This window comes from Pelodiscus sinensis, chromosome 1 (assembly GCF_049634645.1).
Source record: "Pelodiscus sinensis isolate JC-2024 chromosome 1, ASM4963464v1, whole genome shotgun sequence".
Lineage (NCBI taxonomy): Eukaryota > Metazoa > Chordata > Testudines > Trionychidae > Pelodiscus > Pelodiscus sinensis.
In genome coordinates this window covers 2793919-2927937 of record NC_134711.1, presented here as the reverse complement: position 1 = coordinate 2927937, position 134019 = coordinate 2793919, and the positions used below count along the sequence as shown (strand labels likewise).

At 67.3% G+C, this 134019-nt stretch overlaps 6 protein-coding genes across 9 annotated transcripts; 2 read left to right on the top strand and 4 right to left on the bottom strand.

Moving 5' to 3' along the window:
• Positions 1-733: 733 nt before the first annotated feature.
• LOC102446572 (tubulin alpha chain-like) lies at positions 734-7711 on the bottom strand. The gene is made up of 4 exons (XM_075925021.1): positions 7693-7711; positions 4143-4365; positions 2917-3065; positions 734-1925 (listed from the first exon to the last, which is right to left on the bottom strand). Exons 1-4 carry the CDS (start codon positions 7693-7695, stop codon positions 918-920), a joined length of 1383 nt encoding a protein of 460 aa, XP_075781136.1. The 5' UTR covers positions 7696-7711; the 3' UTR covers positions 734-917.
• A 10223-nt stretch (positions 7712-17934) lies between these two features.
• On the bottom strand, positions 17935-26193 carry LOC102445223 (tubulin alpha chain-like). Of its 3 annotated transcripts, none has more exons than XM_075925010.1 (4): positions 26154-26193; positions 22522-22744; positions 21088-21236; positions 17935-20079 (listed from the first exon to the last, which is right to left on the bottom strand). In XM_075925010.1, the coding sequence occupies exons 1-4, from the start codon at positions 26154-26156 to the stop codon at positions 19102-19104; spliced, it is 1353 nt and encodes a 450-aa protein (XP_075781125.1). In that variant the 5' UTR covers positions 26157-26193; the 3' UTR covers positions 17935-19101. The 3 variants fall into 3 exon arrangements, with proteins under 3 accessions (XP_075781125.1, XP_075781115.1, XP_075781105.1); XM_075925000.1 differs by lacking the exon at positions 26154-26193 and adding an exon at positions 24094-24141; XM_075924990.1 differs by lacking the exon at positions 26154-26193 and adding an exon at positions 22869-22937.
• Positions 26194-31333: 5140 nt separating this feature from the next.
• On the bottom strand, positions 31334-81975 carry LOC142827995 (protocadherin-15-like). Its single transcript, XM_075924982.1, has 16 exons — positions 81777-81975; positions 63481-63606; positions 62596-62810; positions 60596-60655; positions 56103-56195; positions 53149-53235; positions 52470-52580; positions 48015-48185; positions 47839-47929; positions 44255-44361; positions 43967-44167; positions 42904-43035; positions 42244-42322; positions 41788-41981; positions 38983-39003; positions 31334-33342 (listed from the first exon to the last, which is right to left on the bottom strand). Exons 2-16 carry the CDS (start codon positions 63542-63544, stop codon positions 32488-32490), a joined length of 2481 nt encoding a protein of 826 aa, XP_075781097.1. The 5' UTR covers positions 63545-63606; positions 81777-81975; the 3' UTR covers positions 31334-32487.
• A 5124-nt stretch (positions 81976-87099) lies between these two features.
• Positions 87100-111625, top strand: KCP (kielin cysteine rich BMP regulator). 2 transcript variants are annotated; one of them, XM_075924968.1, is made up of 24 exons: positions 87100-87328; positions 90086-90168; positions 90314-90407; positions 91334-91404; positions 92570-92654; positions 97375-97457; positions 98496-98669; positions 99334-99427; positions 99754-99836; positions 100370-100463; positions 101157-101239; positions 101431-101551; positions 103118-103200; positions 103637-103736; positions 104388-104476; positions 104782-104884; positions 105358-105500; positions 105764-105936; positions 106170-106281; positions 108087-108179; positions 108327-108428; positions 108644-108808; positions 109694-109994; positions 110928-111625. In XM_075924968.1, the coding sequence occupies exons 1-24, from the start codon at positions 87217-87219 to the stop codon at positions 111143-111145; spliced, it is 2859 nt and encodes a 952-aa protein (XP_075781083.1). In that variant the 5' UTR covers positions 87100-87216; the 3' UTR covers positions 111146-111625. The 2 variants fall into 2 exon arrangements, with proteins under 2 accessions (XP_075781083.1, XP_075781086.1); XM_075924971.1 differs by lacking the exons at positions 87100-87328; positions 90086-90168; positions 90314-90407; positions 97375-97457; positions 98496-98669 and having other exon boundaries at positions 90941-91404.
• Positions 111626-111746: 121 nt separating this feature from the next.
• On the top strand, positions 111747-118188 carry LOC142827871 (uncharacterized). The gene is made up of 7 exons (XM_075924065.1): positions 111747-113398; positions 116238-116402; positions 116699-116764; positions 116974-117044; positions 117751-117823; positions 118013-118145; positions 118178-118188. The coding sequence occupies exons 1-7, from the start codon at positions 112982-112984 to the stop codon at positions 118186-118188; spliced, it is 936 nt and encodes a 311-aa protein (XP_075780180.1). The 5' UTR covers positions 111747-112981.
• A 10637-nt stretch (positions 118189-128825) lies between these two features.
• SPMIP1 (sperm microtubule inner protein 1) lies at positions 128826-131270 on the bottom strand. Its single transcript, XM_075924922.1, has 2 exons — positions 130751-131270; positions 128826-129036 (listed from the first exon to the last, which is right to left on the bottom strand). The coding sequence occupies exons 1-2, from the start codon at positions 131166-131168 to the stop codon at positions 128927-128929; spliced, it is 528 nt and encodes a 175-aa protein (XP_075781037.1). The 5' UTR covers positions 131169-131270; the 3' UTR covers positions 128826-128926.
• Positions 131271-134019: the final 2749 nt, after the last annotated feature.

Below are 134019 nucleotides of genomic sequence, written 5' to 3'. Positions count from 1 at the left end.
GTATATATGGTTGTGACACTTCTCTTCCACTATTTGATCTGAGGAAGTGGGTCTGGCCCACGAAAGCTCATCATCTAATAAACCATCTTGTTAGTCCTGTATTTTGTTTCAGTTTCCCCAGGCTCTGCAGCTCTAATTGCATGAGGGGAGGCTGGGTGGGACTCACTGGGGAAGTACGGGAGTCATCTCACCTCCAGCTCCAAAGTGTCACCTGGGCCTCAGGAGGGAGGGCAGTGGAGGACGGGGGCTGCTTGGGGCAAGTGAGCAGTGGCTGGGGGGGCAGGGGGAGATGAGGCAGTCTCGGCTGGGCTAGGAGGAGTGAGGATGTTAAGGAAGGGGGTGAAGCCCCTTCCCCACAGAGGACTAAGGCTCTGCCCTGGCTCCTCTGTTCACATCACTCCTAATCGACCCTGTGTCTGGGAGCCAACAACCCTTCTACTCTACCAGCTGGCTGAGTCAGCTTGCTGTGGATGGGGGTGCAGGGTCGGGGGGTTCCCCATCACGTGGTCACAACCTTACAGGCTACGTTAGGTCACGAGCTTTCGTGGTTTGAAGCATCTCATGAAGCAGGCTCCAGCCCACAAAAGCTTCTGCCCAAATAAGCACGTTGGTCTTCAAGGTGCCACCGGCCCCCTTGTTGCGTGTACAAACAGGTACGGAAAAGCCGGCGAGGCGGCTGGCTCCCGTGGAATTCCCACCCCGGTTTCACCAGAAAGAGCGGAACGAGAGACGGTTGCAGGTAAGAATTTATTCAGATCTGGCCAGCAGAGATGACCACGCAGATGAGCCACGTTCAGACGTTCCAGCAGGAACGAGGCGAGTCCGGCCGGCAGTGCCTCTAGCAGCAAGATGGTCACGTAGCTCAGTGACGTGTGACCCCAGCTACCGTCACCCCTGAAAGTCGGAGCAACGCCAGGCTAAGGCCTAGAGCAAGTGTTGAAATAATCTTCTCCCTCCTCTGCTGTTTCCTCCTCCTCCTCTGTGGAATCTCTCCCCACCTCCTCATAGTCCTTCTCCAGCGCAGCCATGTCCTCCCGGGCCTCAGAGAACTCCCCCTCCTCCATGCCCTCCCCCACGTACCAGTGCACGAAGGCCCGCTTGGCGTACATCAGGTCGAACTTGTGGTCCAGCCGGGCCCAGGCCTCCGCGATGGCCGTGGTGTTGCTCAGCATGCAGACGGCCCGCTGCACCTTGGCCAGGTCCCCGCCCGGCACCACCGTGGGCGGCTGGTAGTTGATGCCCACCTTGAAGCCGGTGGGGCACCAGTCCACGAACTGGATGGAGCGCCGGGCTTTGATGGAGGCGATGGCGGTGTTGACGTCCTTGGGCACCACGTCCCCCCGGTAGAGCAGGCAGCAGGCCATGTACTTGCCCCGGCGCGGGTCGCACTTCACCATCTGGTTGGAGAACTCAAAGCAGGCGTTGGTGATCTCCGGCACCGAGAGCTGTTCGTGGTAGGCCCTCTCCGCCGAGACGATGGGCGCGTAGGTAGTAAGGGGGAAGTGGATGCGGGGGTAGGGCACCAGGTTGGTCTGGAACTCCGTGAGGTCCACATTCAAGGCGCCGTCGAACCTCAGGGAGGCCGTGATGGACGAGACGATCTGGGCGATCAGCCGGTTCAGGTTGAGGTAGGAGGGGCGCTCGATGTCGAGGTTCCGGTTGCAGATGTCGTAAATGGCCTCGTTGTCCACCATGAAGGAGCAGTCCGAGTGCTCCAGCGTGGTGTGGGTGGTCAGGATGGAGTTGTAGGGCTCCACCACCGCCGTGGAGACCCGCGGGGCAGGGTACACTGAGAACTCCAGCTTGGATTTCTTCCCGAACTCCACCGAGAGACGCTCCATCAAGAGCGACGTGAATCCCGAGCCCGTGCCGCCGCCGAAGCTGTGGAAGACCAGGAACCCCTGAAGGCCGCTGCACTGGTCAGCCTGCACAAATGAAGGACACCGAACTAGCCTTGGTCATGCTGCACCTACTGGCCCCCCGTCTTCTCCCCTCCTCCCCCCCCCATTACATCACCCTCCAGACATCAGCTCCATGTGTGACCATGACGGGATCCAAGTGATGTTGGGTTATAGGGATACATTGTAATTATGTATGGACATAGTCTGTACTGACAACCTATTGGAGATCCAAAGATCCACTGATGTACCTCAATAGATCACCCCCCCAAAACAGGTAGCAGCCACCTGTTCACCTTGGAAGACCGATTAAGTCAACCAGCATATATAGAACCTGTGCTTTTGAGATGTACTGCCTGGTACACCCTACTGGCACCTTCAGCAGGAGCTTACTTGGAAAGAATTGAGCATACTGGCACCTCGACACAAATGTCGAACAGCTGGCTGGGCCACATGTCTTATAGGGGTTGTGTCTCTTAAAAGGGGGATGCCGGCCTTTCCGCAGCTTCTCCCCCTCCTCCCCTGGAGTACCAGCACCATTCTTTTATTTAAGAAAAAACAAAGCGCACTGTGTAGAACCCAGCCTTGGTACCAAACGAGCAAGATGCTGGTTCATGAGTCAGCATGAGGATTTCATCCCAACCCAAGACGGATGGCTGGGCAGGTCAGCTTTCACAGCAGTACAGGCATGTAGCCCCACATCTGTACAACAGCTGGGCAGGCAAATATCGGTGATAGAGCAACCCAAGAAGAGATCCCATGCTTTCAGCAAGTTCCAGCTACAAAAGCCCAGCACACTGGGAGCCAGATACCAATTTTGACTCGGAGCTCAGCTGTCTAGGCCGGCCATGACGGGGGCCCGAGCGCGCTACAGGGCTCCTGTCTGTACCGCACCCATGCCAGGCTCACCCAGGGCGCTCTGTTTCCCAGCTGTGGGCAGAGCCAGTTGAGGCTTCACTGCCTCAGGCCAAGAGGTTCCTGCTCCGGGGAAGGGGGAAGAGGCGGGTCCCCCACTCACCATTTTGCGAGTCCGGTCCACCACGGCGTCGATGATCTCCTTCCCGATGGTGTAGTGGCCCCGGGCGTAGTTGTTAGCCGCGTCCTCCTTGCCGCTGATCAGCTGCTCCGGGTGGAAGAGCGAGCGGTAGGCCCCAGTCCGGATCTCGTCTGTGAGGGAGCAGAGCCGGGATGAAGTCCAAGCTTGCACCAGGAGTCCGTGATACCCACCGTCCGCCCGGCACCATGGCCCTGATGCCAGGTCGGGCTCCTCACTCCCCTGCAAGTCGTCGGCCATTACGAGCACCGATAACTCAGTGGATCTGGGCTGGGACAGGCTGGCCAGCGCCTGGTTACCTGCGGTAGGAGCGCCGTACCGGAGGCCATTGAGAAATGGGAGGGAAGGCGCCTTCTCTCGTCCCAGCGGGCCAGTGATCAACACGGCCTGTGCAGATGTCAGGTCTGAAGGGGTGCTTCCCTCACAGCTGGCAGGGTGGGGGGAGGGACTGGGGGCGTGTCTATGCAAATAGGCTTTGCTCCAGCTGCATGTTGCTAGCTGTTCAGCTGGGGGGGGGGATTTGCTCAATCAATGCGAGACCCAACATGAGGTCCAGGTATTAAATTCAGGGAGGGCTCAAATAGGGCCACCAAGGCTTGCCCGGGTGGGGGAATCCAGATGAGCAGGACTGCGCTACTTGGCTCCAAAGGGGGCTCCCCATCAGCAGAAAGAACTTGGCTAAGTAGGGGTTCGACTTAGAGACCTAGGGGGGACTGGAGGCTGGGTGGCCCTTCTTGCCCCGACTGCTCTGGCCCTCCCACCCAGGCAGGCCAAAGAGCCGAGCTCCAGACTCATCCTCAAGAGCTTTCATGTTAGTTGGGGGTTTCTCCCCTGCTTGAGAGGAGTGAAACTGCTGGGAGCCACGGGCCTTGGAGACGCTGGGCAGACGTCACGGAAGAGGTGGGTGGCAGCCGACGGGGACTGACAGCCAGGCGGGAGGTGGCAGAGAGGCGCAGTGAGAGAGACCCCACAGCGAGGAGGGGAGGTGAACTCTGCGGCCGCACCTCTGAACTCTGGGCCTGCCCTGACCGGTGCCTTTCCCCTGCAGACTCAGTGTGCAAGGGGCCCTGCAGAGGTGCCCTGGGTGGGGTGGGATGGGATGTCCTAGGGGGGTTGGAGGGGAGCCCCCGGACACCCGACCTGGCCCCAGCGGCTGGCGCTCCCCGGCAGCAGGTTTACCAGTGTCTTACCGATGACGGTGGGCTCCAGGTCCACGAACAGGGCTCTGGGCACGTGCTTCCCCGCCCCCGTCTCGCTGAAGAAGGTCCCGAAGGAGGAGTCGGCCTGGCCGGAGGAGGGCTCCACGCAGACGATGCCGTCGGGCTGGATGCCGTGCTCCAGGCAGTACAGCTCCCAGCAGGCGTTGCCCATCTGCACGCCCGCCTGGCCGATGTGGACGGAAATGCACTCCCGCTGCGGGGGAGGGACACAGCGAGACGGGGGTGTTACCATACGCTCCCCCTACAGACTCCAGGGCCGGTTTCCCAGCTGGGACACCTGGCCCCGCAAACAGCCGCGATCCGCCAGGCCCACGGGATCAGGGCCCCAGCGGGGCTGCCGTGCGGCTCCTGCCAGCTACCCGCTTGCATGGAGCCCTGTCCGCTGGGCTGCAGAAGGGCTGATGGAGGGGACCCCCTCCGTCCCCCCTGGTGCTGTGCAGGGCAAGGTCGAGTCCACCACAGGAGAGGTGGCAGGTGCAGACAGATTAGTCAAGCGCTCTCCTGCCGACACGTTGGGACGAGAAGAGGCACCGGCGTGGACAGGAGAGCAGCCCCCCACCTCCACTGACCTTACCGCCCACCAGCCGCCGCGGTCTGTGCACAGCGACTTGAGCAACCCTAACTTCAGTCATGCAACCCAGGGCACCTGTCACTCCAGCCCCATGGGGGAGAGGTGCCAAGGCTCAGGGCTCCCCACAGCCGGATTAACTCTTCTGGGGGTCCAGGGCTAGTAGGTTGTGGGACACCCCCAGGCTCTGGGGTGGGGCCAACAATGAAGGGTTCAGTGTGTTAGGGGGTCTACTGAGGGGCAGGCTGGGGATCGGGGTGCAGCATCTGGGCAGTGCCAGGGCAGGCTGAGAGGGGAACATCTGGGCAGGAGGTGGGGTGCAGGTGCAGGCTGAGGGTGGGGTACTGGACCAGAGGGAGCTGTTATCTGGTGCAGCTTGGGAGGGGTGCAACTTAGTGCTCCACATGGCCAGGCACTGCTCCCCACTTCCCATTGGCCAGGAATTCCTGGCCAATGGGAGTGACGGGGCGGAGTCTGCATGCAGCTTGGGGCGGAGCTTCCGTGTGCTGCCGTTCCCCCAGCCCTTGGGAGGGGAGGGGAGACTAGAAGAGGGGTGTGTGCATATGTGTGTGGGGGGGGGGAGGGAGAACAGCAACACGCAGCATCGCGTCCTCCCCCTGCCAGGCACAGCCCACAGGCCGATGCTGATCCTGGTTTGCCTCAATGCAGCCCACAAGGCTCAGCCCCCCGCCAGCTGGATCAAGGGACGCTGTAGGCCACTCCCGACCCACAGGGCCCCCCCTTCAATACACACCCTACGACAGCAGCACACAATCCCAGACAGCATCAGAGACGGCCTGCACCGGTACAACCCCAAAGCAGCACCACAGCCTGCCCGCTGGCTACAGAGCCTCTCCCGCCTGGCTGGGGCAACGGGGTGGGGGGGAGCCCTGCAGGGCCAGCAGCTCCAGGAGAGACATGAACTCGCCCGGCATCGCGAGCATCACCACGGCCGGGCCTCTCTGGAGACTCCCTGCCGTATCCGGAGGCCTGTTGCTGGGGGCCTGGCCGTAGGGGTCACAGCTCCGGCCATGCAAGCGGCCCCCTTCACCAGCCACCCAGGGCATCTACCCCGGCTGGCAGCTCTGCTAACATCCGCCCTGCGGTAGCCTCTCCGTGCTGCCGTAAGCACGGCCCGCTCAGCGGCAAGTCATGCCAAGCAGGAGGCGCGAGCAGAGCTTATGGGGAGAGGGGAAGGAAGGAGAGATCCACGCCTTATATCAAGCCTAAAGGCCCCTCCCCCAGAGCCAAGCTCCGCCCATCCCCAGCCCAACCCTTCCTGGCCGTGCTACTGCCCGACTTCTAATCAAAGCAGCATTTAGGCTTTTCCCAGTGGAGGGACCAGCGGGAAGGAGACACTTGACACTACAGGCACAGGCACCGTTTAGGGAAACTGAGGCAGGGCTAGGACTGGGCCGGCAGGAGAAGCAGCACCAATAATCGGGGCCGTCACTCTGGATAGACCAGCACATGGAGCCGTTTTAAGCAGCCCCACAGCCCCCAGCCAGAAGGCACCTCGCAGGACGGGCGCGGATCAGTGCAGGGGCCGGGCTAGGACGCGCCAGGCTCCCTGGTGCTCCCGAACGGCTTCGTTTTACGGAAAGAGACTGAACACGGGCGCCGAGTCCAGCTGGATTCCAAGGGCAGAAGGGGCCAGCGGGACCCCTGCTCGGACCCTCGACAGGCCACAAGCCTCCCCCCCCAAGGGCAGCCCAAGAAGCCATCTCTCCCCATCGTAAGGAGGGAGGGGACTGGCTCAGCGTTCCCCGGCAGGCCTGGAGCAGAGCCCAGGTGAGAATCCCGACAGCCCGAGCGCCAGGCCAGTGCTCTAGCCACTAGGCCTTACAGCTGCCAACATCAGCATGGAATGCTAGCTCTGCAGCGGGGAATCCAGCCGAGCTCACTCCAGAGTCACCGTCCTGCCCCCGGGGAACATGCACCTGCCTCAGAATGGAGCTGGGGGGGCATTTGCACCCGGCTTTCACTCACAGCCCCAGCCCAGGCCATATGCACCCCCAGGGCCCTCCCCACAGAGAGGCGGTAAGGCAGGACAGGGCTAACCCCCTCTCCCCCACACAGCTAACAGCCCAGCTGGTTCACAGGCTCTAGCTACTGTGGGAGGGTAAGGCGATAACCCCCCCAGACACCGACCCCACCCTTTGGGGAATCCATCCCCCCTCCTGGCAGCGGTCCCACCCCCAGGCCAGTCTCCCCAGCAAGCTCAGATCCCCACAGGCATTGGGGGACGTGGCCAGGTTTTCAAGAGAGCTTGAACAGAGCTCGCTGGAAAAACCACCCCTCCCCCACTGCCAGGCTGGCAGACTTTTGGGGGAGGCCCAGGGCCCCCACTACCCCCCCCCTGCCTAAGGCTCTGGGAGAGAGTTTGGATGCAGGGGTGTGGGGGGAAGAGGAGAAGAGATCTGGGAGGCAATGAGGATGCAGGCTCCAGGCTGGGGCAGGGGATTGGGGTGCAGGCTCTGGGGAGAGTGGGGTACACAAGGGTGGAGGAGGGAGGGATTACCACATTTACCTCAAGCACCCACCTCTGGCAAAGGCACTGGGGGGGGGGGGGATTGCCAGCAGCTAGAGCAGCACAGCACAGACACTTCCCCCCCCCCAAATAAAGTTACACTTCCCCCCCCCCCAAATAAACTACACCAGTAGTTGCAGGGAACTAGCAGCCAGAAGGCTGTTTAGCCCCACTGCACTGGGGTATCCCCCCAGGCATACCAGGTCACCTGGGGGGCAGCAGGCAGAGCCAGGGGCTGCCCCAAGAGGAGCCCACAGCCCCTGGCACTGGGGCAGGGCAAACCCAGCACAAGAAGCAGGTTTCAAAACAGGCCTGGCTCCAGACCAGCTGTTGGGGACCAGAAAACTCCCCCTGGCTCCCCCCTCAGCAGAGCCCCCCCCATCTCCACACATCACTAGCCCCCTCACCCTCCTCACACTCACCATCTCTGCTGCCTAAACAAGTTTGATTCCAATATGACCTGGCCAAGGTGACGCTCCCAGCTGCTTTATAGCCCCGCCGGGGCAAACAGTCCCAGCTGTGCAGAGGGGAGGGGCGTGTCTTAAAAGGACAGCGTGGCTTGGCCAGACCTTGGCTCACAGCCCGTGGATTTGAAGGGGTGCCACAAAGAAGCCCCTAACTCTGCCCGACAGCTGCTGGCGTGTCCCCAGCTGCAGGGGAAAGGGAGGTTTCGCATCCGCGCTGTGAGCCCCCAGGCTGCTACGGGTCTGCCTGTTACGTGCCTGGCTGTAGCCCCTGATGTTACCTGGCCAGCTGTGTGTCTGCCTGAGGTACCGCGTTGGCTCCATTAACACAGCGCCTGAGCATCCCACGCCCGTTCACGTGTTTATTCTCCACCCCCATGGCAGTGGTATGGGAAGGGAAACTGAGGCACGGGGCCACGAAGGTGTAGGGTTTGTTTGACGGGCTGCCCTCTACCTGCTAGGCCCTGCTGCCTCCCACACAGTGTACACAGCTGGCTGGGTTGTGACAGCCGTGAGTTGGACAGAAGCTACGGGCTGGGTCCGCCGCGGAGAGGCGCCCGACGCCCAGTGGCACCCACAGCCTGAGCAGGGGAGAGCTGCCCGCCGAAGTGCCGAGGGGGAGCTGTGTAACCCAGCTAATAGAAACCCTGAGAAGAGGGACGTGGCCTAAGCCAGCAGTGGGGAACTGGAACCGGCCCCCGACTTGCCTGAACCGGCCCCGGCGCTCCCCCCCCCAGTATCAGGGAGCTGGTGTTGGTGCCCAGCCCAACAGCCCCCTCAGCCCCAGCCCGCTGCTACTGCACCCTCCCCTCCCACCCCCACCCCACCCCTGTACCTCCCAGGCCCACCAACCCCCTGCACCCCAAACCCTCTTCCCAGCAGCCCCCTCCCACACCGGGCCCCTCATTTTTGGCCCCACCCCAGAGTCTAGGGCTGCTCACTGTAGTGCACCCCCGACTGATTTTTCTGTGGGTCAGCAGCCCCCACCCCCAAAAAGTTCCCCCACCTGCCCGTCCAAGGAAGCTAGGCACTTTAGGGTGCGTCTATGCAGCAACAAACCCCGCGAGCTGGTCCCAGCCTGCTGGCTCCTTGCCGTGTAGACAGACCGGCACCAGGACTGACCCTAGGGGAGCAGAGGATCCAGGCTTTGGACTTAGGGGTGCAAGTCCCAAAGTCTGTTACTTTCCCGGCCCGTTTCCCAAGCCGCTCTGCGGGTGCGCAACAGAACAAAAGCAGCACTGGCCTCCGGCTCCAATCCAAACCCGTGTTTCCCGGGGGGCGGCCTGATTTCATGGATTTACCCCCCGCCTCCCAGGTACAGCCTGCTAGCGTCGGGTGGGGGGTTGCAGGTCAGGCTGGCATGGCACAGATCTCCGGCTGTTGCCCTCGCCTATCGCGAACACGCATCGGACCCTGTCTCTAGGGAAACAAACGCTCAGTTAGCATCCGGCGGCTCCGCTCTAGTAGTCCCCTTGCACTGAGCTCTATGGGGCAGGGCACTGAAGGGCATGCCGTGGAGGGGGCAGTAATCACTCTTGTCGTCCCGGTGTTCACTCCCTTTGCTTTGTTGTGTTGTGTGTGATTCTACTGGCTTGTGCTGGTCAGCAGTGACTCTGTGTGTGCGTGCCTCAGTTTCCCTGGGCATGGCAACACTATCTGGGGGAGGAGGGGGAGGCTGGACATGAAGTATGTGCAGTCTCTCAGGTCCTGAGGACCAGCTGACAGCAGATAACACCTTGGGCCCCAGAGGCAGGATAGAGGAGAACATAAGAACGGCCGTACTGGGTCAGACCAAAGGTCCATCTAGCCCAGTAGCCTGTCTGCCGACAGTGGCCAGCACCAGGTGCCCCAGAGAGGGTGGACCGGAGACAATGATCAAGCGATTTGTCTCCTGCCATCCCTCTCCAGCCTCTGACAAACAGAGGCCAAGGACACCATTTTATCCCCTGGCTAATAGCCTTTTATGGACCTAACCTCCATGAAATTATCCAGCTTCTCTTTAAACTCTGTTATAGTCCTAGCCTTCACAGCCTCCTCTGGCAAGGAGTTCCACAGGTTGACTACGCACTGTGTGAAGAAGAACTTTCTTTTATTAGTTTTAAACCTGCTACCCCATTAATTTCATTTGGTGTCCTCTAGTTCTTCTATTATGGGAACTAATAAATAACTTTTCTTTATTCACCCTCTCCACACCACTCATGATTTTATAGACCTCTATCATATCCCCCCTCAGTCTCCTCTTTTCTAAACTGAAAAGGAGGGGGCAGGGCTGCCTAGGGGGCTGAGCCCAGTGGCTGGATGTGAGTTTTGTTTTTCGGCTGGCTGAGGGAGTGGGGGGCCTAGCCGGCTTGGGGGGCCTGGATGGCCAGGGTTTTCCTGCAGTCATTGCAGGTGGAAAGTGCCCGGTGCCAGGCGCTCCCCAGCCTGCCCTGGCCCTGGCAAGAGAAGAAACCTGCCCTGGATCGGAGCCCTCCGGACGAGGCTCCGGCTCAGCCCCTAGCGCAGTGTTTCTTAAACTGAGTTCCACGGCACAGAGGCAGTCGGAGGTGTGCCACGGAGAACAACAGATTTCAAAATGGGGGCCAGATGTGGCCCTGGGGCCGGATCCGGCCCACGGACAGCACCTGACCGCCAGCACCGAATTTCCAGGCGGTGGCTCAGGCAGCAGGATCCTGTTTAAATGGCTCCCGGTCACGGCGCTGCCCAGGCAGGGGACAGAGCCGTGAGCCCTTCAAATAGCTGCAGCAGCCCCACACAGCTGCCAGGCAACAGGGTAGCAGTGGGGCTGGAAGCTACGAGCCCTTCGCTGGGTTTTTAATTCAAAGCCTCCAGCCTCAGAAAGCTCTGGGAGGAGGCTAGTCCCGAGCCCCACCCCTTCCCCCAAGCCCCGCCCCTTTCCCCAAAGCCACACCTCTCCCCAAAGCTCCACCCCTTCCCCCAAGCCCCACCCCTTTCCCCAAAGCTCCACCCCTTCCCCCAAGCCCTGCCCCTTCTAGGAGTGAAGCCAACCCGGGACCATGTGCCAAAATTCATTAAGTGGCCCCCCTCTGAAAATTCTTGCCCACCCCTGTGGTAGCGGCTCATGCACTAAGCTCCAGCGGTCGAGGGTTCGGTCCCGCCTGTCGGCGCTACACCCATGCAACGGAGACCACTTAGAAACTTCAGCCTGGCTTTGCCCTTCGCTCGCCGCCAGTGACATCTCCCCTCGCAGGGAACGTCCCGGCAGCTGCAAAGATTGCCTGGGGCAATGGCTGATCCTGCAAACGCCAACATGCCAGACGCACGGGTCAGGTTCCGCTCTGGGATGCCGAGACGGTGTCGCAGGGGCCTCCCTCGCCGCCTGCTGGGAACAGCGTGCCGGCAGCTGTCGGCACCGGAAATCTCTCTGTTGCCCCCGAGGGCGTGGCTCACGGGACTTGGGCGATTGAAATGTCCGGGGCTGAGCTTGGATGCCTGCTCTTTCTGGGAGGGCAGGAACTCGGAACCCGGCCCTTGGAGAAGTTTCGTGGAGGTGCCTGCGTGTCTCTGCCCCCTGCAGAGGGAGGGTCCGACTGGCCGGGCCTGATGGGCACGGCGGGCCGGGAGCCGCGCTGTCAGGACACGGGGCCCGTCGCCTGGGCCGAGAGATCCTCAGGGACGGTGGAGTCACACCGGGCGCGAGCCAGCGGGGCAGAGGGGAGGCCGTGACGTGGCCCTGTCGGTGCCGGTCCGGGAGGACAGCTGGAAACTCAGAGACCCAGCAGCTGGAGCTCAGGGCCGCGCATTGAAACCGGCCCTGGACCAGCCCTTCGGCAGACCTGCCCGGAGCACGCCCTGAACGATTGTGCAGCGCACGGGGAGGCGCCAGCGCGTTGCCCCCGCGGAGGAAACCCGGCCTGGCACCTGCCGCTCACTGATCCACCCGAGCGGGTCGGCCCTGGCAGGGGGGTGCCAATAACTGCGCCCAGGGCCACCCCAGCACGGGGAAGGGCATCTCCCGCTCGGGCCCTGATGGGACTGGGGGGCAGGGGTGGGACGCCCAGCTGGGAAAGTAGCAATAGGAAAGAGGAGCCCCGGCCGCATTAGGGCCCGGCCGACTTTGTTCCTGTTAAAACATTAACTAGAGTACGTGGGAGAGACGCCCCCTCCCCTCCCACCAGCCATCCTGCCCCCAGCCTGCTCCTATCCCCTCCCCTGCTCCCTGCACCCAGACACCCTACCCTGCTCCTGCCCCCTCCCCTGCTCCCGCTCTCAGACACCCTGCCCCCAGCCCGCTCCTGCACCCTCCCCTTGTCCCTCTCCACCCAGACACTCTGTTCCCCTCCCTCCCCGCCACTCTACATCCAGTTTGCTCCTGCACCCAGACCTCACATGCTCCCCCCCTCCAGCAGCCCCCCTCCCATCCTGATCCTGCATCCCCCTCCCACTCCCTGGCAGCCCTGCTCTGCACCCTGAGCCCCTCAGTTCTGGCCCCAGCCCAGAGGAACCCACTAGCCAGAAGAGTAAATCTGGCCAGAGGCCTTGAACCTCAGTCCTCCCCCCCACTCACCAGGCGAGTGTGGTGGTGCAGTTGGGGCCACACCAGTGAGGGTTGGGGGTTTTGCTTCTCGCTTGTGTGGGCCCCAATTGATTTGTCGGTTGGTCAGTGGCCCAAAAAAGGTTCCGCACCCCTGCCATCAAGAAAGACCACGTGACACCATTTTGTGTTGGACGTCTTTTACTTTGTTTCAAAATGAAGCCTGCCCCGCAAGGCCCCAGTGGGGGCTAGGGTTACCAGATGGTTGAAACAAAAATGCCCCCCCCCCCCAAAAAAAACCGGGAAAAATTCTGTTGACAGGGGGGAAAAAGGGGGTGGGGGGGGGAGAAGAGACCAAGACTTAAGCAAAAAAAAAAAAAAAAAAAAAATTAAAATAAAACAGCATGTCCCCTTTAAGAGTGAGTGCAGGGATAGGAACAGGGGAGAGGTTGAGCACTAAGACCCAGGCTTCCCCTTGATCCCCAGCCATTTTGTACCAGTAGCCTTGCGGAACCAGGTAAGTGTGAGGGCTAAGGTCGGGGGGCTGGGGGTGTTGGGAGCCAGGAGGGGTTTGGGGGGGTGGCCAGGCACTGAGTGTTTGTAGGGTTGCCAGGTGCCCGGCCTTTTTGCCTCCTGGCTTGGGGGGGGAATCAAAGAATACCGGACATTTTAAGTGTCTGGTATTTTCTGAAACTTTTTACCGGCTGGGGCGAGAATACCGGACTGCCCGGGTGAATACCGGACACCTGGCAACCTTAGCTGGGGCCCAGCCTCCAGCAGGTCACAGCGTCGTAACGCTCCTGCACCTGCACGCACCCCGACCCTGAGCCCAGCCTACACCTGAACCCCCTGTCCTGAGCGCCTCATACCCCCACATCCCCAGACACCTGCATCCCCCACATTGCCAGCCCCCTGCCTCACACTTTGGGTTGCCAGGTGTCCGGTAATTTCACCTCCTGTCCAGTTTAAAAAAAAAAAAATTGGTCCCCCCCCAGCTTTTTTTCCCTTCAACAGAATTTTTTCCCGGGGTTGTTTTTTTTTGGGGGGGGGGGGAGAGAGAGAGAAATTCGGTACTTTTGTTTCAACCAGCTGGCAATCCTACTAACACTCCTGCACCTCCATATGCCCCAACCCTGTGCACCTCATATACCTGAAACCCCTGCCCTGAGCCCCTCATACTCCCCCATACCCCCCATCCCCACTCCTCCACCCCCCCAACCTAACACCCCTGCACCCAATACACCCCAACCCTGTGTCCATCATACACCCAAGCCTGTGCCCCTCATACACCCCAACCCAGACTCCTGCACCCCCCCACCTCAGCTACGTCTAGACTGGCACAATTTTCCACAAATGTTTTTAACGGAAAACTTTTCCGTTAAAAGCATTTGCGGAAAAGAGCGTCTGGATTGGCACGGATGCTTTTCCACAAAAAAGCCCCATTGCCATTTTCGTCATCGGGGTTTTTTTGTGCAAAACAAATCTGAGCTGTCTACACTGGCCCTTTTGCGCAAAAGCTTTGCGCAAAAGGACTTTTGCCCGAACGGGAGCAGCATAGCATTTCTGCAAGAAGCACTGATTTCAGACAGTAGGAAGTCCGTGTTCTTGCGCAAATTCAAGCGGCCAGTGTAGACAGCTGGCAAGTTTTTCCGCAAAAGCTTGCCAGTCTAGACACAGCCCTCCAGTTCCCTACCTAACACCCCTGCAACCCCCACGTTCCAACCCTGAGCCCATCATAGATCTGAACCCCCTACCCTGAGCCCCCCATGCTCCCAGACTCCTCCACCCCCCACACTCCCAGCCCCCCATCAGACTGACAGAAGACAGAAGGGGGGGACATGATAGCGGTTTTCAAATATCTGAAAGGGTGTCACAAGGAGGAAGGAGAAAATTTGTTCCTCTTGGTTTCTGAGGACAGGACAAGGAGTAATGGGCTTAAAGTGCAGCAGGGGAGGTTTAGATTGGACAGTAGGAAAAAATTCCTAACTGTCAGGGTGGTCAAATATTGGAATAAATTGCCAAGGGAGGTGGTGGAATCTCCCTCTCTGGAGATATTTAAGAACAGGTTAGATAGACATCTGTCAGGGATGGTGTAGACGGAGCTTGGTCCTGCCTTGAGGGCGGGGGGCTGGACTCGATGACCTCTCGAGGTCCCTTCCAGTCCTATGATTCTATGATTCTATGACTGCGCGGGAACCTGGCTGTGACCCGTTACGACGTCAAAGATGCCGCAGCAGAAGTGCCATTAAACAAAGTGGGTGAGTTCAATGCTTCCCGGATGCTGTTAGTAACCCCCAGGTCCGTCGGCAGGAATATCCGGGTGCCTCTTTCCAGTCAGGCAAAGGAGCATCCGGGTGGGGCTCATTGCTGACCGCTCCTTCGGCATCGCCATGTGGTTTGGCCTGTTGCTTTGGGACCCCTGCCAGCCTCTGGGTCAGACCCGGCCCGGACTTGGGTCGGTACGGCCCCATCATTTTGGGGGGGGAGGGCTGGTTCCCTCCCCCAGAACGTGCTTCCAGCTGGGGCCTGCAGCCCTTAGCCTCTCTGCCCTGTCATCCGGGCCCAGTTCTGGGAGCAGCACCTGCCTCCCCCTCCCAGCTTCGCTGTGCTTTATAGGAGCAAGTCGGGCCCCTGCTTGGCCAGGTCTCACGCCAGGCCTGTGGTCCCCAGGCTTATGACCACTAGGCTCTCATCCTACCACAAGAGCTAATGAGCCAGGGGACCAGCATATAACACCCTGCCCGCCCATGAAATTCAGCAGCTAACACGCTTCCATCCTGCGCAGTCAGCGCTAATCGTTGCAGGGGGGTTGGTGGCACTTACTGCCAGGAGAAGCCTCCCTGCTCAAGTCTGAGGGTGGTGGTTTGGGTATTTTGACAAAACCTGGGGGGTTTTTTGGGGGGGGAGGGTGCGCCTCAAAACTCAAACTTGTCTACAGCAGCCTAGGTTTGCCAGATACTTTCACCCCCCCCTCCCTGCCAAAGAAATTACTGCGCTCCCCACTCCCCCTGCCCTCAGCAGATGCAGCAGAGGAAGAACATTTTGGTTTTTGGTTTTTTTTTTTTAAAAAACCAGCAGGGGCCAGAAATAACAGACTGTCCAGGTGAAAAACTGGACACCTGGTAAGCCTACGGCAGCCTGCGCAGAAAGCCAGTCTCCTTTTGACACCGGTTCGGAAGTGACCAAAACAAAACAAAAGTTGGAGGAAGTTTTAAAATTCTCTACACGTCCTGTCCACGCGTTCGGAGTGGAAAAAGCCACTGCCTGCTGTTGGCAGCCACTTGCTCTTTGGGAAGGGCGGCTTGTTAGATGGGAGAGAGGGAGAATCATAGCACAGTAGACTTGGCCAGGACCTGGCACGGTTACCAACTGCAGTCCCCTGCCCTCCCAGCATGACCAAACCCCCTCTAGCAGATCAATCTCCATACAAACCTTTCAGGGAAGAAAAAAAAAAAAAAAGCACCTATCAGCATGAGCAGAGCCAGCTGTTGGGCTCCAAACTTATTTCTTCCATTTGTGAAAAGTTGGGATTTTGGCCTTTGGGACAGGAACAAAACATCAACTTCAAAATACTGATGGGCTAGCCAAACCAGCTGCTGCCCGGCTCTAGTTTTGCCCTGTTCCCCAAGTGAGCAAGCACCTGGGTGGTCTAGAGGGGTCTTCACGACAGCATTAGCTCAGGCGCTTGCCTGGCTTTTAACCCAAACCTCCGCCACCCACACGCGGAAGCTTGTGCCTGAGGCTATGTCTGGACTGCAGGCTTCTTTCAGAAGCAGCTTTTCCAGAAGAGATCTTCTGAAAAAAAACTTCTGAAAGAGCATCCACACCGCTAAAGCACATCGAAAAAGTGATCTGCTTTTCCAAGAGAGAGTCCATATTGATTGGATGCTATTTTGCATGGCAGTTGGGCACCTGTGCTTTTTCCTAGAGGCCTCTTATTTTGAGGGGGAAAAAAAGCCTTTTTTCCCCACCCACCCACGCCTTTTTCCAAAACAGGCTTCTTCCTCGTAGGAAGAGATTTACTAATGTCAGAAAACCTCCTCCGTTCTTTTGACTTCCTGTTGAAAGAATGCACTAGCAGTGTGGACGGAAGTGACGTTTATTCGGAAAAATGGCCGTTTTTCCAAAAAACCCAAAACTCTGTAGCGTAGGCATACCCTCAGTGTGCGTGCACGCTTTCAACCGAGACACTTACTCACAGGGTATAGGCTAGTGCTTGGCTAGGACCTTAACGAGGTGGTCACCTTAACGAGGGTTCTAGGGGGCCTGCTTTGTTGCATGAACATAACCTGAAACTTAGGTTACACACCTTGGATTCTCCCAGTCCTCCAAAGCCTTCCCACAATTCCCCGGGAGTGTATTTCCCTTTTCTGACCACCGCTTTATACAGACCTAGTTGCATGGGAACCCGACAGGGCCTGCTCTTTTCTGCCCATCCACTGTATTAGAACAGGGGTGTTGTCGGGGGAGCGCCTCTGGACTCCTCACCTGTACGATAACATCTCCACGGGTGCGTGTACAAAGCCACGATATTTCAGAGTAAAGGCCGTTATTCTGAAAGAACCAGGCGGGCGTCTATGCAGCAATTCTGTTATTTGGAAATAATATCGAAGTAACGGGTGGCTTATTCCAGATTCTGTAGGCCTCATTCCACGAGGAATAACGCCTCTTCCGAAATAGCTATTTCAGATGCTCCATTGCTGCTATTTGGAAATAGTTCCTCCCCCAGGACCATGCAGAGTAAGGATTCCCCAGTGCCTCTCTGGTCTCTAAAACAAAGTAGCGGGTCCACATTAGGGAAGCCTGCCTCGGACTCATTTCGAGGCTTCCCTGCACTGCAGAAATGCTATTTCAAAATAAGCTATTTCGGAGGATTTCTTCCAGAATCGCTTATTCTGAAATGAGCGTGCGGTGCAGATGTAGGCCAAGAGGCCGGCGGAGGAGGGATGCAAGGGGAAGCAATTCAAAGGCAGCAGAGCACACCAAAACCTGACGGCTGCGTGCCAGAAGGCAAACCCACCAACGAGAGGTCTGGAAATTCACTAGCAACCTGCCGCTACAACAAGGACTTTGACAGGGGCTCAGGCTGACCCCACACCCAGCCCCATGTTGGATAGGGCTGGGTTCTGAAAGAATGGACTTATTTGGGGGCTAAAATGGGAGCAGAGTCAAGAGACCCAGGAGGAGCTAGGGCCCCAGACCTGGGCTTGGTGGAGCTGGAGGGTCCTCCACACCCAGCTGGGAAAGTTGGTCCCGCGTCTGTTCTGTAATCGCCAGCCAACTGAGATCTTCCAAACACTAAGGCCAGCCCCTGGTTGGCAAACTCAATAGGGTTGCCAGGTGTTTGGTATTAAACTAGACAGTCTGGTATTTGCACCTTCTATCTGGCAAGAAAAATTCAGAAAATACCCGACATCTAAAATGTCTAGTAATTGGTTTTTTTGGGGACCGGCTCAGGCGCCTGACGGAAGGCCGTTTGGGACATGGGGCGCATGTAGGTGCAGGCTCTTGGTGGGTGTGGATGTAGAGTCTCAGGGCTAGGGCAGGAGGTTGGGCTGCAGGAGGGGGTTCGTGACTGGGGTAGGGTTTCAGGAGGTGGGCTCCAACTAGGCCTGCTTACCTCAGGTGGCTCCTGGGTGGTGGAGCAGACAGGATCCCCCTGCCCTGGCCCACTCTAAAGCAGCCAGCAAACTCCATCCCAAGTCCTGTCATGCTCCCACCCTGCTCTGTGGAGAAACAATAGAGAGTGGGGGAGGGGGCACCCGGACATCAGCCCCCTCTGCCCTGCAGAGCAAGCTGGAGGCTCCTGAGGGGCAGCTTCAAGGTAAAGGGCAGGAGATGGGCAGCAGTGGGGGAAGGGGCAGCTGAAGCATAGGCACTTGGTAACCTCTTGGCCAAACCAGTCAGGATCCCCCGTCAGAGGCTTCAAGATCGACTGGTAGATCCCGATCGACTGGTTGGTGACCCCTGGCCTGGAGGCTCTTCCGGAGCCTTTCCAGAAGCTACCCCATTTGCCTGCCTTCATGCAGAGCAAGGTGACAGCTCTGAGGCCTAGCATTTTGAAGGCCGGTGTATCGAGTGGAGCCTCAAGAGTTCTCCCTCAGGGACTTAAAATCCTCAAGTTGTGATTTCACACCAAGTGGCACTGACGCTCCCATTTCCTCCACTACGGACTGGCCAGGGACTTGTGCTCCCATACTGCAGAGGAAGAGAAAAAACCAAGCTCCGGGCCAAATTCCTTCCCCAAAATGGGCCTGTATCCCCCCACCAGACCCCAGGAAAGAACGGTCTGTGATCAACAGCCTAACAGTCGGTTTCCTGCAGGGCCTTGCCTTGTGTTAAGACGTTCACTTTTGCATCCGCTAGAGAGAACTGTTTGCAGCGAGGGTCACCGCCGGCTGGAAATTGCATTCCCGGAGGGAATCATTTCTGCCGCCTGCAGTGCGCTTTGTAGCCAGAGCCCATGAGCCCAGCAGGAAGTCTAGGCATGTAGCCTCCGTTATGAAGCTACTCCTAAAACCGGGATCCGGTTTAAAGGCAACCTCTGGAAACCCATACAGCCGCCAATTGCAGGGGACACGTTAAAGCTGTGTTATTTTTATTGCGATACACAAGAGACATACAGAGGTGAAGGCCAGCACACGTAATTCGGCCCATGTGGGTGGGTTGGGGGGGAAGCCATGCAGCATTCTCCAGCCGGGTTGGAGTGATCCCCAGCCCGGATGCTGCTTATGCTGCGAATCGGTTACAAGTTAGGTCAAAACTACCGTGTAACCCGCTCCCTGAAGCAGCGGGATTTTACATCCCTACTTGCTGGAACTCCGCCCTCCTGGGCAGGGAGAGTCGGCCGCATCCGCCCCCACACGCATCACTCAGTACTCGTCCTCCTCCACCTCCTCCCCGTCGGCCGAGTCCCTGCCCACCTCCTCGTAATCCTTCTCCAGCGCAGCCATGTCCTCCCGGGCCTCGGAGAACTCCCCCTCCTCCATGCCCTCCCCCACGTACCAGTGCACGAAGGCCCGCTTGGCGTACATCAGGTCGAACTTGTGGTCCAGCCGGGCCCAGGCCTCCGCGATGGCCGTGGTGTTGCTCAGCATGCAGACAGCCCGCTGCACCTTGGCCAGGTCCCCGCCCGGCACCACCGTGGGCGGCTGGTAGTTGATGCCCACCTTGAAGCCGGTGGGGCACCAGTCCACGAACTGGATGGAGCGCCGGGTTTTGATGGTGGCAATGGCAGCGTTGACGTCCTTGGGCACCACATCCCCCCGGTAGAGCAGGCAGCAGGCCATGTACTTGCCCCGGCGCGGGTCGCACTTCACCATCTGGTTGGAGAACTCAAAGCAGGCGTTGGTGATCTCTGGCACCGAGAGCTGTTCGTGGTAGGCCCTCTCCGCCGAGACGATGGGCGCGTAGGTGGTGAGGGGGAAGTGGATGCGGGGATAGGGCACCAGGTTGGTCTGGAATTCCGTGAGGTCCACGTTCAAGGCGCCGTCGAACCTCAGGGAGGCCGTGATGGACGAGACGATCTGGGCGATCAGCCGGTTCAGGTTGAGGTAGGAGGGGCGTTCGACGTTGAGGTTCCGGTTGCAGATGTCATAAATGGCCTCGTTGTCCACCATGAAGGAGCAGTCCGAGTGCTCCAGCGTGGTGTGGGTGGTCAGGATGGAGTTGTAGGGCTCCACCACCGCCGTGGAGACCCGCGGGGCAGGGTACACTGAGAACTCCAGCTTGGATTTCTTCCCGAACTCCACCGAGAGACGCTCCATCAAGAGCGACGTGAATCCCGAGCCCGTGCCGCCACCGAAGCTGTGGAAGACCAGGAACCCCTGAAGGCCGCTGCACTGGTCAGCCTGCACAAATGAAGGACACTGAACTAGCCTTGGTCATGCTGCGCCTACAGGCCCCCCCCTCCTCTCTTCCATCACCCTCCAGACATCAGCTCCATGTGTGACCATGACGGGATCCAAGGGATGTTGAGTTGTAGGGACACATTGTAATTGTGTGGACATAGTCAGTACTGACCTGAAGATCCACTGATGTAGCTCAATAGACCACCCCCCGAAACAGGTAGCAGCCACCTGTTCACCTTGGAAGACCAATTAAGTCAACCGGTATATATAGAACCGGTGCTTTTTTGCGATGGTACTGCTCGGTACACCCTACTGGCACCTCCAGTCGGAGCTTCCCTGGAAACAATTGAGCATACCGGCACCTCTCGACGCAAGTGTCCAGGAGTCTGCTGGGCCGCACGTCTTATACTGGCATGTCTCTTAAAAGGGTGATGTCAGCCCCACCTCATCTTCCCCCCTCCCCTCCCCACCAAACCTCCTCAACAATTTTTCTCCCCAGAGTAAAAAAAAAAAAAAAAAATGGTGCCGGTAAACAAAAACCAACAAAAGTAGTGCACTGTGTAGAACCCAACCTCGGCACCAAGCAAGCGAGATGCTGGTTCATGAGTCAGTGTGAGGATTTTGTCCCATCCCAAGACGGATGGCTGGGCGGGTCACCTTTCATGGAGGTACAGACGTGGGGCTAGATGCCCGTACAACAGCTGGGCAGGCTAACGCCGTTCCCGGGTGATAGCACGGGGTCTGTTCTTGGGTTGCTCTTTCAGCGAGTCTCAGCTACAAAACCCCAACACACTGGGAGCCGATTCCTTGACTCGGAGCTCAGCTGTCTAGGCCGGCCAAGACCGGGGCCCGAGCGCGCTACAGGGCTCCTGTCCGTAACATACCCATGCCAGGCTCACCCAGGGCACTTTGTGTCCCAGCTGTGGGCAGAGCCAGTCGAGGCTTCGCTGCCTCAGGCCAAGAGGTTCCTGCTCCGGGGAAGGGGGAAGAGGCGGGTCCCCCACTCACCATTTTGCGAGTCCGGTCCACCACGGCGTCGATGATCTCCTTCCCGATGGTGTAGTGGCCCCGGGCGTAGTTGTTAGCCGCGTCCTCCTTGCCGCTGATCAGCTGCTCCGGGTGGAAGAGCGAGCGGTAGGCCCCAGTCCGGATCTCGTCTGTGAGGGAGCAGAGCCGGGATGAAGTCCAAGCTTGCACCAGGAGTCCGTGATACCCACCGTCCGCCCGGCACCACGGCCCTGATGCCAGGTTGTCGGGCTCCTCACTCCCCTGCAAGTCGCCTGCCGTTAGGAGCACCGATAACTCAGTGGATCTGGGCTGGGACAGGCTGGCCAGCACCTGATACCTGCGGTAGGAGCACCGTACCGGAGGCCATTGAGAAATGGGAGGGAAGGCGCCTTCTCTCGTCCCAGCGGGCCAGTGATCAACACCGAGATCAACATGGCCTGTGCAGATGTCAGGTCTGAAGGGGTGCTTCCCTCACAGCTGGCAGGAAGGGGAGGAGGGACTGGGGGCGTGTCTATGCAAATAGGCTTTGCTCCAGCATGCTAGCTATTCAGCAGATGGCCAGGGATTTTGCTCACTCAATGTGAGACCCAACGCCAGCTCCGTGGGTTAAATTCAGGGAGGGCTCAAATAGGGCGACCAAGGGTTGCCCTGGTGGGGGAATCCAGATGAGCAGGACTGCGCTACATGGCTCCAAAGGGGGCTCCCCGTCAGCAGAAAGAACTTGGCTAAGTAGGGGTTCAACTTAGAGACCTAGGGGGACTGGAGGCTGGGTGGCCCTTCTTGCCCCGACTGCTCTGGCCCTCCCACCCAGGCCGGTCAAAGAGCCGAGCTCCAGACTCATCCTTAAGAGCCTTCGTGTTAGTTGGGGGTTTCGTCTCCCCTGCTTGCCAGGAACAAAACCGCTGGGAGCCACGGGCCTTGGAGACGCTGGGCAGACGTCACGGAAGAGGTGGGTGGCAGCCGACGGGGACTGACAGCCAGGCGGGAGGTGGCAAAGAGGCGCAGTGAGAGAGACCCCACAGCGAGGAGGGGAGGTGAACTCTGCGGCCGCACCTCTGAACTCTGGGCCTGCCCCGACTGAGACCAGCAACTGAGTGGGGGGCAGAGGAGGGCTGGGCAGGTGACTGGGACATTACACGGCTGCACTTAGGGGAAGGGCCCTGCCCGGCATCCGTGGGGTGTGACTGACAGTTTCGTTATGAACCCTGCTTTGGGGGGTTTCCCACATCAGTGCCATGCAGCATCCATCCCCCTGTTAGGAGAGGTGCCTTCCCCCCCAGACTGCATGCGAGGGGGGAGTGTGACCCCCAGAGGTGCCCTGGGTGGGGTGTGAGTGTCCCAAGTTGCCAGGCGGGGGGCAGGAGGGGAGCCCCCGGTGACCCAACCCGGCCCCAGTGGCTGGCGCTCCCCGGCAGCAGGGTCACAGCGTCTTACCGATGACGGTGGGCTCCAGGTCCACGAACAGGGCTCTGGGCACGTGCTTCCCCGCCCCCGTCTCGCGGAAGAAGGTCTCGAAGGAGGAGTCGGCCTGGCCGGAGGAGGGCTCCACGCAGACGATGCCGTCGGGCTGGATGCCGTGCTCCAGGCAGTAGAGCTCCCAGCAGGCGTTGCCCATCTGCACGCCCGCCTGGCCGATGTGGACGGAAATGCACTCCCGCTGCGGGGGAGGGGCACAGCGAGACGGGGGCGTTACAGTCAGCTCCCCCCACGGTCACGTCGAAACGAGGCGCCGGCGTGGACACGAGAGCAGCCCCCCCCCGCCCTCCTCCGGGGAACCTTACCGCCCACCAGCCGCCGCGGTCTGTGCACGGCGACTTCAGCAACGCTCTTCGCATGGCCGATGCGATGTGGACGAGGGCGGCGGCTGGCGTAGACACGGCCCAAGACCCGGCGATTTTTAGGAGGGATCTGCAAGAGCCGGGGGCATATCCCGAGCCTGGGTCAGCTTTAGCTTGGGGACCTGGCCCAATGTGTTAAATCAAGGGTGGGGGCACCTGCCAGTGAGATGCAAAACCACCAGCCTTGGAGACACGGCCCCCGGCTGAGAAGCAGAAAGAGACCCTAACTGCAGTCATGCAACCCAGGGCACCCCTCACACAGTACCCCAGGGCTAGTCGATTGTGGGCCCCCTCAGGCTCTGGGGTGGGGCCAGCCACGAGGGGTTCAGTGTATGTTAGGGGTCTGCTGAAGAGCAGGATGGGGGGCAGAGTCTGGGCAGGAAGTGGGGTGCCAGGGCTGGCTGAGGGTGGAACATCTGGGCAGAGGTGGGGTGCCAGGGCTGGCTGAGGGTGGAACATCTGGGCAGAGGAGGGGTGCCAGGGCTGGCTGAGGGTGGAACATCTGGGCAGAGGAGGGGTGCCAGGGCTGGCAGAGGGTGGAACATCTGGGCAGAGGTGGGGTGCCAGGGCCGGCAGAGGGTGGGGTATCAGGGCCAGAGGGAGCAGGTATCTGGTGCAGCTTGGAATCCTGGCCAATGGGAATGATGGGGCGGAGTCTGCATGCAGCTGAGGGGCGGAGCTTCCCTGTGCTGAGGTTCCCCAGCCCGGAGGGATGCAAGGGGAGGGGAGAAGGAGAGAGAGAAGAACAGCAACATGCAGCGTCGCATCCTCCCCCTGCCAGGCACAGCCCACAGGCCGATGCTGATCCTGGTTTGCCTCAATCCAGCCCACAAGGCTCAGCCCCTCTCCCCCGCTGCAGAGGTGGCAGTGGGGGGGGGGGGGTACATGCAGGGGGGGAGAAACCACCAGCCGGATCAAGCCAAGCTGTGGGCTGCACCTGACCCACAGGCCGCATGCCCCCCCCATACACGCCCCAGGACAGCAGTGCACAACCCTGGACACTGCACACAGCCGGAGCTGAGGGCTCAGAGATGGCCTGCGCCGGTCCAGCCCCGAAGCGGCGCCATAGCCTGCTCCCCGGGCTACGGAGCCTCTCCCAGGTCGCTCGGGCTGCTGGGGACACGGAGCCCTGCAGGGCCGGCAGCTCCGGAGAGACGTGAACTCTCACCTGGCACCACGGCCGGGGCTCTCCTTGCTTCATCCGCAGGCCGGCTGCGGGACCCTAGGGGTCACAGCTCCGGCCATGCAAGCTGCCCGCTCCGCCAGCCACCCAGGGCACCTACCCCTGCCGGCAGCTCTGCTAACGCCCTCCCTGTGGTAGCCTCTATGCCGCTCAGCCATGCCGAGCGGGAGAAGTGAGCAGGGCCTGTGTGGGGGGGGGGGGAACCACCTCATCAGTAGAAGCTACATCAGCTTCTCTCCAGGGGATCCGCCAAGCTACTAAGCATGGGCCCTGGGTGAAAGCCCAGCTGAGAAAGGCCACGCCCCTTCCACCAAAGGCCCCGCCCCTGGAGCCAAGCTCCGCCCATCCCTAGCCCAACCCTTCCTGGCCTTGCTACTGCCCGACTTCTAATCAAAGCAGCATTTAGGCTTTTCCCAGTGGAGGAACCAGCGGGAAGGAGACACTTGACACCACAGACACCGGCACCGTTTAGGGAAACTGAGGCAGGGCTAGGACTGGGCCGGCAGGAGAAGCAGCACCGATAATCGGGGCCGTCACTCTGGATAGACCAGCACATGGAGCCGTTTTAAGCAGCCCCACGGCCCCCAGCCAGAAGGCACCTCGCAGGACGGGCGCGGATCAGCTCAGGGGCTGGGCTAGTACGCGCCAGGCTCCCTGGTGCTCCCGAACGGCTTCGTTTTATGGAAAGAGACTGAACAGGGGTGCCGAGTCCAGCTGGATTCCAAGGGCAGAAGGGGCCAGCGGGACCCCCTGCTCGGACCCTCGACAGGCCACAAGCCTCCCCCCCCCCCCCCAAGGGCAGTCCAAGAAGCCATCTCTCCCCATTGTAAGGGGGGAGGGGACTGGCTCAGCATTCCCTGGCAGGCCTGGAGCAGAGCCCGGGTGAGAATCCTGACAGCCTGAGCACCAGGCCAGTGCTCTAGCCACTAGGCCTTACAGCCACCAACATCAGCATTGAATGCTAGCTCTGCAGCTGGGAATCCAGCCCAGCTCACTCCAGAGTCACCGTCCTGCCCCCCGGAAACATGCACCTGCCGCAGACTGGAGCTGGGGGGGGCATTTGCACCCGGCTTTCACTCACAGCCCCAGCCCAGGCCATATGCACCCCCAGGGCCCTCCCCACAGAGAGGCAGTAAGGCAGGACAGGACTAACCCCCTCTCCCCCACACAGCTAACAGCCCAGCTGGTTCACAGGCTCTAGCTACCATGGGGGGGGGGGGGTAAGGCAACAACTCCCCTCTTTGGGGAATCCATCCCCCTTCCTGGCAGTGGTCCCACCCCCAGGCCAGTCTCCCCAGGGAGCTCAGACCCCCACAGGCATTGGGGGACGTGGCCAGGTTTTCAAAAGAGCTTGAACAGAGCTTGCTGGAAAAACCACCCCTCCCCCACTGCCAGGGGCAGGCTGGCAGACTTTTGGGGGAGGCCCAGGGCCCCCACTGCCCCCCCATCTGCCTAAGGCTCTGGGAGAGAGTTTGGATGCAGGGGTGTGGGGCAGGGGGGAGAGGAGATGAGATCTGGAAGGCAATGAGGATGCAGGCTCCAGGCTGGGGCAGGGGATTGGGGTGCAGGCTCTAGGGAGAGTGGGGTACACAAGGGTGGGAGAGGTGGCCACATTCACCTCAAGCACCAACCTCTGGCAATGGTGCTTGGCAGGGGGGGGCAGGAATCTGCCAGCAGCTAAAGCAGCATATAGCCTGGAGCCTCCCCCCCCCCCAAAAAAAAAAAATAAAGCTACAGGGACACATGCCAGCAGTTGCAGGGAACTAGTAACCAAAAGCCACTTTCACCCCACTGCTCTGGGGTGTCTCTCCCCATATGCCAGGTCACCTGGGGGGCAGCAGGCAGAGCCAGGGGATGCACCAAGAGGAGCTCACAGGCCCACAGCCCCTGGCACTGGGGCAGGACAAACCCAGCACAAGAAGCAGGTTTCAAAACAGGCCTGGCTCCAGACCAGCTGTTGGGGACCAGAAAACTCCCCCTGGCTCCCCACCCAACCCCTCCAAAGGTGCAGCTCCATGTGCCTGCATCACCACCCCCTCACTCACCATCTCTGCTACCCAAACAAGCTTGAAGGCAACCTACCCTGGCCCCCTCCCAGCTGCTTTATAGCCCCGGGGCAAACAGTCCCAGCTGTGCAGAGGGGAGGGGCGTGTCTTAAAAGGACAGCGTGGCTTGGCCAGACCTTGGCTCTCAGTGTGTGGTTCCAAAGGGGTGCCACAGAGAAACCCCTAACTCTGCCCCACAGCTGCTGGCGTGTCCCCAGCTGCGGGGGAAGGGAGATTTCGTGTCCATGCTGCGAGCGGCACCGCAAGGAGAGATTGTGCCTAAAATGCGCCTCCAGGCTGCTACAGGTCTGCCTGTTACATGCCTGGCTGTAGCCCCTGGTGTTACCTGGCCAGCTGTGTGTCTGCCTGAGGTACCGCGTTGGCTCCATTAACACAGCACCTGAGCATCCCACGCCCGTTCACGTGTTTATTCTCCGCCCCCCTGGCAGTGCTATGGGAGGGGAAACTGAGGCACAGGGCGGTGAGGGCTTAGGGTTGTACCCAGCTTTTGGTTTCTATGTCTGGGGGGTCATGAGTTGCCAAGGGCCTGGGGAGATGCTGGGTCACGAATCTGCACCAGGCCTTATTCAGGCGGGGCCGCGTCGGTGCCACAGGCGGGCTCCGTGAGATGGCCCAGAGTGTCAGGAGGAGGGGGGCAGAGGAGTGAACCGTGGAGGGGACGGTTTGGGGGAAGAGGAGGAGCGGGAGGGGTGGGGGGGGCGGCTGCAGCAGAAGAGGTGAAAAGGGGGGGGGTCTAAGAACAAGGCGGTGCAGGTAGCAGGGACTTGGGAGAAGCAATTGAGCTGGGGCAGAGCCTTGGGGGAGGAGGTGGGGAAGGGGCGGGGCCTGGGGGAGGAGGTGGGGAGGGGGCGGGGCCTGGGGGAGGAGGTGGGGAAGGGGCGGGGCCTTGGGGGAGAAGGTGGGGAGGGAGCGGGGCCTGGGGGAGGAGGTGGGGAAGGGGCGGGGCTTGGGGAGGAGGCAGGCTGGGACACTGGGTCTTAGGGGTCTGGGTACCAGGCGTTAGAAGGGTTCGGGCCTGTGGTGGAGGAGGGGAGAAGGCTCCTCCCTTATCAGCCCAGGAGGTTGGGTTTCCAGCTGCCAGGTGGGACATGCCCCCCTCCTGGCATGGGCAGTGGGCGAACCCCCAGCTGGGGAAGCCAACCCCCAGACCTGCCCCTTCTGCCTGAGGCCCCGCCCTTCCACAACCCCACCCCCACCGCACCAGCTGGCCCCCACCCCAGGCTAGTGCCCCCAAACTCCCCACTCCCGGGGGGGCGCAGCCCCGGCCTCCCGTGCCAGCCCCAACACCAGTCGGCCCCGGCCTCCCACACCCTGGAGTGCTGGGCAGGAAAGGGGGGAGACGTTTTTCGGAAAACCAGCCATTTTTGCAAACTTCATTTCCGTCCACACGGCTATTGCGGGAGCAGGCTGGGGGCAGGGTGTCCGGCCGGGGCGGTGGGGGGCAGCAGGAGGGGGCGTCTCTCCCACGTACTCTAGTTAATGTCTTAACAGGAACAAAGTCGGCCGGGCCCTAATGCGGCTGGGGCTCCTCTTTCCTATTGCTACTTTCCCAGCCGGGCGTCCCGCCCCTGCCCCCCAGTCCCATCAGGGCCCGAGCGGGCGATGCCCTTCCCCGTGCTGGGGTGGCCCTGGGCGCAGTTATTGGCACCCCCCTGCCAGGGCCGACCTGCTCGGGTGGATCAGTGAGCGGCAGGTGCCAGGCCGGGTTTCCTCCGCGGGGGGCAACGCGCTGGCGCCTCCCCGTGCGCTGCACAATCGTCCATGGCGTGCTCCGGGCAGGTCTGCCGAAGGGCTGGTCCAGGCCCGGTTTCAATGGGCGGCCCTGAGCTCCAGCTGCTGGGTCTCCGAGTTTCCAGCTGTCCTCCCGGACCGGCACCGACAGGGCCGCGTCACGGCCTCCCCTCTGCCCCGCTGGCTCGCGCCCGGCGCGACTCCACCGTCCCTGAGGATCTCTCGGCCCAGGCGACGGGCCCCGTGTCCTGGCAGCGCGGCTCCTGGCCTGCCGTGCCCATCAGGCCCGGCCAGTTGGACCCTCCCTCTGCAGGGGGCAGAGACACGCAGGCACCTCCACGAAACTTCTCCAAGGGCCGGGTTCCGAGTTCCTGCCCTCCCAGAAAGAGCAGGCATCCAAGCTCAGCCCCGCGGCAGCCCCGGACATTTCAATCGCCCAAGTCCCGTGAGCCGTGAGCCGGGTCGGGTGCAGGCTCATCGCTGAGTCTCTGTCCCCGGGGGAACGGGGGAGGCTGTGGGGTGACCTCCCGCCTCCCTGCAGCCGCTGGCCTGCCCCTGCGCCGGCTCCCCGCCAGGCTGGAGCCGCCCCGTTCATTTCTTGCCAAAGCGCGAGAATTGCCAAAACGGGGCGCGGACGCTTTCGTGGCTGGCCCAGGATTCCCTCGGGATCCCTCCGGCGTCCACGCCCACTGGACGGCCACGGGCCAGTCTTCGGGGGCTCGGGACGTCTCATAAGCGACTCCTTGTGGACAGGTGCCCGGGGCCCCCTCCTCTCTGACAAGGCCGAGCTCAGAGCCTCCCCGCAGCGCCTCGAAATCGCCTGCGGGATTGGGGCTGAAGGACCCCCCCCGGCCTGTGTGCCCCTGCAACAGAGGGCCCCCGAGTCCCCTGGGGATACAAGGGGGGGGGGCTGCTGGCACTAGGGCCCCCGGGCTTGGCAATTCACTCCCCACTGGGCAAGGGGCCCCTGGGGCGTAGGGCTCCCCTCAGGGCTATCGGATGGACGAGTCGCGCGGGGGAGGGGGCAGCGAGCCACGTCCCTGGGGGAGCCGAGTGGCCCCGTTGGGAGAAGGAGAAAGGGAAAGGGGCGATGGGGGAGAGCGTGGCCCCAGAACTCCAGGGCGGGGAAGGCCGGGGCTGTGCCCCCCCGCTGGGAGTGGGGGGGCCTTGTCCAGAAGGGGCGGGTCTGGGGGTTGGTTCCCCAGCCGGGGGTCGCCCACTGCCCATGCCAGGAGGGGGGCAAGTCCCACCTGGCAGCTGGAAACCCAACCCCCTGGGCCAATAAGGGAGGAGCCTGAGCCTTCTCCCCTCCTCCACGCAGGCCTGAACCCTTCTAACGCCTGGTACCCAGACCCCAGACCCGGTGTCCCAGCCTGCCTCCTCCCCTAGGCCCTGCCCCTTCCCCACCTCCTCCCCCAAGCCCCGCCCCTTCCCCACCTCCCCTAGGCCCCGCCCCTTCCCCACCTCTACCGCTAGGCCCCGCCCCTTGCCCACCTCTACCCCCTAGGCCCCGCCCCTTCCCCACCTCTACCCCTAGGCCCTGCCCCTTCCCCACCTCTTCCCCCAAGCCCCGCCCCTTCCCCACCTCCTCCCCTAGGCCCCGCCCCTTCCCCACCTCTACCCCCAGGCCCCGCCCCTTCCCCACCTCCTCCCCCAAGCCCCACCCCTTCCCCAGCTCTACCCCTAGGCCCCGCCCCTTCCCCACCTCTACCCCTAGGCTCCGCCCCTTCCCCACCTCCTCCCCCAGGCCCCGTCCCTTCCCCACCTCTTCCCCAAGGCCCTGCCCCTTCTGCCAAGGCCCCACCCCTTCCCCATCAGTGCAGTGGGGCTAAGGTGGCTTCTGGCTGCTCGTTCCCTGCAACTGCTGGCATGTGTCCCTGTAGCTTTATTTGGGGGGGTCTCCAGGCTATGTGCTGCTCTAGCTGGGTACGTCTACACTACAGCACTAATTTGAACTAACTTAATTGGAATTAGTTAATTTGAACTAAGCTAATTTGAATTAGCGCATCTAGACACAAAAATTAATTTGAATTAGCGTTTTGCTCATTCGAACTAGCGCGCCCACACCGATTGGACGCAGGGGCGCACTTAAGGGCGGCTGAAACCGGTTCTGGCAGGGCATCAGGTCAGTAGTTGCTTTGTGCGGCTGCTGTCTGAGGCTATCTGAGGCTGGTGCTTAAAGGGACCCCCCTGGACAGCCGGTTCTCAGCTTTTCCGCTTGTTTGCCAACTCGCCGAGGGCCAGCAAAGCGTTTTCCTCTCTGCCTGTCTGTGCCCGCGGGTGGCTGGTGTCTGCCTGGGCCTGGCTTCTGCAGCGGGAGCAGGCCATGTGCGTCCTCCCTCCCCGGTCACGGGCGCTGCGGCGGGGGGGGGGGCGGGGGGCCGTTCTTGCTGCTGGGCGGTCGTTGGCTGGCACATCCTGCCCCGGTCCCTTGGGGGGGGGGGGGGGTCAGAACCCCACAAGGCCTCTGACCTGGGTTCCACTCCGGCAGGGGGCTCCTAGGCCTATTGCCCCCTGCGGGGACCCAGAGCCAGGGCTGGGCTCATGGGGGCTGCCTTGGGGGGTCAGTGCGGGACCCTCCCTTCCCTCGGCGGGGAGGGCAGCTGGCTTGTCTCTGCCCCAGCCTGAGCCCAGCTCCCCCCTTTTCTCAGGCCTGGGAGAGCAGGGCAGGGCTAGCTGGGCCCAGAGGCTCCTTAACCCCTCCATGCTGCTGGCTGGTTTCCCTGGCAGTGGGGCAGGATCCCGGGACCCAGTGCTGCTCTCCCACCCTGCCCTCTGCATCCATCTGGCAGTAACCTTGGCTCATTGCTTCCTGGCGGGGTGATGGGTGAGGAGGAACACAGGGAGTGGGGGGGGGGGGGGCACCAGCCATATAACCCCCCCCCCCCCCCCCCCCCGGTACATAGTGGGACTCTATTTACTCCTGTAGTCCCTCGGTTCACTCTCTTTGCTTTGCTGTGTTGTGTGAGACGCGACTGTCCTGTGCTATTCTGAAGTGGGGGGCGTGTGCCTCAGTTTCCCTCAAGACTGCAACACTATGTGGATGAGGAGGGGGAGGTGTCAGTTCACCCTGTGAGGACCAGGTGACAGCAGATAACACTTTGGAGGGGGAGGGCAGGACAGAGGAGAGGCCAGGGCTGCCTAGAGGGCTGAGCCCGGTGTGGCTTGGGGGGTGAGTTAGTTTTTGGCTGGCTGAGGCAGAAGGGAGCCTAGCTGGGCAGGGACTAGCTTGCTGGGCTAATGCTGCTGTTGTAACAAATCTCCCGCGGCTGGCAGCCCCCCCCCCCCCCAGCAGCACCTCAGAGTTTTCTGTGCCTGCTTCATGCCCGCTGGGTCCCAGGCAGCCAGAGCAAGGGGGCGCCCCCCCCAATCCCACCCTGTGTCCCTGGCAGAAGCCGAACCCAGGGCTCCTGCTGGGGCAGCTGCATGTGAGAAAATCCAAAGCCAGGGTGGTTTCTGACAAGGGCTTTAATTGCAGAACGCTGGCAGACCCGCGGAGCCGCACACCGGAGCCGGGGGCCGGCCGGTGCACCAGTGAGGCTCTGGGCAGGGCTGGGGCCTCGTGGCCTGTTGCTGGGGTAGGTTAGATCGTAATTGATGAAGGCTGGGGCCTGTGACTTTAAAACCCCCAGCCTGGCTCCCCCTCGCCGCCCGCTGGCCTGCCTCCGAGCCACCCCGCTTAGCTGGGGTGGGGTTGTGGCCCTGCTTTCTGCCCCCTCCCGCAGTGCGGCGCGGTGCCTTGGAGAGCGGATGGGGCTGTCGTGGAGCGCAAGGGAAGATGGGACATTGACCAGCCCCTGAGAGGGTGTTTCTAATGCCGGGGGGTATTTACAACGACCCGGGGTAACAGCAGGGGCTCACAGCGGTTCTGCCCTCCAGCATCTCGCCAGCCTGCCCCTCGTTAGCGAGCGCCAAGCTCCCAGCCGGCGCCTCGTTGGGTTTCAACGCTGTGCTGCCAAAGGAATCGAGGTTCTGCACCTACGGGAGCAAAGGGGGCTTCCCCAAGGGGGAGAGCGGCTGGATTTTCCCCCAAGCTGAACCTTGTGAATGGGGCTGACGCTGGTGGCAGCAGTGGGATGGGTTTGGGGGCTCTAGGTAGAGGAGAGCGGTGCCAGGCGCAAGGTGCTGTACACACAGACCGGGCAGCGGCTCGGTGCTGGCAGAGCCCAGGCGGGCAGGGTGGCTGCTCTGCTTTCTGTTTGCAGAGCAGGTGGTTCGGATTAATCTACGGTGGCCAATTGGGGAGGGGGGCATAGGCTTGAAGGTTTCTCTTTCATGAAAGGTGAATCTTTAATTCCCGGAGACTCCAGGCCCGTCCCGGCGGGCTGGTTAACCCTCGGTGGCCTGCGAGCCTCGCACGAGCGACCCCCGGGGCCCTGCGTTACAAACCGTCTCTTTCCAAACCAGAGAGGCCCGAGGCTCCGGTGTAGCCACGCCAGGGGCTCAGTGGCCACAGACTTGGGGCCAAGCCCCAGGAAGCGCTGCCCGGTTCGGCGCCAGGCCTAGGTACCACGTGGGGCCCTGTGGAACGGGCCCAGGCGTTACGGGAGGTCTGGCTCCACGCCTGCCCCTCCCGGGGGCGTTAACACTCAATCGAATCCTCCAGCAGCTGAATCAACGTGGCCGGCAGCCGGACGTCGCTGACCGGCAAGGGCGCCAGCGGGTCTTGGGCCGTGGGTGCTCCGGGCTTGGGGGCATCCTCCTCCGGCGTCTCCTCACGCCCCTCCTCCAGCACCGGCAGCGTGGGCAGGGGCTCCGGCTGCCTGCTCTGCGCTGGAGGCGGGAGGCCGGTGGGCGTGCTGCTGTCCTCGAGGCCGGCCCGGGGAGGAGCGGGGCTCTGGCTGCGCACCGGGGAGCTCCCCTCGCCGGCCGTGCAGTTAGGCAGGGCCTGGCTGGCAGCAAGTGGCTCCGGCGCCCTCACGCCGGCGCCCCCCTGGCCTGCAGCTGCCTGCGGCTTGTCTTGCCCAGGTTGGCTCAGTCCCGGCTCCGGCTCCCGGCTTCCTGCCCCGGCCTCTGCCTGCTTCTCCGGGCTGCCTGGCCGAGGGGACTCTTCCTTCGTCTCCCCTGCGGGCTGGGACGCCGCGGTGCCCGGCTCCGCGCTGCTCCTCTCAGCCGGCGCCTTGTCTTCCTGGCAGGCCTCGGTATGCCCCGGCTGCTCCAGCGTCTGCCCGTTGGGGAGTGTTGTCGCGGCGCCGGCGCCCTTCTCCGGGGGCGCTGACCCCGCCCCGCGTGGCGCTGCCGGCGAGCTGTGGACCTTCCCCATGGAATTCGCCAGGGGGCGCGCCGTGTGGGCCTCCGCCGGCTCGGTCTTCCCCGGCGGCGCGGCGTGGGCCCCCCAGCCCCCCGCGCTCTCCGGCGGTGTGTCCCCCAGCTCGCTGTAGCCTTCGTTCTGGAAGTAAACGTGGCCGGGGCAGGGGGCCGACTTCCCGGCGTTGACCTGTGGGAGGGAGGGCACGGATCAGCCCCTGACTGGCCGGGGGACCCCAAGGACCACCCCCCCCGCCCCCACTCTGACCCTCGCTGGGACGGGCGGCCTGGCAGATTCCTGGGGGGCCTGGCGCAGGGTCTGGTCCCTCCGCTCACCCGGGATGGGGGAGGGGTGCAGTGGGGCAGGAAGAGGTGGGGGGGGTGGAGCCAGGGGGAAGTGAGTCTGGGGCAGGAGTGGAGCCCACCGGGCCAGGGCACTAACCCCACGGCCAGAGCAGAGGCCGTTCACGCCGGCTCCCTCTCGGCCCCGGCACGGGGACCCCGTGCAACACGACTGACTTCACCAGCCTGCCCCCGTCCCGTCGCGGCTGGGGAGACGGTGCCAAGGCCCGGCCGACGGGCACGTCTGCTTTGCCGGTCACGCTAGGCCCAGGGGGAGGGCGACAGGGAGCCCCGGGGGACGGATCTTCCCTGCCCTGCTGCCAGGGTGGTGCCGGCAGAGCCCCCGGCGGCCAGGGTGGGAGCAGAGCCGGGCCCCGGGAGCCAGCGGGCTGGGCTGGACCGACTTGGGGCCCAGCCACCAGGCGGGAAACACGTCAGCCTCCCCGACCGACCGAGCGCCGGGCGCTGGACACAGCCCGGGGCATGCAAGCGGGTGGCTCCTTCCGGCAGCCCGGGCCAGACAGAGGGGCTTGGGCCGGGTCCCCCTTCAGCTGCTACCAGGGCAGCTCCCAGCCCCATGCGCCCCATGACTGTGTCTGCCCGGGCGGGAGCCACGTAGGGTGTGAGCCACACCGCCAACAGCAGGGGGCAGCGTGGAGCCCCGGGGCTTCCCCAGTGTTTGCCCCACGGCCCCCAATCTACCCCCCGTCCATCGGCCTGGCTCTGCCTCCCTCCCCCCACAGTCCCCAATCTACCCCCCCGTCCATCAGCCTGGCTCTGCCTCCCTCCCCCCACAGCCCCCAATCTACCCCCCGTCCATCGGCCTGGCTCTGCCTCCCTCCCCCCACAGCCCCCAATCTACCCCCGTCCATCGGCCCGGCTCTGCCTCCCTTCCCCCACAGCCCCCAATCTACCCCCCCGTCCATCGGCCCGGCTCTGCCTCCCTTCCCCCACAGCCCCCAATCTACCCCCCATCCATCGGCCCGGCTCTGCCTCCCTCCCCCCACAGCCCCCAATCTACCCCCACGTCCATCGGCCCGGCTCTGCCTCCCTTCCCCCACAGCCCCCAATCTACCCCCCATCCATCGGCCTGGCTCTGCCTCCCTCCCCCCACAGCCCCCAATCTACCCCCCGTCCATCGGCCTGGCTCTGCCTCCCTCCCCCCACAGCCCCCAATCTACCCCCCGTCCATCGGCCTGGCTCTGCCTCCCTCCCCCCACAGCCCCCAATCTACCCCCCGTCCATCGGCCCGGCTCTGCCTCCCTTCCCCCACAGCCCCCAATCTACCCCCCCGTCCATCGGCCTGGCTCTGCCTCCCTCCCCCCACAGCCCCCAATCTACCCCCCGTCCATCCGCCTGGCTCTGCCTCCCTTCCCCCACAGCCCCCAATCTACCCCCCCGTCCATCGGCCTGGCTCTGCCTCCCTCCCCCCACAGCCCCCAATCTACCCCCCGTCCATCCGCCTGGCTCTGCCTCCCTTCCCCCTACAGCCCCCAATCTACCCCCACGTCCATCGGCCCGGCTCTGCCTCCCTCCCCTCACAGCCCCCAATCTACCCCCACGTCCATCGGCCTGGCTCTGCCTCCCTTCCCCCTACAGCCCCCAATCTACCCCCACGTCCATCGGCCCGGCTCTGCCTCCCTCCCCTCACAGCCCCCAATCTACCCCCCCGTCCATCGGCCCGGCTCTGCCTCCCTCCCCCCACAGCCCCCAATCTACCCCCCGTCCATCGGCCTGGCTCTGCCTCCCTCCCCCACAGCCCCCAATCTACCCCCCATCCATCGGCCCGGCTCTGCCTCCCTTCCCCCACAGCCCCCAATCTACCCCCCATCCATCGGCCCGGCTCTGCCTCCCTCCCCCCACAGCCCCCAATCTACCCCCACGTCCATCGGCCCGGCTCTGCCTCCCTTCCCCCACAGCCCCCAATCTACCCCCCATCCATCGGCCTGGCTCTGCCTCCCTCCCCCCACAGCCCCCAATCTACCCCCCGTCCATCGGCCTGGCTCTGCCTCCCTCCCCCCACAGCCCCCAATCTACCCCCCGTCCATCGGCCTGGCTCTGCCTCCCTCCCCCCACAGCCCCCAATCTACCCCCCGTCCATCGGCCTGGCTCTGCCTCCCTCCCCCCACAGCCCCCAATCTACCCCCCGTCCATCGGCCTGGCTCTGCCTCCCTCCCCCCACAGCCCCCAATCTACCCCCCATCCATCGGCCTGGCTCTGCCTCCCTCCCCCCACAGCCCCCAATCTACCCCCCGTCCATCGGCCTGGCTCTGCCTCCCTCCCCCCACAGCCCCCAATCTACCCCCCGTCCATCGGCCTGGCTCTGCCTCCCTCCCCCCACAGCCCCCAATCTACCCCCCGTCCATCGGCCTGGCTCTGCCTCCCTCCCCCCACAGCCCCCAATCTACCCCCCGTCCATCGGCCCGGCTCTGCCTCCCTCCCCCCACAGCCCCCAATCTACCCCACGTCCATCGGCCCGGCTCTGCCTCCCTCCCCCCACAGCCCCCAATCTACCCCCCGTCCATCGGCCCGGCTCTGCCTCCCTCCCCCCACAGCCCCCAATCTACCCCCCCGTCCATCAGCCTGGCTCTGCCTCCCTCTCCCACAGCCCCCAATCTACCCCCACGTCCATCAGCCTGGCTCTGCCTCCCTCCCCCACAGCCCCCCAATCTACCCCCACGTCCATCGGCCTGGCTCTGCCTCCCTCCCCCCACAGCCCCCAATCTACCCCCACGTCCATCGGCCTGGCTCTGCCTCCCTCCCCCCACAGCCCCCAATCTACCCCCACGTCCATCGGCCTGGCTCTGCCTCCCTCCCCCCACAGCCCCCAATCTACCCCCCCGTCCATCGGCCCGGCTCTGCCTCCCTCCCCCCACAGCCCCCAATCTACCCCCCGTCCATCGGCCTGGCTCTGCCTCCCTCTCCCCACAGCCCCCAATCTACCCCCACGTCCATTGGCCTGGCTCTGCCTCCCTCCCCCCACAGCCCCCAATCTACCCCCACGTCCATCGGCCCGGCTCTGCCTCCCTCTCCCCACAGCCCCCAATCTACCCCCCCGTCCATCGGCCCGGCTCTGCCTCCCTCCCCCCACAGCCCCCAATCTACCCCCCGTCCATCGGCCTGGCTCTGCCTCCCTCCCCCCACAGCCCCCAATCTACCCCCCGTCCATCAGCCCGACTCTGCCTCCCTCCCCCCACAGCCCCCAATCTACCCCCCGTCCATCGGCCTGGCTCTGCCTCCCTCTCCCACAGCCCCCAATCTACCCCCACGTCCATCGGCCCGGCTCTGCCTCCCTCCCCCCACAGCCCCCAATCTACCCCCACGTCCATCGGCCCGGCTCTGCCTCCCTCCCCCCACAGCCCCCAATCTATCCCCACGTCCATCGGCCCGGCTCTGCCTCCCTCCCCCCACAGCCCCCAATCTACCCCCCCCGTCCATCGGCCCAGCTCTGCCTCCCTCCCCCCATGACCCCCAATCTACCCCCCCGTCCATCGGCCTGGCTCTGCCTCCCTCCCCCCACAGCCCCCAATCTACCCCCCCGTCCATCAGCCTGGCTCTGCCTCCCTCCCCCCACAGCCCCCAATCTACCCCCACGTCCATCAGCCTGGCTCTGCCTCCCTGTAAATCCCCTGCCCCCCTCCACTCCACAACACCCTCCCTTCCCCCACTGCCCACCAACACGCCCCTCTGGGGCACCCCCGTTATTCCAAGGGCATGTTCCGCGCCCTCCAACCTCCGCTGCGCCCCCTCTCCGGGCAGAAGGGGCTGAGCAGGCCTTGCCTCAAAGCCTGCCCCCAGCCCCTCCTGGCTGTGATGGGGGGCTGAGCGGGGCTGTGGAGGTTGGGGTGGGGGTGCTAGGAGGCTGCCCCCAGGGCTGTGATGGGGGGCTGAGCGGGGCTGTGGAGGTTGGGGTGGGGGTGCTAGGAGGCTGCCCCCAGGGCTGTGATGGGGGGCTGAGTGGGGCTGCGGAGGTTGGGGTGGGGGTGCTAGGAGGCTGCCCCCCCCAGGGCTGTGATGGGGGGGCTGAGCGGGGCTGCGGAGGTTGGGGTGGGGGTGCTAGGAGGCTGCCCCCAGGGCTGTGATGGGGGGCTGAGCGGGGCTGTGGAGGTTGGGGTGGGGGTGCTAGGAGGCTGCCCCCAGGGCTGTGATGGGGGGGCTGAGCGGGGCTGCAGAGGTTGGGGTGGGGGTGCTAGGAGGCTGCCCCCAGGGCTGTGATGGGGGGCTGAGCGGGGCTGCGGAGGTTGGGGTGGGGGTGCTAGGAGGCTGCCTCCAGGGCTGTGATGGGGGGCTGAGCAGGGCTGCAGAGGTTGGGGTGGGGGTGCTAGGAGGCTGCCCCCCAGGGCTGTGATGGGGGGCTGAGCGGGGCTGCAGAGGTTGGGGTGGGGGTGCTAGGCGGCTGCCCCCCCTCAGGGCTGTGAGGGAGCCAGAGGAAGCAGCTGGGGGGGTACCGGCATATGGGCGACCACCCCCCCGCATCTCCTGCCCGGTGCCTGGTGAGCCCCCCTGGAGTCACCCCGAGAGGCAGCAGCCCCCTGCAGCCAGGGCCACCCCAGGCTTCGCGGGGCTCCGAGGCCCTGGCCATCCCATGGGCTGCTCTTGGAGTCGGGCACAAGGCCCTGCCCCCCCCCCTCGCCTCCCCGCCCTTGTGGGCAGTGGCCAGGCGGAGGCACCGAGGTCCCGGGCGGCTGCTCTGAGGCGCGTCTACACTGCCCGGTGCCTGCAGCCCGGGGCTGGACCCTGCCCTCGCCGCCCCTCCCCCAAAGCCGGCAGGGTCCCGGCTCAGACCAGCAGCCTGGAGCTCGGGGCCTGGGCCAGCAGGCAGCCCGGGGCGGCACGACCGAGCTCCTCCGGCATGAAGGGCAGGGGGGGGTCGGGGCTCGGGAGGGGCAAAATGAGGTAAGGAGCAGGGTAGAGGTGGGGACAGAGGCAAAGGGGGCGGGGCCTTGGAGAGAAGGGGCGTGGCCTCAAGCAGAAGGGGCGGGGCCTCAAGCAGAAGGGGCGGGGCTGGGGGGGCTAGCCTCCCCCATAAGGCCTTTTCCTGCAGCCGTCTTGTAAGGGGGCAGGCCTCTGTGCTGCAGAAGGTCGCAGCCCCACATGCCACGCACACCCTGTACCACGGGGCGGTTCAAAGCCCCCGGCCCCCGCCAGCCCCAGAGGGGGAAAGAAAGTGTCGGGCGAGGGCAGGGAATCTCCCATCCACCGTGGGGGCTATGCAACCCGCCTGTGGCTGCTGTTCAGCCCCCTCCTGGGGTTTCGTGGGTTGTCAATCCACGGAGGCGGAAGGTCCAGAGCTGGCTGACCCCAGCCACCGGGCCGGGCGCAAATGCGGCCCCCACGAGGGGAGCGGGCGGGGGCCCCCGTGTCAGGTGATGCCTACGCCCGAGGAAGGGACGGATGGATGGTGGGTGCCCCTGGAATGTGTGAGTTTGGGGCAGGTACCCGGCAGGGGGGGTCCCCTTGCTGCCCCTGCTCCCCGCGACGCACTCACCGGCTGGAACCACTTTAGGCTCTGTCGGGCGGCAGGGCGAGCGGAGGGCGAGAGAGAGAGAGAAGCACAAGGCATGAGACGGACGCAGGCCGGCTGTCCCACGCCAGGGCCTCTGGCTGCAATGCCGGGGCCGTGGGCGGCCGCGTGGGGGGCCAAGGGGAGGGAGCTGATGCGTTTGCTGGTCAGCACACTCTGGGGGGGGGGGGGGAAATTAACTCCACGTCATAGGTGGAGAAACTGAGGCACAAGGCCAGGCTGTGATTTGGCCCAGGATCACACAGTAAGTCCGTAGCAGAGCTCATTCTGGTCCACGCTGGGGGCTGGGGCCAGAAGCCGGCTGTCCTGGCTCCCAGAGTCCCCTTGGATCTAACCACTAGACCCCACTCCCCTTCCGGAGGTGGGGATAGAACCCAGGGGAGGAGAAGGGAGAGTGATCACGCCCTGGCGCCGGCGCCCCCATGGAATGAAGAGGGGTGGCCAGTCACAGCTGTTTGGCCACACGGGGAGGGAGGAGGGCAGTGAGCGGCAGGCGGGCGAGGGCTTCGGGGAGGGAGCGGAATGGGGGTGGGAAGCGCTGGAAGGAGGGCGGGGCCTCAGGAAAGGGGCGGGGCAGGTGGGAAGGGGCGGAGCAATGCCAGAGCCGTGGGGGAAGGGATGGAGTGGGGGCGGAGCAAGGGTGGGGAAATAACTGGGGTGCCTATGGAGAAAAGCTACGGCGAGGGCTGGCGGGATGTGTGTGTGGATTCACACCCCTGCTTGCAACTCACTATGGGTGTGTCCACACTGCACGCTCAGCCAGGGCCGTGACAGGTTTGAGCCCTGGGAGTGGCCGTTGTGCGCCCAGTTCACACTGCAGGGAGGAGGGGGGGCGTGTTTGCACGGCTGAGAGCCCCGGGGGCGGCCGTTGTGCGCCCAGTTCACACTGCGGGGAAGAGGGGAGCGTGTTCGCACGTGTGTGAGCCCCGGGGTGGCCGTTGTGCGCCCCCTTCACACTGTGGGGGGGGGAGGGTGTTTGTACGGCTGGGAGCCCTGGGGGCGGCCGTTGTGCGCCCAGTTCACACTGCGGGGAAGAGGGGAGCGTGTTCGCACGTGTGTGAGCCCCGGGGTGGCCGTTGTGCGCCCAGTTCACACTGCAGCAGGGTCACACACACATGTGCTTGCACACCAGTTCACAAGGGGGTTTACAGCGTGGTGGCGACGTCCCTCAAGCATTCAAATAGGGGAGCTGAGCGCCCACAAGGCCGCCCCTGGCTCGTGCTGCCCTGTGCCCAGCGCCAGCGCTGACGGCGTCGTCCAGCGGGGGGGCCGAACGCGGGACAGAAACCCAGCCACCGCCCCCCCTGGCCCTGGGCACTGGGCCCAGCCTTCCTGCCAGCGGGGGGTTAACACGGCCCCATTACGGAGACCGGAGCTCTGGCCAGTCTGGGTCGCTCCCCTTGTGAGCTACAACCCGCCGGCGCAGGGTGTGACGCGACTGGATTTGGGTGGGGAAATGCGGCCCAGCGGGGGGGCTTTGCCCCAGATTCGGTGCCGAGGGGCCGCACGGGGCGTCTAGCGTGCGGGGCTCCGTCTGCCTGGGCTGCTCGGGCGCCTGCGTGAAGTCACGGCGAAGGGCTCCGGGCTCCGGGCTCCGGGCTCGTATTTCACGTCTTCTGCCCCGGAGCCAGCGGCAGGCGTCACCCGCCCACGGAGAGGGCCGGAGCCAGCGCCGCACGGACAGTGGCCCTGAGGGGAGGCCAGCTGAGGGCCACACAACGGGCCCGGCCCGCAGAGGACACAGCTGGGGACCCCGTGGCTCCAGGCCTACGAAGGGCTTGGGGACCACGTGGTCAGCCCGTTTGGGGGGGTGACGTAGTGGGGGGAGCTGTCCACTCTTGGGACCCTGGGTCCACCCCGGTGACCCCGGTGCGTGTCTGTGCGCACTGCCCAGCCGGGGGGGTCCTGGGGGCAGGCACATAGGCCACGGCCCAGACACGTCTCACCTGGCCAGGGGAAGGGGTGTGAACAAAGGACGGGGGGGTGGCCGGTGGCGGAGAGAGGGGCAGTCTCGGCTGGGCAAGCATGCGGAGAACAGACTGAGTGGAGTCTTGGAGGGTTCAGGGGCCGGTGTGAGGGGGCAGAAGCAGCCCTGGGCCCGCTCCCAACACCCCGGAGACGTGGGACCTGCCCCTCGGCATTCCTCCAGCCGCCCGACTCCCGGCAGCCGGGGGTAGGGACGATGATCCAGCCGGGGAGGGGCGCATCCGCAGCACCTGCCGGCCTGGGGTCTCCTGCTGCCCGGCCTGCCCCCTCCCAACCTCTACGCATCCCCCCGGGACTGAGCCCCCCCATGCACGCGGGACCCCCCCCCCGGGAGTGGCAGAGCCGGGGGTCCACGCTGAAACCCACCGATGTAAGCAACCAGGTGCGGGATGGGCCGGGCGGGCTGCCCCGGCCAGTCGTCAGGGGCCACCCCGCTGGCCCCCCCATGCGTGTGTCAGGTCCCCCCTACACGCCCACGGGGCCCCAGGCCTGCTGCCCAGTGCGACGTGTCTGGGGGCCCCTCCCTACATCAGTCAGTGCCCTGCCCGGGGTGAATCCCCCCCGCCCCACAGGACACCCTCCATAGGGCAGGCTTCCCACGGTCCTCCCTCGGCCGCCCCAGGGATCCCCCCAGGACTCTGCTGCCCCCGGCCCGTCCGCCAGGCGTGCGCTGGAGTCAGGAGCGGAGTGGGGGGGGGGGGCTGGGCCAGCCCGACGCACCCCCTGCCCCAGTGGAAGCCCAGGGCCCCCCAGCCCAGAGCCCGCGGGGGAGGGGCTCCTTACCACGTTGGGGTGCTTCTCGATGGCCAGGGCGGCCCTCTCCACGGCCTGCTGGTGGCGCTGCCGGCGCCTCATGGCGCGCACGACCAGGCCCAGGGTGGCGGCGGTGAGCAGCAGCAGGGCCCCCAGGCTGCCGGCGAGGACCCCCGGGTCCAGCGGGCCCTGGCCCTGTCCGCCCTCGGCGGGGTCCGCGGGGGCTGCGGGGGAAGGGCAGGGACCCGGTCAGGGGGCGTCCCGGCAAACGGGGGCGCCCAGCCCTGGCAGGCTCTCGCGGCCACAGCCCGGCTGGCGGTCGGGTGCCAGCCCCCGCGGGGACCGGCCCACTCGGTTCCCTGGCCGCCGAGGGAGGACGCCCTTCCGGGATCGCCTCCAGGAGCACAGGGGTCGGGCTGAGCCCCTGGGACCGGTCGGCACCCCCAGAGACAGCCCCAGCCCCCAGAGCGCCCCCCGGCTCCGCACCTGCCTGGCCTGGCCACAGCACCTCCACGCCGACCGTGGTGTCCGTGGTCTCCCCGGATTCCGCATCGCGGGCGATGACCTAGGCAGAGAAGCTGCGCTCAGACCCCCAGCGCGGAGAGCACCCCGGGGAGCCGGCGCCTGGGAACGGCCCTCGCGGCCGCACACCCCCGGACCAGGCCCCCGCTGCCTAAAAGCGCTGTTGCAGGGTGGGTTTGAGTTCTGTTCCCAGCTCTGGCAGGAGAGCGGGGGCTAGTGGTTAGCGCAGGAGCTGAGCATCAGGACCCTGGGTTCTCTTCCACCGGAGGGGCACGGAGTCCGTGGGCACAGTCCCCGGGAGGCAGCTGGCAGAGGGAGGCACCAGGGCCCCGGGGGTGCTCCGGAGAGCCGGTGAGCCTGCGGTGCCCACTGGCGGGTCCGACCCACGCACCGGGGGAACAGCCGTACCAGCGGCTCAGGGCTTCCGGGAGCAGGCACCGGAACACTTCAGTGTCAGGAGCCCGCGGGCACCCAGAGGTCTTCCAGGAGCCAGGGGGTCACGGCCTTAGCCAGAGCCGAGACGTGCCTGGAGGAGGAGGAAAAGTCTCCAGCCCCCAGGGTGCTGCTGCCGGGCCCCACGGCGAGACGCCCGGGGCGGGGGGCGGGGGCCCGGCCGGGCCTTACCTGCAGGGCATAGCGCTGGAGGGCGCGGAGCCGGTCGGCTCGGGCCACCAGGAGCCCGCCCGGCGCGATGCAGAAGAGCTGGCTGTGGTTGCCCTGGGGCGCCAGGCTGTACTGCACTTGCGGGTTGAAGCCCTGCGGGAGCAGCAGGCGGGTGAGCGCGGCGGGCGGGCGGGCGGAGAGAGGTGGAGCCCCCCCGCCCAGGACCTCGTCGGGCAGAGACGCACGGGCACTGCCACCCTCCTGGCGCCACCTGGCACCCGGCGGAGGGGCAGCGTGCCAAGCACCAGGGGCACCCACCGGGCCCGCGCCTTGGCCGTGAAGCGGGGCCAGGCAGTTGCCAGCTGGGCACCTGGCACAGACAGCCATGGGGGGGGGTCTTCCATAGACTGGCACCGACAGGGCCCCACAGAGCACATGTGCTAGTGGGCATCACCACTCGGCTGGGGGAGGGGGGTGAGGAGAAGGCTCAGTCATGGGCAGGGCAGGGGCGGGGCAGGGGGAACAGGTCCCAGGCAGGGCACAGAGAGTGGGCGGGGGGCATGGGTCCCAGGTGGGAAGGAGGAAGGGCGGGGGGGGGCAGGCCCTGGGCAGGGATCAGGAAGGGGCAGGGGGTGTGGGCCCCAGACAGGGCGCAGAGAGGGGGCAGGGAGCAAAGGCCCTGGGCAGAGATTAGGAAGGGGCGGGGGACATGGGCCCTGGGCAGAGAGGAGGAGGGGCAGAGGGCACAGGCTCCAGGTGGGGGTCAGGAGGGGCAGGCCCCAGGCTGGGTGCAGAGTGGCGGGGGACATGGGCCCTGGGCAGAGAGGAGGGGGGCAGAGGGCACAGGCTCCGGGTGGGGGGCAGGGTGCAGAGAGTGGCGGGGGACATGGGCCCTGGGCAGAGAGGAGGGGGGCAGAGGGCACAGGCTCTGGGTGGGGGGCAGGGTGCAGAGAGTGGCGGGGGACATGGGCCCTGGGCAGAGAGGAGGGGGGCAGAGGGCACAGGCTCCGGGTGGGCGGCAGGGTGCAGAGAGGGGGCGGGGGGCACGGGCCCTGGGCAGAGAGAAGCAGGAGACGTGACTCACGTCGGGAAAGTCGGCGTCGTCGGCCTGCAGCACCAGGGCCCGGCCGCCGTAGGTCAGCAGCAGCGCGGCCGGGCCGGGCTCCTCCCGCGCGAAGGCCTGGTACTGGGCCCGGCCGAAGTGCGGCGGGTGCGCGTTGGCCGCCAGGACCCTCACCCGCGCCTCCGTCACCGCGTACTTGCTGGCGTCGTTGACCTGCCAGGCCTGGGGGGCACAGACGGGCGCAGGCTCAGAGCCGGGGCGTCTCTCCTGGGCCCCGCGGGCGCCCGAGCCCGGCCCGGCCGCACCTACCATGACGCTGAGGCTGAAGACGGGCGTGTGGGTGCGGCTCTCTGCTGGCCGCAGCATGGTGATGGCGCCCGTCACGTTGTCGATGTGGAACCTGCCGTGGTCCGTGCCTGGGGGGAGAAGAACGTGGCCAGGGCAGGGGGTGGCTCTGGATCATGGCCTGCCTGCTGGAGGGTATGTGGCTGCTCAGAGCCACGGATACCAGCCCAAAATACAGGATGCCCCACAGAACCCTGGGGTACCACGCAGGGCCACGGTACCGACCCAAACTATGGGGTGCCACACAGAGCCATGCAGTGACACACAGAGCCACGGGTACTGCCCCAGCCCACAGAGTGCCATGCCATGCCACGCGATAGGGTGCCACACAGAGCCACGGTACTGCCCCAGCCCACGGGGTGCCACACCAAGCCATGAGGTGCCACGCCGAGTCGTGGGGTGCCATGCAGAGCCACAGGTACTGCCCCAACCCACAGGGTGCCACCCAGAGCCACAGAGTGCAGGCGCCACCCAGAGCCATTTGATGCAGGAGCCATAGGTGCCATGCCGAGCCATGGAATGTGAGTGCCACCCGGAGCCAGGGGGTGCCACGCAGAGCCACGGAGCACAGGTGTCCCCAGAACCCAGGTGCTGCTCTCAGCAGGGCAGCGTAATGCAATGCCACACCGCTGGCGCATGGGTTGCAGTGCATGCTGGGACTCTTGATCCCTCACAAGTGCACCCATTGGCCAGTATCGTGCCCCACCCCACCCTACCCCACCCCACCCCGCATACTAAGGCTCGGTGGCATTTTTAGCAGCCCTGGCCCCAGCAGTGCACCCCGCCCCCTCACTGCTGCTGGCGCTCAGGGCTCTGCTGTGCTCCGGCAGCCTGACCTGACACAAACACTAACTCTGCGCCCAGCTCTGGGGTGATGCGCTGACAGACGAAGAACCAGGTGGCTGCCCAGAGAGCCAGAGGCCACCCGGGGGAACAGCCATGCGGCCTCCAGGAACCCCACAAGAGCGTCTGCTCACGGGGACAGCAGGGACAGCACTCCTGCCCTCTGAGCCCCGGACCCTCCTGGTTATGCCGTAGGAGAATCCCCTTTTGCCATTAGCCCTATAGGGCCAATGACACACGGGAGCAGCGTTGACTGGCCATACACAGCCCTGCTGCAATAAGAGGGAGTTTCCAGGCTGCCCCAGACTCTGGGTCCCCCCCATGGTGCCACACAGAGCCCACGCCAGGGAGACCGGAAAGAATGGCTGCCTCTTACGAGACCGGGCTGACAGCCACGCGCTGGCCTTTTTCTGTCACCAGATGGGAAGGCCTGAACCCCAGGGCCTCCCGCCGGACCACGGTCCCCACTTCCCTGCTGTCTGTCTGTCTGTCCGTGCACTGTCGGGGGTCAGTCAATTCCGGGGTGGGGGCCAGTGCTGCGGAGCCCCGGGGTGGGAGGAAGGGGGGAGTTCGAAGGGGGGTTGCACAGGGGGGCGCTCGGTGCCCGGAGGTTACTGGTTCAATGTGACAAAGGAGGGGAGCGTGTTGTTGCAGAGAACAGCCCAGAACTGCAACCAACGTGTCCGGTACCCTGGCGCCCCCGGCCCTGCTCAGAGGACACGGCCGGTCGACAGACGAGGGGCTGCAGAGGGGAGACCCCAGCGGCTGAGCCAGCGGGTCCCATGCGAGGGGAGAACATCGGACAGGGAGGGAGGTGGAGAAGAGACCCAGGCCGCCCTCTTACCTGGGGGGGAAGGGCTGTTGCTGGGGGTATTGGAGGCTCTGCTGGGAAACTGAGGCTGGTTTTTTGGGGTGACTGAGGGCAGAGAAGGCAGGACTCGCCAGCCCACTGCCGTGTGGGGCTGAGGGCCCAGGCCTACAGGCAGGGCCGACTTATCGATTAGGCACAGTGCCTAGGGCCCACGATACTTTTAGTGGCCTACGAAAATGTTTTCGTTTCCTTTAAAAGCAGAAATAAAACATGAACGTTGAGGCTGGAAGACGATGTTTTAATTTTTTTCTCGCTTCAGAAAAAAACGAAACTTTCGGGGCCCACGAAAATCGATTACATTTTGCCTAAAAAAAATTAAATGTTGAAGAATTGAAAGCGATACCCAAAATAATGTGTAATATGGATATTGCAGGGCTCGCCGAACCGCAGCGACCCCGCTCACCAGCCGCGCTGTCCGGCGAGCTGCATCGGCGCAGGTGGTTCGGCGCATGCGCAGATCTCCCGAACCCGGCTCCTCCGGGTTGCAAGCGACTCGCCACGGGCAAGGAGATTGAATTATTTGTTGAGCCCCGGAGGGGCCCACGAAGGAAAAAGTGCCTAGCGCCCACGAAAGTCATAACGCGGCCCTGCCTACAGCCCTGGGGGATCCTTTGCGGCGTTCGAAGCTCAACAGACCCTCCTGTTTTGCTGGCTGACAGTCGCTCTGGGCTGGGGAACAGGGGGGTGTTATTCCTCCTGGGAGGGGAGGCCCCGGGGGTCCGGAGGGAGGGGACCCCCCGAGGGGGCTCACGGCGGAGGCAGGTGGCTGGAGGCCAAGAGGCGCCGTCCGGAAGGCGGAGGGGCGGACTCCCCGGGTGAGAGTGGGCCCCCGAGAGAGGGTCGCCGACCTGGAGAGGGGGGCCCCGGGGACGGACGGGCACCACCTGAGAGCCAGGACACGGTCCACGTGGGGCACCCAGAGGAGGCAGCTCCAGGCCAGAGCCCCATCGTAGGGCCCGATCTCAGCGCTGAGCCAGCGCCGCCGCGCAGAACCGGCGCCCCCCGGCTGGCCCGGCTCCTGACGGGCCCCGTTCCTCCGTCTCGCCGGGAGCCCGCCGGGTCGGGGGGAGCGCGAATAAATGCAGCAGGATCCGGCGGCGGGAGGCGCTTTCGCCCGTCAAAGACCCAAGTGCCCTCTCGGGGGCGCCCCAAGGGGGTTAACCCCCCACCTCCTCCGCGGAGCCTCGCGGCCCTCACCCTCCTGCTGCCCAGGGAATGTCAGCTGGTGGGGGCTGGGGGGGGGGGCGCTGCATGGCGGGCAGCTGCTCTTGGAGCCAGGTCCCCCTATCCCTGTCCTGCCCCCCCCGCCTCCCAGAGCCCCTGACCTCAGTGCAGTGCTCCCTGGGGGGGCAGGTCTCCCCTTCTCCCCATGGGGGGGCGTGGCCTGGAGCAGGGCTGGGGGCCCTAGCAAGGGGGGCCGGGCTGGGTCTCTCGGGGTGCCACCCCTCCGAACAAGGGCCCAGGGCCTCAACCTGGGCGCACAAGACGGACGACCTTAGAGGGAACCCGGCCGGCGGCCTGTCAGGCGACGCCTGGGCCCCAGGGAGGGGGAGGGTGGCGGGGGATTTCGTGCGGGTCGCAGGGCCCGGCAGCGAGCGTGCGAGCAGGCTGGGCACGAGGGTGCCGGCGTGGCCGTGGCGATGGGCCCGGTGCCCTCACGGGGCCCGATCCTGAGGCTCCAGGGTCCCTCCAGCAACGCGCCGCATCCGGCCAGTGCTCCGCGGCGCAGCCCGTGTGCCGGAGCCGCGGGTCCTGGCTCGGAGGCACCCCAGAAGGGGCTGGTTCCCCTCTCGCCGGCAGCTCTGGCGTCCGTCCCAGGCTGCCCGGCCCCTACCTGCGAGGATGGCGTAGGTGACAGCAGCCTTCAGCTCCCGGTCGCCGTCTTCCGCGTAGACCGAGCCGGGGAGGAAGTGCAAAGGGCCCTCCTGGGGGAGACCCAGAAAGGCCGGTGAGACCCCCCCAAGCCCAGGAGCCTCCGTCTCCCGCCCCCCTCCCCGGCCCGGCGCCTACCGTGACCTCGCCCTCGGTGACATTGGCTGTGTAGACAGGGCTGACGCACACGCGGGTGCCCTCGTGCGCCAGGAAGGTGCACGGCAGGAACTGGGGGTACTGGTCGTCCCCGTCCAGCACGGTGATGCGGATCCGGGCGGAGGAGTTGTACCTCTCCTTCGTGTTCATCTCCTGGGGGGGGAACGAAGCTCCGTGGCCCATCAGCACGCTCCGGCCGCCCCAGGGTCGCCTGCCCCGCCCGCCTTGTGCCGGGGTCTCGTCCTCAAACCCATAAGCCCCAGGGCTAGAAACTCAAAGGCCTCCTGTAAAGCCGCGGCGTGGCCAGCACCCCTTCCAGGGACATCATTCCCTGCCTGCTCTCCTGGTGATTCCCCAGCAGCGCGGGGTGCATGGCATTAGGACTACAAAAAAGGAGGCATCTGTGTAGCCTGAAGAGCTACTAAGCCGCCACTTCGAACCGGCCCCGGTCACGGCGCTGCTCCGCCGGGCTGTTCCGATGCACCCAGGGGCCGCGTTCTGCCCCGGCGCACTCCGCAGCCTCCCTGCCGAAGGAGGGAGCGGCTGGGGACATGCCTGTCCTGCTGAGGGCTTGCCACTTGGGAGACTCTGCGGAGGACTGGGGAACTGGCAGATTGAGGAAAGAGGCGTCCGCTGGCCCATAGAGAGGGGAGGGAAGAGCCTTTCTGTATGCACCTTTCTGTATGCACCTTTCTTGAGCAACCTTGGGTGCCTCTTTGACTCAAACGCCCAACAAACAGTCTGACAAAAACCTCTCTTTGTTAAAGGGCTGGTTTCTCCTCCCCCCAGCCTGGGGCCACACAACGTCCTGCTCCTGTCTAGCCGGGGAGCAGTGCAAGCAGGAGTCCCACGGGCCGTCCATCAGGAAGGAGCAAAAAAAGCACCAGTCCCGTGGGGCGGGTGGGGGCTGCATGAGGGGGAACCGCGCCTGCTGAAGAAGAAAACAACGGCGGTGGGAGGCAACGTGCGGCAAAGCGGGCTGTGCTGCCTTTCCCGCCATCTGGAGCAGCGCCAAATCCCCGGCCAGAGCGGGGGGAGGCGCCGGAGGCAGGGGATGCTCTGGAGATGGGCACAGCCTGGGGTCTGGCACACACGTCAGGCCAGTCCCTAACCGTCCAGCCTGTCTCCCACGCCGTGGCGCATGGCTGGGCCGGCACGCAGAGCCGCTCAGCGCTCGCCCTATTAGGGAAATTAAAAACTAGGATTTAGGACACTCACGTCCAAAGGGGAGCTGACAGGATCACGTCGCCCCCAATTAGCCGGGGGAAGGCCGGCTTAGCACGGTCGGGCAGGGACAGGACCAGCTGGAGGGCAGGGACACGGGCAACAATGGGGAATGGAAATGACACACCCACGGATCCGTGCGTCGCACGCTCACAAGCTGAGCTCTCTCACCGTGGATCTGGCGCACCTGAGCTCTCTCACCACTGATCTCTGTCGCACGCTGATCTCTCTCACTGCCGATCTGTCGCACACAGCTCTCTGTCACACCTACCTCAGATCTCTGTCGCACGCTGATCTCTCTCACCACTGATCTGTCGCACACTGCTCTCTGTCACGCCTACCTCAGATCTCTGTCGCACGCTGATCTCTCTCACCGCTGATCTGTCGCACACTGCTCTCTGTCACACCTACCACAGATCTCTGTCGCACGCTGATCTCTCTCACCACTGATCTGTCGCACACTGCTCTCTGTCACGCCTACCTCAGATCTCTGTCGCACGATGATCTCTCTCACCGCTGATCTGTCGCACACTGCTCTCTGTCACACCTACCACAGATCTCTGTCGCACGCTGATCTCTCTCACTGCTGATCTGTCGCACGCTGAGCTCTCTCACTGCTGATCTGTCGCACACTGCTCTCTGTCACACCTACCTCAGATCTCAGTCGCACGCTGAGCTCTCTCACTGCTGATCTGTCGCACGCTGAGCTCTCTCACTGCTGATCTGTCGCACACTGCTCTCTGTCACACCTACCTCAGATCTCAGTCGCACGCTGATCTCTCTCACCGCTGATCTGTGTCACACACAACTCTCTGTCACACCCAACCCAGATCTCTGGTGCACGCTGAACTCTCTCACCACTGATCTCTGTCGCACCTACCTCAGATCTCTGGTGCATGCTGAACTCTCTCACCGTTGATCTGTCGCACACTGCTCTCTGTCACACCCACCCCAGATCTCTGGTGCACTCTGAACTCTCTCACCGCTGATCTCTGTTGCACACTGGTCTCTGTCACACCTACCTCAGATCTCTGTCGCACGCTGAGCTCTCTCACCGCTGATCTCTGTCGCACGCTGAGCTCTCTCACCTCAGATCTCTGTCGCATGCTGAGCTCTCTCACCTCTGATCTCTGTCGCACACTGAGCTCTCTCATCTCTGATCTCTGTCGCACGCTGAGCTCTGTCACACCTACCCCAGATCTCTGTCACAGCCTGATTCTGGCCTGCATATTTATACCTGCCTCTGGAAATTTCCACTACATGCATCTGACGAAGTGGGTCTTTGCCCACGAAAGCTCATGCTCCTACACTTCAGTTAGTCTCTAAGGTGCCACAGGACTCCTCGCCGCTATTGCAGATTCAGACTAACACGGCGACCCCTCTGATGCCAATCTCTGTGTCCATTGCATTCACAGCTCACCCTGATCTCTCCGTCTCCCTCACACCCCTCATGCCCAGAGAGCTCTGTCACCCACAGACAAATTTCTCTGCATCTTTCCACACACGCACACACAAATGCACGGATCTGTGTGTCTGTCACACTCACCGGCTCCAGCCCCCCAACACACACACACACCTCACACGGATCTCGGTGTGTCTCACACACAGACATGCAGATGTCTGTCGCACTCTCTCTCTCTCACACTCACACACACATACACACTGATCCCTGCTCCCCACTCCAAGCAGAGCTGCATTAGCACAAGCTAGGTACTGTTTAGCGTGTGCAGCTTGCCCCCGCAGGGACCCCAGCACCCATCTCCGGGGTCCCCAGCACCCACCTCCCACGGGGACCTCAGCACCCCATCTCCCTCAGGGACCCCAGCACCCATCACTCCAGGGACCACGTGTGATGGCATGGGGGCAGCCGAGGATTCGCTCACCACTGTGCACTCCAGAAGCATCTGGCACAAGGCAGATTGGGAGCTAATTGCTTAGACCTGGGTGATTAGCGAGCTAACGAGGGGATGGTTAAAGGGCCAGGTGGGGGCCAAGGTGGCCTGCTGGCTCCTGCCATAGCTGTTCTGTAGGCGGCAGAGTCCGGCCACAGCCCTGATAGATGGGGCTGGGCAAAGAGAAACCGACAGGCATCCAGGGGGAGGGGAAATCCAGCCAGTGGCTCCGGTGCCTCTAGAAACGCTGGGAGGGCGGCGCAGGGGGAACCGGGGCAGACCCAAGACCCCCCAGGGCGGGCGGGAGCCCTGAGGCAGAGCGGACGGAAATGGGCAGAGTTAAGGAGAACCACACAGGACAAAGGAAGAGGGTGAAAGCGAAGGCGAAAAGGGGGTGGGCTGGAGAGGCCTGGGCGCCGGCGGGGTGGAAGCCAGGGCGAGGAAGGCCACTCCCGCCAGAAGGGGCACATTCACTAGCACTGGAAGTAAAGGGGTTTTCGCGCATGCCTCCCTGGCAACCTGTGGAACTCACCGCCGCTGGAAGTCATGGAAGCAAAGGGCTGAGCAGGACTACAAGGGGCTACCCATTTGGATGGATAGCGGTGGCACAGCAAGGTGTTAAAGCATTGTGGGTGGGTCACAAGCCTTAGCCAGACTCTCGCTGCTGGGGGGCCCAAGGGGACATCCCCTATGGGCATTTTGCCCCATCTCTGTCACCACAGTGTCCCCTGCACCTTCCTCTCCATCAGCTGCTCCTGGCCAGCCTGACAGGACACTGGATTCGACCGACACCCCCCCATCGAGCAATTCCCATGCTCCTAAGCCCAACACACGACCCTCCCTGGAAGCTGGCCCCCAGCTCAGATGGAAGGCCCATCGCACCCGGTATCTGGGCTTCAGCACTAACCAATGCATAATGCTGTGAGGAGGGCAAAACTCTCCTACTACCTGCCATGGGAGGAGAAATGGCTGGGAATTCCTTGTAGACCTCGTGCCGGTCCGGTGGGGCCCGTGAGCAGGGGAACTGCCCCAGTTCCCCATGCCCATCTAGAATGCTTTGGCCATGGGCTTCCCCAGCCCTCAGTATCACACCCAATAATCCACTGCAGCAGGGAGTTCCGCAGATGAAGCCCAACACACTGACTGGAGAAGCTGGCATGACACCTGGGCCTCCGCAGCTACCCCGTCTCTGCGAACAAGGCCCCCTGGCTGGCTGGCTCCCTCTGGCTCTAACAGAGAGGAGAGACTCTGGGACCATGCTGAGGAGCCCACGTGGGCAGAGGGGGCGGGGACGTGGGCAAGTGCGGCGGTGCCCCCTTACCACGGCGTGGACCACCACCTCCAGGTGGCGCTTGGTCTCGAAATCCAGCGCTTTGGCCAGCACGATCTTCCCGCTGTTGGGCAGGTCGATCCGGAAGTACTTGCTGTCGGCCTGGGTGGCAAAGGGGGGATGACACTGGGTGCCCGGCCGCTTGGCGCTGTGCCGCCCGCAGCCTGGTCGCCGGCCACACGGGACCCTGCCCCCCGGCACTGCCCGCCCCGTAACCCCTCCCGCCCCCGCACGACACGTGCAGGCCTGATCCCTGCCCGCCCACGCCCACGCCCGGCGTCCTCGCGCCGCTGGATAATCCACGCCCACGCCAGGGGCCGCCCGGACCGGCTCAGCCCAGCTCCCCTGGCCAGGCCGCGGGGCGGGGCGGGGGCATAGCCGGCGCGGCTGCATGGCCCGCGGGAAGGGAGCGTCCCGGAGCCAGCTGGGCATGGAGCCGGCTTAGCCCAGGGCCACGGGGCCGGCCCAACCCCCTCAAGGGGCCAGTGCTGGCCAGGCAGGGTCCCAGCTTGCCATGTGACAGGAGGCCGGCGCACAGAGGGGCCCTGGCTGTCCCCCATGAGCGGGGAGCTGCCCCCCCCGGCCTGCCTGGCTCCCCCTAGTGCTGAGCAGTGGGAACTGCATCCCCAGGCACCCCCCCCCCCCCCCCGGGGCGAGGGGCGGGACTCACCGAGGCGCTGTCAATCACGTACATGAGGGTGTCTCCGTCCTTGTCCTCCGCCTGGGCGCTGAACACCACGGAGTGCACCGCCGCCAGCTGCAGGGGACGCTGGTTAGGGGCCTGCCCCCCGCCGCACGGGCCTCCTGCCCCCGGCTGTGCCCCACGCCTGCCCCCCGCCGCACGGGCCTCCTGCCCCCGGCTGTGCCCCACGCCTGCCCCCCGCCGCACGGGCCTCCTGCCCCCGGCTGTGCCCCACGCCTGCCCCCCGCCGCACGGGCCTCCTGCCCCCGGCTGTGCCCCACGCCTGCCCCCCGCCGCACGGGCCTCCTGCCCCCGGCTGTGCCCCACGCCTGCCCCCCGCTGCATGGGCTGCCTGCCCCCAGGCTGTGCCCCACGCCTGCCCCCCGCCGCACGGGCCTCCTGCCCCCGGCTGTGCCCCACGCCTGCCCCCCGCTGCATGGGCCGCCTGCCCCCCGGCTGTGCCCCACGCCTGCCCCCCGCCGCACGGGCCTCCTGCCCCCGGCTGTGCCCCACGCCTGCCCCCCCGCCGCACGGGCCTCCTGCCCCCGGCTGTGCCCCACGCCTGCCCCCCGCCGCACGGGCCTCCTGCCCCCAGGCTGTGCCCCACGCCTGCCCCCCGCCGCACGGGCCTCCTGCCCCCAGGCTGTGCCCCACACCTGCCCCCCGCCGCACGGGCCTCCTGCCCCCCGGCTGGGCCCCACGCCTGCCCCCCGCCGCACGGGCCTCCTGCCCCCCGGCTGGGCCCCACGCCTGCCCCCCGCCGCACGGGCCTCCTGCCCCCGGCTGTGCCCCACGCCTGCCCCCCGCCGCACGGGCCTCCTGCCCCCCGGCTGGGCCCCACGCCTGCCCCCCCGCCGCACAGGCCTCCTGCCCCCAGGCTGTGCCCCACGCCTGCCCCCCGCCGCACGGGCCTCCTGCCCCCGGCTGTGCCCCACGCCTGCCCCCCGCCGCACGGGCCTCCTGCCCCCAGGCTGTGCCCCACGCCTGCCCCCCCGCCGCACGGGCCTCCTGCCCCCGGCTGTGCCCCACGCCTGCCCCCCGCCGCACGGGCCTCCTGCCCCCGGCTGTGCCCCACGCCTGCCCCCCGCCGCACGGGCCTCCTGCCCCCCGGCTGTGCCCCACGCCTGCCCCCCGCCGCACGGGCCTCCTGCCCCCGGCTGTGCCCCACGCCTGCCCCCCGCCGCACGGGCCTCCTGCCCCCGGCTGTGCCCCACGCCTGCCCCCCGCCGCACGAGCCTGCTGCCCCCGGCTGTGCCCCACGCCTGCCCCCCGCCGCACGGGCCTCCTGCCCCCCGGCTGGGCCCCACGCCTGCCCCCCGCCGCACGGGCCTCCTGCCCCCCGGCTGTGCCCCACGCCTGCCCCCCGCTGCACGGGCCGCCTGCCCCCAGGCTGTGCCCCACGCCTGCCCCACGCCGCACGGGCCTCCTGCCCCCGGCTGTGCCCCACGCCTGCCCCCCGCCGCACGGGCCGCCTGCCCCCCGGCTGTGCCCCACGCCTGCCCCCCGCCGCACGGGCCTCCTGCCCCCCGGCTGTGCCCCACGCCTGCCCCCCGCCGCACGGGCCGCCTGCCCCCCGGCTGTGCCCCACGCCTGCCCCCCGCCGCACGGGCCGCCTGCCCCCCGGCTGTGCCCCACGCCTGCCCCCCGCCGCACGGGCCTCCTGCCCCCGGCTGTGCCCCACGCCTGCCCCCCGCCGCACGGGCCTCCTGCCCCCGGCTGTGCCCCACGCCTGCCCCCCGCCGCACGGGCCTCCTGCCCCCCGGCTGTGCCCCACGCCTGCCCCCCGCCGCACGGGCCTCCTGCCCCCGGCTGTGCCCCACGCCTGCCCCCCGCCGCACGGGCCTCCTGCCCCCGGCTGTGCCCCACGCCTGCCCCCCGCCGCACGGGCCTCCTGCCCCCCGGCTGTGCCCCACACCTGCTCTCTGACACGTGGGCCTCCTGCCCCCTGGCTGTGCCCCATGCCTGCCCCCGGACACGTGGACCGCCTGCCCCCCGGCTGGGCCCCACGCCTGCCCCCCGACACGTGGGCCTCCTGCCCCCCGGCTGTGCCCCACGCGTGCCCCCCGACACGTGGGCCTCCTGCCCCCTGGCTGTGCCCCACACCTGCCCCCCGACACCTGGGCCTCCTGCCCCCTGGCTGTGCCCCACACCTGCCCCCCGACACGTGGGCCGCCTGCCCCCCGGCTGGGCCCCATGCTTGCCCCCGGACACGTGGGCCTCCTGCCCCCTGGCTGTGCCCCACGCCTGCCCCCGGACACGTGGGCCTCCTGCCCCCCGGCTGGGCCCCACGCCAGCCCCCGGACACGTGGTCCTCCTGCCCCCTGGCTGTGCCCCACGCCTGCCCCCCGACACGTGGGCCGCCTGCCCCCCGGCTGGGCCCCACACCTGCCCCCCGACACGTGGGCCTCCTGCCCTCTGGCTGTGCCCCACACCTGCCCCCCGACATGTGGGCCGCCTGCCCCCCGGCTGGGCCCCACGCCTGCCCCCGGACACGTGGGCCTCCTGCCCCCCCGGCTGTGCCCCATGCCTGCCCCCTGCCATGGGGGCTGCCTGCCCCTTGGCTGCGCCCCACGCCTGCCTCCAGCTGCACAGGCTTCCTGACCCTCAGCTGTGACCCATATCTGCCCCCTGCTGCACAGGAAGCCTGCCCCACAGCTGTGCCCCATGCCTACCTCCATGCCACATGGGCTGTCTGCCCCCCTGGCTGTGCCCCACACTTGCCCAGGCCCCAAGGGCAGGTTCTCACCAGCTGGGCACCACTCTCGAGAGCTCCCCTCCCCCCTCCTGCCCATCCCCTTAGCCTCTGGGCCCCTAGTCACAGGGCTCCACCCCTCCCACACCCTGCGCAGTCCCCACGCTCTGGGCTGGGCTGGGATCGCGGGGTGCAAGGCCCAGCTCTGCCCCAGGCGGGATCCGCCCTCCCTGCCCCCCTCCCCCCGCACCTCACTGATGTTCTGGGCCAGGACGGAGTCCTCCAGGAACCGGGGCCGGTTGTCGTTCTCGTTCAGCACCTGCACGATGATCCGGTACTCGACCTGGGGGGCCAGGCCGGGAGATGGGTGCTGGGCCCCGGGGCACAGGCGGCCTCCAAGGGGGCAAGAGACTGAGGCACCCCAGAGTGACGCCCCATAGACAAACCGCTCGATGTGCCAGGGGGATGCTGCAGACAGAGCCCCTGCCCTGAGCCCCCAATACCCCCACCTCCTCACAGCGCCCCTGCCCTGCACCCCCAATACCCCCACCTCCTCACAGCGCCCCTGCCCTGTGCCCCCAGCACCCCCACCTCCTCACAGTGCCCCTGCCCTGAGCCCCCAATACCCCCACCTCCTCACAGCGCCCCTGCCCTGAGCCCCCAATACCCCCACCTCCTCACAGCGCCCCTGCCCTGCACCCCCAATACCCCCACCTCCTCACAGCGCCCCTGCCCTGCACCCCCAATACCCCCACCTCCTCACAGCGCCCCTGCCCTGTGCCCCCAGCACCCCCACCTCCTCACAGTGCCCCTGCCCTGAGCCCCCAATACCCCCACCTCCTCACAGCGCCCCTGCCCTGCACCCCCAATACCCCCACCTCCTCACAGCGCCCCTGCCCTGCACCCCCAATACCCCCACCTCCTCACAGCGCCCCTGCCCTGCTCCCCCAATACCCCCACCTCCTCACAGCGCCCCTGCCCTGCACCCCCAATACCCCCACCTCCTCACAGCGCCCCTGCCCTGCTCCCCCAATACCCCCCCACCTCCTCACAGCGCCCCTGCCCTGCGCCCCCAATACCCCCCACCTCCTCCTCACAGCACCCCTGCCCTGCTCCCCCAATACCCCCCCGCCTCCTCACAGCGCCCCTGCCCTGTTCCCCCAATACCCCCCCGCCTCCTCACAGCACCCCTGCCCTGCGCCCCCAATACCCCCCCACCTCCTCACAGCGCCCCTGCCCTGCACCCCCAATACCCCCACCTCCTCACAGCGCCCCTGCCCTGCGCCCCCAATACCCCCCCACCTCCTCACAGCGCCCCTGCCCTGCGCCCCCAATACCCCCACCTCCTCACAGCGCCCCTGCCCTGCACCCCCAATACCCCCACCTCCTCACAGCGCCCCTGCCCTGCGCCCCCAATACCCCCCCACCTCCTCACAGCGCCCCTGCCCTGTGCCCCCAGCACCCCCACCTCCTCACAGCGCCCCTGCCCTGCACCCCCAATACCCCCACCTCCTCACAGCGCCCCTGCCCTGCGCCCCCAATACCCCCACCTCCTCACAGCGCCCCTGCCCTGCGCCCCCAATACCCCCCCACCTCCTCACAGCACCCCTGCCCTGCGCCCCCAATACTCCCCCACCTCCTCACAGCACCCCTGCCCTGCTCCCCCAATACCCCCACCTCCTCACAGCGCCCCTGCCCTGCGCCCCCAATACCCCCACCTCCTCACAGCGCCCCTGCCCTGTGCCCCCAGCACCCCCACCTCCTCACAGCGCCCCTGCCCTGCGCCCCCAATACCCCCCCACCTCCTCACAGCACCCCTGCCCTGCGCCCCCAATACTCCCCCACCTCCTCACAGCACCCCTGCCCTGCTCCCCCAATACCCCCCCGCCTCCTCACAGCGCCCCTGCCCTGCTCCCCCAATACCCCCCCGCCTCCTCACAGCGCCCCTGCCCTGCGCCCCCAATACCCCCACCTCCTCACAGCGCCCCTGCCCTGTGCCCCCAGCACCCCCACCTCCTCACAGCGCCCCTGCCCTGCGCCCCCAATACCCCCCCACCTCCTCACAGCACCCCTGCCCTGCGCCCCCAATACTCCCCCACCTCCTCACAGCACCCCTGCCCTGCTCCCCCAATACCCCCCCGCCTCCTCACAGCGCCCCTGCCCTGCTCCCCCAATACCCCCCCGCCTCCTCACAGCGCCCCTGCCCTGCGCCCCCAATACCCCCACCTCCTCACAGCGCCCCTGCCCTGCTCCCCCAATACCCCCCAGCCTCCTCACAGCGCCCCTGCCCTGCGCCCCCAATACCCCCCACCTCCTCACAGCGCCCCTGCCCTGCTCCCCCAATACCCCCCCGCCTCCTCACAGCGCCCCTGCCCTGTTCCCCCAATACCCCCACGCCTCCTCACAGCGCCCCTGCCCTGCTCCCCCAATACCCCCCAGCCTCCTCACAGCACCCCTGCCCTGCTCCCCCAATACCCCCCAGCCTCCTCACAGCACCCCTGCCCTGCTCCCCCAATACCCCCCCGCCTCCTCACAGCGCCCCTGCCCTGCGCCCCCAATACCCCCACCTCCTCACAGCGCCCCTGCCCTGCTCCCCCAATACCCCCCAGCCTCCTCACAGCGCCCCTGCCCTGCGCCCCCAATACCCCCCACCTCCTCACAGCGCCCCTGCCCTGCGCCCCCAATACCCCCCCACCTCCTCACAGCGCCCCTGCCCTGCTCCCCCAATACCCCCCCGCCTCCTCACAGCGCCCCTGCCCTGTTCCCCCAATACCCCCACGCCTCCTCACAGCGCCCCTGCCCTGCTCCCCCAATACCCCCCAGCCTCCTCACAGCACCCCTGCCCTGCTCCCCCAATACCCCCCAGCCTCCTCACAGCACCCCTGCCCTGCTCCCCCAATACCCCCCTGCCTCCTGACAGCGCCCCTGCCCTGCATCCCAATACCCCCCACCTCCTCACAGCGCCCCTGCTCTGCGTCCCCAATACCCCCCTGCATCCTCACAGCGCCCCTACTCTGCGCCCCAATACCCCCCACCTCCTCACAGTGCCCCTGCCCTGCACCCCCAATACACCCCGCCTCCTCACAGCACCCCTGCCCTGCACCCCCAATCCTCCCCGCCTCCTCACAGCGCCCCTGCCCTGCGCCCCCAATACCCCCCGCCTCGTCACAGCACCCCTGCCCTGCGCCCCCAATACCCCTCTGCCTCCTCACAGCGCCCCTGCCCTGCTCCCCCAATACCCCTCTGCCTCCTCACAGCGCCCCTGCCCTGCGCCCCAATACCCCCCACCTCCTCACAGCACCCCTGCCCTGCGCCCCCAATACCCCTCTGCCTCCTCACAGGACCCCTGCCCTGCGCCCCAATACCCCCCACCTCCTCACAGCGCCCCTGCCCTGCACCCCCAATACCCCCCCGCCTCCTCACAGCACCCCTGCCCTGCACCCCCAATACCCCCCGCCTCCTCACAGCACCCCTGCCCTGCGCCCCCAATACCCCCTGCCCTGCACCCCCAATACCCCTCTGCCTCCTCACAGCGCCCCTGCCCTGCTCCCCCAATACCCCCCGCCTCCTCACAGCACCCCTGCCCTGCTCCCCCAATACCCCCCGCCTCCTCACAGCGCCCCTACCCTGCTCCCCCAATACCCCCCTGCCTCCTCACAGCTCCCCAGCCCTGCGCCCCCAATACCCCCCCCGCCTCCTCACAGCACCCCTGCCCTGCGCCCCCAAAACCCCCCCACCTCTTCACAGCGCCCCTGCCCTGTGCCCCCAATACTCCTCCGCCTCCTCACAGCACCCCTGCCCTGCGCCCCCAATAGCCCCCCGCCTCCTCACAGCACCCCTGCCCTGCGCCCCCAATAGCCCCCCGCCTCCTCACAGCTCCCCAGCCCTGCGCCCCCAATACCCCCCCGCCTCCTCACAGCACCCGTGCCCTGCGCCCCCAATACCCCTCCGCCTCCTCACAGCGCCCCAGCCCTGCGCCCCAATACCCCCCCGCCTCCTCACAGCACCCGTGCCCTGCGCCCCCAATACCCCTCCGCCTCCTCACAGCGCCCCAGCCCTGCGCCCCAATACCCCCCCGCCTCCTCACAGCACCCGTGCCCTGCGCCCCCAATACCCCTCCGCCTCCTCACAGCACCCGTGCCCTGCGCCCCCAATACTCCTCCGCCTCCTCACAGCACCCCAGCCCTGCGCCCCCAATACCCCCCCGCCTCCTCACAGCACCCCAGCCCTGCGCCCCCAATACCCCCCCGCCTCCTCACAGCACCCGTGCCCTGCGCCCCCAATACCCCTCCTTTCCTCACAGCACCCGTGCCCTGCGCCCCCAATACTCCTCCGCCTCCTCACAGCACCCCTGCCCTGCGCCCCCAATATCTCCCCGCCTCCTCCTCACAGTGCCCCTGCCCTGCGCCCCCAGAGCCCCCACCGCCTCCTCACAGCGCCCCCTGCTGAGGGCCCCCCACCTCCTCCCAGCATCCCCTACCCCAAATGCCTCCTCACAGCGCCCCCTGCTGGGAGTGGCGGGCCTGGAGCGGCTCTGCTGGGCTGTCCATCTGACCCCATCCCATAACCACCGAGCCCCACACACCCCTGAGGCAGGGCAGATGGGAACTGAGGCACAGAGCAACTGGGTGACTTGCCCAGGGCCCCCGCATGGTGCCTGCTGCAGAGCAGGGGCTTGACCCCAGGGCTCCGAAATCCCAGGGGAAGCCCTGGGTGCCCTGTCCCGCCCAGGGGGGCCCGTACCGGAGAGAAGCCGTCCTCCGTGCAGGTGAGCGCCACCATCAGCACAGGGGACTCCAGCGCCTGCAAGACACGGGGGGCCGGGGGGAGAGTCCTTAGAAGCGATGGGCCGGCTGCTCCCACCTGCCCACCCTGCGCCCACCCTGCCAGGCTGGGGCACCCCAAGGCCCTGGTGTCAGCGAGGGCTCTGCACAAGAACCAGAGCCAGGGCGCCAGCAACTGCCTGCCCGTAGGGTGCAGGGATGGGGCCCACGCACTTGGCACTGCCGCTGCTCCAGGCACAGGCAGCAGGACACCCGAAGGGGTGGTGGTACCCTGGACACAGGTGGAGGGACAGCCCTGGCACAGGCGGTAGGACACCTGGTGGGGTGGTGCTACGTTGGACACAGGCAGAGGGACAACCCAGGCACAGGCGACAAGACACCTGGTGGGGGGTGTTACCTTGGACACCTGGTGGGGGGGTGCTACCTTGGACACAGGCGGAGAGACAGCCCCGGCACAGGCGGTAGGACACCTGGTAGGGGTTGCTACCTAGGACACAGGCGGAGAGACAGCCCCAGCACAGGCGGTAGGACACCTGGTAGGGGTTGCTACCTAGGACACAGGCGGAGAGACAGCCCTGGCACAGGCGGTAGGACACCTGGTAGGGGTTGCTGCCTAGGACACAGGCGGAGAGACGGCCCCGGCACAGGCGGTAGGACACCTGGTGGGGTGGTGCTACGTTGGACACAGGCAGAGGGACAACCCAGGCACAGGCGACAAGACACCTGGTGGGGGGTGTTACCTTGGACACCTGGTGGGGGGGTGCTACCTTGGACACAGGCGGAGAGACAGCCCCGGCACAGGCGGTAGGACACCTGGTAGGGGTTGCTACCTAGGACACAGGCGGAGAGACAGCCCTGGCACAGGGGGTAGGACACCTGGGGGGTGCTACCTTGGACACAGGTGGAGAGACCGCCCCGGCACAGGTGGTAGGACACCTGGTGGGGGTTGCTGCCTAGGACACAGGCGGAGAGACAGCCCTGGCACAGGTGGTAGGACACCTGGTGGGGGTTGCTGCCTAGGACACAGGCGGAGAGACAGCCCCGGCACAGGTGGTAGGACACCTGGTGGGGGTTGCTGCCTAGGACACAGGCGGAGAGACAGCCCTGGCACAGGTGGTAGGACACCTGGTGGGGGTTGCTCCCTAGGACACAGGCGGAGAGACAGCCCCGGCACAGGCGGTAGGACACCTGGTGGGGGTTGCTACCTAGGACACAGGCGGAGAGACAGCCCCGGCATAGGCGGTAGGACACCTGGTGGGGGTTGCTACCTAGGACACAGGCGGAGAGACAGCCCCGGCACAGGCGGTAGGACACCTGGTGGGGGTTGCTCCCTAGGACACAGGCGGAGAGACAGCCCCGGCACAGGCGGTAGGACACCTGGTGGGGGTTGCTACCTAGGACACAGGCGGAGAGACAGCCCCGGCATAGGCGGTAGGACACCTGGTGGGGGTTGCTACCTAGGACACAGGCGGAGAGACAGCCCCGGCACAGGCGGTAGGACACCTGGTGGGGGTTGCTCCCTAGGACACAGGCGGAGAGACAGCCCCGGCACAGGCGGTAGGACACCTGGTGGGGGTTGCTACCTAGGACACAGGCGGAGAGACAGCCCTGGCACAGGCGGTAGGACACCTGGTGGAGGTTGCTGCCTAGGACACAGGCGGAGAGACAGCCCTGGCACAGGCAGCAGCCCTGTTCCGTTCCTGAGTCATCACATCCCCACTTGCGGGCGAGCCGCAGGGCCCCTCTCCGGTAGGTGGCTGAGCAGGGCAGGGGCCGGATTCCCCTGGCGAGGCCACACTCAAGGGTCAGCCCCACGGCTGGACGTCTCTGTGCGCCCCTTGGGAAGAGTTTCCAAGCTCCTGGGCACCCCCGGGCAGCCACCGTGCCCGGCAGGGCGGGCATCTCGCCAGGGCCATGGGGGAGAAGCGCTGGGGCGAGGGGGCTGATGCCGCACCGTACCTCTCGGTCCAGCGCCGCCCCGGACGAGACGCTGAGCCGGACCGTCCTCCCCTCCAGGTAGAACCACCCGGCGTCGGAGCCGCTGAGCGCCAGCTGCAGGCTGCTGCCCCCCGGCTCCCCGGAGAGCGTCAGGTTGGCCACCAAGGTGCCGTGGGGGCTGTTCTCCGGCAGCTCCGTGAAGACGTTGCTGCCCCCGCCGCACCGGTCGGCCCCCGCTGGGCACACAGGAGAGCGGGTCAGAGTCTGGGTGCCCAGCCTGGCAGAGGGGCGGGAGGCTGGGGGGCCCAGCTGGCCCCTCTCGGACGTGCCTGGGGGACGGACACCTTGTGCCGGGCACCCTAACCCTCCCCAGGGCTGGTTCTGGCCGATTCCCACGTGGGGGGCTGGGCCGGGGCGAGGTCAGACACGCCAGGCCCAGGGAGGGGTCTGCAGCCCCTAACACCAGCGGGGCGGCACTGCCGAGGCCCCCAGCCCCAGGACACCCCCCCGGTGCCGATCCACGTCATGCCAGCTGGCGAGCCCAGCGACCCGGCCCAGGCTGGCCTCGCTGGAAGGGAGAACGGCCCCAGCCCAGGCTGGCGTGTGCCCACGGCCTCTGGAAATGCCCCCCGCTCGAGTCTCCTCTCCGGGGGCCAGGCCCCTCCCTCCCCAGGGCAGGGACTTCTCCCACGGAGCCCCCTGGCCGGCAGCAGGGCGGGCGAGGGGTGGCAGGGAGGTGGCACCTGCTGTGTGGGCGAGGGAGGGGCGGGGCGCTAGGGGGATTCCTTGGCAGCTGGCCTGGCCCCCTCACGCTGCACGGAGGAGCCTGAGCGGGGCTTATGCTGGAGGGCTTGGGGGGTCCCAGCCCTGGGGGGTCCCGGCCCCTCTCCCGGCATCGCGGCCTACCTGTGCGGAGGTGGAAGGACACGCTGAGGGCCAGGAGCAGAGCCCCACAGGCGGGCGCAGGCATGGTGCCCCGCCCAGCAGCTCCGTCCTGACGTGTGGCGCCGTGGGGGGGCCGGGGCCCGTCTCCTGGAGGGGGAAAGAGAAGAGACTCCATCGGCTCGGGCCTCCCCTCCCCTCCCCCCCAGCGCCTGGACTCCAGCTTCTGCACCTCAAACCGGGCTGCCGGACACAGACAGACCGAGACCCCCGCCGAACGCATCCGCACGGGCCCACTAGCGCCGCGCGGGATTGGACATCCGGACCCCCGGGCTCCATTCCCGTCGCTGCCACTGACTCGCTGTCCCCCCCGGCATCACCGTGCCTCAGTTTCCCCAGCTGGCTACATGGGGGCAGCGTTGCTGGCCCGCCTGGCAGGAGCGCCGTGCGGCGTGCGTGTGGCTGTTTGCGAAGCGTTTCGAGAGCCGCCGAGGGGAGGGCTAGCACAGGCAGAGAGATGTGCATGGTCCCAGCGGGTTCATGGCAGGCCCCCATCACAGCCACGCAGCCACCTCTGGAGAGGAAGAGGGCAGCTGCCCGGCAGGGGGCTGCGCCACTTCGATCCATTTGGGACAGGAACCGGCCCAGCGGGAGCCACCGGGATGTTACATAGGCAGAACGGAGTTAGCCAGGTTGGCATCAGACTGGGACCTGGGTTCCCCCGCCACTCTCGCCATAAAAATGCCCGTAAGAACAGCCAGGCTGGGTCAGCCCGAAGGTCTGTCCAGCCCAGTGTCCTGTCTGCCCGGAGGTTACTGGTTCAATGTGACAAGGGGGGGGGGGGAGTTTGTTGTTGCAGAGAACAGCCCAGAACTGGAGCCGTGGGGTCTGGGACCCTGGGGACCCCGACCCTGCTCGGAGGACGTGGCCGTGGCCAGAGGCTGCAGAGAGGGACCCGGCTCTGCTGCCCCCAGCGAGGGGAGAACATTGGACAGAGGAGGGAGTAGAAAAAGAGAGGCCCAGGTGGGGAGAAGACACTGGACGGGGGAGGGGCTGTTGCTGGGGGTATCGGAGGCTCTGCTGGGGGACGGGGGCTGGTTTTGGGGGGCAGAGCGGAGCAGGCAGGACTCAGCCGGCTGCAGGGGAGACTGACGTGAGGGCTGAGGGCCCAGGCCTGGGAGAGCCGTTGCTGTTCAAAGCTCCACAGACCCTCCTGTTTTGCTGGCTGATCGTCGCTCTGGGCTGGGGAGCAGGGGGGCGCTGTTCCTCCTGGGAGGGGAGGCCCCGGGGGTCCAGAGGGAGGGGACCCCCAAAGGGATTCATGGCGGAGGCAGGCGGCTGAAGGCCCTGAGAGGCGCCGTCCCGGAGGTGGAGGGACAGACCCCCAGCTGAGAGTGGGCCCCCGAGAGAGGGTCGCCGCACTGGAGAGGGGGGATCCCCCCAGGAGCCGAGGGGCCGAGCGTGGGCGCGACCTGTGAGCCGTGACACCCGCATGGCAGCGTGCGTTGCACGTGGGGAGGGATGGCTCGCAGGGGGGCCGGCAGGTCCAGGTGGGCGTGTTGTCCCCTAGTGGCCGGCACAGCCTGCGGCTTGGTCTTGGCTATTCCCTTGCTTCCGCGGTGCCGGAGAGAGGGACTTGGTCCTGGCATCCAGCCCAGCCTCAGGGCGCTGGGACGTGCCACGCTCTGCTAAGCCGCTGTTCCAGCGGCAGCCCCGTGGCACCAGTATGTGGGCCCTCCGGAGGAACTGCCCACACCTCTGTTTGCCAAGGCAGGAAGCCTTCCTACGGGTATGCATGGCAGGTAATAATCCGTAACACCCACCGAGCTCCAACCTGTGCCCCGCAGACCCCAGGCGCACTCCTTGCAGCCAACAGTCCCAGCAGCGGTAGTAAGCTGTTATCCTCCATGGGCACCAAGCAGCAGAGGGCGCTGTGACTCTCTGGGTGAGCATCACCCCCACACAACACTCTGGGCAGGATGTGGGCTCCTGGCACTCACATGAGCTCTGTGCTGAGCAGAACCAAGCCAAGCAGGTCGGCGGTGGAGGACTGGGAGGGGGCACAGATGGAGGGGAAGTCAAGTGGCTGCCAGAGCCCCCCTCTGGATTTCCCGACCTCCGGGCACAGAGCCCCCCAGTTAATCAGTTCCCTGAGCCTTGTTTTCTACCCGCCTTTGCAGGCCTTGCATTCCATGGCGTTAAAAACCTCCTGCAAAGTTCCCATTGGCCCAGCTGGGGAAACTGAGGCAGAGCAGAGGGATGACTTGCCAGGAGGTCACTCCGTGAGCCATTAGCAGAGCCAGGAAATGTGCAACATACTCATCACTGATCTGGAGAAAGGAGCAAACAGTGAGGCAGCAAACTTTCCAGACTTGCCAAATGACTCAAAATAGTTAAGTCCAAAGCTGCCTGTAACATGGTACAAAAAGGTCTCCCTAGGGCAACTCAAGGGCAGATAAAATGCAATGCTGATAAATGCAAAATAACACACACGGGCAGACACAACCCAACTGCACATATATCCCGACAGGGTCTAAAGTCGCTGTTCCCACTAAGAGAGAGACCTTGAGTCACTGTGGGGAGTTCTCTAAAAACACCCACTCCGTGTGCAGCGTCAGTCAAAAAAGCAAACAGAATTAGGAAAGGGATCGAGAATAAGACGAGAATATCTTACTGACTCTATATCAAACCTTGGGACGCCCACATCTTGAATCCTGCCAACAGATGTGGTCGCCCCGCACTCAAAAAAGATCTATTAGAAACAGAAAAGATTCAGAAAAGGAGAAGGAAAAGCCTTAGGGGTTAGGAACAGCTTCTGTATGAGGAGAGATTAGTAAAACGGGGAGATTTCAGCTTGGACAAGAGACACCTAGGCAGGGGCAGGATCGAGGTCTATAAAATCAAGATTGGGCGGAGCAAAGAAATAAGGAAGTAGGGTTTACTCCTTCTCATAACACAAGAACTAGGGGTCAGCAAACGGAAGAGGCAGCAGGCGTAAAACAAACAAAAGGAAGGATTTTTTTCCACGCAGCGCAGTCAACCTGTGGAACTCCCTGCCGGAGGATGTTAAGGGTCAAAAAGGAGCTAGATAGATTCACGAAGGTCCATCCATACTTATTAGCCAGGATGGTGTCTCTAGCCTCTTTGTCAGAAGCTGGGAATGGGGGACGGGCGATGAATCAGTTGGTGATTCCCTGTTCGGTTCCTCTGGGGCACCTGGCGCTGGGCACTGTGGGCAGACAGGACACGGCTCGATGGACATTTGGCCTGACCCAGTGTGGACGTTCTTGTGAACACAGCCCGGTGCCCGGCCTCCCAGGTCAGCATTTTGGGCAGTGGCCTGGCTCTCCCCGTGAGGAGCCCTCGAGCTACAGTGGCACAGCTCCACGTCCGGCACGTGGGCGTGCTGGGCAGCTCTGCATGGAGGGCAGGGCGGGCCGTGGCACACAACGCACAGTGCCGGGCTGGTGGTGCTCACAGCTGCACCCAGAATTGATTCATCCCATCATGCTCTGTTGCCTCCCCATGGCCACAAGCAGGTGCCCTGAGGTTTGCATCAGGGCTCCTGCCTTTCAGCGTACAAAGAATTCTCCGTTCCTCCCCCGCCAGAGCAGAGACAATGGAGCGCCCCAGAGACCTGCCCCCTACAGCCTGCCCCCTGGAGGCACCCGTGGGGAAGTGTCCCCAGAACCAGTCCCTGGAACCTGCCCCCCACAGCCTGCCCCCTGGAGCACCCGTGGGGAAGTGTCCCCAGAACCAGCCCCAGGAACCTGCCCCCCACAGCCTGCCCCCTGGAGGCACCCGTAGAATCATAGAATCATAGAATAATAGGACTGGAAGGGACCTCGAGAGGCCATCGAGTCCAGCCCCCCGCCCTCAAGGCAGGACCAAGCTCCACCTACACCATCCCTGACAGATGTCTATCTAACCTGTTGTTAAATATCTCCAGAGAGGGAGATTCCACCACCTCCCTTGGCAATTTATTCCAATATTTGACCACCCTGACAGTTAGGAATTTTTTCCTAATGTCCAATCTAAACCTCCCTTGCTGCACTTTAAGCCCATTACTCCTTCTCCTGTCCTCAGAAACCAAGAGGAACAAATTTTCTCCTTCCTCCTTGTGACACCCTTTTAGATATTTGAAAACCGCTATCATGTCCCCCCTTAATCTTCTTTTTTCCAAACTAAACAAGCCCAGTTCATGAAGCCTGGCTTCATAGGTCATGTTCTCTAGACCTTTAATCATTCTTGTCGCTCTTCTCTGCACCCTTTCCAATTTCTCCACATCTTTCTTGAAATGTGGCGCCCAGAACTGGACACAGTACTCCAGCTGAGGCCTAACTAGTGCAGAGTAGAGCGGCAGAATGACTTCACGAGTTTTGCTTACAACACACCTGTTGATACAACCTAGAATCATATTTGCTTTTTTTGCAACAGCATCACACTGTTGACTCATATTCAACTTGTGGTCCACTATGACCCCTAGATCCCTTTCCGCCATGCTCCTTCCTAGACAGTCGCTTCCCATCTTGTATGTATGGAACTGATTGTTCCTTCCTAAGTGGAGCACTTTGCATTTCCCGTGGGGAAGTGTTCCCAGAGCCAGTCCCTGGAACCTGCCCCCCACAGCCTGCCCCCTGGAGGCACCCATGGGAAAGTGTCCCCAGAACCAGCCCCAGGAACCTGCCCCCCACAGCCTGCCCCCTGGAGGCACCCGTGTGGAAGTGTTCCCAGAACCAGCCCCAGGAACCTGCCCCCCACAGCCTACCCCCTGGAGGAAAGTGTCCCCAGAACAGGCCCATAGGAAATTGCTCCCCCAGAACCTACCCCCTGGGAACAGCCTGTAGGAGCATGTCCCCCATGAGCCCATCTGGAGAACATGCTCCCTGGGAACTGCTAACCCCCATGGGAACTTACCCCCCAGGAATTCCCGCCAGTGGTAACCTTCCCCCATTGGAAATTACCCCCACAGGAACTACCCCCTGAGACTCTACCCCTTAGGGAAACCTGCCCCAGTGGGAACTTACCCCGCAGAAATAGCCCCCTGTGGTAACCTACCCCCATGGGACCCGGTAGACCTGGGAGCCTGCCCCCCTGAGAACCTGCCCCCTGGCAGCACCTTCCCGCACCCAAGACACTGCTCCGCTCTGCCTGGAGGGGGGCGCCCGCTCGGCCGAGCGACTGATCCAATTGGCCCCACGCCCTGGCGCCTCCTAATTGGGATCAGCCAGGAGCCGCGATTAGCGAGCCACGTGCCGGGTCGCGGGGGCGCGGGGCTGGCCCAGGGCCCCCACTTGGCTGCTGCCGCCACACGGCACAGCACCACCCGCCGCACCCCTGGGGGACCTGCGGGGCCCCGTCGGCCTGGGAATCTGCTTCCCGCCGGGCCCCGCCCTGGGACCAGGGCCCAGCATTTGCCCCACATGGGAGGAGCAAAAGGGGCAAGAACTGCTGAGGCTGATGCTGCTCAGTGCAGCGCCCCCTGCTGCTCCTATCAGTGATTGCGCCCGGGCGGCTCTAAGGGCTGGGGGAGCGCGCTGCAGTCCAGGCGGCGCTGAGGGCTGGGTGGGGGGCAGGCTTGGTGCATTCACTGCCCTGGCCCCGCCCCTTACACCAAAGTCCCACCCCTTCCAGGAGCATGGACCCGCCCCCTCCCCAAAGTGGCCCGGCATGGTTGTCAGATCCCCCGCTGGGTGCACCATCTCCTCCCTTGTGGCTGGGCCACAGGAGGATAAGAACTCACTACTGCTGCCAGCTGGCGGAGTTCCGCCCCCGGCTCAGTCCACACGCAACCTCGGCAGCAGGAGGCTGGGGGCACCCGTCCGGGGCTGGGAAGGAGAGAGACTGGCTCGGATGTCCCGTCCCTTGGGGTCACACCTGCAGTCTGTCTGCTCCTGCAGGCCTCGCCAACTGCTCGCCCCGCCCTATGCCACACTGCCCGTCCCAGCGTCCCTGCCCAGCCGGGCTCAGCTGCCACCAGCCTGCGCCCATCTCCTCCGCCACGGGGGTTGCAACCATGTAGACACATCGGTCATCTTGCCAGAAAACAGCCTCGCCCTGGTGGTTAGTGACTGGAAAGTGCCAGGCCAGGATCTCCCAGACTAGCAATTTCCCAACAACCAGTGTTCCCTGTCAGCTGAGCGCTTGGGTGGCCACCCAGGAGACATTCAAATGCCACCCAGCTGATTAGCAAAGCAGCAGCTGGCCACATGTGTTTCTATTAGTGGTGCACATCTGCCTTGCGCCCATCACAAAATTTATTCCACACATCGATGGAAAACTGAACGGGAACATTGCCTGTAACCCCTTTGTACTGTGCCCTCGGCCCTCCAACCATGAGGAAGAGCAGACCAAGAACACACCAACCGAGCACCTGCAGGTTCAAATGGTGTATTTACCCTGCACAGCCCAAACACAGCTACAGGTGAAACAGTGTCTAACGGCAGCTCCCAGTGCGTCAGTCAAACTGTCCCGTACCAAAAGATGGTGCCGGGTGAGCCTCTTGCCACCAAGCATAGGACGAAGCAACGGTTCCCGCTGCCACGAGAGGGAAAAGCGGCGGAGCTCGGTTTGCCGGGCAGACTAGCAATGCCAAAGGGGGCAAACTGTGCAAAAACCGTGCAACAAGGCCTCAGGACTACCCCGCCCTGAAGAAAGCCTGGCACGCCAGTCCCTTCCCCCGCCAACCCTAGAAGCACTTTGTGTGGCTGGTGAGAAGGCTGGAGATGCAAACCAGCAGGTGAGCAGGGCTGGCTGCTTAATGAGGACACGGAGCGGGAAGCGTTCAGGGTGCAATCATTAAGCAATCAGTTTGCAGATACCTAGTGCCAGCGAGGTGCCGGCTGCAGCTCCATGTCCGGCAAGACAAGCTGTTGGACTTAATAGGAGTCTGGAATGGCTAAACACTGGTGGTTAAAGAATTCAGCCATGGTAGGAATTACCCTTACATATATTTTCCCCCATTGTTTCTACAGTCTGGACAGATAGATTAAGAGTCCGGTCAAGACAGATATTACCCTTCCTGACTGGCTCATATTCAACTTGTGGTCCACTATGACCCCTAGATCCCTTTCTGCCGTGCTCCTTCCTAGACAGTCGCTTCCCATCTTGTATGTATGGAACTGATTGTTCCTTCCTAAGTGGAGCACTTTGCATTTCTCTTTATTAAACCTCATCCTGTTTACCTCTGACCATTTCTCCAATTTGTCCAGATCATTTTGAATTATGACCCTATCCTCCAGATTAGTCGCAACCCCTCCCAGCTTGGTATCATCTGCAAACTTACTAAGCGTACTCTCTATGCTGATATTTAAATTGTTGATGAAGATATTGAACAGAGCCGGTCCTGAAACAGGCCCCACTGAACCCCACTTGTTATACCCTTCCAGCAGGATTGTGCCCTGTTAATAACTACTCTCTGAGTATGGTTATCCAGCCAGCTATGCACCCACCTTATAGTAGCCCCATCTGTTGTATTTGCCTAGTTTATTGATAAGAATATCATGGGAGACCATATCAAATGCCTTATAAAGTTTAGGTATACCACGTCCACCGCTTCTCCCTTAGCCACAAGACTCGTTATCCTATCAAGAAAGCTATCAGATTGGTTTGACATGATTTGTTCTTTACAAATCCATGCTGGCTGTTCCCTATCACCTGATTATCTTCCAGGTGTTTGCAGATGTTTTCCTTAATTACTTGCTCCATTATCTTCCCTGACACAGAAATTAAACTGACTGGTCTGTAGTTTCCTAAGTTGTTCTTATTCCCCTTTTTGTAGCTGGGCACTAGATTTGCCCTTTCCCAGTCCTCTGGAATCTGTCCTGTCTTCCGTGATTTTCCAAAGATGATGGAGCTATCTGAGCCTCTAGCTTTCTAGGATACATTTCATCAGGCCCCGGTGACGTGCAGGCATCTAACTTTTCTAGGTGATTTTTAACTTGTTCTTTTTTTATTTTATCTTCTAAACCTCCCCCCTTCCCACTAGCATTCACTATGTTGGACGTTCCTTCAGACTTTTCGGTGAAGACCGAAACAAAGAAGTCATTGAGCATCTCTGCCATTTCCAAGTTTCCTGTTACTGTGTCTCCCTCCTCACTGAGCAATGGGCCTACCCTGTCCTTGGTCTTCCTCGTGCTTCTAATATATTTATAGAATGTCTTCTTGTTTCCCTTTATGCCTGTAGCTAGTTTGAGCTCATTTTGTGCCTTTGCCTTTCTAATCTTGCCCCTGCATTCCCGTGCTGTTTGCCTGTATTCATCCTTTGTAATTTGTCCTACTTTCCATTTCTTATATGATTCCTTTTTTATTTTTAGATCCTGCAAGATCTCGTGGTTAAGCCAAGGAGGTCTTTTGCCATATTTTCTCTCTCTCCTATGCAGCGGAATAGCTTGCTTTTGGGCCCTTAATAATGTCCCTTTGAAAAACTGCCATCTCTCCTCAGTTGTTTTTCCCCTCAGTCTTGCCTCCCATGGGTTCCCTACCAGCGCTCTGAGCTTACCAAAATCTGCCTTCCTGAAATCCATTGTCTCTATTTTGCTGTTCTCCCTTCTCTCCTTCCTTAGAATCATGAACGCTAGGATTTCATGATCACTTTCACCCAAGCTGCCTTCCACTTCCAAATTTTCAACCAGTTCCCCCGTATTTGTTTGACGTAAGTGACTAGTCGCTTCCCCCCTTTGCTGCCTCTATCAGAGAGAGGCAGCAAAGGTGGGGGGAATGGGATTCAGTCCTGGGGCGACTCAGTTTAAGAGCCTTAAATATGTTTTTTCCCGTTGTTTCTACAGTCTGGAGAGCTAGATTAAGAGTCTGGCCGAGATAGGTATTAGCTTTCCTGCTGTATAAACAGGCTTTTTCCCTTTGCTTTTGTAGCCTAAAATATAAATTAACATGCAGCTGCTCTTTGTTGTGTTCTTTACTTACCTTCCCTGGTGCTGGATAAGATCTTTTCAGGGTTACAGCACTTGTAATCTCTGTAATCTATTGCTTTGGAAAGTTTGTTGGGTACAAAAAGTGTTAATTTTGTAAATTAGTAATAAGGGACGGGTATAATAATTTTCGTCACCTGCCTGTTACTATTCGTCGTAGGGAAGTTAACATTCTAAATAAGGTTTTTTAAAAAGGAGTAATAAAGATGTGAATTAACATACTACAATAAATAAAAGGGTGTAATTGGGGCCACTCCGAGGTTAAAATGAGAGGGCAATAAAGTGATCCATTTACCCCATCCGCCACTGGGTCACCTGTTTCTTCTCTAAGGCTACGTCTACACTGGCCCCTTTTCCAGAAGAGGCATGTAAATTTCATGAGTCGTAGTAGGGAAATGCGCGGGGGATTTAAATATCCCCCGCGGCATTTAAATAAAAATGTCCGCCGCTTTTTTCCGGCTTTTAAAAAAGCTGGAAAAGAGCGTCTACACTGGCCCCGATCCTCCGGAAAAAGCGCCCTTTTCCGGAGGCTCTTATTCCTACTTATTCCTAGTGCAAAAACGGAGTGGCAGAAAAAATGCAAATGAGATCGCGACTCATGCAAAGGAGGCCCTCGTTAGCATATTTGTTGCTGAGAATACTCGTAGGGTAGACATAGCCTGACAGAAGCTACATGGGGCTCAATCAAAGAGATGCCCCTTGAGAAGAAGCAAAGATTTTAGTCCGGAGTTGACTAACGACGGCACGGACATTGAGCGCAGAGCACAACAAGCCTTCGTTAAGCCAGCTTCAAATGTGCACAGGTCTTGACGTGCAAACCCAGGGACTTCTGGGTTCTGCTCGGCCTCTGCGTAGCTTTTCCAGACGCCTGTTCTCTAAAACCTCAGCAGTGGCAGGATATGGGGAGACTTTCCCACCGCCCTGTGGTCAGAACAGACTGGAGAATCGGAACGCCGGGGGGAGTATCAGGGAGGAAGGAATAACGCTTTGACTTCAAGTTCTTAGCCTCACTCGTGGCTCCTCCCGATCTCTGTGCCGTTTCCTGGGACGAAGGAAGCAGGAAGTCGTCTCTCGCTGCGCCTCGTCGCGCCTCCGGCCGAGCGTCCGTTGTCGTCACGGCACAGCCTGGTGTTCGGAAACGAATCCCCTTCTGCCTGGCATGCCAAGGAACTCAGGAGCTCCGCCGTCGAAGGACACGCGTCACCCGCCCCGGGCTGCACTGGAGACGTTCGGGAACAAGAGCTGTGCAAAATGCCCACAAGGCGCCAGGCCGGGGGCAGACGAGCGCTTCGCGGAGGCGTTGAGCAGCCAACTGGGCCGCGTGCGAGGGTTTTGCACCGTGAGTGACATCGAACCGAGGGGTCGTGAAACACTTTTCGATTTTTACTACGGTGCCGTACAGAAACACGTCTCAGCCCGCACCCAAACATCCTCCCAGCTGCAACCCCTAGGAGCGCAGACCCCTGACTCCTGGCTCCGGCTGCAGGGAGTAGCTCCCGCCTACGTCTCCAGGGGGCTCAGCTGGATGCAGCCCGCCCCATGGTATCCCAGCCCCGCACACACCTTAGCTGCCCTCCGGGGGCGCCCTCTGCGTTGCGCTGGTGGCAGGGGATTTGATGGCGCGGCGGCGAGTCGATGGCACATGCACAAACACCAGGGTGGGCCCCGTAGAGCCGCGACAGGCAGGGAGGGAAGACGGCGGCAGGGTCTGGTGTGGGGGGCGGGGGAACAATGGAATTGCCCAGGCTGGAACGCGGCCAGCGCAGGGAAGCTAACGGCCCCGTGCAAATTAACGTAATGGGATTAGTCCACCCAGGACGGCCGTGTACGCCTAATGAGGAAAAAAATATCTCAGCACCGCATTTGGGACCAGCCCTCCCTGCCCGGGAGAGCGCCCCCTGCTGAGCACCGCCCCCTGCGGCACAGCGCCCCCTAGTGGGGAACTGGGACCAGCCCTGCCTGCCGGGGAGAGCGTCCCCTGCTGAGCACCGCCCCCTGCGGCACAGCGCCCCCTAGTGGGGAACTGGGACCAGCCCTGCCTGCCGGGGAGAGCGCCCCCTGCTGAGCACCGCCCCCTGCGGCACAGCGCCCCCTAGTGGGGAACTGGGACCAGCCCTGCCTGCCGGGGAGAGCGCCCCCTGCTGAGCACCGCCCCCTGCGGCACAGCGCCCCCTAGTGGGGAACTGGGACCAGCCCTGCCTGCCGGGGAGAGCGCCCCCTGCTGAGCACCGCCCCCTGCGGCACAGCGCCCCCTAGTGGGGAACTGGGACCAGCCCTGCCTGCCGGGGAGAGCGCCCCCTGCTGAGCACCGCCCCCTGCGGCACAGCGCCCCCTAGTGGGGAACTGGGACCAGCCCTGCCTGCCGGGGAGAGCGCCCCCTGCTGAGCACCGCCCCCTGCGGCACAGCGCCCCCTAGTGGGGAACTGGGACCAGCCCTGCCTGCCGGGGAGAGCGCCCCCTGCTGAGCACCGCCCCCTGCGGCACAGCGCCCCCTAGTGGGGAACTGGGACCAGCCCTGCCTGCCGGGGAGAGCGCCCCCTGCTGAGCACCGCCCCCTGCGGCACAGCGCCCCCCTAGTGGGGAACTGGGACCAGCCCTGCCTGCCGGGGAGAGCGCCCCCTGCTGAGCACCGCCCCCTGCGGCACAGCGCCCCCTAGTGGGGAACTGGGACCAGCCCTGCCTGCCAGGGAGAGCGCCCCTTGCTGAGCACCGCCCCCTGCGGCACAGCGCCCCCTAGTGGGGAACTGGGACCAGCCCTGCCTGCCGGGGAGAGCGTCCCCTGCTGAGCACCGCCCTCTGCGGCACAGCGCCCCCTAGTGGGGAACTGGGACCAGCCCTGCCTGCCGGGGAGAGCGCCCCCTGCTGAGCACCGCCCTCTGCGGCACAGCGCCCCCTAGTGGGGAACTGGGACCAGCCTGCCTGCCTGGGAGAGCGTCCCCTGCTGAGCACCGCCCTCTGCGGCACAGCGCCCCCTAGTGGGGAACTGGGACCAGCCTGCCTGCCTGGGAGAGCGCCCCCTGCTGAGCACCGCCCCCTGCGGCACAGTACCCCCTAGTGGCGCACTGGGACCAGCCCTGCCTGCCGGGGAGAGCGCCCCCTGCTGAGCACTGCCCCCTGTGGCACAGCGCCCCCTAGTGGGGCACTGGGACCAGCCCTGCCTGCCGGGGAGAGTGCCCCCTGCTGAGCCCCGCCCCCTGCAGCACAGCGCCCCCTAGTGGGGCACTGGGACCAGCCTGCCTGCTGGGAAGAGTACCCCCTGCTGAGCCCCGCCCCCTGCGGCACAGTGCCCCCTAGTGGGGCACTGGGACCAGCCCTGCCTGCCCCCGTCACTGCAGCCCGCATGGAAACGGGGCCGGAACGGGGGCTGGTTTAATGGCCCCGGGAGGGAGCCGGGCTGTGGGTGGGTAGAGGCCAAACCTGCGGCCTTGGGCTTCTCTGCAGCGTGGGCACCGCCGGCCCGGTGACCCCACCGTCCAGGGCAACGTGCTGAGCCCGTCCTGGGGAAACGCCCCCAAAGAGCAGTGATGGGAAAGGGCCCTTCCCCCACCAGGGCCCTCGCGTGTGGGGCTCCACAGGGATCCATCCTCTCCCGGGCCCTTTTCAGCATCCCCAGGCGCCTGCCACACGCACACGGCTCCTGGCTCCTTCCTTCCCCGCGCCCGGATGCCCCGGCGCTCGGCCGACATCAGCCCTGGGGGGACGCCCAGATGGCTCACGCCGAGCCCTGCACGGCAGAGGGGATCCCGGGGGGGGGTCCGACAACCCCCCCAGAAAACAGGGACTGGCCCGGATGTCCCTACTTTCCGCTCCAAGTCAGGGGGCTGGAAGGGGGGACAGGGCCCCAGGGCCCCTCCACCTCTTATTGTCTATAAGGGCTAGTGATGGGGAAGGGGTGGGGGCAGAGTCTTGGGGGGGCGAGGCAGGGTGAGGGTGGGGGCACCAGTGCCCTCCCTCCCCGAGCTGTCAGCTCCTCACAGCCCCCAAGGACAGGCTGAGCCAGTCTGAGACTAGAGGGCTGAGAGCCAGGGCGGGGGGCTGCCTGACGTGGTACAGGGATTCGGGGCCCGCTGCCGTTCCCTGAGTCCGTCCCAGACTGGCCTTGGGGGTGCTGGGCTGCAGAGAGTGGGGTGCTGACCCCAATGCCCCAGGGCGGCGCTAGGGGGGGCTGTGCTGCGGACAGCAGGCAGGGGCCTGGTAGGGGGCGTACCCCCCGCACTGCCCCCTCCCGTCAGCGCAGCGGCAGGTCGACACCCCACGTCCCGCTCCACAGCTTTGCAAGGAGACGTGAAGCTGGCAAAGACCAGGGGTCCGTCTACACCCGTGTCCTGAAATGAGGGGGGTCCCACAGCCCCCCCAGGCAACTTATTCCAGGGTTTGACCACCCTGGCAGGTAGGAACTTTTTCCTAATGTCCAACCTCAACCTTCCTTGCTGCAGTCTAAGCCCATTGCTGCTTGTCCTACCCTCAGAGGCCAAGGGGAACAATTCCCCCCTTCCACCCTGTAACAGCCTTTTAAATACCTCCACGGCTTCTCCTCTCCAGCCTAAACAAGCCCGATTCCTTCAGCCTCCCTCCCAGCTCCTGTTCTCGAGACCTCGACTCATTCTCGTTGCTCTTCTCTGGGCCCTCTCCAGTGTCTCCACGGCTTTCCAGCTGGGCCCGATCCGCGCAGCGCGCCGGGGGAGAACGACGTCTCGGGTCTCGCTCGCCACACTCCTGTGAATGCCTCCCAGGGAGGAGCCATGCAGGGTCTGCCCCCCAGCCCCGCCCCTTCCACCAAGGCCCCGCCCCTTCCACCAAGGCCCCGCCCCTTCTGGGGACCCGGAACCACGCCCCCTGCAATTCCTCGCAGCCCAGCCAGGGGTCCCCTACAGCTTGTGCTGCCCTGTGACCCCAGAGCGGTTCCTAGGTGGTCACTTCCCACGCCGGGCACGGCTGTTTGCTCCTCTCCCCCTGCTCCCTGGTCCTGCCTCCAGCCACCCGCCCCGAGCAGAGCCCTGCGGGGCCCCGGGCCCCTCCCTCCCACCCCCCCCCAGCTTCTCCGCTCACCGAGCCTGGGGGAGGAACCGGGTCCTGTCCGGGCCGGGCTCTGTGGGCCCCGCAGCTGCCTGTGAGATGCCCCCCCCATCAGCGCACCCATGGGTGCCCTTCTCTGCCCCTTCTGCTCCCCGCCTAGCTCCAGGTGCCCTCTGGGCCCCGTGCATCCCTCCCTGGCGGTTTTCTCAGGTCAGGGGCCGCTCCCGGATCTCCTCTGTCCGATCGCGTATGTCGCCGGCGGCTCCAGCATCAGCCGGGGCTGGGCAGGGCTCACGGGCCAGGCGTGGGCTGAGCCTCGCCGGGAGAGGCCGGCTCCGTTGGCTGATGTGGCCTGGCGCCCCAGGCTGAAGGCTCAGCCCCTCTGTGGCTCCCCAGAGGCTTGGGGCCGGGACTTTCCAGCCCTGCGCCCATATCCCAGGGACCCAGGGGGGGTAGCCGTGTCCCCTGGCCACCAACCCACCTGCGGTCCAGGCCTGGGCTCCCCACAGAAACCCCACCAGGAGCGGGCCAGGCGTCGCTCAGAGGCAGGGCCCGAACTGGCGTGGGACCAAGTGCCCTCTGGCATGTGCTGGGGACGTACGAAGGATGAGCTGCCCCACAGCCTGCACCCCTCCTTCCCTCCCACGGCCCCCACTTCTGACCGGGCCCCGAGGGGCAGCCGTTCCCCGGGAAACGGCCACAGAGGCAGCCCAGGGGGAAAGCGAGTCGGGGGGGGAAGGGAGGGACCAGCTGGCTGGGCGGGGGGTAGGGTCCTTCCATGCCCCCCGTCCACAGGAGGAGCGGGCCTGCGGCGTGGTGAAGGGCAGACCCGAAAGGCAGGAGCCGCGAACAGGCTTTGAACTTGGGCCCTTCCGCATGGGCTGGGCTCACGGGCGGAGCTCCAGGAACGGGTAGCGGCAGTAGCCCGTTATCCTCCAGGCGCGTCAGCTTCAGGCAGAAGCCGCAGCAACGAGTGTCGGGGGCACCGTGCCCCAAGGCCTTGTGCAAGAGGGCGGAGGCCACGGATCGCACGCTGCTGCCCACTCGTCGCTCCGGCACCTAGAGCGCCCAGCGGGCACTAGGAGCTCTGACCCGGGCACCAAGGCCCAGTCCCTGCCTGGCCAATCCCCAGCGAACCTGCGGCTTAAAGCACCGTGCCCAGGGGAGAGACCAGCACAAGGCGGTGCCCTGGCATCCGGGTGCCCAGCGCAGAACCGCAGGGCGCACGAGGTCACAGCCGACCTCCGCCCGGAGTCACCCGGCACCAGTCCCAGCCTGCCCCGCGTCTCCTCGGCCCGCCTGGCCAGCGTCCAGAACGGCAGCCCGGCTCCGGGATGAGCTGCCCACTTCTCACGCCCGTGGCCTTTGTTTCCCGCGGCAGAGCCGAGAAGCCGAGAGATCCTTGTCTGCTTGTTACAGGCCTGAAGCCAGAGCCAAACCCAGGGCCCGGGCCGGAGGCTAGAGCAGAAACCATCCCAATGGCTAACAGCAGCCGCCGGGGGAGCTGGGGACATCCCCTTCCCCAAACTGTAAATTCTCCAGGGCCTCCCATCTGAACCGTGCCCCCCACTTTTCTTCCTGTCCCAGAGACGGGTTCATTACTGCTTCCCACAGTACCAAACTCTGGGCTCCCCGGGCAGCGTTAATACCAGCCAGGGGAAAGACTTGTTTGCACACTGCCCAGCGAACCTGCGGAACTCCTCGCTGCAGGATTTAGTGCAGGGATCAGAATAAGTGACAAGGACGGGTCCATCCACGGTGTTAGCTAGGATAAGCAGGGACGCAGCCCTGTGCTGGAGGTGAGCTCAAACCTCCGACTGCCATAAGCAAGGAGGGACAACGGAGTGGGTCTCAAAATCGCCCTGTTCCAGTCGCCCTCCCCCACCCCCGACCGAGAGTCTGGCCTTGGCTGTTATCAGAGGCAAGCAACTGAGCTCGATGGACCGTTGGGCTGCGCGGTACGGCTGTCTCTCCCAGCGCCAAGAAGTCCTGGCCTGGGCCAGGCCCTCGTTGTACCAGGCACTGTGCAAACCCAGAACAACACTCAGCCTCTGGGCTAAAGCCGTCACAAGCCAATCCCAGCTCGGAGGAGCCAGGCCCCCCGCCTCCGTGGCATTTGCGACGCAGGAGACACGCTCCAGCCTCAGTGGGTGGCTCCTTGCAGTCATGTGCACCAGCGCAGTGGTGATCTAGGGGTGTTTCACGCTCCCTTTGCACGGGGGCAAACGCCTGCACAAGAGGCCAGGCATGGAGCAGACCAGTCCGGGAAGGGGCAGGAACGAAGGATCCGGCCCATCGAGTTCTCCATTATCCATTGCTGGGGTCCCACCCAGGACGCCACCGCAGCCCGGCTAGTTATGGGTCAAGGGGGAAACTGAGGCACGGAGCTCCACCATCCACACCCCGCAGCACAACCGCCCCGGGACCAGGAAACGCAGCTGGCGAGCGGGGCGTTGACTCCTGGGGGCTGGCATGGCCCCTGCTAGGGGAGCAATTGCTCGTGCTGCCCAGCGGGCACTGCGCCCGCCCTGGCAGAACTGGGCTGTGCCAGCGGGGCCAGGCCCAGGGAGGGGGAGATTGTGCTAGTCACAGCCCCCTCCCCCGCGCCCCCCCACTCCTCCCAGGCTGCCTCCCCCTAGATTTAAAGGGCCAGCTGTCCCGAGAGCGAGCGGAGCTGGGTGACCAGCAAAGTGCCAGCTGGGTGGTCAGAGAGCAGGGAGATCGGAGGGAAAAAGGGCCCGAGCCCTCCCCTGCCTGAGACCAGGGGGGCTGGGGGAAAGACGGCTGGGGTCCCCACCCTGGCCCTGCCCTGCGCGGCATCTGAGCTCCCCTCGGCATGGGTGGAATCGGGGATGCCCGGGGCCCATTGGGATGCCAGCTGCTTCCTGCGCCGGGGCTCTCCCGCTGGGAGTCACACAGCCCAGGTGAGGCCAGATGGCCCCGGGCCCCCGAGCCTGGCTCCGACAGTGGCCAGTGCCAGATGCCCTCCCCTCCCCCCGTGCGTGGGCTTTAGCCGTGTTAATCGTGGGGAAGGGGGATTCCTCCTCCACCCCATCTGCCCATCAGCTTAGCGCACACAAAGCAAGAGCCCCGGTCGCTCTCCTCCCGGCCGGTCTCAGTGCAGAGGATATTCGGAGCCGGGTGAATGGCTCCCCCCACACGCTGTCCTGCAGGGCCAGCAGCTGGCGGACCATCCTGCAGCACTGAGTTCCTTCAGTTAACGGGCGTCCCGTGAGGAGCTACTGCCCTTCCCATGGGGAAACGGGCCGTGTTGGGTGGATCCGGAGCCAAAATTCCCTGGGACTGCTCCAGTGCGAGTCTTTGGTTGGGACGTAGGAGCCATAAGGGGATAAGAGCCTACTACTGCTACCAGCAAAGGGAGCCGCTCCCTTAGCCCCAGGGGAGCAGGCTGTGCTCAGGTTTGAGGGGACAGACATGCAGGCCAGTTGCCTCCACGCAGCCAGTCACACCCTTAGGGGGCGCTGACCCCAGGAACCAGCACAGGGCACCCCAGACACAAGGGGGGGACGGTGGGGTCAGCAAGACGCCCCGATCCATGTCCAGCAAGCGGGGCACCAGGGAGCTGCAGGGAGGGGAGCAGGCTGAGAGCTCTGGCAGCGCTGCACAAGGGCCAGAGAGGGGGGCCGGAGGTCCCAGCTCACAGCGGGGACCCCCCCCCCCAGTGCTGGGGATAGAAACCAGGAGTCCTGACCACTGGCCTCCTCCTGCTCTAACCACTGGACTCTGCTGCCACTCCCACTCTAACCACTAGGCTGCACACCCCCCTGCTCCGACCACTAGCCTCTAGGTGAGAATTGGGGCTTAGCCCCTGAGGTGGGGAGACACCCCCCCCCCTCCAGTGCCTGCCGGGGCTCTGTTTTCAGGCCGCCCCCCCCCAAAAGGAGCAGGACTGTGGACTCACAAGAGGGGCACGTCCCCAGCCTCTCGCTCCAGCCCCTCCCCCATTCGCCAGCTGCTCAGAGTAGGGCCCCCCACCCTGCCCATCCCCCACACCCCAGAGCAGCGACCCCCCCCCCCAACCCCTCTGCAGAAGGGCACCACACCAGCAGGCACCCTCCGGGCGGGCACAGGGCTGCCATGCTGCAGCACAGAAAGGGGGAGCAGGCAGGAGAAGAGCCCAAGCGTCCTGGCCCCCTAGTCCCCCCCCCCACACACATACATCCAGCAGCCGTGCCCTCCCCCTGCTCCCAGGGCTGAGAACCCCCCCCCCGATGCCCACACCGGAGTCCCGGTGCCAGTGTGGGAAGGACCAGCAGGCACAGGGAGCCCGGCTGGCAATGGGGGGCGGGGGGGACAGGCAGGGGGAGGGGGACCGGCCCCCACGCCCCCCCCCCCCACGAGCCCCGAGCGCCTTACCTGAGGGCGCGGGTCCCACGTGGCACCTCCTGCCTAACACGCCGCCCCACGGCGGGGAGCCGGGCGCCCCCACCGGCTGCTGGGCCTCATGGTGCCATCGCCTCCCCCCAGCTCCGGGGTGCCGCTGCCCCACGCCGCCCCACGCCCGGCATCGGCGGCGCCGGGCAGAGACAGGATCACGCCGGGGGCCAGCTGCCACCGCTCAGAGCCCGGGCGTTAACCCTGTGGGGCCTGGGCGGGTGGGCGGGCGGCTCAGGCCCCTCCCCTAAGGCCCATAATTGGATTCGGCTTCGCCCGACACTGACGGCTTGATCCCGTCGCCTCAGCGCCAGGCCGCTGCGGGGTGGGGGACAGCGCGCGGCACCTCGCCGCCTCCCTGCAGGGCCGGGAGCAGGCTGAGCCGAGAGGCAGCTGGGGCTAGTGGCTAGAGCAGCAGGGCTGGGAGCCAGGGCTGCTGAGTTCTATCCCTGACTTGGGCTGGGGGGAGTGGGGTCTAGTGGTTAGAGCAGCAGGGCTGGGAGCCAGGGCTGCTGGGTTCTATCCCTGACTTGGGCTGGGGGGAGTGGGGTCTAGTGGTTAGAGCAGCAGGGCTGGGAGCCAGGGCTGCTGGGTTCTATCCCTGACTTGGGCTGGGGGGAGTGGGGTCTAGTGGTTAGAGCAGCAAGGCTGGGAGCCAGGGCTGCTGGGTTCTATCCCTGACTTGGACTGGGGGGAGTGGGGTCTAGTGGTTAGAGCAGCAGGGCTGGGAGCCAGGGCTGCTGGGTTCTATCCCTGACTTGGGCTGGGGGGAGTGGGGTCTAGTGGTTAGAGCAGCAGGGCTGGGAGCCAGGACTGCTGGGTTCTATCCCTGACTTGGGCTGGGGGGAGTGGGGTCTAGTGGTTAGAGCAGCACAGCTGGGAGCCAGGACTCCTGGGTTCTATCCCCAGCTCTGGGTGGGCAGTAGGGTCTAGTGGTTAGAGGGGAGGCGGGCGCCACGACTCCTGGGCTCCATCATCAATACACGCAGGCAACTCTCCCCTATCCCCCCCTTGTAAAATGGGGCAGAATAAACGTCTGGCCCCTGGAGGGGGCCAGGGTGGCAAAGGGCTGCGAGAACTCTTCCCCCCACCCCAGAAGATGGTACAGCTGGGCCGCGGGTTGCTGGGGGGGCCCAGACGTGACTTTGTTCCGGCTCCTTCAGGCCTGAAACTCCCACCCCTCCGCTGTGAGAGGCACAGCCGGGAAGAGCTGGCCGTGGTTTGTGTAGGTCCTACCGAAATCCCGCCCGTGAGCGCTCCCTCCTGGCTTCCCCTGGTGGGTTTACTCCCCCTTGCCTGCGGGTGTAGGACAGGGCCATGCAGGATACCCCTGGTGTCTGCGCAGAGCCAGACCCCTTAAAGGAGCCATTCCCACAGACCAGGCACCCCCAGCTGCACAGCTGTGTCCTGCCGCAGGGGGCAAGCCCTAGCCCCCCCCCCCCAGCAATCTCAGGAACCTGGGGGGGGATTTCTCTCCCCCTTTCCCAGGTAGCAATGGGGCAGGGAATGGGGCTATTTGAACCCTATTTCTTCCTGGCGTAGCCTTGAGGCAAATCGGCCTCCCTGTCACCACCAGCAGCTCGAAATCCCGCCCCGGGCACAGCTCGGCGTTCACCCCGCAGGGCCCCCCACGTAACCAGCAACTGGTGAGCCCCACAGGGCAGGGGGCACCGGGCTGGACCGTCTCTACGGCCAGAGCAGGGCCAGCAAAGCCCCATCAGTCAGGCTGCCCATGCCGGGGACTATAAACTAGTCGAATTCCTGAGGCCACTCGACTATTCAGTTAACCGATATTTAACACCCCTACTTTTATTGGGACCCGTAAAGCCGAGGTGGGGGCCTCAGGTCCGGGGGCTGCATGTGGCCCCCAGTTTGCCTGGATCCAGCCCCTGAGGCTTAGGGCTCCCCCTCCGGGATTGGGGAGCCCGTGCTGGTGCTTCACCCCCCCCCCGATCCTTCCCCCCCGCAGGGCCGGAGCACCCAAAAATCTACTAGCCCCCCCCCAGGCTCTGGTGTGCGAGGGGAATGTGTGGGGGGGTCTTTCTCCTTCTCAGCTGGGGCCCTGGTCTCAGTCCTGCCCACTTTTGCTCCTCACTTGTGCGCGGCCCCCGACGGATTGTGCTGTGGGTCAGCGGCCCCAAACCAGAAAAGGTTCCCGGCCCTGAGTTAGGGTCAGATGAGCGCAGCGCCCAATGGGAGGGGGGGGGGGGGTTGACACTTTGGAAGTCTGATCCCCTCCACTGCCCCCCCCAACTGCAGACTCCTGGCCTGGTGGGGGGGCTAGGGATTCCCACCTCCCACCTGATGTTCCTTCCTGACCCCTTCAGGCCACCGGCCGAGACACCCCAACACCCACGGGATCCCCCCAGCTCTGGTGCTTTAGCATCTGGGGGCTCAGCCGGATGCCCCCGCCATGGCAGGGCCCAGGCAGGGGGGCAAGGGGCGTGGTACGGGCAGGTCAGACGGGGCCCCTCTCTGCGGGGTGCAGCCTGCCCCCCGAGCCTGGTCAGTGGGTAGGGCAAGAGGGAAGGTGCCCGGAGTCACCGGCTCCCCATTGTGTCCCCATCACCTCCCCGGAGCTTCCCCCAGAGTCAGCCGCTCCTTCCCGGCCCGGGGGGCGGCTCTGGGGCACTTGGGGGGCTACTCGGGGGGGGAACAAGATGCAGTGAGTGAGGAGATGCTGATTCTGGCTCAGGACCCCACAAGGCCCCAGTGTCCCAGCTGGCTCCAGGGCTGGGGGGGGAGGTGCCGGGCAAGCTGGGATTGCCCCCTGCCGGCTGTCCGTGTGGGGCAGCGTACCCCGCCCTGCGGAGAGGGGCGGCCACGGATCCGGAGCGCCCCTGAAGGGCACTGTGGCTGAACTCTGGGGGCGACAGAGCCGCAGGGCTCAGGCCGGGGTCCCTGCAGGAGCCGCTCGGCTCTGGGGGGTCCCTGCCCCCGTGCGCATGCCCGGCGTTCACACCCAGGTGGGGGGGGGGGGGGAGCGCATTAGTAGCTGTGTCCATTCTGACTAGCCCTGATCCTGGCTAATGCGCTTTGAGGACAAAGCGGATTAGGGCTCCCGGCAGCTGCAGGGCCGGGGCGGTGGGATCAAGGGGACCAGCAGGGGGTTAGTGGGCGAGCCTGCGGGGAGGTGAACAGGTGAGCGCTCACCGTGCGGCTCGGGGGGGGCAGAGCCTGGCAGGGGGCCACGGGAAGTGGGGGCTAGTGGGGAGAGCTGCTGACAGAGAGTGACCCTGTGCGGCCCAGCCCCTGCCGGCCAAGGCGAGCTCTGCTAGCCGGGGTGGCCCGGTTCAATCCCTGACTGTCGCTCAAGGCGCCACCGAGAGCGGGAGCATCCCACGGACGGGTGAGGTGGCCCTGAGTAAGCCACACCCCCTCCCGTGCCTCAGTTTCCCCTGTGGGTGGACACGGCTGATGTCCACTGTGTGGCCGGCTCTGTGCAGTGTGGGGAAAAGGCTTTGGCAGGGGCGTTCAAGGCTAGCAGGCCCTCAAGTGATCAGCGACTCTGACCCCCAGACCCCCTCCCAGGCCAGACATGGGGCCCCCAGCAAATCCCAGGGCAGATAATTTAGAGCAACATTTCCAGCAGTCAGCAACGGGGCCCAACCTGTCTCTGCTACGCAGCTCCGGGGTGAATTCCTCGCTGCTCACATTGTATGTCTCGTTTGCAGCTTGTCTAGTTTCCGCGTCCCGCCAGGGGACTGGCGTCACCCTTTCTCCCCTAGGCTCCTGGCATGGCGGCCACCGCCCTTATAGGCATGCGCCCTGCTGCCCTCTGGTGGCTGCAATCGGAAAAGCTCCGCTGTGTCCTAAGACCTCTACTGCTGCTGGAGATTCTCCGTTAGCTCAGAAAGGGGCCCCGGAAGGGTCGGGTCAGGAGGACCCAAGTCTGCCCCACCGACCCCATGCAGTGCTGCCATCACGTTGTTACCGTATTGCTAGCCCCATCGGGCACATGGGGAAATCAAGTCACAGGCGTGCTCAGTGCTCTGTTCTCACCAGGCCATCTTTCCCACTTCTGGAGTGAATTGAGATGGGGGGGGGGGTATTAGCCACAGAGAACTGACCAGTGAGTACAGTGGCTACTGGCCCCTGCCATCTCCACCCCATGGCTCAGCCACAGAGGTGGTGGGGCTCTGAAGGGCCACTCCCCCCACACACAGCTCAGTGTTCACACCCCGCCCCCATCCCAGGGCCTTGCAGGTAAGCGGGTTCCAGGGGGTCAGGGCCCCCTTGTGCCAGGCGCTGCACAGACACAGGGATAGCGGACCCCAGAGATCTCCCAGTCTCAGCTGTCACAGAGGAGTTTCCTTTCCCCTGAGGCAAGATGTAGCCAAGGGTGGGCTGAGTGGCCCTGCACTGAGGATCCAGGGCCACCCACGGCAAGCCCCGGCCCCGGACCACGCTCCCTGCCAGGGGCAGGGGGTCGCCGCAGCGCAGCCCCACCCCAATTCCTGCAGGGAGCACTAGCCAGGAGGCAACCCCCCAGCGCACCGAGGGGGGCCCAGCAGGGCCAACCCCCCCGACCCTGATCCTGCTCCCTGATCCTGCTCCCTGCTGGGTGGGGAGTGCCAGACCACAGATTTATGGGGATAGTGTGTTTACCCCTCCCTTCCCGATGGCCAGCCAGCTGCGGGAGGGGGGAGAGGTGGCCTCATCGTGGCCCACTCACTCCTCCCATCCTGGGCTGGGAGGGAATGGGAATTGTCTGGAGTGTTGGAGGGAATGGCGCGTGCCTCAGTTTCCCCCTCTGTGCCTCACGGTAGGTAGGTGGGAGGCAAACAGTGATTGTCTGCAGAGCCCCAGGTGTGACTGGCGCAGCCCCTTCCCCCGCCATCGACGGGCCGAGGAAACTGGACATTTGGCCCTGCTAACTAACCGCCCCGCCCCCGGGCAGCCAGCCGGGGCCCCCGGGCTTGGAGGATTTGCGCAAGAGCTGGGGCCGCTGCCCTTTGCCCAGCTCTGCGGGTCCCTTCCGCGCTCCCGCCCGCTCCGCTCCGGGTTTTCGCTCCGGTCCCCAGAGGAGGGTCCCGTCGCCAAGCGCCGAAGGGCGCACAGAGTCTGGAGCGCACCCGCGGCCCCCCGCGCCCCGCCTCTGCCCCCAGACGGGACAGAAGCGGTACGAGGCGGCTCCAGCTCTGGGAGAAGGCAGAGCCCGGCTCCGCTGTGCGGGGCGACTCGGATTTCTCCCTCCCAGTGCGCCCCGCGCCCCTCCACCCCGTGCGCCCTGCGCCCTGCACCGTGCGCTGCCCCGTGCGCCCTTCTACCCCGTGCGCCCCGCACCGTGCGCTGCCCCGTGCGCCCCTCCACCCCGTGCGCCCTTCTACCCCGTGCGCCCCGCGCTTCCCCCGGAGCAGAACTTTCCCGGCCGGGACCCCCGGCCCCGATCCGGCCGCCCTGCGCCCCGAGTGCTGTGCCCATGGCGCGGCTACCCCTGGCCTTTTGGCTCGGGCTGGTGGCGCTGTCCCTGCAGGCCCCGCCGGGCGGCGAGCCAGGCCCCGACCTGCCCCCGCTCCACTCCGGCGAGAACGGTGAGTGAGCCCCGCTCCGACGGCTGGGCCGAGGGATCCCCTGGCTTGCCAGGGGCTGGGGAGTCGGGTCTCTGGAAGGACCTGGCCCTGAGCTGCCGTTTGCACTGGCTTGTTTAGTCTGCAGAAGAGAAGGGCGGAGGGGGTGGGGGGGTTGAGAGCAGCCTTGAACTCCCGGAAGGGGGGTTCCAAAGAGGCTGGCGAGAGGCTGTTCTCAGTGGGGGCAGGGGGCAGAACGAGGAGCAATGGGCTCAAGTTACAGTGGGGGAGGTCTAGGTTGGAGATTAGGAACAACTATTTCCCTAGGAGGGTGGGGAAGCGCTGGGCTGGGTTCCCTAGGGAGGCGGATGGAATCTCCATCCCTAGAAGATTTTAATGCTGATTTCCGCAGTGGCCAGCCGGCCTGTGGAACTCCCTGCCGCTGGATGCCAGAGGCCTGGCGCCAAGCAGGATCAGCCCTAGTTGTGAGCCTTGTGGGAGCCAGGAGCTTGGGCCTTCCGGACCACACTTTGCTCCCCGGAGGCCCCTGCGGTTTCCTGCAGCTACAGTGCCTGGGGGACTGACCACAGTTGGCTGCCTTGGGCACGGCTCAGCAGCCGTCGGGAACCGTGGCACAGTCGGGCAGAGAGCGTGGCAAGGACCAAGAGGCTGAATGGGGGGGCAGTGGAGGTGGTTTGTTAGTGTAGGGTCTCTTGCCCACTGGGCTGTGTATGCTGGTGGATAGAGAGGCCCATGCTGGTTTGTTATTGTAGGGTCTCCTGCCTGGAGGGGTGCTGATTAGTAGAGGAGGGAGCAGGGAAGGTTTCGTCTGCAAACCCCACGGGGCCAGTTTTCCTGTGACCCGCCAGCGGCTCCCTGTGCTGTCTCTGTACCCCCGTTCCCCCAGCCCTCGGGCCCCTCCCTCCCCAATCTCCTGCCGCTGGCCTCTATTCCAGCCTTGGCAGCTGGAGCAACAGCTGCCCTGGCCCCATCTGCTAACAAGCGAGGCTGACACCAGGCCTCCGGCACTAATTGCTGGGTACAGGCTCTGCTCCACTGCCCCCATGGAGGCTGGGGTATGTGGGGGGGTTAACAGCCTCTGGCTCCCTCTGTGTGCCCCCCCCACTTTGGTGGATGGGCTGGCGCTGGGTGAGGGTGCCCTAGGGAGCTGGGGGGTGCATGCCATGTGTGAGCGGGTAATGAGGGAGGGGTGCCTGGGGGAAGGGCCCCAGAGTATCAGCCCCCCCCCCCCCCCAGCTGTGTGCAGGTGATGTCTGAGGTCTGGGGGAAAGGGATTGCCCTCCCCTTCCCTGCCGCTGTCTGGGGATGTCGCCAGCCCTGGCCCGGTGTTGCCCAGCCTGCCAGCAGGCACCATTACTGGTCCCGCTTCCCAGACAGAAGGCCTCCTCCAGGAGGAGAATCCCCACTAAGCCCTAGCAATCTAGAGCCCATGACACCCAGCAGGGCAGCTCCGCCTCCATCCAGCAGAGGGCAGGGCAGTGCGCCAGCAGTCTCCCCGGGGCCCTGGTGGCTGCTGGGAACCGCCTGGAGGAGGTGATGAGCAAGGGGGGGGAGCAGCGACAGCCGGGAGACATGGAGCAGGGGGCCCCCTTTACCCCAGTGCCCCCCCAAGCTGCTCCCCCCCAGGATCCCGGGGCCGGGCTCCTGGAGTCGTTGGGGCAGGTGTGGGGCAGCACGGTGCCAGGCGTTCAGCCGAGCCAGGGAGATGTGCCAGTCGCAGGCTCCCCAAGCACCCAGCAAACGGCTCCCATCCGGGCCCCGGGCAGCCATGGGTAGCACAGAGCCGGGCCGGTCAGGGGTCGGGCGGGTACCCGCCCTAGTGTGATTGACACCCCCTGCCTGCGGTGTCTTCCAGATCCCTCCCCCGGGCCCTACATCCTGGCAGAGGAGCGGTACCCGGCTGAGCCCCCCTTTGACCAAGGGCCCCCCCTGGCTCCAGCCCTCACCCACATCCACAGCTCCCAGCAGCAGCCCCGTGAGCCCGAGCTCCCCCCCAGCATGGGGCAGCCCGGCCCGGGCGCCCTGGAGCACAGAGTGTGGCAGCTGGAGGAGCTGGCCGGGGGACTCGGTGCCACGCTGGACGGGGTCAGAGCCCAGGTAGGGCCTGGGGCCGCCCTGCGGGGGGCAGGAGGCAATCCGCAGAGCGAGCAGTTAGCCGGCCCATTGGTGCCAACGCCTGCGGGCAAAGGGGGGGCTGGCAGGCCAAGGCGGCACTGCCAGGAGTCCTGGCTCCCACCCCCACTCTGCTCTAACCACTAGACCCTACTCCCCTCCCGGAGCTGGGCTGGAACCCAGGCGTTCTGGCTCCCGACCCCCCCCCCCAGCTCATGGCTCCCGCTGTCTGGCGCAGAGCTGGGAGCGGCTGGCCCGCGGGGAGCCCCTGGAGAGCTACAGGTGCCGGCGGCTGGTGTGCACCGGGGAGGGGACGTGGCAGGAGGACGGCGCCCGCGCTGCGCCGGGATGGGCCCCAGTGCCCAGGTGAGAGGGGACGGGGCCCTGCCTGAGCCCGGGATCCTGTAGGGGGCGCTGTGCCAGGCAGCCAGGCTGGCCCGGATCGGTGCCCCTCTGCCTCCTTGGCTTGGAGCCTGTGAGGGCGGCTCTAGTCCCGGTGGCAGGACGGTTGCTCTGCGCCCGGCTGCTGGCTGCAAGCGGGAAACCCCCACCCGCCCTGGGTGCCCCTCACTCCCGGGCTGGGCTCCCCCTGGCCCCACTGGCTCGGGTCCGTGTCCTGGGTTTTCATGCCGGTTCTCTCCCACCCAGGCCGTGCGGATGGCGCCGCCCGGCGAGAGCGCGGTGAGGAGCGGGCCCCACGTGTAGACCCCTGCTGGAGCTGCTGGTGCTTGGTAAGGCCACGCCCCCTGGGCCACGCCCCTGCCCCGCCCCCAGGCCCAAGCTCCGCCCCCGGCTCCTCCCCAGCCTGGCACAGCTCCACCCACTCCGTTACTCATAAGCAGCCCCGGGAAGCCCTGACCCCCCTCTGCCCCACAGGAGGGTCGTGCCGTGTGCAGGAAGAGGCAATGTGCCAGGCTCTGCCGGCATCCTGCCAGCCCCCGCCCGGGCACCTGCTGCCCCATCTGTGACGGTGAGTGGGGCCCCCATGGGGGCAGGGAGCACCGGGGCAGAGAGGTCTGGGGGCGGGGGTGTCTGTGCACCATGGGGGGTGGAGTCAAGGGGAACGTGTGGCGGGGGGGCGGGGCAGGCTCGATGGGGAAGTGGGTCTGTCCCATGAGCCTCCCCTGTCCGGGGGTCCCCGAGGGGCTCTGTGGTCTCTGCGTGGAGGCTGCCAGGGGGCAGGGGGTGACATGGCCACTGGGCTGAGGCCCAGCAAACTCATTGCCTGCCCTGGCCGGTGGGCGGCTCCAACTCCCTTCCCGGGGGCCCCTGGCCCTGCGGGGGAGGCTCTGTGTGCCCGGCCGGAGGGGGGGTGGGCGGGCGCCCCCAGGCTGCACCGCTCTCTCTCCCCACAGGCTGGGCCCCTCGGATCGTATCTGCCCCCGGAGGGGGCTATGACGTAGTGGGGGGGCTGTCTGTTTTGAGACCCTATGCTGCTCTGCAGAGACTCTGTGGGGGGGGGGCAGCGAGGGAAAGGGGCGGTGTGTGTGTGTGTGCAGGGCCCAGCTGGGGGGAACCCTGAGGGGGGCTCGTAGACCATGGCCCCTGGGCTAGGCGGAGGAATCTGAACATAGCCGGGGCGCGGCCTCCTGGGGGCTGGGGGACAGCTTGCGGGGGGCTGGGGCAGTCTGGGTGGAGGGAAGCGTGGGGAAAGCAGAGGGGGGCCAGGGGCCAGTGAGCCCCTCCCCCCAAGAGGGCGAGGCCGTCTGCCCTGGCTCGTGTGAGCGTCGCGCCGGCGCTGTACCCGAGAAGCGAGACCCCTTCTGCTCCGCTGGCCGGCGGAGAGACCCCTCTGGCTGCGGATGGGGGGGCAGGGGCCTCTCCCTGTGGGGCTGAGCCCAGGGTGGGGGGCAGGTGGGGGCGGGGGCTGCTAACAGGGGGGCCTGTGTCATGCAGAGCGGGAACGTGTTGTGCGAACCCACGGCCTGCCCGGCGCCTGTCCTGAGAGCCAGGGGGTGCTGCCCGTGGTGAGTGGGCTGGGGAGGGGCACGGCCGGGGGGGCGGAGGGATGCTACCCTAAGGAGGGGGAGGGGACGGGGCAGTGACCTCAGGAGGGGATGGAGCAGGGCCCGAAGGAGGATGTGGGTATGGGGTGCTGCTGGGGGGGAGGGGGAGGGGACGGGGCAGTGCCCACGCGGAGTGGGGCTGGGGGAGGGGCAGGTAGCTGGGCGGGGGTCCTGCCCATGATGCCGGGGGGGAGGGGCAGCCCAGGCTGCCGTTTGCAGGGGAGTCTTGGGGGTGCCCGTGGCATCCCTGCTCCCCAGGGGCCGTGCCAGGGGCCGGGGTGCCCTGACGGTTGATTCTGCCCCACGTGCCTTGCCCCAGGTGCAGAGGCTACATGTACCGTGCCCAGCCCGTCCCAGCGGGATCCCCCTTCCCCCCGCCGCGGGAGCCCTGCCTGGCCAGCGTCCCCCGGAGCCTCCCCCAGGGCCCTGCCTGGCCAGCGTCCCCCGGAGCCTCCCCCAGGGCCCTGCCTGGCCAGCGTCCCCCGGAGCCTCCCCCAGGGCCCTGCCTGGCCAGCGTCCCCCGGAGCCTCCCCCAGGGCCCTGCCTGGCCAGCGTCCCCCGGAGCCTCCCCCAGGGCCCTGCCTGGCCAGCGTCCCCCGGAGCCTCCCCCAGGGCCCTGCCTGGCCAGCGTCCCCCGGATCCTCCCCCAGGGCCCTGCCTGGCCAGCGTCCCCCGGATCCTCCCCCAGGGCCCTGCCTGGCCAGCGTCCCCCGGAGCCTCCCCAGGGCCCTGCCTGGCCAGCGTCCCCCGGAGCCTCCCCCCAGGGCCCTGCCTGGCCAGCGTCCCCCGGAGCCTCCCCCAGGGCCTGCGCCCGCCTTCCTGGCCTCCACGCCCTGTGGGGCTCCGCCCCGCGTGAGCCACGTGTGGGGTCCGCCCGCGGCTTGGCAGGGCCTTTCGCCTCCTCGGCGCCGAGCAGGGACCCCCTGGCCGGTCACGGCGCGTCCCAGGGTGGAGCTTGCCCTGTGCCAAGCCCCCTGGTCCTGCCTGGCGCAGCCCTTTGCTGGTAGCAGCCATCGCCCCAGGCTGGGGGGACCGGGGAGGGCTGGGGGGGCTCTGCGTGCCCCAGGGGGGAGGGGGGCGTGGGTGGGGCGCGGGCACTCGGCAGTGACCAGCCCCCTGCCTGCAGGATGGCACCGTGCGGTGCTCGCCCGTCACCTGCCTCCCAACCAGCTGCTCCCCCCTGGCGATGTGTCCTGGCCAGCGCTGTTCGGGTGAGTGTGCTGCGGGGGGGAGGGGGGCTCCCAGTGCCTTGCCCCCACCTTACCCTGGCAGGATTCGCTCCCAGCTTTGTCCCCCCCCCCCCCCCCGTGGCCGTGCCCAGGGCGTGGGGAGCAGAGCCGTGCCCAGCGCTTGGGCCTCGCGCCACGGCATCACCGGGACACCCACGCCCCATTCCCTGCCCAGGAAGGGTGAGGGGCTGGCCCCCCGGAAGGCCCTGAGCACAGCCGGCGGTAGACGGGGGCTGGGAGCCCGGGCTCCGGGAGGGGAGTGGGGTCTAGTGATTAGAGCGGGGGTGGGGGCGGGAGCCGGGCGGTGCCGGGCTGGGACCCGCGTCTCTCCCCGCAGAAGAGCAATGTGGGGTGTCGCCGCGCTGCCCCGCCCGGCTCCGTCCTGCTGCCTGGCGGGTGCTGTGCCCAGGAGACAGGAGCCCCGATCCCTGCTGGTCCCCCCTCTCCGGGGAGTCTGGGCGGTGACAGCCCCGTGAGCCCCCCGGACGTCCCCCCCCTCACCGACCCCACTGCTGCCTTGAAAACCTCCCCCACCACAGCCCAGGGCAGGGTGAGCCCATCCCCATGGCCTCCTGCCTGCCTGGCTTTGACCTCTGCTGGTGCCCCTCGCTCCCGACCCGCAGCCCCCAGTGCCCCTCGCTCCCGACCGGCAGCCCCCAGTGCCCCTCGCTCCCGACCCCCAGTGCCCCTCGCTCCCGACCCCCAGCCCCCAGTGCCCCTCGCTCCCGACCCCCAGTGCCCCTCGCTCCCGACCCGCAGCCCCCAGTGCCCCTCGCTCCCGACCCCCAGTGCCCCTCGCTCCCGACCCGCAGCCCCCAGTGCCCCTCGCTCCCGACCCCCAGTGCCCCTCGCTCCCGACCCCCAGCCCCCAGTGCCCCTCGCTCCCGACCCCTAGTGCCCCTCGCTCCCGACCCGCAGCCCCCCGTGCCCCTCGCTCCCGACCCGCAGCCCCCCAGTGCCCCTCGCTCCCGACCCGCAGCCCCCAGTGCCCCTCGCTCCCGACCCGCAGCCCCCCAGTGCCCCTCGCTCGCGACCCGCAGCCCCCAGTGCCCCTCGCTCCCGACCCCCAGTGCCCCTCGCTCCCGACCCGCAGCCCCCAGTGCCCCTCGCTCCCGACCCGCAGCCCCCCGTGCCCCTCGCTCCCGACCCCCAGCCCCCAGTGCCCCTCGCTCCCGACCCCCAGCCCCCAGTGCCCCTCGCTCCCGACCCACAGCCCCCCGTGCCCCTCGCTCCCGACCCACAGCCCCCCGTGCCCCTCGCTCCCGACCCGCAGCCCCCCGTGCCCCTCGCTCCCGACCCCCAGCCCCCAGTGCCTCTCGCTCCCGACCCCCAGCCCCCAGTGCCCCTCGCTCCCGACCCCCAGCCCCCAGTGCCCCTCGCTCCCGACCCCCAGTGCCTCTCGCTCCCGACCCCCAGCCCCCAGTGCCCCTCGCTCGCGACCCGCAGCCCCCAGTGCCCCTCGCTCCCGACCCGCAGCCCCCAGTGCCCCTCGCTCCCGACCCCCAGCCCCCCAGTGCCCCTCGCTCCCGACCCCCAGTGCCTCTCGCTCCCGACCCCCAGCCCCCAGTGCCCCTCGCTCGCGACCCGCAGCCCCCAGTGCCCCTCGCTCCCGACCCGCAGCCCCCAGTGCCCCTCGCTCCCGACCCACAGCCCCCCGTGCCCCTCACTCCCGACCCCCAGCCCCCAGTGCCCCTCGCTCCCGACCCCCAGTGCCTCTCGCTCCCGACCCCCAGCCCCCAGTGCCCCTCGCTCCCGACCCCCAGTGCCTCTCGCTCCCGACCCCCAGCCCCCAGTGCCCCTCGCTCCCGACCCCCAGTGCCTCTCGCTCCCGACCCCCAGCCCCCAATGCCCCTCGCTCCCGACCCCCAGTGCCCCTCGCTCCCGACCCGCAGCCCCCCGTGCCCCTCGCTCCCGACCCGCAGCCCCCCGTGCCCCTCACTCCCGACCCGCAGCCCCCAGTGCCCCTCGCTCGCGACCCGCAGCCCCCAGTGCCCCTCGCTCCCGACCCCCAGTGCCCCTCGCTCCCGACCCCCAGCCCCCAGTGCCCCTCGCTCCCGACCCCCAGCCCCCCGTGCCCCTCGCTCCCGACCCCCAGCCCCCCGTGCCCCTCGCTCCCGACCCCCAGCCCCCAGTGCCCCTCGCTCCCGACCCCCAGTGCCTCTCGCTCCCGACCCCCAGCCCCCAGTGCCCCTCGCTCCCGACCCCCAGTGCCTCTCGCTCCCGACCCCCAGCCCCCAGTGCCCCTCGCTCCCGACCCGCAGCCCCCAATGCCCCTCGCTCCCGACCCACAGCCCCCCGTGCCCCTCGCTCCCGACCCGCAGCCCCCAATGCCCCTCGCTCCCGACCCCCAGTGCCCCTCGCTCCCGACCCACAGCCCCCAGTGCCCCTCGCTCCCGACCCCCAGTGCCCCTCGCTCCCGACCCCCAGCCCCCCGTGCCCCTCGCTCCCGACCCCCAGCCCCCCGTGCCCCTCGCTCCCGACCCCCAGTGCCTCTCGCTCCTGACCCCCAGCCCCCAGTGCCCCTCGCTCCCGACCCCCAGTGCCTCTCGCTCCCGACCCCCAGCCCCCAGTGCCTCTCGCTCCCGACCCACAGCCCCCAGTGCCCCTCGCTCGCGACCCGCAGCCCCCAGTGCCCCTCGCTCCCGACCCGCAGCCCCCAGTGCCCCTCGCTCCCGACCCCCAGCCCCCAGTGCCCCTCGCTCCCGACCCCCAGCCCCCAGTGCCCCTCGCTCCCGACCCCCAGTGCCTCTCGCTCCCGACCCCCAGCCCCCAGTGCCCCTCGCTCCCGACCCCCAGTGCCTCTCGCTCCCGACCCCCAGCCCCCAGTGCCCCTCGCTCCCGACCCGCAGCCCCCAATGCCCCTCGCTCCCGACCCCCAGCCCCCCGTGCCCCTCGCTCCCGACCCGCAGCCCCCAATGCCCCTCGCTCCCGACCCCCAGTGCCCCTCGCTCCCGACCCACAGCCCCCAGTGCCCCTCGCTCCCGACCCCCAGTGCCCCTCGCTCCCGACCCACAGCCCCCAGTGCCGCTCGCTCCCGACCCCCAGTGCCCCTCGCTCCCAACCCGCAGCCCCCCGTGCCCCTCGCTCCCGACCCCCAGTGCCCCTCGCTCCCAACCCCCAGCCCCCAGTGCCCCTCGCTCCCAACCCCCAGCCCCCAGTGCCCCTCGCTCCCGACCCACAGCCCCCAGTGCCCCTCGCTCCCGACCCCCAGTGCCCCTCGCTCCCGACCCACAGCCCCCAGTGCCGCTCGCTCCCGACCCCCAGTGCCCCTCGCTCCCAACCCGCAGCCCCCCGTGCCCCTCGCTCCCGACCCCCAGTGCCCCTCGCTCCCAACCCGCAGCCCCCAGTGCCCCTCGCTCCCAACCCCCAGCCCCCAGTGCCCCTCGCTCCCGACCCGCAGCCCCCAATGCCCCTCGCTCCCGACCCCCAGTGCCCCTCGCTCCCGACCCACAGCCCCCAGTGCCCCTCGCTCCCGACCCCCAGTGCCTCTCGCTCCCGACCCCCAGCCCCCAGTGCCCCTCGCTCCCGACCCCCAGTGCCTCTCGCTCCCGACCCCCAGCCCCCAGTGCCCCTCGCTCCCGACCCGCAGCCCCCAATGCCCCTCGCTCCCGACCCACAGCCCCCCGTGCCCCTCGCTCCCGACCCCCAGCCCCCAGTGCCCCTCGCTCCCGACCCGCAGCCCCCAATGCCCTCGCTCCCGACCCCCAGTGCCCCTCGCTCCCGACCCACAGCCCCCAGTGCCCCTCGCTCCCGACCCCCAGTGCCCCTCGCTCCCGACCCACAGCCCCCAGTGCCGCTCGCTCCCGACCCCCAGTGCCCCTCGCTCCCAACCCGCAGCCCCCCGTGCCCCTCGCTCCCGACCCCCAGTGCCCCTCGCTCCCAACCCGCAGCCCCCAGTGCCCCTCGCTCCCAACCCCCAGCCCCCAGTGCCCCTCGCTCCCGACCCGCAGCCCCCAATGCCCCTCGCTCCCGACCCCCAGTGCCCCTCGCTCCCGACCCACAGCCCCCAGTGCCCCTCGCTCCCGACCCACAGCCCCCCGTGCCCCTCGCTCCCGACCCCCAGTGCCCCTCGCTCCCGACCCACAGCCCCCAGTGCCCCTCGCTCCCGACCCACAGCCCCCCGTGCCCCTCGCTCCCGACCCCCAGTGCCCCTCGCTCCCGACCCGCAGCCCCCAGTGCCCCTCGCTCGCGACCCACAGCCCCCAGTGCCCCTCGCTCCCGACCCACAGCCCCCCGTGCCCCTCGCTCCCGACCCCCAGTGCCCCTCGCTCCCGACCCACAGCCCCCCGTGCCCCTCGCTCCCGACCCCCAGTGCCCCTCGCTCCCGACCCACAGCCCCCAGTGCCCCTCGCTCCCGACCCACAGCCTCTGCTGGCCCAGCCCTGGGCAGATCCATGGGGTGGGAGCCGGTTGGCAGCTCCGTTTCCACTGCCCGCGGGTGCTGCAGGGCCCGGCTGGGTACTGACGGGCTGGGCTGGCTTGGCCAGTCCCCGTGCCCGTGGGGGGCCGGCCTGCCCCAGAGCGGAGCCGGAGGTGGGGGCAGGGGCTGGGGGCAGGAGTTGGGATCAGCGGGTGCCAGGGGGCTCCTGGCAGGGGGTGACTCGGGATCTGGGGGGGTCCGACTGGGGGGAATGTGGCGCTGGGGGTCACAGTGCCAGGGGCTGGTCTCCCCCACTCAGTCCCTCCCCTCCTCTCGTGCCAGGCTGCCACGTCCAGGGCCGGGACCCTGCGGAAGGAGAGACCTTCCCAGCCCCCGGCAGGCGCTGCGAGCAGTGTCGCTGCCTGGTACGTGCCCACGAGCGGGGGTAGGGCAGGGCCGGTGGGCACAGGGATGGGCACAGCCCCAGGGGGCACAGGGAGCCGGGGGGGGCTGGGTACCGCCCCAGGGGGCACAGGGAGCCGGGGGGGGGGTTGGGTACCGCCCCAGGGGGCACAGGGAGCCGGGGGGGCTGGGTACCGCCCCAGGGGGCACAGGGAGCCGGGGGGGGGGGTTGGGTACCGCCCCAGGGGGCACAGGGAGCCGGGGGGGCTGGGTACCGCCCCAGGGGGCACAGGGAGCCGGGGGGGCTGGGTACCGCCCCAGGGGGCACAGGGAGCCGGGGGGGCTGGGTACCGTCCCAGGGGGCACAGGGAGCCGGGGGGGGGGGCTGGGTACCACCCCAGGGGGCACAGGGAGCCGGGGGGGGGGGCTGGGTACCGCCCCAGGGGGCACAGGGAACGGGGGGGGCTGGGTACCGCCCCAGGGGGCACAGGGAGCCGGGGGGGCTGGGTACCGCCCCAGGGGGCACAGGGAGCCGGGGGGGCTGGGTACCGTCCCAGGGGGCACAGGGAGCCGGGGGGGGGGGCTGGGTACCGCCCCAGGGGGCACAGGGAGCCGGGGGGGGGGGCTGGGTACCGCCCCAGGGGGCACAGGGAGCCGGGGGGGGGGAGGCTGGGTACCGCCCCAGGGGGCACAGGGAGTCGGGGGGGGCTGGGTACCGCCCCAGGGGGCACAGGGAGCCGGGGGGGGCTGGGTACCGCCCCAGGGGGCACAGGGAGCCGGGGGGGGGGCTGGGTACTGCCCCAGGGGGCACAGGGAGCCGGGGGGGGGGCTGGGTACCGCCCCAGGGGGCACAGGGAGCCGGGGGGGGGGGCTGGGTACCGCCCCAGGGGGCACAGGGAACGGGGGGGGCTGGGTACCGCCCCAGGGGGCACAGGGAGCCGGGGGGGGGGGAGGCTGGGTACCGCCCCAGGGGGCACAGGGAGCCGGGGGGAGGCTGGGAACAGCCCCAAGGGGCACAGGGAGCCGGGGGGGCTGGGTACATGCGGTGCCCTCTTTTGCAGCGGGGAGCGGTGTCCTGCGAGCCCCTGCCCTGCCCCGAGGTGACCTGCCCCCACCCAGCCGCCGGCCCCTGCGACTGCCCCACATGCGATGGCTGCAGCTTCCACGGGCGAGCGTGCGGCAACGGAGAGCGGTTCCCTGACCCCCGCGCCGCCTGCCGCCGCTGCGCCTGCCTGGTGAGCGCTGCCCACGCAGCCGTGCCCAGCGGGGGCTTACCCCCCTTGTTCCATGGCGTGCGCGTTCCACGGCCCAGTAGTAAACCCCGTGCGTGCCTCAGTTTCCCCAGGCTCTGCCCCTGCCTGGTGAGCAGTCCCCAACAGTTGTGCCCAGCGGGGCTTACCCCTTTGTTCCGAGGCATGTGCGTTCCACGACCCTGCAGTAACCCCCGGGCGTGCCTCAGTTTCCCTGGGCTCTGCACCAGATGGCTGAGGTGGGGGGGACCAGGTGACACCCAGGAAGCAGGGGCCGGACTGCTGAGAGTGTGTGTGTCTGGGCTGGCTTGGGGGTGCAGGGGGAGGGTCAGGGCTCTAGGGGCGCCCCCCCCCAGGACAGTGCTGGCCGCTCCTGCGCTGACACGTCTGTGCTACGCTGCGTCCCTGTCGCCCCCTGACTCTCCTCCCTGCCGGTCGGGGGGCTGGGCCCGGGGGCTCCCTGCGCCCCTCGGGACAGCAGCTAGCTCTGGGGAGGAGCCCAGTGGCGCACAGGGAGGGGGCTCACAGTCCTGGCACCGACTTCCTCTACGCGGGGGGCCCAGGGGGTGGGCTGCTGGCTCCAGGGGGTGTCTGTCCCTCCCCGGCCCTGGCCCGGCTGGGTGTGATGCCACCAGCTCTCATCCCGCAGGATGGCAGGGTGACGTGTGTGCCCGGCCTCTGCCCCCCGGCCCCCTGCGCCAGCCCCGTCCAGCGCCCAGGCCGCTGCTGCCCCCAGTGTCCAGGTGAGGAGACCGCTGCCTCGTGGGGCTGTGCCCAGCACCCAGGCCTCTGGGCTTGGCACCTATTCCCCACACCGGCAGGGGGCACAGTGGGGGGGAGGGGGTGGGGAGGCAAAGGTGTGAGGGGAGGGGTACGGGGGGGGAGGGCCGGAGGAGGGGCACAGCAGGGGTGGGGTCGGGAGGCAAAGGCACGGGAGAAGGGGGGCACAGCGGGGGGGGGCTGGAGGAGGGCACAGCCAAGGGGACAGGGAAGCAAAGGGGCGGGTGCTGTCCAGGGCAGTGGGCCGGGGGTGGCAGGCCAGGAGGGCTCTGACCCCCCCCTCTCTCAGAGTGCCGGCACAGGGGGCAGGAGCACCCCGAGGGCTCACACTGGCCGTCCCCGACAGACCCCTGCCAGCGGTGCTCCTGTGTGGTGAGACCCCCTAAAATCCCCTTGTTTCCGGGCCCCCAGCTGGCCCCCGACTCCTCCCCAGTGCTGGGCAGGGGGCAGCAAGGGGGGCACCCCACACAGGCTGGGCCCGCTCCGAGACCCCCTGAGCCATGGGGCTGGGGCGGGGGGGGGGGAAGGGGAGCACAAAAGGGCAGGGGGGGTGGCACAGAGGGGAGGGGAGGAGGCAAAGGAGCGGGGGTGGGAGGGCTGGAGGGGAACACAGTGGGGGGGGGGGAGGGTGACAGAGTGGATCCCCCTGTGTCCAGTGTTCCCTATTGCCCACCCCCCCCCCTCACTCCCGGGGCCTCGCTGCCCCCCGCCGACCCCCCTCCCGGGTCTGCTTGGGCCTGCCACCGAGTGTGGGCAGCGTTAGGGGCAGAGGGAACTGGCTCTGGGGAGGGGACAGATACCCCCTGATGCTTGGGGGTGGGGCTGGTTTGGGTCACCGGTGCCCAGGTGGGGGCGGGCATCAGACCCCTCCCCCGCCGCTGACAGCTGTGCTGCTCTCCTCCCAGGGCGGGGAGGTGCGCTGCGTGACGGCCCCCTGCCCCCCGCTGACCTGCGCCCACCGGGTGACGGAGCCCGGGGACTGCTGCCCCCGCTGCCAAGGTACCTCCTGCGCCAGCTCCTGCGCCCGGGGCCGTGCGCCTGCCCCTTTAAGAGAGGTCATCTGCATAACTCCGCCCCCAAGCAATGGCCCGTTTCCCTCCCTGGAGGGCGGGCGACTCCCGTGGGTCCATATGGGGTGACTAGTGCCCGGGGGGCCGGACGGCCTGCGGGAAGGACCGTGGCGGCGGCGTGAGCCTCACCCCCTGCTCACCCGGTGCCCGCAGGCTGCATGCCCGACAGGTGGGTGCCCACGCCGGAGGGGGCACGGTGGGCAGGGGGCTGCGGCATCGTAGAGCAAGAGGTTGGACCAGACCCTCTGCCCCCGCTCAGCACAGGCCGGAGACCTGCCCCTCCCCCCAAGCGTCCGGTCCTGGGTTCTGTCCCTGGCTCTGGCAGGGGAGCGGGGGCTAGTGGTTAGAGTGGAGGGGGTGGAAGCCAGGACTCCTGGGTTCTGGCTCTGGGAGGGGAGCGGGGGCTAGTGGTTAGAGTGGAGGGGGTGGGAGCCAGGACTCCTGGGTTCTGGCTCTGGGAGGGGAGCGGGGGCTAGTGGTTAGAGTGGAGGGGGTGGGAGCCAGGACTCCTGGGTTCTGGCTCTGGGAGGGGAGCGGGGGCTAGTGGTTAGAGTGGAGGGGGTGGGAGCCAGGCTCGGGGAGCAGGCCCCCCCGCAGTGCCCTGAGCGGGTTTTCTCCGCAGGCTGCGTGGTGCAGGGCCGGCCGTACCGCCCCGGGGAGACCTTCCAGCCCTCGCTGGACCCCTGCGAGATCTGCACCTGTGAGGTAAGCGGGGGGACACTGCTCCCCTCCCCCCCGGAGGGGCTCTCCAGGGCCTCTTGCCTGGGGGCGCCGGGGCTTTGGGGGGCTGCTCCCCACCTGGGGGAGGGTTAGTCCATTCCTGGGCTGCGGGGGGAAGACCGGGGGGGGGGGGGGGGCAGGACAGTAACCGGCCTGGCTGCTGCCGTTTGTTGCAGCTGCTGGAGTTCGGGGGGCCGCAGGTGCGCTGCTACCGCAGGCCGTGCCCCAGCCTGGTGGGCTGCCCCCGGAGCCAGGTCCAGCCTCCCGGGGAGAACCAGTGCTGCGCCACCTGCGCCCGTGAGTACCCTGCTGGCGCGGGCCGGGGCCGGTCTGCCAGGGCACGGCATGGGGCGGGCATTGCCCTGGGACTCCCTGCCCCAGCCCCGCACCCCCACTGTGCCCCTTACTGGTAGGGCCACTCCGCCAGGGCACGGCATGGGGCGGGCATTGCCCCGGAACACCCTGCCCATGCCCCACCCCCCACAATGTCCTGCACTAGCAGCGCCAGGCTGGACCAGCCCGGAATTCCCGCCCCCCCCATTGCCCTACAGCGGCCCCTGCTGGACTGGGCTGGACTGGAATAGCCGGAAAACCCTCCCCATAGCGCCCCCTGCTGGACTGGAATAGCCGGGAAACCCTCCCCATAGCGCCCCCTGCTGGACTGGGCTGGACTGGAATAGCCTGGAAACCCTCCCCATAGCGCCCCCTGCTGGACTGGGCTGGACTGGAATAGCCGGGAAACCCTCCCCATAGCGCCCCCTGCTGGACTGGAATAGCCGGGAAACCCTCCCCATAGTGCCCCCTGCTGGACTGGGCTGGACTGGAATAGCCGGGAAACCCTCCCCATAGCGCCCCCTGCTGGACTGGAATAGCTGGGAAACCCTCCCCATAGCGCCCCCTGCTGGACTGGAATAGCCGGGAAACCTTCCCCATAGCGCCCCCTGCTGGACTGGAATAGCCGGGAAACCTTCCCCATAGCGCCCCCTGCTGGACTGGAATAGCCGGGAAACCTTCCCCATAGCGCCCCCTGCTGGACTGGAATAGCCGGGAAACCTTCCCCATAGCGCCCCCTGCTGGACTGGAATAGCCGGGAAACCCTCCCCATAGCGCCCCCTGCTGGACTGGAATAGCCGGGAAACCTTCCCCATAGCGCCCCCTGCTGGACTGGGCTGGACTGGAATAGCCAGGAAACCCTCCCCATAGCGCCCCCCTGCTGTGCGAGGCCAGGGCTGGGCTGCGTTTCACTGGTTGGTGTCAGGGAGTGTGGGGGAGTCCCCGGCCCTGCACCCCCACCCGCACCCAGGGGTGAGATTCAGCCGGCAGGTAGAACAGAAGGTGTGTGGGTTCCCAGGGACCCAGCGTCGCCCAGATGCCTTGTCACAAGAACCAGGAGCAGCCAGTACCATCCACCTCTGGGAAAGGGGGGCCCAGAACCCCAGCGCAGGGCCCCTGCCCCGGCCCCCCAAGCCAACTAGGCTCCCTTCTCCCCCCGCCCCAAGCTGCCCCGTCTCCTGCCTTGTCCTGCTTCCAGGCCCGAGGTGTAATTGGCTGCCATGAGAGACTGAACAGACTTCCCCAGTGAGTCATGCCCGGCCTCCCCCTCCTCGTGCTGCAGTGCCCAGGGAAACTGAGGCACGGACACACAGCGTCACTGCAGGGCAGCATAGGACAGTAGGAACGGCACACAGCACAACAAAGCAACCAGTGACTGTAACAAGCGAGTGATCACGGGACTACTGGTCCGTTCCTGTCGCAGTCGTCTGGTGCTGGCCCCCCCAGGCAGGCAGGGTGGGGTGGGGCGGGGCGGGGTGGGGCTGTCACATCTCACCCCCCATCCCCGCCCCGCTACCTTTGTGCTTGCAGAGGCCTTGACCCAGTGCACGGCCGAGCTGGCCGGGAGGGAGCTGCCAGCGGCTGACGACCCCTGTCACACCTGCCGGTGCCAGGTACGAGGCCTGGGCAACTCCGTCCCTTCACCGGGCAGCGGCCTTGGCCCCGGTGTGTGATCAGCCCCCCGCCCCTGCACCTCGGGGAGGAAAGCCCCAGACCTGCTCTCAGCCCTTCGCAGCCCAGGATGCCTTGCTCGGCCCCACCGTGCAGCCACCTCTGGGGCGGGGCAGGGCAGCATAGAACAAGCCATTCGCCTCCTCTCCAAGCCCCATCTGGCTGACTCTCTGGCCCCCCAGGCTTCCTTTGCCTTGTCGGCAGCAAGAGAAAATCGGGGAGGCAGTTCCAGGCACATGGCTGCCCCCCGTGTGTGTGGAGGGAGTGGGCCAGGGCCCGTCCCGTGTGCCTGTGCGGGCGTGTGCTCGTGTCGCGGCCGGGTGCCAGGCGGGCGCACACGCCCTGGCTGCATCCCAGCCCCCTCACCTCTCATTGCAGGATCTCACCTGGGTGTGCGTGCGCCAGGGCTGCCCGCCGCTCAGCTGCCCGCCGGCCGAGCAGTTCACCCCCCAGGGCGCCTGCTGCCCCGTCTGCGACGGTGACGTATGGCCAGTGCCCAGACGCCGCGCCGATGGGCACGCTTTGCTGGGGGGTGGGGCACCGAGCAGTGGGAGGTTGGGATGTGGGGATCCCTGCGCTCTAGGCAGCACCTGTGGCTGGGGTGCTCGGAGCTGGGCAGCCTCCCCTTCTGGGATAGCCCAGGCCAGGCCCAGGGGGGCCCAGGGCAGGGACGCTGGCTGAGCCAAGGGGAGCTGGGTGAACCCCCGTGCAGTCTGTCCAGGCACCCTGCAGACCGCCAGCGCGGCGCTAGCTCTGAGCCCTGCCCATCCTGGGCCGATAACTCTGAAGCCTAGTGACAACGAGGAACCAGTCAGCACCTGTGGTCCCTGTAAGTTGGGCACGTGGGCGGCCGCTCGGGGGAGATTCCAAGGCCGCCCGGTTGATTGGCAGAGCGCCCCTAGAGCGCCCCCTGCTATGTGTTTTGTTTCTCCTGGTGGTGCACAGCCGCACATGCTTCAGTACACGTAGAAAAAAAATATTCCGCACATGGATGGAAGCGCTTACAGGGAGCATTGCTCCGCACCCTCCCCCCAGCCCATCGTGGGGCTCCCTGGGAACCATGCTGCTCCCTCCCTGGTCGCAGGGAGGTCTGGGGGCAGCGGCTGACCCCCCCCCCCCGCCCTTGCAGGGTGCGTGATAGAGGCTGGCGAGCGCCGTGTGGCGGACGGGGAGAGCTGGACCGACAGTGAGGACGACTGCATCAGCTGCACCTGCAGTGTGAGGCCCAGCACCCCCAGCCCCCACCCCTGGCTCAGCGTGTCTTGCCCTGGGGCTCCCCTCCCCCCCCCCCCCCCCCGTCCCGGCCTAGCATGTCTGTGTCCCTCCCTCTCTCGCCAGCCAGCACTGCGGTTTCCCAGGGGCCGGGCAGAGAGGGGCTTTGCTTGAGGCCCCCCATGGACACTGGAGGGGAAGCCGGGGTCTCTGGCGGGGCCACGTGGCACCTGGCCTGGGGGGCGCAGATCAGGGGGCCGTTCCCTGCCCGAGGGCGGGTGCGACTCCGCTCCGGTGTCTCTGCCACGCAGCGGGGCCACGTGGACTGCCACATCGCGGCGTGCGCGCCCATCGAGTGCCAGGGCAGCCTGCGGAGGGTGCGGATGCCCGGCTCGTGCTGCTACCAGTGCCAAGGTAGGAGCTCTTCCCGGCAGGCTCGCTGGGCTCAGGACCCCTGCCCAGGAGAGGCGGGGGCGGGGCCAGGGGTTCAGAGACGCCAGGCTAGGGCACGAGGGGGGAGTCCAGCACGGCGCCAACCCCTGGCTGGCAGATCCCAGAGGGCGGCCCAGCATTGCAGTGGGGGTCCCTGAGACGGAGGTTAAACAGGCTGTGCACAGACTGGCACCTTCGGCTGCGTGAGGCTGGCCAGTGTGGGGAAACTGAGGCACGGAGTGGGGAAACTGAGGCACAGAGCTGGGGAAGGGGCCCTCCACACACTCCACAGCAGCCAGTGGTGCCTTCTGTGTTCCCGTGCCATCTAAGCGGAGCGGGGCGGGCAGACCGGGCACCGTGCCTGGCCTGCCACCTTGTCAGATCCTGCCTGGCCCTGGCCACCGTCCTGTGGTCCCGGGGGCTCCCCACACTGCTGGCTCCATCCTCTGCCCCAGACCCGGACGGCTCCTGCTCCTACCAGGGCCAGCGGTACCAGGCCGGCGCGCACTGGCCGGTGGACGCCTGCACGACCTGCTCCTGCGTCTCCGGGGAGGTGCACTGCCGGAGCCAGCGCTGCCCCCCGGCCGCCTGCGCCGCGGTGAGTCCCGGCGAGGCCCCTCCCCTCCCGGGCTGGCAGCTGGCTCCGCCTCCACGCTGGTCGGACCTGCCTCTCCGGCCCATGGGGGGCGCTAGTGTCCTTGGAGCAGCCTATCAGGGCACGGTCCAGGCCGGGAAAGTCGGTTTTATTGCGCCGGGAGCGGGCCCACGGCGCCCCATGGCCATGCTGGGGGCAGGCAGGCGGATGGAAGGGGGCAGCCAGTACGGGGCACCTGGGTTTCCTTAACGGCCCCCTCTGGCCAGGACGAGACGCCCACGCTGGTGCCGGGCACCTGCTGCCCTCGCTGTCTGCCCCGCCCCGCCACCTGCCTGGCCTTCGGCGACCCGCACTACCGCACCTTCGACGGGCGGCTGCTGCACTTCCAGGGCACCTGCACCTACGTCCTGGCCCAGGACTGCCAGGGCGGGGACTTCAGGTGAGAGGGGGCACGGCAGACACGGGGGGAGGGCGGCCCAGGAGTAAGAGCTGGGGGCCAGGATTCCTGGGTTCGGTCCCAGCTCTGGGAGGGGAGTGGGTCCTAGTGGGTAGAGCAGAAAAAGTCTGAGAGCCAGGACTCCTGGGTCCTATCCCAGCTGTGTCCCTGGCCTAGTGGGGAACGTCTCCCCCCGGCGCCCGGCCTACTGACTCCTGCCCGTCTCCTGCCCCCAGCATCCATGTGACCAATGAGGACCGTGGCCGCCCGGGCGTGGCCTGGACCAAGGACGTGACGGTGCGGATGGGGGACACCGTGGTGCAGCTGCTGCAGGACTGGCTGGTCAAGGTGCGATGGAAACCTTGGCCGGGTCGGATGCCCACGGCCCCTGAGCCTCTTCCCCCGCTGCCTGGGGCAGAACCGGGCCTGGGGCCCAGGCTGGCTGGGGGTACGCAGGGCCCGGGTGCCGTCCTAGGGAGGCTGGGCGGAGCGCATGGGGCCTGGGGCCCAGGCTGGCTGGGGGTACGCAGGGCCCGGGTGCAGTCCTAGGGAGGCTGGGCGGAGCGCACGGGGCCTGGGGCCCAGGCTGGCTGGGGGTACGCAGGGCCCGGGTGCAGTCCTAGGGAGGCTGGGCGGAGCGCACGGGGCCTGGGGCCCAGGCTGGCTGGGGGTACGCAGGGCCCGGGTGCAGTCCTAGGGAGGCTGGGCGGAGCGCACGGGGCCTGGGGCCCAGGCTGGCTGGGGGTACGCAGGGCCCGGGTGCCGTCCTAGGGAGGCTGGGCGGAGCGCACGGGGCCTGGGGCCCAGGCTGGCTGGGGGTACACAGGGCCCGGGTGCAGTCCTAGGGAGGCTGGGCGGAGCGCACGGGGCCTGGGGCCCAGGGTGGCTGGGGGTACGCAGGGCCCGGGTGCAGTCCTAGGGAGGCTGGGCGGAGCGCACGGGGCCTGGGGCCCAGGGTGGCTGGGGGTACGCAGGGCCCGGGTGCGGTCCTAGGGAGGCTGGGCGGAGCGCACGGGGCCTGGGGCCCAGGCTGGCTGGGGGTACGCAGGGCCCGGGTGCAGTCCTAGGGAGGCTGGGCGGAGCGCACGGGGCCTGGGGCCCAGGCTGGCTGGGGGTACGCAGGGCCCGGGTGCCGTCCTAGGGAGGCTGAGCGGAGCGCACGGGGCCTGGGGCCCAGGCTGGCTGGGGGTACGCAGGGCCCGGGTGCAGTCCTAGGGAGGCTGGGCGGAGCGCACGGGGCCTGGGGCAGGCTCTGAGCAGGGAGGGAACTAGCTGCCAGTTTACAAGTCGCCTCCCATGTCAGGACGAGTCAGCGACCCCTTCCCGGCCCCCTGTCCACGGCAGCCCCTTCCCGGCCCCCTGCCCACGGCAACCCCTTCCCAGTCCCTTACCCCCGGCAACCCCTTCCCGGCCCCCTGTCCACGGCCCCCTGCCCACGGCAACCCCTTCCTGGCCCCCTGCCCACGGCAACCCCTTCCCAGCCCCCTGTCCACGGCCCCCTGCCCACGGCAACCCCTTCCTGGCCCCCTGCCCACGGCAACCCCTTCCCGGCCCCCTGTCCACGGCCTCCTGCCCACGGCAACCCCTTCCCGGCCCCCTGCCCTCTGCCCATGGCCCCTTGCCCACGGCAACCCCTTCCTGGCCCCCTGCCCACGGCATCCCCTTCCTGGCCCCCGGCCCCCTGCCCACGGCAACCCCTTCCTGGCCCCCTGCCCTCTGCCCACGGCAACCCCTTCCCGGCCCCCTGCCCTCTGCCCACAGCAACCCCTTCCCGGCCCTCTGCCCATGGCAAAGTGCTTCTAAAGCGATGAGCAGGGGGAAGACCAACAGAGGGACCCCCGGGGCCCTTTAATCCCCTTGCCCACGTGGAGGGAATCCGACGGTTCTCACTGGGCAAGGGGATCAAAGGGGAGTGTCCCCTGAACAAGTCACTGCCCGAGGCCTTTTTAGGCAGCCAGCCCTGAGGGGGGAGGGAGGGGCGAGGGCGGGTTTGCAGCAGAATCCCTCGGGTGTGGATTGGCAGCATTCAAGCGCCATGGTCAGTCCAACACTGCTAGTCACTCGAGTGGCCCAACATCGGAACTCAGGGTCACCCAAGGAAATGAATAGGCGGCAGGTTCACCACGAACACAAGGAAGTTTTTCTTCATGCAGCGCACAGGCAACCTGTGGAACTCCCTGCTGGAGGATGTGGGGAAAACCAGGACTTTAACAGGGTTCAAGAAAGAGCTAGAGAGATTCATGGAGGTTAGGTCCCTCAATGACAAACTTCCCACCGGCCCCCGCGCAGCGTCACCCGACTCGGCAAAGCCCCGGCCCCCAGGGGCCCCCTGCCCGGGCCCAGAGCTCGGGGCAAACACACCCCAGCCTCTCAGCCCTGCCTCCCCCCGCCAGGTGGACGGCCGGGCGGTGGCGCTGCCCTTCCTCCGGGAGCCGCACCTCTACGTGGAGCGCCAGGCCCGCGCCGTCCTGCTCAGCACCCGCCTCGGGGTGAAGGTAACCGCCGGGACTGGGGCCCCCGCCCTGTCACTGTCTGGAGGGGGGGCGTGGCATGGCAGGCCTTCCCTGCAGAGCCACAGCCGGCGCTGGCCTGGCCAGGGGAACGGCCAGATGCCAGGGTGATGGGCACCTGAGCGGGTCTCGGTGCCCGGTGGCTGGCTGGGCTCTGTGTCCGCACGCTGGGGGCCTGCCCATCCGCCCTCTCCCCCCAGGTCCTGTGGAGCGGGCGCTCGCACCTGGAGCTCAGCGTGCCCGGCACCTACCGAGGCCGCACCTGCGGCCTGTGCGGCAACTTCAACGGGCTCCCGGAGGACGACACCCGCCTGCCCGCGGGGCAGCTGGCCCGCTCCGAGGCCGCCTTCGGCAACAGCTGGAGGGTGAGGGGGGGCTGGTGTCAGAGAGCCAGGCCCTGCGGCTGCCCCCGGCCTGGCCCCTGCCCCCCATTGACCCCAGCCAGCTCCCTCCCCACCCCTCCGGCCCCTACCCCCCCCCCATTGACCCCAGCCAGCTCCCTCCCCACCCCTCCGGCCCCTACCCCCCCCATTGACCCCAGCCAGCTCCCTCCCCACCCCTCCGGCCCCTACCCCCCCCATTGACCCCAGCCAGCTCCCTCCCCACCCCTCCGGCCGCTACCCCCCCATTATCGCCAGCCAGCTCCCTCCCCACCCCTCCGGCCAGGCCCCTACCCCCCCCATTGACCCCAGCCAGCTCCCTCCCCACCCCTCCGGCCCCTACCCCCCATTGACCCCAGCCAGCTCTCTCCCCACCCCTCCGGCCAGGCCCCTACCCCCCCCCCATTGACCCCAGCCAGCTCCCTCCCCACCCCTCCGGCCCCTACCCCCCATTGACCCCAGCCAGCTCCCTCCCCACCCCTCCGGCCCCTACCCCCCCCATTAACCCCAGCCAGCTCCCTTCCCACCCCTCCGGCCGCTACCCCCCCCCATTGACCCCAGCCAGCTCCCTCCCCACCCCTCCGGCCAGGCCCCTACCCCCACATTGACCCCTGCAGCACAGCGCCCCCTAGTGCCCGGCCAAGGCGTAGGGGCCAGCGCAGGAGAGCGCCCCCTGCTGCGCCCTGCAGCACAGCGCCCCCTAGTGCCCGGCCAAGGTGTAGGGGCCAGCACAGGAGAGCGCCCCCTAGTGCCGCCCTGGGGCGCTGGCCTCGCAGCCCCTACTTCCACTCCCCACAGCCCATGGGGAGCTCCAGGATGGGGGCCGGCAGGCGATGCCCCCTGCCCGCGCTGATGGTGTCTCCTGGGCAGGTGCGGAGCCGCAATGGCACGGGTGGGCCGTGTGCCGACGGGCGGGACGTGGACCCCTGCAAGCAGGCCGGCTACCGGGCCCGCAAGGAGGCCAACGCCCGCTGCAAGGTGCTGACGGCGGGGCCCTTCCAGCCCTGCCACCCCCTGGTGCCCCCGGAGCCCTTCTTCGCCGCCTGCGTCTACGACCTGTGCGCCTGTGGGGCCGGCACCGAGGAGGGCCTGTGCGCCGCGCTGGAGGCCTACGCCGCCCTGTGCCGCCGCGCCGGGCTGGCCCTGCACTGGCGTTCGCCCACGCTCTGCGGTGAGTGGCTGGGGGGCCGGCCCTGCCCTGTCCTCTCCATGCTACCGGGGGGTGGGCTGCTGGGCTGGAGCGGGGCGGCCCTGCCCCGTCCTCCCCATGCTACTGGGGGGGCGGGCTGCTGGGCTGGAGCGGGGCGGCCCTGCCCCGTCCTCCCCATGCTACTGGGGGGGTGGGCTGCTGGGCTGGAGCGGGGCAGCCCTGCCACGTCCTCCCCATGCTACCGGGGGGTGGGCTGCTGGGCTGGGGGGGGGGTCTGGCCCTGCCCCGTCCTCCCCATGCTACCGGGGGGTGGGTTGCTGGGCTGGGGGGCCGGCCCTGCCCCGTCCTCCCCATGCTACCGGGGGGTGGGTTGCTGGGCTGGGGGGCCGGCCCTGCCCTGTCCTCCCCATGCTACTGGGGGGGCGGGCTGCTGGGCTGGGGGGGGGTCTGGCCCTGCCCTGTCCTCCCCATGCTACTGGGGGGGCGGGCTGCTGGGCTGGGGGGGGGGGGTCCGGCCCTGCCCCGTCCTCCCCATGCTACTGGGGGGCGGGCTGCTGGGCTGGAGCGGGGCGGCCCTGCCCCGTCCTCCCCATGCTACCGGGGGGGGTGGGCTGCTGGGCTGGGGGGGGGTCTGGCCCTGCCCCGTCCTCCCCATGCTACCGGGGGGGGTGGGCTGCTGGGCTGGGGGGGGGGTCCGGCCCTGCCCCGTCCTCCCTGTGCTGCCGGGTAGTGGGCTGCTGGTCCGGGGGGTTCCTGGGGGACAGGCTCTGTGCTGGCTCAGATGGGGAGGAGCAAAGGGCAGGTGCAGGCCCCTGGAGAAACTGAGGCAGCCCCATGGGCATGGGGGGAGCGGTGGTTTCTCACTCTGGGGCTGAGCCCGGGGTGCTGGGGTCGGTCCCCGCCCTCCCCCTCTTCCCCCCAGCTCCGGGCCCTGACTCCCCCGTCTCCCCCCAGCCGTGGGCTGCCCCCAGGACCGAGGCTACGTCTTCGCCGAGTGCGGCCCGCCCTGCCCCAGGACGTGCTACAACCAGGAGGAGCCGCTGGGGGCCGTCGCGTCGCGCTGCTCCAAGGCCTGTGTGCCCGGGTGCCAGTGCCCCGCCGGGCTGGTGGAGCACGATGCCCGCTGCATCCTGCCCCGGGCCTGCCCCCGCGTCGTCCATGGCAACCGCTGAACCCGGGCGTTAACCCCGTGGGGAGTCTGGACCCCCCCGGCCGTGGGGCGCCTGGCCCTGCCTGCCCCCCACAGCCACCCGGAGCCTGGCACCGTCCAGACACCCCCCGGCCACGGGTGGGGGCAAAGCCCTGTCTCCCCTTGTCCTCCCCGCATCCCCCGGCCGAGCCCTCTCCCCACAGTGCCTCTGGAGGAAGCAGGCCAGGCCCCTCACCCTCATGCCTGGCCTCCTGGCTGCCCCTGAACCCCTGTTGCTGGGCCCGCAGGCTGGCACCCATGTGAGCCCTGCTCAGCACCCGGAAGCTGAGCTCTGTGCCGGGGTGGGGGGCTCCGGGCGCCCCCCTGGCCCGGAGAGGTACCAGGTGTTGACTGCACTGCCCCTGCGCCCCCCTCTGATGGGGCGCAGGCCGGTGTATTCAGTAGAGCGGTGGCGGCTGGGCTGGGCCAGCCACGCCCACAGCAATAAAAGCCGTACCCAGGGGCAAGTGTCTAGGCCTTGACTTCTGGCTGGGGGGTGGCCCATCCCCTGGGCCTCTGGGCTGCCCAGGCCTCCCCATGCAGGGAGACTGGCCCACCAGCCACGGCCTTGGCCCACGCAGCGAGGGCCGTGACCAGACCCGCCCTGCCTGGGCCTGCTTGCACGGGGGCAGGGGGTGTAAGCGCCGTGGGCTCGTGGGACACGAGGGGATATCCGTGGCAGGCGAACCGCTGAGAGCCAGGCCTGTGAAAAGGCCCTGACAGGCACCGCATCAGCCCAGCACCGTGCACCACGCGCATGAACACACCAGCGGTTCCCTCAGCACCGCGGCTCACAGGACTGGGGGGGTTTTCAACCAGGGACCCCGGGACCGGTCCTGCGGATCCCAAAGGCCCACGCCCAGGGCCGCGTATTGCTCAGCTCTGACCCCCAACGCTGAAGCTAGGCCGGGCTGCTGTGAGGCGGCGAGCAGTGCCCGCCTGCCACGGGTCCGTGGGTGTCCCTGGCGGCCTGTGGGCACCCTGCCTGGATGGTGGCTTGTCAGCCACTCTGTTACCCCCCCTTCCTGTCCATCACCCCCTTTCCCTCGGGGCCGGGAGGCTGCCTGCAGGCTGGCACCGACAAAGCCAAGCCCCTCGGAGCAACGTCGCCATCGCCCGCGTGCCAGGCTCAGAGCTCTGTGCCAACCTGGGCCCATCGCGCCAGGGCAGGCGGCCTGTCATGAGCACCAGAGACGCGGGGTCATGTCCCACTCCCGGGGGCCTCCCTGGGGCCTGGCGTCCCCCAGCACAACGGACAGGCTGAGAGTCGGATCCCCTGGCCTGCCCCGCTGAGCTGCATGTAGGGACGGGGAGGGAGCCGGCCCCTCTGCCCAGCCCCCCCCCTCACACAGCGGCTCAGGTGTCGGGAACCCAACCCCGGCTGCCCATGTATAATTGAGGAGCTGCCCACAGCCAGGGAACCAGGCACTCGGTCGCCAGGAGCTACCAGGTAGAATCCCCCCGCCCCAGGCCCCCGCTGCCCCCAGGCCTGGCCCAGAGGCTAGGGTGATGGGCACAGGGAAGCACAGTGCCTGCTCCGGGCTGGTTCCTCATGGCCACAGTTTGGGTGCATCACTGCCCAGCAGGGGACACAGGCACTGCCCGTCTGGGGGGCCTCCTTAGCCCACTGCCAGCCTGGGGCAGCTCCCAGCCATGGGGTCCCTCCCTGGGTCAGCCCCCCCCCCAGAGCTGAGCTCTGGGGGCCCATCGTGACCCCATCCCGGCCATCGAACGGGGGCCAGGAGTGCCGGACACAGGGAGTCCTGGGGTCTTGACCCTGCCTCCCCCGCCAAGGCTGGCTGATCACTCGCTGCCCGAGATGGACCCGGTGCCAGGTGGGGAGGGGGATCCTGCCTTGGGGGGCCACGTGCCAGGTGAGACCAGCCCCACGCAGCCTGTCCAGCTCTCAGCGCCCATCACCTCTGCATCTGGGCAGCTGCCACGTGGGTGGGCCCTGCAGCCCGTTGCTGGCCAGGGGGACAGGGCTGTGTGCTGCATGCCTGGGGCACCCCCGGGTGTTGTGTTGGGGGGGGGAGCTGCTCTGCGGGGGCAGCGGGTTCCATGTGGGGCAGCCTGGGCTGCTCTTCCCTGGTGGGGGGCTGGGCTGAGCAGCTGGCTGGTGCCGTGGGTCGCAGGGGGGCTACTGGCACCATCGTCCCCCCCAGGGCGGCGGCTGCTGGAGATGCTGCTGGACACGCTGCTGGCGGCGGGACGACGGCACCGACAGCGGGTGCAGGTGAGCTGGGCTGGGGCGGCCTGTGGGGCGCGGGCCTGTGGGGCAGGCGGGCCCAGGGGAAAGGGGCAGCCCCCTGTGGCGGGTCCAGGGGCTGCCCAGGCTGCTGAACCGAGCCCTGTGCAGAGGGGACAGCGCCCGTCGTCACGTGGCCTGTCCACGTGTCCACCAGTGGCTGGGGGCCGGGCCCCCATCACAGAGCCCCCCTGCCTGGCACGGGCTGAGCGCCGGCTTCCCACTGCCCTGGGGTCCGTGCCAGGGCCCAGCCGTGGCTGCCCCCTTGCGCCACCCCTGCACGGCTCCGTGGCTCCCAGGGCTGAGCGGCAGCGTGGGCCGGCCCCCTCCCCACCCACCCACCCCTGCACGGCTCCGTGGCTCCCAGGGCTGAGCGGCAGCGTGAGCCTGTCCCCTCCCCACCCACCCACCCCTGCACGGCTCCGTGGCTCCCAGGGCTGAGCGGCAGCGTGGGCCGGACCCCTCCCCACCCACCCACCCCTGCACGGCTCCGTGGCTCCCAGGGCTGAGCGGCAGCGTGGGCCGGACCCCTCCCCACCCACCCACCCCTGCACGGCTCCGTGGCTCCCAGGGCTGAGCGGCAGCGTGAGCCGGCCCCCTCCCCACCCACCCACCCCTGCACGGCTCCGTGGCTCTCAGGGCTGAGCGGCAGCGTGGGCCGGCCCCCTCCCCACCCACCCACCCCTGCACGGCTCCGTGGCTCCCAGGGCTGAGCGGCAGCGTGGGCCGGCCCCCTCCCCACCCACCCACCCCTGCACGGCTCCGTGGCTCCCAGGGCTGAGCGGCAGCGTGGGCCGGCCCCCTCCCCACCCACCCACCCCTGCACGGCTCCGTGGCTCCCAGGGCTGAGCGGCAGCGTGGGCCGGACCCCTCCCCACCCACCCACCCCTGCACGGCTCTGTGGCTCCCAGGGCTGAGCGGCAGCGTGGGCCGGCCCCCTCCCCACCCACCCACCCCTGCACGGCTCCGTGGCTCCCAGGGCTGAGCAGCCCCCTGCGCACCCCCCCACCCCTGCTCGGTTCCCCAGCGTCTCCCACTCCTCTAGTACAGGCCGTTTCCGGGGCACCGCGGAGAGGGGCAGATCGGGGTGAACTGCTTAGAGACGGGGCCACTTCCAGCCCCAGCCTGGGGGGCCGTCGCCAGCAGGCCCCGAGCCAGGGACCCGGAGCGCGGCTGTTCCCCTCCCTGGCCAGCCAGGAGTCCCACACACAACCCCCTCGGGCAGCCCAGCGCGCCCTCCCCCAGCCTGGTCCCCTCCTTACCCAGGTGAGGTTATCGCCCACCCCCCACCTCCCCTCAAACACCCCAGCGCTCCCTGTGCCCCCCAGCCCCCGTTACACAGGGGGGAGGTTATAACCCATCCCCCGCCTCCCCTCACACACCCCAGTGCTCCCTGTGCCCCCCAGCCCCCCTTACACAGGGGAGAGGTTATAACCCATCCCCCACCTCCCCTCACACACCCCAGTGCTCCCAGCCCCCCCCAGCCCCCCTTACACAGGGGAGAGGTTATAACCCATCCCCCCCTCCCCTCACACACCCCAGAGCTCCCTGCCCCCCCTTACACAGGGGAGAGGTTATCACCCACCCTCACCTCCCCTCACACACCCCAGTGCCCCCCAGCTCCCCTTACACAGGGGAGAGGTTATAACCCACCCTCACCTCCCCTCACACACCCCAGTGCCCCCCAGCCCCCCCTTACACAGGGGAGAGGTTATCACCCACCCTCACCTCCCCTCACACACCCCTGTGCCCCCCCAGCCCCACCTTACACAGGGGAGAGGTTATCACCCACCCCCCACCTCCCCTCAAACACCCCAGCACTCCCTGCCCACCCAGCACCCCTCACACAGGGGAGGTTATAACCCATCCCCCACCTCCCCTCAGACACTCCAGTGTCCCCCAGCCCCCCCTTACACAGGGGAGAGGTTATCACCCATCCCCCACCTCCCAAGAGGTTCTCCCAGGCCCAAGGGCGCAGCCCCCGCCCCAGGGCAATTTACACCCCAGCTCTGGCCCCACAGAGCGGGCTGGGCCGGCCCTTTCGCCTCTGCCATGGAAGGGCTTGTTGCTAAAGGAAAGGGCCCTTCCCCGCAGGGAGGGGCCGGACGTGCGGAGCTGGCCTGAGGACAGAGTCGGAGGGGCCCCCGGGCCCTTTGCCCCCTTGCCCACGTGGAGGGAAGCCCGTGGCCGGGGTCTGCCAGGAGCAAACGTTAGAAATACAAGAACAGGGCGTCCCAGCCGCCGATCCCACCGGCGCGGGAGCAGCACAGTTTTTCCGGAAAAGCGCTGATGATTTTACAGGAGATGGTCAGGGCTTTTCCGGAAATTCAAGGGGCCAGTGTAGACAGCTGGCAAGTTATTCCGGAAAAGCGGCTGTCTTGCCCCCATGTGTCTCTGCCAGCAACTCCCCTTCCTCCGAACGCTCCCTTCCTCAGGGCCAACTCATCTGACCCCTTGGGTCTTTGCCTGCCTGACTTAGGCGGCCCCCCTGCCGGGCCGTGCGCACAGGCAGGGCCAGTAGGGGTCAGGCACGGCCTACAGCCCACGCACAGCGACCAGGTACTGACACTGCAGCACCACGTGGGCGAGTCAGTGGGAATCGCGCAGCGCAGGGGGACCCCGAGATACAGAGCAGACAGCCCCCCCCACGCCACGCCCACGTTGGGGCAGACGTAGAACAGCGGTTGCAACAGTGTGGTGTAGGTTCATTGCACCGTCCCATAACGGCCCAGCCTTGCCCCCTGGCTCTGCAGGGTCGCCCACCTCTATCTGCCCCCCGCGCCTTTGGCTTCAGACTTGTCCTTTGCCTCCCCGCCTTCCCCCCCAGCTTTACTGGGACTTCCAGCTGCTAGACGCGGATGGCGACGGCCGTCTACCTGCCCCTGATGCGGAGCTGCTGCTCCGGGAGGTGCCGGGCGCAAGCGCCAGCGGGCCAGCCTGGCAGGACTTCCTGCAGGAGCGCGGGCACGGCCTGGCCTGGGGAGACATCGAGGTACTGGAGCCCCCCGGAGCTGCCCCACGGCTGCGGCAAGGGGGTCTAGTGAGCGGAGCACAGAGGTGGGGGGGCCCGCATGGGTTCTAGTCTCTTGCCCTGAGTCTGCCAGTGCCCTGGCCTGACTCAGTGTCCCTTGGCGGTCCCTGCTCTCTGGAGGGGCAGCAGTGGGGGGGGGGGACCCAGGTCTGGGGAGGGGGGCTGGTGCTGCCTGTGTGGGAGCGGCCGGATCTAGGGCTGCCCTGGGGCTGACCCTCGTGTGTGTCTCTTCCTCCCCCCCCCCCCCCCCCCGCAAGGCCTGGCTCTCCACCCACCCGCTGTCAGCCCGAGCAGAGCCCGGGACCGGCTGCCCTGGCAGGAGGGTAAGGCAGGGGCGCTGCGGGAGGGGGGGTCACAGTGTTGCCCACTCGAACGCCACAGGCAGACACCAGGGGGTCTGGATGCAGGCTGGGACCCCCCCAGACTCACTGCCTGCCTGCTCTGCCCCACAGCCGGACCCGCCCGTGGGGCTGGCGGTGAGGGAGGCTCTGCCCCCTGCCAGACACTCACCGGTCTCCCTCTCACCCTGCAGGGCACAGGGTTGGGGGGCAGCAGCGCCCAGCGCCCCGGGGCAAGGAGTCGGCACTGCCAGCGCTTGGATGGGTATGTCTGGCCCTGCCCCCACCCCCCGCGGCACTGCCGCCCTCCGGCCGTGGGGCACCCCCCAGCCCTCACCCAAGCGCCCGGCGCCCCCTGGGGCCTGAGCAATGCACAGCAAGGGGGAGCCAGGCTGGGCCGGACCGGGGGGGTCCCAATCCAAGGCAGGGTGGGAGCAGAACCCCAGGCCAATTGGGCCTGATTCATGGCAGGGAGGCGGGCTGCTGGGCCAGAGGGGCTATGGGTCTGACCCAGGGCAGGGTGTCTGTGGGGCACTGCCCCCAAAGGAGGCCGCGCTCTGCCCTGCTCAGCTCTGCTGGGTCACCATTGGGCATCTGTCCTTTCCCAGCCTCCCCTGGGGTGAGTCCAGCCCCGGGCCTCCTTCCTGGGGGGACACAAGGGGCAGCCATGGGGGGGGAGGCATGGACACAGACCCCCCGAAGCTTCTTTTCAGTGGGGGAGGCCCCTGGCCTTCTCCTCTCCTCCGCGCTCTGTCTCCGGCTTCCTGGCACTGCCCCCCGGCCCCCCATCAGGGCATGGCGTGGGCACCTGGCGGGGACGAGCAGGCCCAGGAGCCTGGTGACAGCCTCCGTGCCTCAGTTTCCCCACTGGGTGGCTGTGCTGAGGGGATCCGAGTGGAGGCCACCGGGGCAGGGGTCCAGGCCCGGGCTGGGCAGGCCGGAGAACCTAACGCTGGCCCCTCCTTGGCAAGGGTCTGGGACACGGAGGCCTTGGTGCCCGGCCAGGTGAAGGGGGCAGAGGCTCTGTGGAGCGGATCGGCGCAGGTAGGAGCCGGCGGGGCCAGAGCTCATGGCCCAGAGACCCCTGTGGCTTGGGGACCTGCCCTGCTCTGGGCCCTGGGCCCTGGCTCCTGTCCGAGCTCTCCGGGCCATGGGTGGGTCCCCCCCTGTGTGGGTCCCCCCCGGGTGGGTCCCCCCCTTGGCTTCTCTGCCCCTCCTGTGTCCCCCTGCCAGGCACTCCTGGACGGCCTGCTGCTACCACCGGACCGGGGCCAAACCCGCCTGCGCCAGCCCCTGCTCGGTTGTGCCCTGGAGCAGGTGCCCGCTGCGGGGCTCCCCCTGGGCGCGGTGGACCAGCTGGCAGCAGGTACATTGCGGGGGGCCGGTTCTGCTCCGGAGCGGTGCATTGACTCAGGCCGTGCCCGGTGCCCTCTGCCGGCCAGGAGCCCTGAGGATAAAAGCTCTACTACCGCTGCGGCCGGGGGAGGGTTGTTCCCAGGAGCTGGGTGGGAGGCGGCGCCCAGAAGTGTGGGCATTCCTGTGCCAGCGTGTGTGTGCCGCAGGCACCCCAATGCCGGGGATGGGCACCGTGGCCGACCCGGTGGGAATTCTCTGCTCTGGTCTGTGTGGCGCCCAAGCGGGTGGCCCGCCAGCCTGTGCCCCATCTCCGGTCACTGCCAGTTGGCAGAGCCGCTGGCTGCAGCAAGTTCGGTTCCCCAATGCAGCCTGGAGCTTCCAAAGCTTCCCGTGACGGCCGGGCACGGGCACCGCGGCAGACAGCCGCCCAGCCCTCGGCGTGTTCACCCGGCCCTGCGCCACGCCCGGGGCCGGCTCCCTCCCTCTCCTCTGCTGGCACCGTGACCCCGGCTCCCTTTGCAGCCCTGCCTGCCCCCAGCGAGGCGCCCACAGAGGGTGGCTGGAGGAGAACAGGCGGTGGCAGGATCGCGCCGAGCTGGCAGGCACAGTGAGTGGGTGCGGCGTTGGGGGGGGGAATGGCCGGGGGAGGGGCTGGCAGGCACGGTGAGTGGGTGCGGCGCTGGGGGGGGGAATGGCCGGGGGAGGGGCTGGCAGGCACGGTGAGTGGGTGCGGCGTTGGGGGGGGGAATGGCCGGGGGAGGGGCTGGCAGGCACGGTGAGTGGGTGCGGCGCTGGGGGGGGGAATGGCCGGGGGAGGGGCTGGCGGGCACGGTGAGCGGATGCGGCGTTGGGGGGGGGAATGGCCGGGGGAGGGGCTGGCGGGCACAGTGAGCGGGTGCGGCGTTGGGGGGCAAGGCCGGGGGAGGGGCTGGAGGGCACGGTGGCCGGGCGTGGCATTGGGGGGCACGGCCGGGGGAGGGGCTGGAGGGCACGGTGGCCGGGCGTGGCGTTGGGGGGCACGGCCGGGGGAGGGGCTGGAGGGCACGGTGAGTGGGTGCGGCGCTGGGGGGGGGAATGGCCGGGGGAGGGGCTGGCGGGCACGGTGAGCGGATGCGGCGTTGGGGGGGGGGAATGGCCGGGGGAGGGGCTGGCGGGCACAGTGAGCGGGTGCGGCGTTGGGGGGCAAGGCCGGGGGAGGGGCTGGCGGGCACAGTGAGCGGATGCGGCGTTGGGGGGGGGGGGAATGGCCGGGGGAGGGGCTGGCGGGCACAGTGAGCGGGTGCGGCGTTGGGGGGCAAGGCCGGGGGAGGGGCTGGAGGGCACGGTGGCCGGGCGTGGCATTGGGGGGCACGGCCGGGGGAGGGGCTGGAGGGCACGGTGGCCGGGCGTGGCGTTGGGGGGCACGGCCGGGGGAGGGGCTGGAGGGCACGGTGGCCAGGCGTGGCGTTGGGGGGCACGGCCGGGGGAGGGGCTGGAGGGCACGGTGGCCAGGCGTGGCGTTGGGGGGCACGGCCGGGGGAGGGGCTGGAGGGCACGGTGGCCGGGCGTGGCGTTGGGGGGCACGGCCGGGGGAGGGGCTGGAGGGCACGGTGGCCAGGCGTGGCATTGGGGGGCACGGCCGGGGGAGGGGCTGGAGGGCACGGTGGCCGGGCGTGGCGTTGGGGGGCACGGCCGGGGGAGGGGCTGGAGGGCACGGTGGCCAGGCGTGGCGTTGGGGGGCACGGCTGGGGGAGGGGCTGGAGGGCACGGTGAGCGGGTGCGGCGTTGGGGGGCACGGCCGGGGGAGGGGCTGGAGGGCACGGTGGCCAGGCGTGGCGTTGGGGGGCACGGCCGGGGGAGGGGCTGGAGGGCACAGTGGCCAGGCGTGGCGTTGGGGGGCACGGCCGGGGGAGGGGCTGGAGGGCACGGTGGCCAGGCGTGGCGTTGGGGGGCACGGCCGGGGGAGGGGCTGGAGGGCACGGTGGCCAGGCGTGGCGTTGGGGGGCACGGCCGGGGGAGGGGCTGGAGGGCACGGTGGCCAGGCGTGGCGTTGGGGGGCACGGCCGGGGGAGGGGCTGGAGGGCACGGTGGCCAGGCGTGGCGTTGGGGGGCACGGCCGGGGGAGGGGCTGGAGGGCACGGTGGCCAGGCGTGGCCAGGGCGGCATGGTGCCAGGCCTGTGACCCGGGCTGCACCCACCCCTCCTGGTCCTTGCTCCTTCCTGAGCTCGGCCCGGCTCCCCAGGCCAGCTGGGCACTGAGGCACTTACAGCCCTGGCCAGGACCCAGCCCCCCACAGCCAAGGGGTGCTCACCCCAGGGCCAAGGGGGGGCCAATGGCCGTGCTGCCGAGGGAGCCTAGGTGTGGAGGGAGTTGGGCAGGAGGGGCCCAGCCCTCCACCTCCCCAGCCCCCTAAGCGGTAAGACGCCCCCCCCCTTGCGTTATGGAAACTGGCTAACGAAGAGAAATCTGCATAACCCAGTGATGCTCTAGGCAACCCCCTCCTGTCCTCCTCAGCGTTCACGTTACGCGCTGCCGGCGCCGTGTGGCCGCCGTCGGCCCCGGCTCGCTCTTGCGCGGGGGGACGAGCCCTACGACACGCCCGCGGCTATCGAGGGGCGCGGGCGAACGAGAGCCGTGATGGCGGCCCGGGAGGGGAGCCGCTCAACCGTCTGGGTTGCCAGATAGTTTCTCAAAAAATACCGACCATGGCAGGAAAAAAAACCGACCACTGTGCAAAAAAAGTCACGGCCCCTTTAAATCCTCGTGCTCCCTCCCCACCCCCCTGACATGGCAGGCGAAGAGTGTCCCAAGCCGCCTTCTGTCCGAGAAAAACAGACAATAGCGGCCATTTTATCGCAGGTATTTTCTGAGTTTTTTTCCGGCTAGAAACTGCAAATCCCGGCCTGTCGGAGCCAATACCGGACACCTGGCAACCCCATCAACTACTTGGTCGTGTGAGCCCAGCAGGGGGCGGGGCGTGGGAAAGCCCGTGGCCACACCCCCTGGTGCTGGACTCCATGTTGAACCTGGTATTTTTCCATGGAAGGGGGGTGTAAACCCAAGGGTTCCCGGCCCCGGGGAAAGGCCGAGTAAGGAGCCCGTTGGCTCCTGCTGGCCTTGGCCGTGGCCTGGCTCGCCCTAAGACGACCCCAAGCCCTTCGAGGGGCCGGAGACGCGGGGGAAAGGGTTCGTCTCCGAGCTGAAGCTGAACCCGGAAATAAGAACAGTCCTTTGGGGGCGTGAAGCATCGCGTCGGTAGCCAGCGTCCATAACCCTGGGGCGCTCCGCCTGGACGTGTGTTTCTCGGGGGGTTGCTCCCCACAAAGGCCTAGACACTCCCGCCCCAGCGGCTCCGAGCAGCCGGTTCCCTCAGGCCTGGCTGGAGTCTGGCCCCCCCATCGAACAAGCCCTGGGGGGATCGAGGAGGCTCCTTACCCCTCCCGCCAGGCCTTACAGGAGCGATACGGCCCCGTGACTGTCCCCACCCCCACCCCCCTCCATCTCCTCACAGGCAGGAGCCTCCACCCGCAGGGGCCCGGAACCAGCCGCGGCGCGTCCGACCTCCGACGAGGGGCCCCGCCGGCGCTCGGGGGATGAGGGGGCGGAGGCCCCAGACGGCGCTGGAGCCGGCTCTTGGCAGGTGAATGGTTCAGCCTCCCTCCCAGGGAGCCGCGGGGCGGGGAGGGGTCACCTGAAGCAGCCACGTCCCCACCTGGGCCGCTGAGGGTCACCCAACGGGTTCCAGGCGGGTGGGGCCGGATTGTGCTGCTGTGACCGGGACGGGGGGGGCTGCACGGGTGACATGCCAGCCGGGGAGGGTCCTGCCAGCCCCAGCCAACTGCCCCACCATGGGGCAGCACCTGCCCGGCTCTCTGGGCACTCCTGCTATAACCCGTGGCTCATGGACTGCCCCCTGCTACTCCCCAGGGGCAGGGCTCCCCACGGCTCCGGCGGAGCAGGGATGGGGGGGCCCAGTGGCCCCAGGCAGGGCAGTGGGTTTATCTCTGGGCTACGCTGGGCTTTGGGGGTCTCCTTGGGCTCGGGGGCGATAGAGGCTCTCGAGCGTCCGGCTCTGTCTTGGCGAAGCCCCAGGAGACGCCGTGGAGCGAGCCAGGGGAGCTGCCGGAGACGCGGGCGTGTGGGGCACCACAGAGGGAAGCGGGAGCCCTGCCGCCCCATGAGTGCAGGTGTCTGCAAGACCCCAGGGCCCCGGGACCACCCCAGAGGGAACAGTGGGTCCTCCCAGACCAGAACAAGCTGCACCCGCTTCAGCCGGAGGGGACAACCCAGGGACGGCGGGAGCTGGAAACTCGGCAGCCTCTGGAGTCTCTGCTGACGGCCCAGCAGGGGCTACAGAGGGAGCTGGAGGCTGTCAAGAGCCAAGAAGGGAGGGCGCCGGAGGCCCTCGAGCCCCAAGAAGGAAGGGCACCGGAGGCCCTCGAGCCCCAAGAAGGAAGGGCGCCGGAGGCCCTCGAGCCCCAAGAAGGTAGGGCGCCGGAGGCCCTCGAGCTCCAAGAAGGAAGGGCGCCAGAGGCCTTTGAGCCCCAAAGAGGAAGGATGCCGGAGGCCCTTGAGCTCCAAGAAAGGAGGGCGCTGGAGGCCCTCAAGCTCCAAGAAGGGAGGGCGCTGGAGGCCCTCAAGCCCCAAGAAGGGAGGGCGCCGGAGGCCTTTGAGCCCCAAAGAGGAAGGATGCCGGAGGCCCTTGAGCTCCAAGAAGGGAGGGCGCTGGAGGCCCTCAAGCCCCAAGAAGGGAGGGCGCCGGAGGCCTTTGAGCCCCAAAGAGGAAGGATGCCAGAGGCCCTTGAGCTCCAAGAAGGGAGGGCGCTGGAGGCCCTCGAGCCCCAAGGAGGAAGGGCACCGGAGGCCTTCGAGCCCCAAGAAGGAAGGGCGCCGGAGGCCCTCGAGCACCAAGAAGGAAGGGCGCCGGAGGCCCTCGAGCCCCAAGAAGGAAGGGCGCCGGAGGCCTTTGAGCCCCAAAGAGGAAGGATGCCGGAGGCCCTTGAGCTCCAAGAAGGAAGGGCGCCGGAGGCCCTCGAGCCCCAAGAAGGAAGGGCGCCGGAGGCCCTCGAGCCCCAAGAAGGAAGGGCGCCAGAGGCCTTTGAGCCCCAAAGAGGAAGGGCGCCGGAGGCCCTCGAGCCCCAAGAAGGAAGGATGCCGGAGGCCCTTGAGCTCCAAGAAGGGAGGGCGCTGGAGGCCTTTGAGAAGGGAGAAGGGAGGGAGCCAGAGGTTCTTGGGCGCCAAGGAGGAAGAGCGCTAGAGGCCCTCAAGCACCAAGGACAAAGGGCGCCAGGGGCCTATCGGCTCCAGGAGGATCCACCAACAGAGCTGGTGGCTCTCGAGCCCCAAGTGCCACAGGCCCCACCCCAGGAGCAGGGGGAGCCCAGGGCCCCGGGAGGCCCACACGAGAAGCCCCTTGAGGCCCAGGGCCCCCCAGAAGGAGACCCAGTGACCCCTGAAAGGAGGGAGCCTCTGGTCCTGCAGCCCCAGCAGCCCATGGGGCTGGACCCCCTCGAGCCTCCTCAGAGGGAGCCGGAGACCCCTCCAGCCGGGGGTCCACTGCAGGGGGTGGAGCTAGAGCCCCCAGAGCAGAGGGACGCTCAGGCCTCCGTGCTACAGGGCCCAGCCCTGAGGGAGCCGGCGGCCCGTCAGCCGCAGGGATCTCCGCCGAGGGGACGGGCGGGACAAGAGCCCCCTCCGAGGGAGCTGGGGCCCCTTCGGGCCCAGGAGCCGCAGCAAAGGGACCCGGAGGCTCCGCTGAGGCCGTCGGAGGCCCTGGAGCACCAGGGATCCCCACAGAGGGAGCAGGAAAGGGACCCGGTGTCCCTTCAGCCCGCGGAGCCAGAGGCCGGCCAGCCCCGGGCCTGTAGTGCTGCCCAGGGCCCGAGGGGGCCGCACCGGAGGCAGACGGAGACCCATGAGGCCCCAGGGAGGCTGCAAAGGGCGCCAGGGGCCGCTGAGCCCCCGGAGGTTCTGCTGAGGGAGCCCCAAGCGCAGAGGCTGTGTCAGGCCCCTCAGCTCCAGGGGGCTCCGGAGGCCCTGGCGCCCCAAGAACATAGCGCTCCACAGGGCCTGGAGCCGCGGGGCTGGAGGGCGGGGCAGGCCGGCCAGCTCCAGCGGGAGCCTGCTGGCTCCCAGGGGCCACGACATAGGGAGCCCCGGGCCCCGGAGCCCCACGAACTCCCTCAGGGATCTCCAGGGAGGGAGCTGGAGCCGCTTGGGCCCTCGGAGCCGCCGCTGAGGGAGCCCCAGGAAGGGAGGGAGCCAGCAGCCCCCAGGGGGGTACAGCCCCTTCTGCCCGGGGCCACGCCGCAGAGCGCGCTAGAGTCCTGGGGGTCCCGGCTGACGGAGCCCTCGGGAGCTGTGTTGGGGGCCCCCCCCGGGGTTCAAACCCACAGACCAAGGGAGCTGAGACCAGCCCCACCGCTGGGGCCGGGGAGGGGCGAGGCGCAGGGGACCGCGCTGGGGGAGGAGATGCCGGTGGAGGCCCAGGGCTCGCCAGGCACCCCGATGGAGCTGGGGCTGCCCCAGGCCCAGGGGAGCCTGCGGAGGGACTCCGGAGTAATCCAGCCCCAGGAACAGGGCCGGCCATGGGTCCCGCAGCTCCAGTCCCAGGAAACTCCAGAGCCCTCCACTCCTGGGGCTCCCCAGGTCCCTCTGCTCCAGGGACGGGGGCCAGGGGCCCAGCAGCCCAAAGCAGAGCGGCTGAGGGAGGCGCTAGAGCCCCAGGAACTTAGGGGTCTGGCCCAGGCCCAGAGAGGACCAGAGACGGCCCAGCCCTGGGGGGCTCTGCCGCACGAGGTGGAGCCCCCCCAGCGCCGGGAGCCGGAGACCAGGCAGACGAGGGAGCTGGTGGGTGAGGCGCCGCGGGAGTCCCTGCAGCGGGATCTGGCACGAAGGGAGCCGGCAGCCCCGGGGGTGGCAGAGCCAGAGGCCCTCCAGCTCCGGGACACCCCCCAGAGGGCTCCAGCAGCCTCGCTGCCCCGTGGGGTGCTCCCGAGGGAGCCGGGAGCCGCCGAGTCGGTGGAAACGGAGCCGGAGGCGGCTGAGCCCCAGGAGTCGCTGCTGGAGGCGCTCAAGGCCCAGGGCCCTGCCCCGTCGGCGCTGGAGCCTTGGTGGAGCCAGGGGACACTGGAGCCGCAGGCCCAGGAAGCCCAGCAATGGGGGGCGCTTCTGCCCCAGGGCGGGGAGGCGCTGCCGGCCCGGGGCGCTGCCCAGAGCGGGTCATGGGACCGTCAGCTCCTGGAGCCACTGCAAGCTGCTGGCCCCTCCTCACCCGGCCCCGGGCGTCCTGGCCAGAGCCCCATGGGCACCCCGCTGCTGGAGCAGGCAACCCTCGGCCATGTGAGCCCCGGCTGGGGGGCCCAGCACGGCAAGCGAGGAGGGGAAGCCACGGAGCCGCGCCTGGTAAGAAGGGGCGTCGGGGAGCAGCGCTGGGGTAGGGGATGGAGGCAGGGCCCATGGGGGGGGAGGGCCTGTACCATGAGCTGAGGGGCTCCTTAGCCAAGCAGGCCTGGCGGGTTGGGGGGTGCCCGTCTCCCCTGGGGCGGGCCCGGCGATTTGGGGGCTGCCCGTCTCCCCTGGGGTGGGGCCAGCAGTTTGGGGGTTCGCCCGTCTCCCCTGGGGCAGGGCTGGCGGGTTGGGGGGTGCCCATCTCCCCTGGGGCGGGGCTGGCGGGTTGAGGGGTGCTTATCTCCCCTGGGGCGGGCCCCACAGGTTGGGGGGTGCTCATCTCCCCTGGGGCGGGCCCCATGGGTTGGGGGGTGCCCGTCTCCCCTGGGGCGAGCCCCGCGGGTTGGGGGGTGCCCGTCTCCCCTGGGGCGGGCCCGGCAGTTTGGGGGTTCGTCCGTCTCCCCTGGGGCAGGGCCGGCGGTTTGGGGGTTGCCCGTCTCCCCTGGGGCGGGCCCGGCGGTTTGGGGGTTGCCCGTCTCCCCTGGGGTGGGCCCGGCGGTTTGGGGGCACCTGTCCCCCCTGGGGCGGGCCCGGCAGTTTGGGGGTTCGTCCGTCTCCCCTGGGGCAGGGCCGGCGGTTTGGGGGTTGCCCGTCTCCCCTGGGGCGGGCCCGGCGGTTTGGGGGTTGCCCGTCTCCCCTGGGGCGGGCCCGGCGGTTTGGGGGTTCGTCCGTCTCCCCTGGGGCGGGGCCGGCGGGTTGCGGGTTCGCCCGTCCCCCCTGGGGCGGGGCTGGCGGGTTGGGGGGTGCCTGTCTCCCCTGGGGCGGGGCCGGTGGGTTGGGGGGTGCCCGTCTCCCGAGGGCGGTCCCGAGGGGTTAGCGCTGTGGGGTGCTTAGGGGAGGGGCGCGGGGTCCGGCCTGCCCACGTGGGGCGCTGTGGGTGGGAGGTGCAGCGGCCGGGGGCCCGGCCTGGCTCCCCGACGGAGGGTCCCGGCCGGGGTGAGGAACTGGCGCCATCGGGCCCCTTGCTCCGGCCTCGCTGACGCCGCGGGTGCCACCGCAGCCTGTCCCGCGCCCCTGGCCCCTGCGCCGGGAGCAGGCGTTCATCCGGCCCGCCGGGCGGGAGCAGCGGGCGGCCGTGCGCAGGCTGGCGGAGCTGCAGCGGGAAGGCGGGCGCAGGCACCGGTGGGACAGGGAGCGGCAGCTGCTGCGGGTGAGGCTGGGCTGAGCCCGGGGGGTCCTGCCCTGGGTGCCCCCGGGGGTGGCGCCCTTCGGGCTCCGTGGGGAGTTCGAATCCCGGGGCGCCCTGGCAGCCTCCAGCCGGCCCCGAGTGGGCACGGCGGGGCCCCACCCCACGGCGAGGCGCTGGCCCCGGTCCTCTGCCCCGCCCGGCCCCTCTCAGCCTCGGGTTCTCCCGCCCCAGTTCCAGGAGCGACTCTCCATCGCCAGGCACAGGTCGGCCGAGGATCTCCCGGGGGGACCCCAGCCCCCCGCGGAGCCGCAGCCGCAGGCCCAGCAGAGGGCGGCGCTCAAGCAGCACCTGGAGCAGGTGAAGCGGGAGCGGACGCATGGCATGGAGGCCCGGCGCCACAGGCAGGTGTCCAGGGGAGCGACACAGCTGGGGGGCCGGGGAGCCATGGGGCCGGGGAGCTGTGGGGCTGGGGGCCCAGGGAGCAGTGAGACTGGGGGACCGTGGAGCTGGGAACAGTAGGGCCGGGGAGCAGTGGGGCTAAGGAGCTGTGGGGCTGGGGGCCCAGGAAGCAGTGAGAGACCGGGGAGCTATGGGGCCAGGGAGCAGTGGGGCCGGGGAGCCGTGAGGCAGTGGGGCTGGGGGCCCAGGAAGCAGTGAGAGACCGGGGGACTGTGGGGCTGGGGAGCAGTGGGGCCGGGGAGCAGTGAGACCATGGGGTCGGGGAGCAGTGGGGCTAAGGAGCTGTGGGGCTGGGGAGCTGTGGCGCCAAGGAGCAGTGGGGCCAAGGAGCAGTGGGGCCGGGGAGCAGTGAGACCATGGGGTCGGGGAGCAGTGGGGCTAAGGAGCTGTGGGGCTGGGGAGCAGTGGGGCCAGGGAGCCGTGGGGCAGTGGGGTTGGGGGCCCAGGAAGCAGTGAGAGACCGGGGGACTGTGGGGCTGGGGAGCAGTGGGGCCAGGGAGCCGTGGCGCCAAGGGGCAGTGGGGCCAGAAAGTTGGCTGCAGGGGCTGCCCTGTGTTCTTGCTGCAGCTGCTCCCCACAAGGCTGGGGTTCGCTGCCCCCCGCTAGCCCAGAGGGGCCCGGCTCCCCGGCCCGGGCTGACCCACACCGCTCTCTCCCCAGGAACACGCTGAGTTTCCAGGAGCTCTTGGAGCCGCTGGCAGGAGGGCAGGAGGGCAGCGACGTGAGCCAGGAGGGGCAGGCCTGAGCGCCCCCTCCCCTGCCTCCCGCGTGGGCATGGCCCTGCCACCAGGGCCCGCCCGGACGCAGCCTGCGATGAAGTCGGGACGTTGTGTCACGTGTTGTCGGACTAGCGTGCGTGCCTCAGTTTCCCCGGTGTGGCGCTCAGGGTGGGACTCACGGGCGAGGGGCTCCGGCTGCCTGGGCCCAGACCGTTGCCTGGCGACCAGCTTGGCCAGAAGGACAAGGAAGGGGCAGAAGGGCATGACGGGGGCGGGGGGCTGGAGCCGGGGGGGGGCATCTGAAGGGGTCACACTGCCGGAGGCCCTGGCTGACCCCCACTGAGCAGGGAGCAGAGCACGGAGCCTCTGGGGCGTCCAGGGAGCCAGCCCCACCTGCAGCGCTATGGGGCGGGGAGCAGCTGTGGGAGGCTGGATCCCGGAACGGGTTTAGTTCCCCCGCAGGCCTGGTGCACCTGAGCCAGGCACACCCTGCCCCATAGGCCAGCCCCATGGCTGCTGCTGCCCCCCAGCCGCTCTGGGCATTGCTGAGGTAGGGCTGGCTAGAGGCTGTGGGGCTGGGGCAGCTGGAGCGTAGGAGGTGCCATGGGGCAGGGGTATGGGGGCATTATGGGGCTGGGGCATGGGAGGTGCTGTGGGGCTGGGACAGGGATGTGGGAACAGGAGCTTCAGTGCAGGGGCCATCCCCAGGGGCTGGAGAGAGGCTCAGAGGCGCTGTGGGGCCCGAGCCCCCTTACCCGTTGCCCCCCATGTTTGCTCTCTGGGGGTCCCAAGAGCCACCCTCGGCTCGGCCTGGGGCCCCGGCCACCCACTCCTGGAGCCCCGATCCTGCTCGGGCGGCCCCGTGGCTCATGTCGAGGTGGCTGAAGGGGAGGCCCACGGGCCATACGTGGGGTTAGGGCCCGGGGGGAGGGTGAAGGATGCGCGGAGCCGGCCGGCGGCAGCACCAGGCGGTCGTGTTAGGAGAGCCCCGTGCCCCCAGCAGCCGGCCTGGCCCCAAGCCCAGAGCCCCATGGCAGAGGGGCCTGGGGGGGCTCTCACAGGGCCACATCCCGCGGGTCCAGCAGCGAGAAGGCCCCGTTCTTGCGGAAGAAGCTCTCGATGCGGCACTTGGGCGTCGGGGACACGTAGACGTTGGTGACTTTCCCTGGGCAGAGACACAAGGGGAGGGGGCAGTGAGCCGGGGGACACCCCAGAACCTGGGGGATCCCCAGCCCCCCCAGCTGACTCATTGCCCGCCCACCCCCGCACTGCTGGGCACCCAATCTCTCCCTCCAGGGTGGGGGTCCCCGGTATACAGGGCAATCCCAGAGTGGGGGCACGGCCCTGCCCAGGGACAAGGGCTCTGCTTCCCCCCCACATGCCCCACGACCATGTCAGGGCGGGGGAGGACTGTGGCATGTGGCCGGGGGGGGCAGGGCTAGTGGGACGTTATCGACGTCTCCAGGGGCCGTCCAAACTGGGGGGGGTGTTTGCGCCGGATACTGCACAGCGTGACCAAGGGAGGGGCCCACCGAGACTGGGGCTTTGCTGCGGCTGTTTCCGCGGCTCGCCGGCCTGTGGGGTTCGTCGGGGGGACGTCTCTGGGCTGGGGTTCCCAGTCCCGGCTTCGGGGAGCCCCCGCGGGCGCCGCCCACCTCTTGCGGAAGGGCCACGCGTCCAGGGACTGGCTGCACTTGACTGACAATGCACCTGAAGTGGGGCCGAGCTGCGGCGGAGGGGACCGCTCACCCCGCGGGGAGGCCTGGCGGCGAAGGCCTGGGCAGGGGCCGTGCCGGTGGGACACACTCCACCTGGGGCTGTGCTTCGCCCCAGGAGAGCAACGGGGTATCCGCCACGTGGGCAAGGGGGCCACAGGGCCCTGGGGGTCCTCAGCTTTGTCCTCAGGCCAGCGTGTCACCCCTGGAGCGGCTGGGCAGCGGACGGGGCCCGGGAGGACGGATGCTCCCGCCGCAGAGACGGGATTCCAGAACGTTTAACGACAGCCGTGGATTCCACCGCCTGCCCCAGGGACTTTGCATGGGGGTTTGTGATTCCTTTTCCTCTCAACCTTTTCTTTCTTAATAAACCTTTGGATTGGAGAGGCTCACGGGCCGGCCCCACGCGCTCTGTGGGGTGAGATCTGGGGTGTAAATTGCCCTGGGACGGTGACTGCTCCTTTGGGTGTGGGAGAACCTGTGGGGAGGTGGGTTGATACCCTCACCTGGGTTGGGTGGGGGGCAGGGAGCGCTGGGTGTCCTAGGGGGTTGCTTGGGGGACTCCTGGCTGGCCAGTGTGGCAACAGCCGTGCTCGGTGTGACTGGCTGGGGGCCTGCTAGCGACGGCCCCCCACGCTGGGGCTGGAAGTAGCCCCGTGTCTAAGCAATTCACCCTGATCTGCCCCTCTCCGCGAGGGAGGAGAGTGGTCGAGTAGTCGATACCCGATAGACTTAAGCTTACTGGGGAGTCAACTCCTTGCATTCTCCCCTGGCCCCGCTTGTGGAAACACTGGCGAATCTCGATCACACCCAGCATATATAGGGACTATGACACACACCAGAATAGGGCTCATCCCACCCAGGAGGCAGCGCTGCTCCCCCTGGCGCTTTGCACCGCCCTGGGCCAGCCAGGCGGGGAACCCCCAGCCAACGGAGCCAGCTGCTGCCACAAAAGATTTGCATATGCAAATGAGCCCAGTCCACCGTGCGGTCGCAGCCAATGGCACGGAGCCATTCTGGAGGCATGAGGTACAGCCCCGATAGAGCGCCACCTGGTGGAAGCCTCCCCCGCGCCCTGCAGCGGCCCCATGTGCCCAGCCCTGGCTAAGGAGCCAGCTGGGAGCGAGCCGTGGGCCGGGCTCTCTGCCCCCGCGCCCGGCTCACCCATCTGCCAGCCGTAGACGAAGTTGGTGGTGACGGGGCTGTGGTACTTGTCCTCGGGCGGGCTGGCCGTGCGGCGGTGCAGGTAGCGCCGCCGGCCCTCGCCGTCGTGGGAGATGCCCTGGTACAGCAGCTGCCGCACCTCCGGGGCCACCGGCTTCATCTCCCCCTCCTGGACGCTCCCGGCGGCCTCGGCCGGCTCCTCCTCCGGCGGCTTCTGGGCCTCGGGCGCCGGCGCCGGGATGGCGGGCAGCTTGAGCGGCGGCTGGGCCGTCTGCCGCCCCTGGCGCAGCTGCTCCTGCCGGGCCCGGACGGGCGCCCCGTAGCGCTGGTGCCAGTTGAAGCGGACCAGCAGCTCCTTGAGGTACACCTCCTTCCAGAAGTCCTGCTGCTGCGTGTCCATGCTCAGCTGGCGCGCCATGCCGGGGTCTGCGGGGCGCCCCCACACCCCCGCCAATCAACCCCCTGCTCCCAGCAGCCTCCGGGCACAAGCCTGGGGCTCCGGGCCCATCCCTGCTGCCCCCGCCCATTGTCAGCTGTCGCCGTGGCAGCTGCATCACACCCGGCTCACAGAGGCTGGGGGCAAGGGGCTGCCCCGAGGCCGGGCAGGGGTGTCTCCACGCAGCGCCGTGCTCTGGTGGTCACCCCACCGGAGGCCCCCCTGGGATCATGGCGCCCCCCATCAGCAGCCCCTGAGGGATGGCAGATACCAGCACTGGGCATCACTGCTCACAGGCTGTTGTGTGTATTGGACCCCGGGTGGGGGGGGGGCAGTTGCCCCCTGGATCGGACGGGGGCCTGACTGTATTGGCCTAGGTGGGAAAGGCGGGTGCTCTGGGAATCCCCCAGCCGGCTTGCAAGAGGAACCACTCGGGTGCGAGCCCCGGGGGAAGGTGCTGTGCCAAGGGAGAGCACTGGCATTCCCGCCGTGCCGGCGACACCGCGAGCAGGTGCCTGTCTGGCCGGGGCCGGGGCGATGGGCTTTGCTGGCCGTATGCACACAGACCCCGTGCCCCCTGCAGAGCGGGCAGGCCCGCTGGCTCCGGAAAGTGGCGCCGCGGGTTCTGCCCACGCTGCTCGTGCGCCTGCGTCGTCGTACCCGGCGCCGGGCCTGGCTGGCCACCGTTGGCGTCGGGAGAGCTCCGCGGCCCCTTGAGACGTGCCTGGCTCGGAGGTGCCAAGCCACGACTCGGAGCAAACCAGAGCCGGGCATGGACAGGGACCTGCCATGGGGACGGCTCGTGACCGGCCACCCTCTCGTCCCAGCAAGGTCAATGGGATTCCTGCCACACGGGGAAGGCAGAAAAGGCCCCGGGAACCCTCCTCCGGTGGGGACCCTCTGCCCCAGCACCCAAGGGCCTGGTAAGCGACCTGAGACCCGGGCTTAGCACCGAGGTGCAGGGATGAGAGCTGAGGTGCACCCTGAGCTGGGTGGGTGCCCAGGAAGACCGTTTTATGGCCCGAGACCCGTTTCCACCCCTCTGGCGACGTGGGGACGGTCTTCGCCCTTTGCCATGCTGCCTGGGATTTCTGCTGTCCTGTAACAACCCTCGGTGCGTGCCTCAGTTTCCCTGGGCATTGCCCCATAAGCGATGCAGGGGCAGGAATTTGGGAGTGACAGGCATCCCCCCCCCCACACACACACAATGGCCAATGAGATCAGGAGGGGGTATGCCCAGGTGAGACATTTTGCCTGGGACGCTACACAAAGGCAGGGCTGGTGGCCTGGGGTGTGAGGGAGTCTCGCTGGCTCGGGGGCAGAGATGGGGGCAGGGCCCTGGCTCCCCCTCTGCCCAAGAACGGGGCTGGCTGCTCCCGGTTCCCGACCAGCGTCCCTGTCGCCTCATGACCCTGTTCTCCTTGCTGGCTGCAGCAGGGCCAGGCCTGGGGCCTCCCTGGAGCGGTGCTGGTGGCAACATGGTGCCCATGGGGATTGTTTGTCTGGGCCCTTAGCCAGCCTGGGAGCCGGGGGCGCTGTGGGGCTGGGAGAGCCGGTCTCTGAGCAGCACCTCAGATACTCTGGGTGTGTCCCACAGCGCGTCTGCCGACAGCCTGACGGATGCGGGGGGGGGGGGGGGTCAGACCCTGGCTGGGAGGGGGGAGGTGTCAGTGCCTGGCTGAGGGGACAGAGGTCTTTACAGCCAGGGTGCAAGGCTCTGCTGCAGGCATCCTGTGGGGCAGGAAGGGAGCTGGGCAGGGGGCTGGGGTCGGTGGTGCAGCCAGGTGGGGGCTGAGGCCAGCACTCAGGCAGGGAGCTGCCCTGAAGGGGGGGGCACAGCTCAGAACCGGGGTGACAGGTGGCTGGGGAGGGCTTGCGACAGCCCCCCAGAGGGAGCGGCTGAGCTCACAGCCTGGGCAGGGTTGGGGCCGGAGCACAGGCTGCCCCAGCCCCTGAGGGGAGCGTTCCTGGCCCTTGGCTCAAGTCCCAGGTGGAGGGCAGGCTGCAGGCTGGCACCTGCGGGGCAGGGGAAAGGCCCTGTCTCGCCGGCACCAGGGCCACCCTGTGCAGGAGCAGGGGCTCATCCCAGGCTGTGTGTGTCACTGCACCCCCCAGCCAGTTCTAGGCCCAGAGAGGAGGGCTGCCGGGCGTCCCTAGCAGTGTCCCCCTAACAGCAGACCCTGCCTCCCATGCCCAGCTCCCAGAGCCAGGCCCCACACTCACTCTAGGGCAGCCCACTTGCTGCACGAACCCCTCACGACTGAGCTGTGCCAGCGGCGAGGCGCCCAGCCCCACACAGCGCCCTCCTGGCTCATCAGCCCCTCCCTCTCCGCTCAGAACCAGCAGGCAGCCCCCTCGGCTCAGCCCTGGGCCTGCCGGCAGCAGCAGGCTCCCCCCAGGCCTGTCACGCTCTGGGCGGGGCCAGGCTCAGGCAGGGACAGGACAGAGCTGCCGGCAGGGCGAGGGCTGCAGAGCCAGGCTGGGACCGGCCCTGGCTGGCGGGAGCTGTCCCAGGTCAGGAAGGAACCTGGCTTGGGGCAGCTCCGGGCTCCGCCGCCAGCCGGGACAGAGCAAAACTGAACCTGGAAGGCAGGATGCAGCTAAGGCAGGGAGAGGAGCCAGCTGGCCTTCCCCCTCCCCACGCTGGGAGCAACAGATTCACCAGCCCAGCCCCCCCCTCCCTGGCCTGTTTGCCTGGGCCAGGGAGCACCGTGCACAGCCCTCGCAACCCCCCCCCAGCGACTCGCCCTGCAGGCCAGGGGCAATTCGTCAGAGCCGCAGGAGGCTGAGTCGCCAGCACTTCCCCCTTCGGGGCATGGGACAGGCTCGTGAG

Coding starts and splice junctions, on each gene's coding strand:
- KCP (XM_075924968.1), top strand. CDS start 87,217: ATGGCGCGGCTACCCCTGGCCTTTTGGCTCGGGCTGGTGGCGCTGTCC. Junction 105,937..106,169: donor TGCCAGGGCGGGGACTTCAG/GTGAGAGGGGGC, acceptor TCCTGCCCCCAG/CATCCATGTGACCAATGAGG. Junction 109,995..110,927: donor GCGTTCGCCCACGCTCTGCG/GTGAGTGGCTGG, acceptor GTCTCCCCCCAG/CCGTGGGCTGCCCCCAGGAC.
- LOC102446572 (XM_075925021.1), bottom strand. Junction 3,066..4,142: donor CCTGGAGCCCACCGTCATCG/GTAAGACACTGG, acceptor GCTCCCTCACAG/ACGAGATCCGGACTGGGGCC. Junction 1,926..2,916: donor TGGACCGGACTCGCAAAATG/GTGAGTGGGGGA, acceptor TCATTTGTGCAG/GCTGACCAGTGCAGCGGCCT.
- LOC102445223 (XM_075924990.1), bottom strand. CDS start 22,922: ATGCGAAGAGCGTTGCTGAAGTCGCCGTGCACAGACCGCGGCGGCTGG. Junction 21,237..22,521: donor CCTGGAGCCCACCGTCATCG/GTAAGACGCTGT, acceptor GCTCCCTCACAG/ACGAGATCCGGACTGGGGCC. Junction 20,080..21,087: donor TGGACCGGACTCGCAAAATG/GTGAGTGGGGGA, acceptor TCATTTGTGCAG/GCTGACCAGTGCAGCGGCCT.
- LOC142827995 (XM_075924982.1), bottom strand. CDS start 63,544: ATGCCTGCGCCCGCCTGTGGGGCTCTGCTCCTGGCCCTCAGCGTGTCC. Junction 60,656..62,595: donor GGGCGGCGCTGGACCGAGAG/GTACGGTGCGGC, acceptor CGTGTCTTGCAG/GCGCTGGAGTCCCCTGTGCT. Junction 44,362..47,838: donor CACCTACGCCATCCTCGCAG/GTAGGGGCCGGG, acceptor TTCTCCCCCCAG/GCACGGACCACGGCAGGTTC.
- LOC142827871 (XM_075924065.1), top strand. CDS start 112,982: ATGGACCCGGTGCCAGGTGGGGAGGGGGATCCTGCCTTGGGGGGCCAC. Junction 116,403..116,698: donor TGGCCTGGGGAGACATCGAG/GTACTGGAGCCC, acceptor CCCCCCCGCAAG/GCCTGGCTCTCCACCCACCC. Junction 116,765..116,973: donor CCGGCTGCCCTGGCAGGAGG/GTAAGGCAGGGG, acceptor CTCACCCTGCAG/GGCACAGGGTTGGGGGGCAG.
- SPMIP1 (XM_075924922.1), bottom strand. CDS start 131,168: ATGGCGCGCCAGCTGAGCATGGACACGCAGCAGCAGGACTTCTGGAAG. Junction 129,037..130,750: donor CGTCTACGGCTGGCAGATGG/GTGAGCCGGGCG, acceptor GTCTCTGCCCAG/GGAAAGTCACCAACGTCTAC.